A 144,179-nucleotide genomic window follows, 5' to 3' on the forward strand; every position below is an offset into this window, starting at 1 on the left:
GATTCGCCAGCTCTGATTCCCCGCCTCTGATTCCCCGCATCTGATTCCCTGCCTCTGATTCCCCGCCTCTGATTCCCCATCTCTGATTCACCGCCTTTGATTCGCCACCTCTGATTCCCCATATCTGATTCCCCACCTCTGTTTCCCCGCCTCTGATTCTCCGCCTCTGATTCTCCATATCTCATTCCCCGCCTCTGAATCCCCATCTCTGATTCCCGGACTCTGATTCCCCTCCTCTGATTCCCGGCCTCTTATTCCCAGCATCTGATTCCCGGCCTCTGATTCCCGGCCTCTGATTCCCTGCTTCTGATTCCCTGCCTCTGATTCCCCATCTCTGATTCCGCACATCTGATTCCCTGCCTCTGATTCCCCACCTCTGATTCCCCATATCTGATTCCCCGCCTCTGTTTCCCCGCCTCTGATTCCCCGCCTCTGTTTCCCTATATCTAATTCCCCACCTCTGATGCCCCAACTCTGATTCCCCGCCTCTGATTCCCCAGCTCTGATTCCCCGCCTCTGATTCCCTGCATCCGATTCCCCATATCTGATTCCCCGCCTCTGTTTCCCCGCCTCTGATTCCCCGCCTCTGTTTCCCCATATCTGATTCCCGCCTCTGATTCCCAACTATGATTCCCCGCCTCTGATTCCCCAGCTCTGATTCCCTGTCTCTGATTCCCCGCGTTCTATTCCCTGCCTCTGATTCCCCGCCTGTGATTCCCCATCACTGATTCACCACCTCTGATTCCCTACCTCTGATTCCCCATATCTAATTCCCCGCCTCTGTTTGCCCGCCTCTGATTCCCCGCCTCTGTTTCCCCATATCTGATTCCCCGCCTCTGAATCCCCAACTCTGATTCCCTGCCTCAGATTCCCCAGCTCTGATTCCCCGCCTTTGATTCCCCCCGTCTGATTCCCAGCCTCTGAATCCCCGTGTCTGATTTCCTGCCTCTGGTTCCCCGCCTCTGATTCCCCATCTCTGATTCACCGCCTCTAATTCCCCACCTCTGATTCCCCATCTCTGATTCCGCACATCCAATTCCCTGCCTCTGATTCCCCAACTCTGATTCCCCACCTCTGATTCCCCAGCTCTGATTCCCCGCCTCAGATTCCCCGCGTCTGATTCCCTGCCTCTGATTCCCCGCCTCTGATTCCCTGCCTCTGATTCCCCATATCTGATTCCCCGCCTCTGATTCCCCAACTCTGATTCCCCGCTTCTGATTCCCCAGCTCTGAATCCCCGCCTCTGATTCCCAGCGTCTGATTCCCTGCCTCTGATTCCCCGCCTCTGATTCCCCATCTGTGATTCACAACCTCTGATGCCCCACCTCTGATTCCCCATATCTGATTCCCCGCCTCTGTTTCCCCGCCTCTGATTCCCCGCCTCTGATTCCCCATATCTGATTCCCCGCCTCTGATTCCACGCCTCTGATTCCCCGCCTATGTTTACCCACCTCTGTTTACCCGCCTGTTTTCCCTCCTCTGATTCCCCACCACAGATTCCCTGCCTCAGATTCCCTGCCTCAGATTCCCTGCATCAGATTCCCTTCATTTGATTCCCTGCGTCTGATTCCCTGCCTCTGTTTCCCTGCATCTGATTGCCCGCCTCTGATTCCCCGCCTCTGATTCCCCGCCTGTGATTCCCCACGTCTGATTCCCCACTTCTGATTCCCCACCTCTGATTCACCGCCTCTGATTCCCCGCCTCTGATTCCCCGCCTCTGATTCCCCACTTCTGATTGCCCGCCTCTGATTCCACGCCTCTGATTCCCCGCCTCTGATTCCCCACCTCTGATTCCCCACTTCTGATTCCCCACCTCTGATTCCCCGCCTCTGATTCCACGCCTCTGATTCCCCACCTCTGATTCCCCACTTCTGAATCCCCACCTCTGATTCTCCGCCTCTGATACCCTGCCTCTGATAACTTTTTACTGATTCCCTGCCTCAGATTCCCTGCCTCCGATTCCCTGCCTCAGATTCCCTGCCTCAGATTCCCTGCATCAGATTCCCTTCATCTGATTCCCTGCCTCTGATTCCCCGCCTCTGAATCCCCGCCTCTGATTCCCCACCTCTGTCTCTACGCCTCTATTTTGACTGCACTCTTTCCCCTCCACTCTTTCTGTGCCTCTCTTTCCCTCCCTCAATTTCAACAACTCTGTTTGATCTGTTCTGTGTACCTAATTTTCAACACACAAGTTCCAACCACTATGTTTCGCCCATCTCTTTCGCTGCCTCTATTTATGCAGCTATGTTTACCCGCTTATGTTTACCCGCCTGTTTCCCCACATCTCTTTCCCCACCTCTGATTCCACGCCTCTGATTCCCTGCCTCTGATTCCCCATCTCCGATTCCCTGCCTCTGATTCCCAACCTCTGATTCCCCACCTCTGATTCCACATATCTGATTCCCCGCCTCTGTTTCCCCGCCTCTGATTCCCCGCCTCTGATTCCCAACTCTGATTCCCCGCCTCTGATTCCCCAGCTCTGATTCCCCGTGTTTGATTCCCTGCCTCTGATTCCCTGCCCTGATTCCCCATCTCTGTTTCACCGCCTTTGATTCGCCACCTCTGATTCCACATATCTGATTCCCCGCCTCTGTTTCCCCGACTCTGATTCCCTTCCTCTGATTCCCAACCTCTGATTCCACACCTCTGATTCCCCATATCTGATTCCCCGCCTCTATTTCCCCATATCTGAATCCCCGCCTCTGATTCCCCAACTCTGATTCCCCGCCTCTGATTCCCCAGCTCTGATTCCCCGACTCTGATTCCCGGCGTCCGATTCCCTGCCTCTGATTCCCCGCCTCTGATTCCCCATCTCTGATTCCCCGCCTCTGATTCCCCGTGTCTGATTCCCTGCCTCTGATTCCCCGCCTCTGATTCCCCTCCTCTGATTCCCTGACACTGAATCCCTGCCCCTGATTCCCCACCTCTGATTCCCCATATCTGATTCCCTGCCTCTTTTTCCCCGCCTCTGATTCCCCGCCTCTGATTCCCCATATCTGATTCCCTGCCTCTGATTCCCCAACTCTGATTCCCCGCCTCTGATTCCCCAGCTCTGTATCCCCGCCTCTGATTCCCCGTGTCTGATTCCCTGCCTCTGATTCCCCGCCTTGATTCCCCATCTCTGATTCACAACCTCTGATTCCCCACCTCTGATTCCCTATATTTGATTCCCCGCCTCTGTTTCCCCGCCTCTGATTCCCCGCCTCTGATTCCCCATATCTGATTCCCCGCCTCTGATTGCCCACCTCTGATTCCCCGCCTCTGATTCGCCAGCTCTGATTCCCCGCCTCTGATTCCCCGCATCTGATTCCCTGCCTCTGATTCCCCGCCTCTGATTCCCCATCTCTGATTCACCGCCTTTGATTCGCCACCTCTGATTCCCCATATCTGATTCCCCACCTCTGTTTCCCGGCCTCTGATTCCCCGCCTCTGATTCTCCATATCTCATTCCCCGCCTCTGAATCCCCATCTCTGATTCCCGGACTCTGATTCCCCACCTCTGATTCCCTGCCTCTGATTCCCCGCATCCGATTCTCCATATCTGATTCCCCGCCTCTGTTTCCCCGCCTCTGATTCCCCGCCTCTGTTTCCCCATATCTGATTCCCCGCCTCTGATTCCCAACTATGATTCCCCGCCTCTGATTCCCCAGCTCTGATTCCCTGCGTCTGATTCCCTGCGGTCTATTCCCTGCCTCTGATTCCCCGCCTGTGATTCCCCATCACTGATTCACCACCTCTGATTCCCCACCTCTGATTCCCCATATCTAATTCCCCGCCTCTTTTTGCCCGCCTCTGATTCCCCGCCTCTGTTTCCCCATATCTGATTCCCCGTCTCTGAATCCCCAACTCTGATTCCCTGCCTCTGATTCCCCAGCTCTGATTCCCCGCCATTGATTCCCCCGTCTGATTCCCAGCCTCTGAATCCCCGTGTCTGATTTCCTGCCTCTGATTCCCCGCCTCTGATTCCCCATCTCTGATTCCTCTGATTCCCCACATCTGATTCCCCATCTCTGATTCCGCACATCCGATTCCCTGCCTCTGATTCCCCAACTCTGATTCCCCACCTCTGATTCCCCAGCTCTGATTCCCCGCCTCAGATTCCCCGCGTCTGATTCCCTGCCTCTGATTCCCCGCCTCTGATTCCCCATCTCTGATTCCCCACCTATGATTCCCCGTGTCTGATTCCCTGCCTCTGATTCCCCACCTCTGAATCCCAGCCTCTGATTCCCCATATCTGATTCCCCGCCTCTGATTCCCTGCCTCTGATTCCCCAGCTCTGATTACCCGCCTTTGATTCCCCCCGTCTGATTCCCAGCCTCTGAATCCCCGTGTCTGATTTCCTGCCTCTGATTCCCCGCCTCTGATTCCCCATCTCTGATTCACCGCCTCTGATTCCCCATCTCTGATTCCCCACCTCTGATTCCCCATATCTGATTCCCTGCCTCTGTTTCCCCGCCTCTGATTCCCCACCTCTGTTTCCCCATATCTGATTCCCCGCCTCTGATTCCCCAACTCTAATACCCCACCTTTGATTCCCCAGCTCTGATTCCCCGCCTCTGATTCCCCGCATCTGATTCCCTGCCTCTGATTCCCCGCCTCTGATTCCAGGCCTCTGATTCCCAGCATCTGATTCCGGCCTCTGATTCCCGGCCTCTGATTCCCTGCTTCTGATTCTGATTCCCTGCCTCTGATTCCCCATCTCTGATTCCGCACATCTGATTCCTTGCCTCTGATTCCCCACCTCTGATTCCCCATATCTGATTCCCCGCCTGGGTTTCCCCGCCTCTGATTCCCCGCCTCTGTTTCCCAATATCTAAGTCCCCGCCTCTGATTCCCCAAATCTGATTCCACACCTCTGATTCCCCAGCTCTGATTCCCCGCCTCTGATTCCCCGCATCTGATTCCCTGCATCTGATTCCAAGCCTCTGATTCCCTGCCTCTGATTCCCAACCTCTGATTCCCCACCTCTGATTCCCCATATCTGATTCCCCGCCTCTGTTTCCCCGCCTCGGATTCCCCGCCTCTGTTTCCCCATATCTGATTCCCGGCCTCTGATTCCCCGCCTTTGATTCCCCGCCTCTGATTCACTGCCTCTGATTCCCCATCTCCGATTCCCCTCGTCTAATACCCCGCCTCTGATTCTCCGCCACTGATTCACCGCATCTGATTCCACGCCTCTGATTCCCCGCCTCTGATTCCCCGCCTCTGATTCCCCGCCTCTGATTCCCCACCTCTGATTCCCCGCCTATGTTTACCCGCCTCTGATTCCCCGCCTCTGATTCCACGCCTCTGATTCCCCACCTCTGATTCCCCGCCTCTAATTCCCCGCCTCTGATACCGCACCTCTGATGTCCCGCATCTGATTCCCTGCATCTGATTCCCCGCCTCAGATTCCCCGCCTCTGATTTCCCGGCTCTGATTCCCCGCCTCTGATTCCCCACCTATGTTTACCCGCCTCTGTTTACTCGCCTGTTTTCCCGCCTCTGGTTCCCCAACACAGATTCCCTGCCTCAGATTCCCTGCCTCTGATTCCCTGCCTCTGATTCCCTGCCTCTGATTCCCTGCATCTGATTGCCCGCCTCTGATTCCCCGCCTCTGATTCCCCGCCTCTGATTCCCCACCTCTGATTCCCCACTTCTGATTCCCCGCCTGATTCACCGCCTCTGTTTCCCCGCCTCTGATTCCCCGCTTCTGATTCCCCACTTTTGATTGCCCGCCTCTGATTCCCTGCCTCTGATTCCCCGCCTCTGATTCCCCACATCTGATTCCCCACTTCTGATTCCCCGCCTCTGATTCCCCGCCTCTGATTCCACGCCTCTGATTCCCCGCCTCTGATTCCCCGCCTCTGATTCCCCGCCTCTGATTCCCCTCATCTAATACCCCACCTCTGATTCCCCGCCTCTGATTCCCCTTATCTGATTCCCCGCCTCTGATTCCCCGCCTCTGATTCACCGCCTCTGATTCCCCGCCTCTGATTCCCTGCCTCTGATTCCCCGCCTATGTTTACCCGCCTTTGTTTACCCGCCTGTTTCCCCGCCTCTGATTCCCCACCTCAGATTCCCTACCTCAGGTTCCGTGACTCTGATTCCCTGCCTCTGATTCCCTGCCTCTGATTCCCTGCATCTGAATGCCCATCTCTGATTCTCAACCTCTGATACCCCGCCTCTGATTCCCCACCTCTGATTCCCCGCTTCTGATTCCACGCCTCTGATTCCCCGCCTCTGATTCCCCGCCTCTGATTCCCCGCCTCTGATTCCCCGCCTCTGATTCCCCACCTCTGATTCACTGCCTCCCTTTCCGCTCAACTTTCCTGGCCTACGTTTCCCCACATATCTTTCCCCGCCTCTGATTCCCTGCCTCTGATTCCCCGCCTCTGATTCCCCGCCTCTGATTCCCCACCACTGTCTCTATGCCTCTCTTTTGCCTGCACTCTTTCCCCTCCACTCTTTCCGTGCCTCTCTTTCCCTTCCTCAATTTCAACAACTCTGTTTGATCTGTTCTGTGTAACTCATTTTCAACATACAAGTTCCAACCACTATGTTTCGCCCATCTCTTTCGCCGCCTCTATTTATGCACCTATGTTTACCCGCTTCTGTTTACCCGCCTGTTTCCCCACGTCTCTTTCCCCACCTCTGATTCCACGCCTCTGATTCGCCGCCTCTGATTGCCCCCCTCTGATTCCCTGCCTCTGATTCCCCGCCTCTGATTCCCCGCCTCTGATTCACCGCCTCCCTTTCCGTGCATCTTTCCTGGCCTACGTTTACCCACATCTCTTTCCCCACCTCTGATTCCACGCCTCAGATTCGCCGTCTCTGATTTCCCGCCTCTGATTCCCTGCCTCTGATTCCCCGCCTCTGATTCCCCGCCTCTGATTCCATGCCTCTGATTCCCCGCCTCTGATTCCCCGCCTCTGATTCCCCGCCTCTGATTCCCCTCCTCTGATACCCCGCCTCTGATTCCCCACCTCTGATTCCCCGCGTCTGATTCCCCGCCTCTGATTCCCCGCCTCTGATTCCCTGCCTCTGATTCCGCGCCTCTGATTCCGCGCCTCTGATTCCCCGCCTATGTTTACCCACCTCTGTTTACCCACCTGTTTCCCCGCCTCTGATTCCGCACCTTAGATTCCCTGCCTCAGATTCCCCGCCTCTGATTCTCTGCCTCTGAATCCCCGCCTCTGATTCCCCACCTCTGATTCCCCACTTCTGATTCCCCGCCTCTGATTCCCCGCCTCTGATTCCCCGCCTCTGATTCCCCGCCTCTGATTCCCCACCTCTGATTCAGTGCCTCCCTTTCCGCTCAACTTTCCTGGCCTTCTTTTCCCCACATATCTTTCCCCGCCTCTGATTTCCCGCCTCTGATTCCACGCCTCTGATTCCCCGCCTATGTTTACCCACCTCTGTTTACCCGCCTGTTTTCCCTCCTCTGATTCCCCACCACAGATTCCCTGCCTCAGATTCCCTGCCTCAGATTCCCTGCATCAGATTCCCTTCATTTGATTCCCTGCGTCTGATTCCCTGCCTCTGATTCCCTGCATCTGATTGCCCACCTCTGATTCCCCGCCTCTGATTCCCCGCCTGTGATTCCCCACGTCTGATTCCCCACTTCTGATTCCCCGCCTCTGATTCCCCGCCTCTGATTCCCCACCTCTGATTCACCGCCTCTGATTCCCCGCCTCTGATTCCCCGCCTCTGATTCCCCACTTCTGATTGCCCGCCTCTGATTCCACGCCTCTGATTCCCCGCCTCTGATTCCCCACCTCTGATTCCCCACTTCTGATTCCCCACCTCTGATTCCCCGCCTCTGATTCCACGCCTCTGATTCCCCACCTCTGATTCCCCACTTCTGAATCCCCACCTCTGATTCTCCGCCTCTGATACCCTGCCTCTGATAACTTTTTACTGATTCCCTGCCTCAGATTCCCTGCCTCCGATTCCCTGCCTCAGATTCCCTGCCTCAGATTCCCTGCATCAGATTCCCTTCATCTGATTCCCTGCCTCTGATTCCCCGCCTCTGAATCCCCGCCTCTGATTCCCCACCTCTGTCTCTACGCCTCTATTTTGACTTCACTCTTTCCCCTCCACTCTTTCTGTGCCTCTCTTTCCCTCCCTCAATTTCAACAACTCTGTTTGATCTGTTCTGTGTACCTAATTTTCAACACACAAGTTCCAACCACTATGTTTCGCCCATCTCTTTCGCTGCCTCTATTTATGCAGCTATGTTTACCCGCTTCTGTTTACCCGCCTGTTTCCCCACATCTCTTTCCCCACCTCTGATTCCACGCCTCTGATTCCCCGCCTCTGATTCCCCGCCTCTGAATCCCCGCCTCTGATACACCGCCTCCCTTTCCGCGCAACTTTCCTGGCCTACGTTTCCCCACATCTCTTTCCCCACCTCTGATTCCACGCCTCAGATTCGCCGCCTCTGATTTCCCGCCTCTGATTCCCTGCCTCTGATTCCCTGCCTCTGATACCCCACCTCTGATTCCCCCCTCTGATTCCCCGCCTCTGATTCCCTGCCTCTGATTCCCGGACTCTGATTCCCCTCCTCTGATTCCCGGCCTCTTATTCCCAGCATCTGATTCCCGGCCTCTGATTCCCGGCCTCTGATTCCCTGCTTCTGATTCCCTGCCTCTGATTCCCCATCTCTGATTCCGCACATCTGATTCCCTGCCTCTGATTCCCCACCTCTGATTCCCCATATCTGATTCCCCGCCTCTGTTTCCCCGCCTCTGATTCCCCGCCTCTGTTTCCCTATATCTAATTCCCCACCTCTGATGCCCCAACTCTGATTCCCCGCCTCTGATTCCCCAGCTCTGATTCCCCGCCTCTGATTCCCTGCATCCGATTCCCCATATCTGATTCCCCGCCTCTGTTTCCCCGCCTCTGATTCCCCGCCTCTGTTTCCCCATATCTGATTCCCGCCTCTGATTCCCAACTATGATTCCCCGCCTCTGATTCCCCAGCTCTGATTCCCTGTCTCTGATTCCCCGCGTTCTATTCCCTGCCTCTGATTCCCCGCCTGTGATTCCCCATCACTGATTCACCACCTCTGATTCCCTACCTCTGATTCCCCATATCTAATTCCCCGCCTCTGTTTGCCCGCCTCTGATTCCCCGCCTCTGTTTCCCCATATCTGATTCCCCGCCTCTGAATCCCCAACTCTGATTCCCTGCCTCAGATTCCCCAGCTCTGATTCCCCGCCTTTGATTCCCCCCGTCTGATTCCCAGCCTCTGAATCCCCGTGTCTGATTTCCTGCCTCTGATTCCCCGCCTCAGATTCCCCATCTCTGATTCACCGCCTCTAATTCCCCACCTCTGATTCCCCATCTCTGATTCCGCACATCCAATTCCCTGCCTCTGATTCCCCAACTCTGATTCCCCACCTCTGATTCCCCAGCTCTGATTCCCCGCCTCAGATTCCCCGCGTCTGATTCCCTGCCTCTGATTCCCCGCCTCTGATTCCCTGCCTCTGATTCCCCATATCTGATTCCCCGCCTCTGATTCCCCAACTCTGATTCCCCGCTTCTGATTCCCCAGCTCTGAATCCCCGCCTCTGATTCCCAGCGTCTGATTCCCTGCCTCTGATTCCCCGCCTCTGATTCCCCATCTGTGATTCACAACCTCTGATGCCCCACCTCTGATTCCCCATATCTGATTCCCCGCCTCTGTTTCCCCGCCTCTGATTCCCCGCCTCTGATTCCCCATATCTGATTCCCCGCCTCTGATTCCACGCCTCTGATTCCCCGCCTATGTTTACCCACCTCTGTTTACCCGCCTGTTTTCCCTCCTCTGATTCCCCACCACAGATTCCCTGCCTCAGATTCCCTGCCTCAGATTCCCTGCATCAGATTCCCTTCATTTGATTCCCTGCGTCTGATTCCCTGCCTCTGATTCCCTGCATCTGATTGCCCGCCTCTGATTCCCCGCCTCTGATTCCCCGCCTGTGATTCCCCACGTCTGATTCCCCACTTCTGATTCCCCGCCTCTGATTCCCCGCCTCTGATTCCCCACCTCTGATTCACCGCCTCTGATTCCCCGCCTGGGTTTCCCCGCCTCTGATTCCCCGCCTCTGTTTCCCAATATCTAAGTCCCCGCCTCTGATTCCCCAAATCTGATTCCACACCTCTGATTCCCCAGCTCTGATTCCCCGCCTCTGATTCCCCGCATCTGATTCCCTGCATCTGATTCCAAGCCTCTGATTCCCTGCCTCTGATTCCCAACCTCTGATTCCCCACCTCTGATTCCCCATATCTGATTCCCCGCCTCTGTTTCCCCGCCTCGGATTCCCCGCCTCTGTTTCCCCATATCTGATTCCCGGCCTCTGATTCCCCGCCTTTGATTCCCCGCCTCTGATTCACTGCCTCTGATTCCCCATCTCCGATTCCCCTCGTCTAATACCCCGCCTCTGATTCTCCGCCACTGATTCACCGCATCTGATTCCACGCCTCTGATTCCCCGCCTCTGATTCCCCGCCTCTGATTCCCCGCCTCTGATTCCCCACCTCTGATTCCCCGCCTATGTTTACCCGCCTCTGATTCCCCGCCTCTGATTCCACGCCTCTGATTCCCCGCCTCTGATTCCCCGCCTCTAATTCCCCGCCTCTGATACCGCACCTCTGATGTCCCGCATCTGATTCCCTGCATCTGATTCCCCGCCTCAGATTCCCCGCCTCTGATTTCCCGGCTCTGATTCCCCGCCTCTGATTCCCCACCTATGTTTACCCGCCTCTGTTTACTCGCCTGTTTTCCCGCCTCTGGTTCCCCAACACAGATTCCCTGCCTCAGATTCCCTGCCTCTGATTCCCTGCCTCTGATTCCCTGCCTCTGATTCCCTGCATCTGATTGCCCGCCTCTGATTCCCCGCCTCTGATTCCCCGCCTCTGATTCCCCACCTCTGATTCCCCACTTCTGATTCCCCGCCTCTGATTCACCGCCTCTGTTTCCCCGCCTCTGATTCCCCGCTTCTGATTCCCCACTTCTGATTGCCCGCCTCTGATTCCCTGCCTCTGATTCCCCGCCTCTGATTCCCCACATCTGATTCCCCACTTCTGATTCCCCGCCTCTGATTCCCCGCCTCTGATTCCACGCCTCTGATTCCCCGCCTCTGATTCCCCGCCTCTGATTCCCCGCCTCTGATTCCCCTCATCTAATACCCCACCTCTGATTCCCCGCCTCTGATTCCCCTTATCTGATTCCCCGCCTCTGATTCCCCGCCTCTGATTCACCGCCTCTGATTCCCCGCCTCTGATTCCCTGCCTCTGATTCCCCGCCTATGTTTACCCGCCTTTGTTTACCCGCCTGTTTCCCCGCCTCTGATTCCCCACCTCAGATTCCCTACCTCAGGTTCCGTGACTCTGATTCCCTGCCTCTGATTCCCTGCCTCTGATTCCCTGCATCTGAATGCCCATCTCTGATTCTCAACCTCTGATACCCCGCCTCTGATTCCCCACCTCTGATTCCCCGCTTCTGATTCCACGCCTCTGATTCCCCGCCTCTGATTCCCCGCCTCTGATTCCCCGCCTCTGATTCCCCGCCTCTGATTCCCCACCTCTGATTCACTGCCTCCCTTTCCGCTCAACTTTCCTGGCCTACGTTTCCCCACATATCTTTCCCCGCCTCTGATTCCCTGCCTCTGATTCCCCGCCTCTGATTCCCCGCCTCTGATTCCCCACCACTGTCTCTATGCCTCTCTTTTGCCTGCACTCTTTCCCCTCCACTCTTTCCGTGCCTCTCTTTCCCTTCCTCAATTTCAACAACTCTGTTTGATCTGTTCTGTGTAACTCATTTTCAACATACAAGTTCCAACCACTATGTTTCGCCCATCTCTTTCGCCGCCTCTATTTATGCACCTATGTTTACCCGCTTCTGTTTACCCGCCTGTTTCCCCACGTCTCTTTCCCCACCTCTGATTCCACGCCTCTGATTCGCCGCCTCTGATTGCCCCCCTCTGATTCCCTGCCTCTGATTCCCCGCCTCTGATTCCCCGCCTCTGATTCACCGCCTCCCTTTCCGTGCATCTTTCCTGGCCTACGTTTCCCCACATCTCTTTCCCCACCTCTGATTCCACGCCTCAGATTCGCCGTCTCTGATTTCCCGCCTCTGATTCCCTGCCTCTGATTCCCCGCCTCTGATTCCCCGCCTCTGATTCCATGCCTCTGATTCCCCGCCTCTGATTCCCCGCCTCTGATTCCCCGCCTCTGATTCCCCTCCTCTGATACCCCGCCTCTGATTCCCCACCTCTGATTCCCCGCGTCTGATTCCCCGCCTCTGATTCCCCGCCTCTGATTCCCTGCCTCTGATTCCGCGCCTCTGATTCCGCGCCTCTGATTCCCCGCCTATGTTTACCCACCTCTGTTTACCCACCTGTTTCCCCGCCTCTGATTCCGCACCTTAGATTCCCTGCCTCAGATTCCCCGCCTCTGATTCTCTGCCTCTGAATCCCCGCCTCTGATTCCCCACCTCTGATTCCCCACTTCTGATTCCCCGCCTCTGATTCCCCGCCTCTGATTCCCCGCCTCTGATTCCCCGCCTCTGATTCCCCACCTCTGATTCAGTGCCTCCCTTTCCGCTCAACTTTCCTGGCCTTCTTTTCCCCACATATCTTTCCCCGCCTCTGATTTCCCGCCTCTGATTTCACGCCTCTGATTCCCCGCCTATGTTTACCCACCTCTGTTTACCCGCCTGTTTTCCCTCCTCTGATTCCCCACCACAGATTCCCTGCCTCAGATTCCCTGCCTCAGATTCCCTGCATCAGATTCCCTTCATTTGATTCCCTGCGTCTGATTCCCTGCCTCTGATTCCCTGCATCTGATTGCCCGCCTCTGATTCCCCGCCTCTGATTCCCCGCCTGTGATTCCCCACGTCTGATTCCCCACTTCTGATTCCCCGCCTCTGATTCCCCGCCTCTGATTCCCCACCTCTGATTCACCGCCTCTGATTCCCCGCCTCTGATTCCCCGCCTCTGATTCCCCACTTCTGATTGCCCGCCTCTGATTCCACGCCTCTGATTCCCCGCCTCTGATTCCCCACCTCTGATTCCCCACTTCTGATTCCCCACCTCTGATTCCCCGCCTCTGATTCCACGCCTCTGATTCCCCACCTCTGATTCCCCACTTCTGAATCCCCACCTCTGATTCTCCGCCTCTGATACCCTGCCTCTGATAACTTTTTACTGATTCCCTGCCTCAGATTCCCTGCCTCCGATTCCCTGCCTCAGATTCCCTGCCTCAGATTCCCTGCATCAGATTCCCTTCATCTGATTCCCTGCCTCTGATTCCCCGCCTCTGAATCCCCGCCTCTGATTCCCCACCTCTGTCTCTACGCCTCTATTTTGACTTCACTCTTTCCCCTCCACTCTTTCTGTGCCTCTCTTTCCCTCCCTCAATTTCAACAACTCTGTTTGATCTGTTCTGTGTACCTAATTTTCAACACACAAGTTCCAACCACTATGTTTCGCCCATCTCTTTCGCTGCCTCTATTTATGCAGCTATGTTTACCCGCCTCTGTTTACCCGCCTGTTTCCCCACATCTCTTTCCCCACCTCTGATTCCACGCCTCTGATTCCCCGCCTCTGATTCCCCGCCTCTGAATCCCCGCCTCTGATACACCGCCTCCCTTTCCGCGCAACTTTCCTGGCCTACGTTTCCCCACATCTCTTTCCCCACCTCTGATTCCACGCCTCAGATTCGCCGCCTCTGATTTCCCGCCTCTGATTCCCTGCCTCTGATTCCCTGCCTCTGATTCCCCACCTCTGATTCCCCCCTCTGATTCCCCGCCTCTGATTCCCAGCCTCTGATTCCCCACCTCTGATTCCCCGCCTCTGATTCCCTGCCTGTCTTTCCCTGCCTCTATTTCCGTGTCTCTTTCTCTGCATCTCGTTTCCCACATCTCATTTCCCCCTTCTGATAACCCGCATCAGATTCCCTGACACAGATTCCCTGCCTCAGATTCCCTGCCTCAGATTCCCTGCATCAGATTCCCTTCATCTGATTCCCTGCCTCTGATTCCCCGCCTCTGATTCCCCACCTCTGATTCCCTGCCTCAGATTCCCTGCCTCTGATTCCCTGCCTCTGATTCCCTGCCTCTGATTTCCTGCATCAGATTCCCCGCCTCTGATTCTCCACCTCTGATTCCCCACCTCTGATTCCCCGCCTCTGATTCGCCGCCTCTGATTCCCCGCCTCTGATTTCCCACCTCTGATTCCCTGCCTCTGATAACCTGCCTCTGATTCCCTGCCTCTGATTCTCTGCCTCTGATTCCCGGCCTCTGAGTCCCCACCTCTGATTCCCCGTGTCCGATTCCGCACCCATGTTTCACCACCTCTGTTGCTCTGCTTCTGATTTCCCGGCTCAGATTCACCGGCTCTGATTCCGCACCTCTGATTCCACGCCTCTCTTTCTGTGTCTCTGATTCCCCGCCTCTGATTCCACGCCTCTGATTACCCGCCTCTGATACCCTGCCTCTCTTTCCCTGCCTCTATATCCGTGCCTCTTTCTCTGCATCTCGTTTCCCACATCTCATTTCCCCCTTCTGATAACCCGCATCAGATTCCCTGACACAGATTCCCTGCCTCAGATTCCCTGCCTCAGATTCCCTGCATCAGATTCCCTTCATCTGATTCCCTGCCTCTGATTCCCCGCCTCTGATTCCCCACCTCTGATTCCCCACCTCTGATTCCCCACCTCTGATTCCCTGCCTCTGATTCCCCATATCTGATTCCCCGCCTCTGATTCCCCAACTCTGATTCCCCGCTTCTGATTCCCCAGCTCTGAATCCCCGCCTCTGATTCCCCGCGTCTGATTCCCTGCCTCTGATTCCCCGCCTCTGATTCCCCATCTGTGATTCACAACCTCTGATGCCCCACCTCTGATTCCCCATATCTGATTCCCTGCCTCTCTTTCCCCGCCTCTGATTCCCCACCTCTGTTTCCCCATATCTGACTCCCCGCCTCTGATTCCCCAACTCTAATACCCCGCCTCTGATTCCCCAGCTCTGATTCCCCGCCTCTGATTCCCCGCATCTGATTCCCTGCCTCTGATTCCCCGCCTCTGATTCCAGGCCTCTGATTCCCAGCATCTGATTCCGGCCTCTGATTCCCGGCCTCTGATTCCCTGCTTCTGATTCTGATTCCCTGCCTCTGATTCCCCATCTCTGATTCCGCACATCTGATTCCCTGCCTCTGATTCCCCACCTCTGATTCCCCATATCTGATTCCCCGCCTCTGTTTCCCCACCTCTGATTCCCCGCCTCTGTTTCCCAATATCTAAGTCCCCACCTCTGATTCCCCAAATCTGATTCCCCACCTCTGATTCCCCAGCTCTGATTCCCCGCCTCTGATTCCCCGCATCTGATACCCTGCATCTGATTCCAAGCCTCTGATTCCCTGCCTCTGATTCCCAACCTCTGATTCCCCACCTCTGATTCCCCATATCTGATTCCCCGCCTCTGTTTCCGTGCCTCGGATTCCCCGCCTCTGTTTCCCCATATCTGATTCCCGGCCTCTGATTCCCCGCCTCTGATTCCCCATATCTGATTCCCTGCCTCTGATTCCCCAACTCTGATTCCCCGCCTCTGATTCCCCAGCTCTGAATCCCCGCCTCTGATTCCCCGCGTCTGATTCCCTGCCTCTGATTCCCCGCCTTGATTCCCCATCTCTGATTCACAACCTCTGATTCCCCACCTCTGATTCCCTATATTTGATTCCCCGCCTCTGTTTCCCCGCCTCTGATTCCCCGCCTCTGATTCCCCATATCTGATTCCCCGCCTCTGATTGCCCACCTCTGATTCCCAGCCTCTGATTCGCCAGCTCTGATTCCCCGCCTCTGATTCCCCGCATCTGATTCCCTGCCTCTGATTCCCCGCCTCTGATTCCCCATCTCTGATTCACCGCCTTTGATTCGCCACCCCTGATTCCCCATATCTGATTCCCCACCTCTGTTTCCCCGCCTCTGATTCCCCGCCTCTGATTCTCCATATCTCATTCCCCGCCTCTGAATCCCCATCTCTGATTCCCGGACTCTGATTCCCCTCCTCTGATTCCCGGCCTCTTATTCCCAGCATCTGATTCCCGGCCTCTGATTCCCGGCCTCTGATTCCCTGCTTCTGATTCCCTGCCTCTGATTCCCCATCTCTGATTCCGCACATCTGATTCCCTGCCTCTGATTCCCCACCTCTGATTCCCCATATCTGATTCCCCGCCTCTGTTTCCCCGCCTCTGATTCCCCGCCTCTGTTTCCCTATATCTAATTCCCCACCTCTGATGCCCCAACTCTGATTCCCCGCCTCTGATTCCCCAGCTCTGATTCCCCGCCTCTGATTCCCTGCATCCGATTCCCCATATCTGATTCCCCGCCTCTGTTTCCCCGCCTCTGATTCCCCGCCTCTGTTTCCCCATATCTGATTCCCGCCTCTGATTCCCAACTATGATTCCCCGCCTCTGATTCCCCAGCTCTGATTCCCTGTCTCTGATTCCCCGCGTTCTATTCCCTGCCTCTGATTCCCCGCCTGTGATTCCCCATCACTGATTCACCACCTCTGATTCCCTACCTCTGATTCCCCATATCTAATTTCCCGCCTCTGTTTGCCCGCCTCTGATTCCCCGCCTCTGTTTCCCCATATCTGATTCCCCGCCTCTGAATCCCCAACTCTGATTCCCTGCCTCAGATTCCCCAGCTCTGATTCCCCGCCTTTGATTCCCCCCGTCTGATTCCCAGCCTCTGAATCCCCGTGTCTGATTTCCTGCCTCTGATTCCCCGCCTCTGATTCCCCATCTCTGATTCACCGCCTCTAATTCCCCACCTCTGATTCCCCATCTCTGATTCCGCACATCCAATTCCCTGCCTCTGATTCCCCAACTCTGATTCCCCACCTCTGATTCCCCATCTCTGATTCCCCGCCTCAGATTCCCCGCGTCTGATTCCCTGCCTCTGATTCCCCGCCTCTGATTCCCTGCCTCTGATTCCCCATATCTGATTCCCCGCCTCTGATTCCCCAACTCTGATTCCCCGCTTCTGATTCCCCAGCTCTGAATCCCCGCCTCTGATTCCCAGCGTCTGATTCCCTGCCTCTGATTCCCCGCCTCTGATTCCCCATCTGTGATTCACAACCTCTGATGCCCCACCTCTGATTCCCCATATCTGATTCCCCGCCTCTGTTTCCCCGCCTCTGATTCCCCGCCTCTGATTCCCCATATCTGATTCCCCGCCTCTGATTCCACGCCTCTGATTCCCCGCCTATGTTTACCCACCTCTGTTTACCCGCCTGTTTTCCCTCCTCTGATTCCCCACCACAGATTCCCTGCCTCAGATTCCCTGCCTCAGATTCCCTGCATCAGATTCCCTTCATTTGATTCCCTGCGTCTGATTCCCTGCCTCTGATTCCCTGCATCTGATTGCCCGCCTCTGATTCCCCGCCTCTGATTCCCCGCCTGTGATTCCCCACGTCTGATTCCCCACTTCTGATTCCCCGCCTCTGATTCCCCGCCTCTGATTCCCCACCTCTGATTCACCGCCTCTGATTCCCCGCCTCTGATTCCCCGCCTCTGATTCCCCACTTCTGATTGCCCGCCTCTGATTCCACGCCTCTGATTCCCCGCCTCTGATTCCCCACCTCTGATTCCCCACTTCTGATTCCCCACCTCTGATTCCCCGCCTCTGATTCCACGCCTCTGATTCCCCACCTCTGATTCCCCACTTCTGAATCCCCACCTCTGATTCTCCGCCTCTGATACCCTGCCTCTGATAACTTTTTACTGATTCCCTGCCTCAGATTCCCTGCCTCCGATTCCCTGCCTCAGATTCCCTGCCTCAGATACCCTGCATCAGATTCCCTTCATCTGATTCCCTGCCTCTGATTCCCCGCCTCTGAATCCCCGCCTCTGATTCCCCACCTCTGTCTCTACGCCTCTATTTTGACTGCACTCTTTCCCCTCCACTCTTTCTGTGCCTCTCTTTCCCTCCCTCAATTTCAACAACTCTGTTTGATCTGTTCTGTGTACCTAATTTTCAACACACAAGTTCCAACCACTATGTTTCGCCCATCTCTTTCGCTGCCTCTATTTATGCAGCTATGTTTACCCGCTTCTGTTTACCCCCCTGTTTCCCCACATCTCTTTCCCCACCTCTGATTCCACGCCTCTGATTCCCCGCCTCTGATTCCCCGCCTCTGAATCCCCGCCTCTGATACACAGCCTCCCTTTCCGCGCAACTTTCCTGGCCTACGTTTCCCCACATCTCTTTCCCCACCTCTGATTCCACGCCTCAGATTCGCCGCCTCTGATTTCCCGCCTCTGATTCCCTGCCTCTGATTCCCTGCCTCTGATTCCCCACCTCTGATTCCCCCCTCTGATTCCCCGCCTCTGATTCCCAGCCTCTGATTCCCCACCTCTGATTCCCCGCCTCTGATTCCCTGCCTGTCTTTACCTGCCTCTATTTCCGTGTCTCTTTCTCTGCATCTCGTTTCCCACATCTCATTTCCCCCTTATGATAACCCGCATCAGATTCCCTGACACAGATTCCCTGCCTCAGATTCCCTGCCTCAGATTCCCTGCATCAGATTCCCTTCATCTGATTCCCTGCCTCTGATTCCCCGCCTCTGATTCCCCACCTCTGATTCCCTGCCTCAGATTCCCTGCCTCTGATTCCCTGCCTCTGATTCCCTGCCTCTGATTTCCTGCATCAGATTCCCCGCCTCTGATTCTCCACCTCTGATTCCCCACCTCTGATTCCCCGCCTCTGATTCGCCGCCTCTGATTCGCCGCCTCTGATTTCCCACCTCTGATTCCCTGCCTCTGATAACCTGCCTCTGATTCCCTGCCTCTGATTCTCTGCCTCTGATTCCCGGTCTCTGAGTCCCCACCTCTGATTCCCCGTGTCCGATTGCGCACCCATGTTTCACCACCTCTGTTGCTCTGCTTCTGATTTCCCGGCTCAGATTCACCGGCTCTGATTCCGCACCTCTGATTCCACGCCTCTCTTTCTGTGTCTCTGATTCCCCGCCTCTGATTCCACGCCTCTGATTACCCGCCTCTGATACCCTGCCTCTCTTTCCCTGCCTCTATATCCGTGCCTCTTTCTCTGCATCTCGTTTCCCACATCTCATTTCCCCCTTCTGATAACCCGCATCAGATTCCCTGCCACAGATTCCCTGCCTCAGATTCCCTGCCTCAGATTCCCTGCATCAGATTCCCTTCATCTGATTCCCTGCCTCTGATTCCCTGCCTCTGATTCCCCACCTCTGATTCCCCACCTCTGATTCCCCGCCTCTGATTCCCTGCCTCTGATTCCCCATATCTGATTCCCCGCCTCTGATTCCCCAACTCTGATTCCCCGCTTCTGATTCCCCAGCTCTGAATCCCCGCCTCTGATTCCCCGCGTCTGATTCCCTGCCTCTGATATCCCGCCTCTGATTCCCCATCTGTGATTCACAACCTCTGATGCCCCACCTCTGATTCCCCATATCTGATTCCCTGCCTCTCTTTCCCCGCCTCTGATTCCCCACCTCTGTTTCCCCATATCTGACTCCCCGCCTCTGATTCCCCAACTCTAATACCCCGCCTCTGATTCCCCAGCTCTGATTCCCCGCCTCTGATTCCCCGCATCTGATTCCCTGCCTCTGATTCCCCGCCTCTGATTCCAGGCCTCTGATTCCCAGCATCTGATTCCAGCCTCTGATTCCCGGCCTCTGATTCCCTGCTTCTGATTCTGATTCCCTGCCTCTGATTCCCCATCTCTGATTCCGCACATCTGATTCCCTGCCTCTGATTCCCCACCTCTGATTCCCCATATCTGATTCCCCGCCTCTGTTTCCCCACCTCTGATTCCCCGCCTCTGTTTCCCAATATCTAAGTCCCCACCTCTGATTCCCCAAATCTGATTCCCCACCTCTGATTCCCCAGCTCTGATTCCCCGCCTCTGATTCCCCGCATCTGATACCCTGCATCTGATTCCAAGCCTCTGATTCCCCACCTCTGATTCCCCATATCTGATTCCCCGCCTCTGTTTCCCCGCCTCGGATTCCCCGCCTCTGTTTCCCCATATCTGATTCCCGGCCTCTGATTCCCCGCCTCTGATTCCCCATATCTGATTCCCTGCCTCTGATTCCCCAACTCTGATTCCCCGCCACTGATTCCCCAGCTCTGAATCCCCGCCTCTGATTCCCCGCGTCTGATTCCCTGCCTCTGATTCCCCGCCTTGATTCCCCATCTCTGATTCACAACCTCTGATTCCCCACCTCTGATTCCCTATATTTGATTCCCCGCCTCTGTTTCCCCGCCTCTGATTCCCCGCCTCTGATTCCCCATATCTGATTCCCCGCCTCTGATTGCCCACCTCTGATTCCCAGCCTCTGATTCGCCAGCTCTGATTCCCCGCCTCTGATTCCCCGCATCTGATTCCCTGCCTCTGATTCCCCGCCTCTGATTCCCCATCTCTGATTCACCGCCTTTGATTCGCCACCTCTGATTCCCCATATCTGATTCCCCACCTCTGTTTCCCCGCCTCTGATTCCCCGCCTCTGATTCTCCATATCTCATTCCCCGCCTCTGAATCCCCATCTCTGATTCCCGGACTCTGATTCCCCTCCTCTGATTCCCGGCCTCTTATTCCCAGCATCTGATTCCCGGCCTCTGATTCCCGGCCTCTGATTCCCTGCTTCTGATTCCCTGCCTCTGATTCCCCATCTCTGATTCCGCACATCTGATTCCCTGCCTCTGATTCCCCACCTCTGATTCCCCATATCTGATTCCCCGCCTCTGTTTCCCCGCCTCTGATTCCCCGCCTCTGTTTCCCTATATCTAATTCCCCACCTCTGATGCCCCAACTCTGATTCCCCGCCTCTGATTCCCCAGCTCTGATTCCCCGCCTCTGATTCCCTGCATCCGATTCCCCATATCTGATTCCCCGCCTCTGTTTCCCCGCCTCTGATTCCCCGCCTCTGTTTCCCCATATCTGATTCCCGCCTCTGATTCCCAACTATGATTCCCCGCCTCTGATTCCCCAGCTCTGATTCCCTGTCTCTGATTCCCCGCGTTCTATTCCCTGCCTCTGATTCCCCGCCTGTGATTCCCCATCACTGATTCACCACCTCTGATTCCCTACCTCTGATTCCCCATATCTAATTCCCCGCCTCTGTTTGCCCGCCTCTGATTCCCCGCCTCTGTTTCCCCATATCTGATTCCCCGCCTCTGAATCCCCAACTCTGATTCCCTGCCTCAGATTCCCCAGCTCTGATTCCCCACCTTTGATTCCCCCCGTCTGATTCCCAGCCTCTGAATCCCCGTGTCTGATTTCCTGCCTCTGATTCCCCGCCTCTGATTCCCCATCTCTGATTCACCGCCTCTAATTCCCCACCTCTGATTCCCCATCTCTGATTCTGCACATCCAATTCCCTGCCTCTGATTCGGCAACTCTGATTCCCCACCTCTGATTCCCCAGCTCTGATTCCCCGCCTCAGATTCCCCGCGTCTGATTCTCTGCCTCTGATTCCCCGCCTCTGATTCCCTGCCTCTGATTCCCCATATCTGATTCCCCGCCTCTGATTCCCCAACTCTGATTCCCCGCTTCTGATTCCCCAGCTCTGAATCCCCGCCTCTGATTCCCAGCGTCTGATTCCCTGCCTCTGATTCCCCGCCTCTGATTCCCCATCTGTGATTCACAACCTCTGATGCCCCACCTCTGATTCCCCATATCTGATTCCCCACCTCTGTTTCCCCGCCTCTGATTCCCCGCCTCTGATTCCCCATATCTGATTCCCCGCCTCTGATTGCCCACCTCTAATTCCCCGCGTCTGATACCCTGCCTCTGATTCCCCGCCACTGATTTCCCATCTCTGATTCACCACCTCTGATTCCCGGACTCTGATTCCCCATCTCTGATTCCGCACATCCGATTCCCTGCCTATGATTCCCCACCTCTGATTCCCCGCCTCTGATTCCCCATATCTGATTCCCTGCCTCTGTTTCCCCGCCTCTGATTCCCTACCTCTGTTTCCCCATATCTGATTCCCCGCCTCTGATTCCCCACTCTAATACCCCGCCTCTGATTCCCCAGCTCTGATTCCCCGCCTCTGATTCCCCGCATCTGATTCCCTGCCTCTGATTCCCCGCCTCTGATTCCAGGCCTCTGATTCCCATCATCTGATTCCGGCCTCTGATTCCCGGCCTCTGATTCCCTGCTTCTGATTCTGATTCCCCACCTCTGATTCCCCATATCTGATTCCCCGCCTCTGTTTCCCCGCCTCTGATTCCCCAAATCTGATTCCCCACCTCTGATTCCCCAGCTCTGATTCCCCGCCTCTGATTCCCCGCATCTGATACCCTGCATCTGATTCCAAGCCTCTGATTCCCTGCCTCTGATTCCCAACCTCTGATTCCCCACCTCTGATTCCCCATATCTGAGTCCCCGCCTCTGTTTCCCCGCCTCGGATTCCCCGCCTCTGTTTCCCCATATCTGATTCCCGGCCTCTGATTCCCCGCCTCTGATTCCCCATATCTGATTCCCTGCCTCTGATTCCCCAACTCTGATTCCCCGCCTCTGATTCCCCAGCTCTGAATCCCCGCCTCTGATTCCCCGCGTCTGATTCCCTGCCTCTGATTCCCCGCCTTGATTCCCCATCTCTGATTCACAACCTCTGATTCCCCACCTCTGATTCCCTATATTTGATTCCCCGCCTCTGTTTCCCCGCCTCTGATTCCCCGCCTCTGATTCCCCATATCTGATTCCCCGCCTCTGATTGCCCACCTCTGATTCCCAGCCTCTGATTCGCCAGCTCTGATTCCCCGCCTCTGATTCCCCGCATCTGATTCCCTGCCTCTGATTCCCCGCCTCTGATTCCCCATCTCTGATTCACCGCCTTTGATTCGCCACCTCTGATTCCCCATATCTGATTCCCCACCTCTGTTTCCCCGCCTCTGATTCCCCGCCTCTGATTCTCCATATCTCATTCCCCGCCTCTGAATCCCCATCTCTGATTCCCGGACTCTGATTCCCCTCCTCTGATTCCCGGCCTCTTATTCCCAGCATCTGATTCCCGGCCTCTGATTCCCGGCCTCTGATTCCCTGCTTCTGATTCCCTGCCTCTGATTCCCCATCTCTGATTCCGCACATCTGATTCCCTGCCTCTGATTCCCCACCTCTGATTCCCCATATCTGATTCCCCGCCTCTGTTTCCCCGCCTCTGATTCCCCGCCTCTGTTTCCCTATATCTAATTCCCCACCTCTGATGCCCCAACTCTGATTCCCCGCCTCTGATTCCCCAGCTCTGATTCCCCGCCTCTGATTCCCTGCATCCGATTCCCCATATCTGATTCCCCGCCTCTGTTTCCCCGCCTCTGATTCCCCGCCTCTGTTTCCCCATATCTGATTCCCGCCTCTGATTCCCAACTATGATTCCCCGCCTCTGATTCCCCAGCTCTGATTCCCTGTCTCTGATTCCCCGCGTTCTATTCCCTGCCTCTGATTCCCCGCCTGTGATTCCCCATCACTGATTCACCACCTCTGATTCCCTACCTCTGATTCCCCATATCTAATTCCCCGCCTCTGTTTGCCCGCCTCTGATTCCCCGCCTCTGTTTCCCCATATCTGATTCCCCGCCTCTGAATCCCCAACTCTGATTCCCTGCCTCAGATTCCCCAGCTCTGATTCCCCGCCTTTGATTCCCCCCGTCTGATTCCCAGCCTCTGAATCCCCGTGTCTGATTTCCTGCCTCTGATTCCCCGCCTCTGATTCCCCATCTCTGATTCACCGCCTCTAATTCCCCACCTCTGATTCCCCATCTCTGATTCCGCACATCCAATTCCCTGCCTCTGATTCCCCAACTCTGATTCCCCACCTCTGATTCCCCAGCTCTGATTCCCCGCCTCAGATTCCCCGCGTCTGATTCCCTGCCTCTGATTCCCCGCCTCTGATTCCCTGCCTCTGATTCCCCATATCTGATTCCCCGCCTCTGATTCCCCAACTCTGATTCCCCGCTTCTGATTCCCCAGCTCTGAATCCCCGCCTCTGATTCCCAGCGTCTGATTCCCTGCCTCTGATTCCCCGCCTCTGATTCCCCATCTGTGATTCACAACCTCTGATGCCCCACCTCTGATTCCCCATATCTGATTCCCCGCCTCTGTTTCCCCGCCTCTGATTCCCCGCCTCTGATTCCCCATATCTGATTCCCCGCCTCTGATTCCACGCCTCTGATTCCCCGCCTATGTTTACCCACCTCTGTTTACCCGCCTGTTTTCCCTCCTCTGATTCCCCACCACAGATTCCCTGCCTCAGATTCCCTGCCTCAGATTCCCTGCATCAGATTCCCTTCATTTGATTCCCTGCGTCTGATTCCCTGCCTCTGATTCCCTGCATCTGATTGCCCGCCTCTGATTCCCCGCCTCTGATTCCCCGCCTGTGATTCCCCACGTCTGATTCCCCACTTCTGACTCCCCGCCTCTGATTCCCCGCCTCTGATTCCCCACCTCTGATTCACCGCCTCTGATTCCCCGCCTCTGATTCCCCGCCTCTGATTCCCCACTTCTGATTGCCCGCCTCTGATTCCACGCCTCTGATTCCCCGCCTCTGATTCCCCACCTCTGATTCCCCACTTCTGATTCCCCACCTCTGATTCCCCGCCTCTGATTCCACGCCTCTGATTCCCCACCTCTGATTCCCCACTTCTGAATCCCCACCTCTGATTCTCCGCCTCTGATACCCTGCCTCTGATAACTTTTTACTGATTCCCTGCCTCAGATTCCCTGCCTCCGATTCCCTGCCTCAGATTCCCTGCCTCAGATTCCCTGCATCAGATTCCCTTCATCTGATTCCCTGCCTCTGATTCCCCGCCTCTGAATCCCCGCCTCTGATTCCCCACCTCTGTCTCTACGCCTCTATTTTGACTGCACTCTTTCCCCTCCACTCTTTCTGTGCCTCTCTTTCCCTCCCTCAATTTCAACAACTCTGTTTGATCTGTTCTGTGTACCTAATTTTCAACACACAAGTTCCAACCACTATGTTTCGCCCATCTCTTTCGCTGCCTCTATTTATGCAGCTATGTTTACCCGCTTCTGTTTACCCGCCTGTTTCCCCACATCTCTTTCCCCACCTCTGATTCCACGCCTCTGATTCCCCGCCTCTGATTCCCCGCCTCTGAATCCCCGCCTCTGATACACAGCCTCCCTTTCCGCGCAACTTTCCTGGCCTACGTTTCCCCACATCTCTTTCCCCACCTCTGATTCCACGCCTCAGATTCGCCGCCTCTGATTTCCCGCCTCTGATTCCCTGCCTCTGATTCCCTGCCTCTGATTCCCCACCTCTGATTCCCCCCTCTGATTCCCCGCCTCTGATTCCCAGCCTCTGATTCCCCACCTCTGATTCCCCGCCTCTGATTCCCTGCCTGTCTTTACCTGCCTCTATTTCCGTGTCTCTTTCTCTGCATCTCGTTTCCCACATCTCATTTCCCCCTTATGATAACCCGCATCAGATTCCCTGACACAGATTCCCTGCCTCAGATTCCCTGCCTCAGATTCCCTGCATCAGATTCCCTTCATCTGATTCCCTGCCTCTGATTCCCCGCCTCTGATTCCCCACCTCTGATTCCCTGCCTCAGATTCCCTGCCTCTGATTCCCTGCCTCTGATTCCCTGCCTCTGATTTCCTGCATCAGATTCCCCGCCTCTGATTCTCCACCTCTGATTCCCCACCTCTGATTCCCCGCCTCTGATTCGCCGCCTCTGATTCCCCGCCTCTGATTTCCCACCTCTGATTCCCTGCCTCTGATAACCTGCCTCTGATTCCCTGCCTCTGATTCTCTGCCTCTGATTCCCGGCCTCTGAGTCCCCACCTCTGATTCCCCGTGTCCGATTCCGCACCCATGTTTCACCACCTCTGTTGCTCTGCTTCTGATTTCCCGGCTCAGATTCACCAGCTCTGATTCCGCACCTCTGATTCCACGCCTCTCTTTCTGTGTCTCTGATTCCCCGCCTCTGATTCCACGCCTCTGATTACCCGCCTCTGATACCCTGCCTCTCTTTCCCTGCCTCTATATCCGTGCCTCTTTCTCTGCATCTCGTTTCCCACATCTCATTTCCCCCTTCTGATAACCCGCATCAGATTCCCTGCCACAGATTCCCTGCCTCAGATTCCCTGCCTCAGATTCCCTGCATCAGATTCCCTTCATCTGATTCCCTGCCTCTGATTCCCCGCCTCTGATTCCCCACCTCTGATTCCCCACCTCTGATTCCCCGCCTCTGATTCCCTGCCTCTGATTCCCCATATCTGATTCCCCGCCTCTGATTCCCCAACTCTGATTCCCCGCTTCTGATTCCCCAGCTCTGAATCCCCGCCTCTGATTCCCCGCGTCTGATTCCCTGCCTCTGATTCCCCGCCTCTGATTCCCCATCTGTGATTCACAACCTCTGATGCCCCATCTCTGATTCCCCATATCTGATTCCCTGCCTCTCTTTCCCCGCCTCTGATTCCCCACCTCTGTTTCCCCATATCTGACTCCCCGCCTCTGATTCCCCAACTCTAATACCCCGCCTCTGATTCCCCAGCTCTGATTCCCCGCCTCTGATTCCCCGCATCTGATTCCCTGCCTCTGATTCCCCGCCTCTGATTCCAGGCCTCTGATTCCCAGCATCTGATTCCGGCCTCTGATTCCCGGCCTCTGATTCCCTGCTTCTGATTCTGATTCCCTGCCTCTGATTCCCCATTTCTGATTCCGCACATCTGATTCCCTGCCTCTGATTCCCCACCTCTGATTCCCCATATCTGATTCCCCGCCTCTGTTTCCCCACCTCTGATTCCCCGCCTCTGTTTCCCAATATCTAATTCCCCACCTCTGATTCCCCAAATCTGATTCCCCACCTCTGATTCCCCAGCTCTGATTCCCCGCCTCTGATTCCCCGCATCTGATACCCTGCATCTGATTCCAAGCCTCTGATTCCCCACCTCTGATTCCCCATATCTGATTCCCCACCTCTGTTTCCCCGCCTCGGATTCCCCGCCTCTGTTTCCCCATATCTGATTCCCGGCCTCTGATTCCCCGCCTCTGATTCCCCATATCTGATTCCCTGCCTCTGATTCCCCAACTCTGATTCCCCGCCACTGATTCCCCAGCTCTGAATCCCCGCCTCTGATTCCCCGCGTCTGATTCCCTGCCTCTGATTCCCCGCCTTGATTCCCCATCTCTGATTCACAACCTCTGATTCCCCACCTCTGATTCCCTATATTTGATTCCCCGCCTCTGTTTCCCCGCCTCTGATTCCCCGCCTCTGATTCCCCATATCTGATTCCCCGCCTCTGATTGCCCACCTCTGATTCCCAGCCTCTGATTCGCCAGCTCTGATTCCCCGCCTCTGATTCCCCGCATCTGATTCCCTGCCTCTGATTCCCCGCCTCTGATTCCCCATCTCTGATTCACCGCCTTTGATTCGCCACCTCTGATTCCCCATATCTGATTCCCCACCTCTGTTTCCCCGCCTCTGATTCCCCGCCTCTGATTCTCCATATCTCATTCCCCGCCTCTGAATCCCCATCTCTGATTCCCGGACTCTGATTCCCCTCCTCTGATTCCCGGCCTCTTATTCCCAGCATCTGATTCCCGGCCTCTGATTCCCGGCCTCTGATTCCCTGCTTCTGATTCCCTGCCTCTGATTCCCCATCTCTGATTCCGCACATCTGATTCCCTGCCTCTGATTCCCCACCTCTGATTCCCCATATCTGATTCCCCGCCTCTGTTTCCCCGCCTCTGATTCCCCGCCTCTGTTTCCCTATATCTAATTCCCCACCTCTGATGCCCCAACTCTGATTCCCCGCCTCTGATTCCCCAGCTCTGATTCCCTGTCTCTGATTCCCCGCGTTCTATTCCCTGCCTCTGATTCCCCGCCTGTGATTCCCCATCACTGATTCACCACCTCTGATTCCCTACCTCTGATTCCCCATATCTAATTCCCCGCCTCTGTTTGCCCGCCTCTGATTCCCCGCCTCTGTTTCCCCATATCTGATTCCCTGCCTCTGAATCCCCAACTCTGATTCCCTGCCTCAGATTCCCCAGCTCTGATTCCCCGCCTTTGATTCCCCCCGTCTGATTCCCAGCCTCTGAATCCCCGTGTCTGATTTCCTGCCTCTGATTCCCCGCCTCTGATTCCCCATCTCTGATTCACCGCCTCTAATTCCCCACCTCTGATTCCCCATCTCTGATTCCGCACATCCAATTCCCTGCCTCTGATTCCCCAACTCTGATTCCCCACCTCTGATTCCCCAGCTCTGATTCCCCGCCTCAGATTCCCCGCGTCTGATTCCCTGCCTCTGATTCCCCGCCTCTGATTCCCTGCCTCTGATTCCCCATATCTGATTCCCCGCCTCTGATTCCCCAACTCTGATTCCCCGCTTCTGATTCCCCAGCTCTGAATCCCCGCCTCTGATTCCCAGCGTCTGATTCCCTGCCTCTGATTCCCCGCCTCTGATTCCCCATCTGTGATTCACAACCTCTGATGCCCCACCTCTGATTCCCCATATCTGATTCCCCGCCTCTGTTTCCCCGCCTCTGATTCCCCGCCTCTGATTCCCCATATCTGATTCCCCGCCTCTGATTGCCCACCTCTAATTCCCCGCGTCTGATACCCTGCCTCTGATTCCCCGCCTCTGATTTCCCATCTCTGATTCACCACCTCTGATTCCCGGCCTCTGATTCCCCATCTCTGATTCCGCACATCCGATTCCCTGCCTATGATTCCCCACCTCTGATTCCCCGCCTCTGATTCCCCATATCTGATTCCCTGCCTCTGTTTCCCCGCCTCTGATTCCCTACCTCTGTTTCCCCATATCTGATTCCCCGCCTCTGATTCCCCACTCTAATACCCCGCCTCTGATTCCCCAGCTCTGATTCCCCGCCTCTGATTCCCCGCATCTGATTCCCTGCCTCTGATTCCCCGCCTCTGATTCCAGGCCTCTGATTCCCATCATCTGATTCCGGCCTCTGATTCCCGGCCTCTGATTCCCTGCTTCTGATTCTGATTCCCCACCTCTGATTCCCCATATCTGATTCCCCGCCTCTGTTTCCCCGCCTCTGATTCCCCGCCTCTGTTTCCCAATATCTAAGTCCCCACCTCTGATTCCCCAAATCTGATTCCCCACCTCTGATTCCCCAGCTCTGATTCCCCGCCTCTGATTCCCCGCATCTGATTCCCTGCATCTGATTCCAAGCCTCTGATTCCCTGCCTCTGATTCCCAACCTCTGATTCCCCACCTCTGATTCCCCATATCTGATTCCCCGCCTCTGTTTCCCCGCCTCGGATTCCCCGCCTCAGTTTCCCCATATCTGATTCCCGGCCTCTGATTCCCCGCCTCTGATTCCCCGCCTCTGATTCCCTGCCTCTGATTCCCCATCTCCGATTCCCTGCCTCTGATTCCCAACCTCTGATTCCCCACCTCTGATTCCCCATATCTGATTCCCCGCCTCTGTTTCCCCGCCTCTGATTCCCCGCCTCTGATTCCCAACTCTGATTCCCCGCCTCTGATTCCCCAGCTCTGATTCCCCGTGTTTGATTCCCTGCCTCTGATTCCCTGCCCTGATTCCCCATCTCTGTTTCACCGCCTTTGATTCGCCACCTCTGATTCCACATATCTGATTCCCCGCCTCTGTTTCCCCGACTCTGATTCCCTTCCTCTGATTCCCAAGCTCTGATTCCACACCTCTGATTCCCCATATCTGATTCCCCGCCTCTATTTCCCCATATCTGAATCCCCGCCTCTGATTCCCCAACTCTGATTCCCCGCCTCTGATTCCCCAGCTCTGATTCCCCGACTCTGATTCCCGGCGTCCGATTCCCTGCCTCTGATTCCCCGCCTCTGATTCCCCATCTCTGATTCCCCGCCTCTGATTCCCCGTGTCTGACTCCCTGCCTCTGATTCCCCGCCTCTGATTCCCCGCCTCTGATTCCCTGACACTGAATCCCTGCCCCTGATTCCCCACCTCTGATTCCCCATATCTGATTCCCCGCCTCTGTTTCCCCGCCTCTGATTCCCCGCCTCTGATTCCCCATATCTGATTCCCTGCCTCTGATTCCCCAACTCTGATTCCCCGCCTCTGATTCCCCAGCTCTGAATCCCCGCCTCTGATTCCCCGTGTCTGATTCCCTGCCTCTGATTCCCCGCCTTGATTCCCCATCTCTGATTCACAACCTCTGATTCCCCACCTCTGATTCCCTATATTTGATTCCCCGCCTCTGTTTCCCCGCCTCTGATTCCCCGCCTCTGATTCCCCATATCTGATTCCCCGCCTCTGATTGCCACCCTCTGATTCCCCGCCTCTGATTCGCCAGCTCTGATTCCCCACCTCTGATTCCCCGCATCTAATTCCCTGCCTCTGATTCCCCGCCTCTGATTCCCCATCTCTGATTCACCGCCTTTGATTCGCCACCTCTGATTCCCCATATCTGATTCCCCACCTCTGTTTCCCGGCCTCTGATTCCCCGCCTCTGATTCTCCATATCTCATTCCCCGCCTCTGAATCCCCATCTCTGATTCCCGGAGTCTGATTCCCCACCTCTGATTCCCGGCCTCTTATTCCCAGCATCTGATTCCCGGCCTCTGATTCCCGGCCTCTGATTCCCCGCTTCTGATTCTGATTCCCTGCCTCTGATTCCCCATCTCTGATTCCGCACATCTGATTCCCTGCCTCTGATTCCCCACCTCTGATTCCCCATATCTGATTCCCCGCCTCTGTTTCCCCGCCTCTGATTCCCCGCCTCTGTTTCCCTATATCTAATTCCCCACCTCTGATGCCCCAACTCTGATTCCCCGCCTCTGATTCCCCAGCTCTGATTCCCCGCCTCTGATTCCCCGCATCCGATTCCCCATATCTGATTCCCCGCCTCTGTTTCCCCGCCTCTGATTCCCCGCCTCTGTTTCCCCATATCTGATTCCCCGCCTCTGATTCCCAACTATGATTCCCCGCCTCTGATTCCCCAGCTCTGATTCCCTGCGTCTGATTCCCTGCGTTCTATTCCCTGCCTCTGATTCCCCGCCTGTGATTCCCCATCACTGATTCACCATCTCTGATTCCCCACCTCTGATTCCCCATATCTAATTCCCCGCCTCTGTTTGCCCGCCTCTGATTCCCCGCCTCTGTTTCCCCATATCTGATTCCCCGTCTCTGAATCCCCAACTCTGATTCCCTGCCTCTGATTCCCCAGCTCTGATTCCCCGCCTTTGATTCCCCCCGTCTGATTCCCAGCCTCTGAATCCCCGTGTCTGATTTCCTGCCTCTGATTCCCCGCCTCTGATTCCCCATCTCTGATTCCTCTGATTCCCCACATCTGATTCCCCATCTCTGATTCCGCACATCCGATTCCCTGCCTCTGATTCCCCAACTCTGATTCCCCACCTCTGATTCCACAGCTCTGATTCCCCGCCTCAGATTCCCCGCGTCTGATTCCCTGCCTCTGATTCCCCGCCTCTGATTCCCCATCTCTGATTCCCCACCTCTGATTCCCCGTGTCTGATTCCCTGCCTCTGATTCCCCACCTCTGAATCCCAGCCTCTGATTCCCCATATCTGATTCCCCGCCTCTGATTCCCTGCCTCTGATTCCCCAGCTCTGATTCCCCGCCTTTGATTCCCCCCGTCTGATTCCCAGCCTCTGAATCCCCGTGTCTGATTTCCTGCCTCTGATTCCCCGCCTCTGATTCCCCATCTCTGATTCACCGCCTCTGATTCCCCATCTCTGATTCCCCACATCTGATTCCCCATATCTGATTCCCTGCCTCTGTTTCCCCGCCTCTGATTCCCCACCTCTGTTTCCCCATATCTGATTCCCCGCCTCTGATTCCCCAACTCTAATACCCCACCTCTGATTCCCCAGCTCTGATTCCCCGCCTCTGATTCCCCGCATCTGATTCCCTGCCTCTGATTCCCCGCCTCCGATTCCAGGCCTCTGATTCCCAGCATCTGATTCCGGCCTCTGATTCCCGGCCTCTGATTCCCTGCTTCTGATTCTGATTCCCTGCCTCTGATTCCCCATCTCTGATTCCGCACATCTGATTCCTTGCCTCTGATTCCCCACCTCTGATTCCCCATATCTGATTCCCCGCCTGGGTTTCCCCGCCTCTGATTCCCCGCCTCTGTTTCCCAATATCTAAGTCCCCGCCTCTGATTCCCCAAATCTGATTCCCCACCTCTGATTCCCCAGCTCTGATTCCCCGCCTCTGATTCCCCGCATCTGATTCCCTGCATCTGATTCCAAGCCTCTGATTCCCTGCCTCTGATTCCCAACCTCTGATTCCCCACCTCTGATTCCCCATATCTGATTCCCCGCCTCTGTTTCCCCGCCTCGGATTCCCCGCCTCTGTTTCCCCATATCTGATTCCCGGCCTCTGATTCCCCGCCTCTGATTCCCCGCCTCTGATTCACTGCCTCTGATTCCCCATCTCCGATTCCCCTCGTCTAATACCCCGCCTCTGATTCTCCACCACTGATTCACCGCATCTGATTCCACGCCTCTGATTCCCCGCCTCTGATTCCCCGCCTCTGATTCCCCGCCTCTGATTCCCCGCCTCTGATTCCCCGCCTATGTTTACCCGCCTCTGATTTCCCGCCTCTGATTCCACGCCTCTGATTCCCTGCCTCTGATTCCCCGCCTCTAATTCCCCGCCTCTTATACCGCACCTCTGATGTCCCGCATCTGATTCCCTGCATCTGATTCCCCGCCTCAGATTCCCCGCCACTGATTTCCCGGCTCTGATTCCCCGCCTCTGATTCCCCACCTATGTTTACCCGCCTCTGTTTACTCGCCTGTTTTCCCGCCTCTGGTTCCCCAACACAGATTCCCTGCCTCAGATTCCCTGCCTCTGATTCCCTGCCTCTGATTCCCTGCCTCTGATTCCCTGCATCTGATTGCCCGCCTCTGATTCCCCGCCTCTGATTCCCCGCCTCTGATTCCCCACCTCTGATTCCCCACTTCTGATTCCCCGCCTCTGATTCACCGCCTCTGTTTCCCCGCCTCTGATTCCCCGCTTCTGATTCCCCACTTCTGATTGCCCGCCTCTGATTCCCTTCCTCTGATTCCCCGCCTCTGATTCCCCACATCTGATTCCCCACTTCTGATTCCCCGCCTCTGATTCCCCGCCTCTGATTCCACGCCTCTGATTCCCCGCCTCTGATTCCCCGCCTCTGATTCCCCGCCTCTGATTCCCCTCATCTAATTCCCCACCTCTGATTCCCCGCCTCTGATTCCCCGCATCTGATTCCCCGCCTCTGATTCCCCGCCTCTGATTCACCGCCTCTGATTCCCCGCCTCTGATTCCCTGCCTCTGATTCCCCGCCTATGTTTACCCGCCTGTTTCCCCGCCTCTGATTCCCCACCTCAGATTCCCTACCTCAGATTCCGTGACTCTGATTCCCTGCCTCTGATTCCCTGCCTCTGATTCCCTGCATCTGAATGCCCATCTCTGATTCTCAACCTCTGATACCCCGCCTCTGATTCCCCACCTCTGATTCCCCGCTTCTGATTCCCCGCCTCTGATTCCCCGCCTCTGATTCCCCGCCTCTGATTCCCCGCCTCTGATTCCCCACCTCTGATTCACTGCCTCCCTTTCCGCTCAACTTTCCTGGCCTACGTTTCCCCACATATCTTTCCCCGCCTCTGATTCCCTGCCTCTGATTCCCCGACTCTGATTCCCCGCCTCTGATTCCCCACCACTGTCTCTACGCCTCTCTTTTGCCTGCACTCTTTCCCCTCCACTCTTTCCGTGCCTCTCTTTCCCTCCCTCAATTTCAACAACTCTGTTTGATCTGTTCTGTGTACTCATTTTCAACATACAAGTTCCAACCACTATGTTTCACCCATCTCTTTCGCCGCCTCTATTTATGCACCTATGTTTACCCGCTTCTGTTTACCCGCCTGTTTCCCCACATCTCTTTCCCCACCTCTGATTCCACGCCTCTGATTCGCCGCCTCTGATTGCCCCCCTCTGATTCCCTGCCTCTGATTCCCCGCCTCTGATTCCCCGCCTCTGATTCACCGCCTCCCTTTCCGTGCATCTTTCCTGGCCTACGTTTCCCCACATCTCTTTCCCCACCTCTGATTCCACGCCTCAGATTCGCCGTCTCTGATTTCCCGCCTCTGATTCCCCGCCTCTGATTCCCCGCCTCTGATTCCCCGCCTCTGATTCCCCCTCTGATTCCCCGCCTCTGATTCCCCGCCTCTGATTCCCCACCTCAGATTCCCCGCCTCTGATACCCTGCCTCTCTTTCCCTGCCTCTATTTCCGTGCCTCTTTCTCTGCATCTCGTTTCCCACATCTCATTTCCCCCTTCTGATAACCCTCATCAGATTCCCTGCCACAGATTCCCTGCCTCAGATTCCCTGCCTCAGATTCCCTGCATCAGAGTCCCTTCATCTGATTCCCTGCCTCTGATTCCCCGCCTCTGATTCCCCACCTCTGACTCCCTGCCTCAGATTCCCTGCCTCTGATTCCCTGCCTCTGATTCCCTGCCTCTGATTTCCTGCATCTGATTGCCCGCCTATGATTCTCCGCCTCTGATTCCCCGCCTCTGATTCCCCACCTCTCATTTTCCGCCTCTGATTCCACGCCTCTGATTCCCCGCATCTGATTCCCTGCCTCTGATAACCTGCCTCTGATTCCCTGCCTCTGATTCCCTGCCTCTGAGTCCCCACCTCTGATTCCCCGCGTCCGATTCCGCACCAATGTTTCACCGCCTCTGTTGCTATGCTTCTGATTTCCCGGCTCAGATTCACCGGCTCTGATTCCGCACCTCTGATTCCACGCCTCTCTTTCTGTGTCTCTGATTCCCCGCCTCTGATCCCACGCCTCTGATTACCCGCCTCTGATACCCTGCCTCTCTTTCCCTGCCTCTATTTCCGTGCCTCTTTCTCTGCATCTCGTTTCCCACATCTCATTTCCCCCTTCTGATAACCCGCATCAGATTTTCTGCCACAGATTCCCTGCCTCAGATTCCCTGCCTAAGATTCCCTGCATCAGATTCCCTTCATCTGATTCCCTGCCTCTGATTCCCAGCCTCTGTTTACCCGCCTGTTTGCCCGCCTCTGATTCACTACCTCATATTCGCCCCCTCAGATTCCCTGCCTCTGATTCCCTGCCTCTGATTCCCTGCCTCTGATTCCCTGCATCTGATTGCCCGCCTCTGATTCCCTGCCTCTGATTCCCCGCCTCTGATTCCCCGCCTCTGATTCCCCGCCTCTGATTCCCAGCCTCTGATTCCCCGGCTCTGATTTCCCACCTCTGATTCACTGCCTCCATTTCCGCTCAACTTTCCTGGCCTACGTTTCCCCACATATCTTTCCCCGCCTCTGAATTCCCGCCTCTGATTCCACGCCTCTGATTCCCCGCCTCTGATTCCCCGCCTCTGATTCCCCGCCTCTGATTCCCCTCCTCTGATACCCCGCTTCTGATTCCCCACCTCTGATTCCCCGCATCTGATTCCCCGCATCTGATTCCCCGCCTCTGATTCCCCGCCTCTGATTCCCCGCATTTGATTCCCCGCCTCTGATTCCCCGCCTCTGTTTCCCCGCCTATGTTTACCCACCTCTGTTTACCCGCCTGTTTCCCCGCCTCAGATTCCCTGCCTCAGATTCCCTGCATCAGATTCCCTTCATCTGATTCCCTGCCTCTGATTCCCTGCCTCTGATTCCCCGCCTCTGATTCCCCGCCTCTGATTCCCCACCTCAGATTCCCCCCTCTGATTCCCCGCCTCTGATTCCCCGCCTCTGATTCCCCGCCTCTGAATCCCCCCTCTGATTCCCCGCCTCTGATTCCCCGCCTCTGATTCCCCACATCAGATTCCCTGCCTCCGATTCCCTGCCTCAGATTCCCTGCCTCAGATTCCCTGCATCAGATTCCCTTCATCTGATTCCCTGCCTCTGATTCCCCGCCTCTGATTCCCCGCCACTGATTCGCCACCTCTGTCTCTACGCCTCTATTTTGCCTGCACTCTTTCCCCTTCACTCTTTCCGTGCCTCTCTTTCCCTCCCTCAATTTCAACAACTCTGTTTGATCTGTTCTGTGTAACTCATTTTCAACATACAAGTTCCAACCACTATGTTTTGCCCATCTTTTTCGCCGCCTCTATTTGTGCACCTATGTTTACCCGCTTCTGTTTACCCGCCTGTTTCCCCACATCTCTTTCCACACCTCTGATTCCACGCCTCTGATTCGCCGCCTCTGATTGCCCCCCTCTGATTCCCTGCCTCTGATTCCCCGCCTCTGATTCGCCGCCTCTGATTCACCGCCTCCCTTTCCGCGCAACTTTCCTGGCCTACGTTTCCCCACATCTCTTTCCCCACCTCTGATTCCACGCCTCAGATTCGCCGTCTCTGATTTCCCGCCTCTGATTCCCCGCATCTGATTCCCTGCCTCTGATAACCTGCCTCTGATTCCCTGCCTCTGATTCCCTGCCTCTGATTCCCCGCCTCTGATTCCCCGCCTCTGATTCCCTGCCTCTCTTTCCCTGCCTCTATTTCCGTGCCTCTTTCTCTGCATCTCGTTTCCCAAATCTCATTTCCCCCTTCTGATAACCCTCATCAGATTCCCTGCCACAGATTCCCTGCCTCAGATTCCCTGCCTCAGATTCCCTGCATCAGATTCCCTTCATCTGATTCCCTGCCTCTGATTCCCCGCCTCTGATTCCCCACCTCTGACTCCCTGCCTCAGATTCCCTGCCTCTGATTCCCCACCTCTGATTCCCCGCCTCTGATTCCCCGCCTCTGATTCCCCGCCTCTGATTCCCCGCATCTGATTCCCTGCCTCTGATAACCTGCCTCTGATTCCCTGCCTCTGATTCCCTGCCTCTGAGTCCCCACCTCTGATTCCCCGCGTCCGATTCCGCACCCATGTTTCACCGCCTCTGTTGCTATGCTTCTGATTTCCCGGCTCAGATTCACCGGCTCTGATTCCGCACCTCTGATTCCACGCCTCTCTTTCTGTGTCTCTGATTCCCCGCCTCTGATTCCATGCCTCTGATTACCCGCCTCTGATACCCTGCCTCTCTTTCCCTGCCTCTCTTTCCGTGCCTCTTTCTCTGCATCTCGTTTCCCACATCTCATTTCCCCCTTCTGATAACCCGCATCAGATTTTCTGCCACAGATTCCCTGCCTCAGATTCCCTACCTCAGATTCCCTGCATCTGATTGCCCGCCTCTGATTCCCTGCCTCTGATTCCCTGCCTCTGATTCCCTGCATCTGATTGCCCGCCTCTGATTCCCTGCCTCTGATTCCCAGCCTCTGATTCCCCGCCTCTGATTCCCCGCCTCTGATTCCCCACCTCTGATTCCCCACTTCTGATTCCCCGCCTCTGATTCCCCGCCTCTGATTCCCCGCCTCTGATTCCCCGCCTCTGATTCCCCACCTCTGATTCACTGCCTCCATTTCCGCTCAACTTTCCTGGCCTACGTTTCCCCACATATCTTTCCCCGCCTCTGAATTCCCGCCTCTGATTCCACGCCTCTGATTCCCCGCCTCTGATTCCCCGCCTCTGATTCCCCGCCTCTGATTCCCCGCCTCTGATTCCCCACCTCTGATTCCCCACCTATGTTTACCCGCCTCTGTTTACCCGCCTGTTTCCCCGCCTCAGATTCCCTGCCTCAGATTCACTGCATCAGATTCCCTTCATCTGATTCCCTGCCTCTGATTCCCCGCCTCTGTTTACCCGACTGTTTCCCCGCCTCTGATTCACCACCTCATATTCGCCATCTCAGGTTCCCTGCCTCAGATTCCCCGCCTCTGATTCCCCGCCTCTGATTCCCCGCCTCTGATTCACCGCCTCTGATTCCCCGCCTCTGATTCCCCACCTCTGATTCCCCACTTCTGATTGCCCGCCTCTGATTCCACGCCTCTGATTCCCTGCCTCTGATAACTTTTTACTGATTCCCTGCCACAGATTCCCTGCCTCCGATTCCCTGCCTCAGATTCCCTGCCTCAGATTCCCTGCATCAGATTCCCTTCATCTGATTCCCCGCCTCTGATTCCCCACCTCTGTCTCTACGCCTCTATTTTGCCTGCACTCTTTCCCCTCCACTCTTTCTGTGCCTCTCTTTCCCTCCCTCAATTTCAACAACTCTGTTTGATCTGTTCTGTGTACCTAATTTTCAACACACAAGTTCCAACCACTATGTTTCGCCCATCTCTTTCGCTGCCTCTATTTATGCAGCTATGTTTACCAGCTTCTGTTTACCCGCCTGATTCCCCACATCTCTTTCCCCACCTCTGATTCCACGCCTCTGATTCCCCGCCTCTGATTCCCCGCCTCTGATTCCCCGCCTCTGATTCACCGCCTCCCTTTCCGCGCAACTTTCCTGGCCTACGTTTCCCCACATCTCTTTCCCCACCTCTGATTCCACGCCTCAGATTCGCTGCCTCTGATTTCCCGCCTCTGATTCCCTGCCTCTGATTCCCTGCCTCTGATTCCCCACCTCTGATTCCCCCCTCTGATTCCCCGCCTCTGATTCCCAGCCTCTGATTCCCCACCTCTGATTCCCCGCCTCTGATTCCCTGCCTGTCTTTCCCTGCCTCTATTTCCGTGCCTCTTTCTCTGCATCTCGTTTCCCACATCTCATTTCCCCCTTCTGATAACCCGCATCAGATTCCCTGCCACAGATTCCCTGCCTCAGATTCCCTGCCTCAGATTCCCTGCATCAGATTCCCTTCATCTGATTCCCTGCCTCTGATTCCCCGCCTCTGATTCCCCACCTCTGATTCCCTGCCTCAGATTCCCTGCCTCTGATTCCCTGCCTCTGATTCCCTGCCTCTGATTTCCTGCATCTGATTGCCCGCCTCTGATTCTCCGCCTCTGATTCCCCGCCTCTGATTCCCCGCCTCTGATTCGCCGCCTCTGATTCCCCGCCTCTGATTTCCCACCTCTGATTCCCTGCCTCTGATAACCTGCCTCTGATTCCCTGCCAATGATTCCCGGCCTCTGAGTCCCCACCTCTGATTCCCCGTGTCCGATTCCGCACCCATGTTTCACCACCTCTGTTGCTCTGCTTCTGATTTCCCGGCTCAGATTCACCGGCTCTGATTCCGCACCTCTGATTCCACGCCTCTCTTTCTGTGTCTCTGATTCCCCGCCTCTGATTCCACGCCTCTGATTACCCGCCTCTGATACACTGCCTCTCTTTCCCTGCCTCTATTTCCGTGCCTCTTTCTCTGCATCTCGTTTCCCACATCTCATTTCCCCCTTCTGATAACCCGCATCAGATTCCCTGCCACAGATTCCCTGCCTCAGATACCCTGCCTCAGATTCCCTGCATCAGATTCCCTTCATCTGATTCCCTGCCTCTGATTCCCCGCGGCTGATTCCCTGCCTCTGATTCCCCGCCTCTGTTTACCCGACTGTTTCCCCGCCTCTGATTCACCACCTCATATTCGCCATCTCAGGTTCCCTGCCTCTGATTGCCTGCCTCTGATTCCCTGCCTCTGATACCCTGCATCTGATTGCCCGCCTCTGATACCCTGCCTCTGATTCCCCGCCTCTGATTCCCCGCCTCTGATTCCCAGCCTCTGATTTCCCACCTCTGATTCCCCACTTCTGATTCCCCGCCTCTGATTCCCCGTCTCTCATTCCACGCCTCTGTTTCCCCGCCTCTGATTCCGCGCCTCTGATTCCCCACCTCTGATACCCCGCCTCTGATTCCCCGCCTCTGATTCCCTGCATCTGATTCCCCGCCTCAGATTCCCCGCCTCTGATTCCCCGACTCTGATTCCCCGCCTCTGATTCCCCGCCTCTGATTCCCCGCTTCTGATTCCCCGCATATGTTTACCTGCCCTGATTCCCCATCTCTGTTTCACCGCCTTTGATTCGCCACCTCTGATTCCCCATATCTGATTCCCCGCCTCTGTTTCCCCGCCTCTGATTCCCTGCCTCTGATTCCCAACCTCTGATTCCACACCTCTGATTCCCCATATCTGATTCCCCGCCTCTATTTCCCCATATCTGATTCCCCGCTTCTGATTCCCCAACTCTGATTCCCCGCCTCTGATTCCCCAGCTCTGATTCCCCGCCTCTGATTCCCGGCGTCCGATTCCCTGCCTCTGATTCCCCGCCTCTGATTCCCCATCTCTGATTCACCACCTCTGATTCCCCACCTCTGATTCCCCATATCTAATTCCCCGCCTCTGTTTTCCCGCCTCTGATTCCCCGCCTCTGTTTCCCCGCATCTGATTCCCCGCCTCTGATTCCCCGCCTCTGATTCCCCGCATTTGATTCCCCGCCTCTGATTCCCCGCCTCTGTTTCCCCGCCTATGTTTACCCACCTCTGTTTACCCGCCTGTTTCCCCGCCTCAGATTCCCTGCCTCAGATTCCCTGCATCAGATTCCCTTCATCTGATTCCCTGCCTCTGATTCCCTGCCTCTGATTCCCCGCCTCTGATTCCCCGCCTCTGATTCCCCACCTCAGATTCCCCCCTCTGATTCCCCGCCTCTGATTCCCCGCCTCTGATTCCCCGCCTCTGAATCCCCCCTCTGATTCCCCGCCTCTGATTCCCCGCCTCTGATTCCCCACATCAGATTCCCTGCCTCCGATTCCCTGCCTCAGATTCCCTGCCTCAGATTCCCTGCATCAGATTCCCTTCATCTGATTCCCTGCCTCTGATTCCCCGCCTCTGATTCCCCGCCACTGATTCGCCACCTCTGTCTCTACGCCTCTATTTTGCCTGCACTCTTTCCCCTTCACTCTTTCCGTGCCTCTCTTTCCCTCCCTCAATTTCAACAACTCTGTTTGATCTGTTCTGTGTAACTCATTTTCAACATACAAGTTCCAACCACTATGTTTTGCCCATCTTTTTCGCCGCCTCTATTTGTGCACCTATGTTTACCCGCTTCTGTTTACCCGCCTGTTTCCCCACATCTCTTTCCACACCTCTGATTCCACGCCTCTGATTCGCCGCCTCTGATTGCCCCCCTCTGATTCCCTGCCTCTGATTCCCCGCCTCTGATTCGCCGCCTCTGATTCACCGCCTCCCTTTCCGCGCAACTTTCCTGGCCTACGTTTCCCCACATCTCTTTCCCCACCTCTGATTCCACGCCTCAGATTCGCCGTCTCTGATTTCCCGCCTCTGATTCCCCGCATCTGATTCCCTGCCTCTGATAACCTGCCTCTGATTCCCTGCCTCTGATTCCCTGCCTCTGATTCCCCGCCTCTGATTCCCCGCCTCTGATTCCCTGCCTCTCTTTCCCTGCCTCTATTTCCGTGCCTCTTTCTCTGCATCTCGTTTCCCAAATCTCATTTCCCCCTTCTGATAACCCTCATCAGATTCCCTGCCACAGATTCCCTGCCTCAGATTCCCTGCCTCAGATTCCCTGCATCAGATTCCCTTCATCTGATTCCCTGCCTCTGATTCCCCGCCTCTGATTCCCCACCTCTGACTCCCTGCCTCAGATTCCCTGCCTCTGATTCCCCACCTCTGATTCCCCGCCTCTGATTCCCCGCCTCTGATTCCCCGCCTCTGATTCCCCGCATCTGATTCCCTGCCTCTGATAACCTGCCTCTGATTCCCTGCCTCTGATTCCCTGACTCTGAGTCCCCACCTCTGATTCCCCGCCTCCGATTCCGCACCCATGTTTCACCGCCTCTGTTGCTATGCTTCTGATTTCCCGGCTCAGATTCACCGGCTCTGATTCCGCACCTCTGATTCCACGCCTCTCTTTCTGTGTCTCTGATTCCCCGCCTCTGATTCCATGCCTCTGATTACCCGCCTCTGATACCCTGCCTCTCTTTCCCTGCCTCTCTTTCCGTGCCTCTTTCTCTGCATCTCGTTTCCCACATCTCATTTCCCCCTTCTGATAACCCGCATCAGATTTTCTGCCACAGATTCCCTGCCTCAGATTCCCTACCTCAGATTCCCTGCATCTGATTGCCCGCCTCTGATTCCCTGCCTCTGATTCCCTGCCTCTGATTCCCTGCATCTGATTGCCCGCCTCTGATTCCCTGCCTCTGATTCCCAGCCTCTGATTCCCCGCCTCTGATTCCCCGCCTCTGATTCCCCACCTCTGATTCCCCACTTCTGATTCCCCGCCTCTGATTCCCCTCCTCTGATTCCCCGCCTCTGATTCCCCGCCTCTGATTCCCCACCTCTGATTCACTGCCTCCATTTCCGCTCAACTTTCCTGGCCTACGTTTCCCCACATATCTTTCCCCGCCTCTGAATTCCCGCCTCTGATTCCACGCCTCTGATTCCCCGCCTCTGATTCCCCACCTCTGATTCCCCGCCTCTGATTCCCCTCCTCTGATACCCCGCTTCTGATTCCCCACCTCTGATTCCCCGCATCTGATTCCCCGCATCTGATTCCCCGCCTCTGATTCCCCGCCTCTGATTCCCCGCCTCTGATTCCCCGCCTCTGATTCCCCACCTCTGATTCCCCACCTATGTTTACCCGCCTCTGTTTACCCGCCTGTTTCCCCGCCTCAGATTCCCTGCCTCAGATTCACTGCATCAGATTCCCTTCATCTGATTCCCTGCCTCTGATTCCCCGCCTCTGTTTACCCGACTGTTTCCCCGCCTCTGATTCACCACCTCATATTCGCCATCTCAGGTTCCCTGCCTCAGATTCCCCGCCTCTGATTCCCCGCCTCTGATTCCCCGCCTCTGATTCACCGCCTCTGATTCCCCGCCTCTGATTCCCCACCTCTGATTCCCCACTTCTGATTGCCCGCCTCTGATTCCACGCCTCTGATTCCCTGCCTCTGATAACTTTTTACTGATTCCCTGCCACAGATTCCCTGCCTCCGATTCCCTGCCTCAGATTCCCTGCCTCAGATTCCCTGCATCAGATTCCCTTCATCTGATTCCCCGCCTCTGATTCCCCACCTCTGTCTCTACGCCTCTATTTTGCCTGCACTCTTTCCCCTCCACTCTTTCTGTGCCTCTCTTTCCCTCCCTCAATTTCAACAACTCTGTTTGATCTGTTCTGTGTACCTAATTTTCAACACACAAGTTCCAACCACTATGTTTCGCCCATCTCTTTCGCTGCCTCTATTTATGCAGCTATGTTTACCAGCTTCTGTTTACCCGCCTGATTCCCCACATCTCTTTCCCCACCTCTGATTCCACGCCTCGGATTCCCCGCCTCTGATTCCCCGCCTCTGATTCCCCGCCTCTGATTCACCGCCTCCCTTTCCGCGCAACTTTCCTGGCCTACGTTTCCCCACATCTCTTTCCCCACCTCTGATTCCACGCCTCAGATTCGCCGCCTCTGATTTCCCGCCTCTGATTCCCTGCCTCTGATTCCCTGCCTCTGATTCCCCACCTCTGATTCCCCCCTCTGATTCCCCGCCTCTGATTCCCAGCCTCTGATTCCCCACCTCTGATTCCCCGCCTCTGATTCCCTGCCTGTCTTTCCCTGACTCTATTTCCGTGCCTCTTTCTCTGCATCTCGTTTCCCACATCTCATTTCCCCCTTCTGATAACCCGCATCAGATTCCCTGCCACAGATTCCCTGCCTCAGATTCCCTGCCTCAGATTCCCTGCATCAGATTCCCTTCATCTGATTCCCTGCCTCTGATTCCCCGCCTCTGATTCCCCACCTCTGATTCCCTGCCTCAGATTCCCTGCCTCTGATTCCCTGCCTCTGATTCCCTGCCTCTGATTTCCTGCATCTGATTGCCCGCCTCTGATTCTCCGCCTCTGATTCCCCGCCTCTGATTCCCCGCCTCTGATTCGCCGCCTCTGATTCCCCGCCTCTGATTTCCCACCTCTGATTCCCTGCCTCTGATAACCTGCCTCTGATTCCCTGCCAATGATTCCCGGCCTCTGAGTCCCCACCTCTGATTCCCCGTGTCCGATTCCGCACCCATGTTTCACCACCTCTGTTGCTCTGCTTCTGATTTCCCGGCTCAGATTCACCGGCTCTGATTCCGCACCTCTGATTCCACGCCTCTCTTTCTGTGTCTCTGATTCCCCGCTTCTGATTCCACGCCTCTGATTACCCGCCTCTGATACACTGCCTCTCTTTCCCTGCCTCTATTTCCGTGCCTCTTTCTCTGCATCTCGTTTCCCACATCTCATTTCCCCCTTCTGATAACCCGCATCAGATTCCCTGCCACAGATTCCCTGCCTCAGATACCCTGCCTCAGATTCCCTGCATCAGATTCCCTTCATCTGATTCCCTGCCTCTGATTCCCCGCGGCTGATTCCCTGCCTCTGATTCCCCGCCTCTGTTTACCCGACTGTTTCCCCGCCTCTGATTCACCACCTCATATTCGCCATCTCAGGTTCCCTGCCTCTGATTGCCTGCCTCTGATTCCCTGCCTCTGATTCCCTGCATCTGATTGCCCGCCTCTGATACCCTGCCTCTGATTCCCCGCCTCTGATTCCCCGCCTCTGATTCCCAGCCTCTGATTTCCCACCTCTGATTCCCCACTTCTGATTCCCCGCCTCTGATTCCCCGTCTCTCATTCCACGCCTCTGTTTCCCCGCCTCTGATTCCGCGCCTCTGATTCCCCACCTCTGATACCCCGCCTCTGATTCCCCGCCTCTGATTCCCTGCATCTGATTCCCTGCCTCAGATTCCCCGCCTCTGATTCCCCGACTCTGATTCCCCGCCTCTGATTCCCCGCGTCTGATTCCCCGCTTCTGATTCCCCGCATATGTTTACCTGCCCTGATTCCCCATCTCTGTTTCACCGCCTTTGATTCGCCACCTCTGATTCCCCATATCTGATTCCCCGCCTCTGTTTCCCCGCCTCTGATTCCCTGCCTCTGATTCCCAACCTCTGATTCCACACCTCTGATTCCCCATATCTGATTCCCCGCCTCTATTTCCCCATATCTGATTCCCCGCTTCTGATTCCCCAACTCTGATTCCCCGCCTCTGATTCCCCAGCTCTGATTCCCCGCCTCTGATTCCCGGCGTCCGATTCCCTGCCTCTGATTCCCCGCCTCTGATTCCCCATCTCTGATTCACCACCTCTGATTCCCCACCTCTGATTCCCCATATCTAATTCCCCGCCTCTGTTTTCCCGCCTCTGATTCCCCGCCTCTGTTTCCCCATATCTGATTCCCCGGCTCTGAATCCCCAACTCTGATTCCCTGCCTCAGATTCCCCAGCTCTGATTCCCCGCCTTTGATTCCCCCCGTCTGATTCCCAGCCTCTGAATCCCCGTGTCTGATTTCCTGCCTCTGATTCCCCGCCTCTGATTCCCCATCTCTGATTCACCGCCTCTGATTCCCCACCTCTGATTCCCCATCTCTGATTCCGCACATCCAATTCCCTGCCTCTGATTCCCAACTCTGATTCCCCACCTCTGATTCCCCAGCTCTGATTCCCCGCCTCAGATTCCCCGCTTCTGATTCCCTGCCTCTCATTCCCCGCCTCTGATTCCCTGCCTCTGATTCCCCATATCTGATTCCCCGCCTCTGATTCCCCAACTCTGATTCCCCGCTTCTGATTCCCCAGCTCTGAATCCCCGCCTCTGATTCCCCGCGTCTGATTCCCTGCCTCTGATTCCCCGCCTCTAATTCCCCATCTGTGATTCACAACTTCTGATGCCCCACCTCTGATTCCCCATATCTGATTCCCCGCCTCTGTTTCCCCGCTTCTGATTCCCTGCCTCTGATTCCCTGCCTCTGATTCCCAACCTCGGATTCCCCACCTCTGATTCCCCATATCTGATTCCCCGCCTCTGTTTCCCCGCCTCTGTTTCCCCGCCTCTGATTCCCCGCCTCTGTTTCCCTATATCTAATTCCCCACCTCTGATGCCCCAACTCTGATTCCCCGCCCCTGATTCCCCAGCTCTGATTCCCCGCCTCTGATTCCCTGCATCCGATTCCCCATATCTGATTCCCCGCCTCTGTTTCCCCGCCACTGATTCCCCGCCTCTGTTTCCCCATATCTGATTCCCCGCCTCTGATTCCCAACTATGATTCCCCGCCTCTGATTCCCCAGCTCTGATTCCCTGCCTCTGATTCCCCACGTTCTATTCCCTGCCTCTGATTCCCCGCCTGTGATTCCCCATCACTGATTCACCACCTCTGATTCCCCACCTCTGATTCCCCATATCTAATTCCCCGCCTCTGTTTTCCCGCCTCTGATTCCCCGCCTCTGTTTCCCCATATCTGATTCCCCGCCTCTGAATCCCCAACTCTGATTCCCTGCCTCAGATTCCCCAGCTCTGATTCCCCGCCTTTGATTCCCCCCGTCTGATTCCCAGCCTCTGAATCCCCGTGTCTGATTTCCTGCCTCTGATTCCCCGCCTCTGATTCCCCATCTCTGATTCACCGCCTCTGATTCCCCACCTCTGATTCACTGCCTCCATTTCCGCTCAACTTTCCTGGCCTACGTTTCCCCACATATCTTTCCCCGCCTCTGAATTCCCGCCTCTGATTCCACGCCTCTGATTCCCCGCCTCTGATTCCCCGCCTCTGATTCCCCGCCTCTGATTCCCCGCCTCTGATTCCCCGCCTCTGATTCCCGCCTCTGATTCCCCGCCTATGTTTACCCGCCTCTGTTTACCCGCCTGTTTCCCCGCCTCAGATTCCCTGCCTCAGATTCCCTGCATCAGATTCCCTTCATCTGATTCCCTGCCTCTGATTCCCTGCCTCTGATTCCCCGCCTCTGATTCCCCGCCTCTGATTCCCCACCTCAGATTCCCCCCTCTGATTCCCCGCCTCTGATTCCCCGCCTCTGATTCCCCGCCTCTGAATCCACCCTCTGATTCCCCGCCTCTGATTCCCCGCCTCTGATTCCCCACATCAGATTCCCTGCCTCCGATTCCCTGCCTCAGATTCCCTGCCTCAGATTCCCTGCATCAGATTCCCTTCATCTGATTCCCTGCCTCTGATTCCCCGCCTCTGATTCCCCGCCACTGATTCGCCACCTCTGTCTCTACGCCTCTATTTTGCCTGTACTCTTTCCCCTCCACTCTTTCCGTGCCTCTCTTTCCCTCCCTCAATTTCAACAACTCTGTTTGATCTGTTCTGTGTAACTCATTTTCAACATACAAGTTCCAACCACTATGTTTCGCCCATCTCTTTCGCCGCCTCTATTTGTGCACCTATGTTTACCCGCTTCTGTTTACCCGCCTGTTTCCCCACATCTCTTTCCACACCTCTGATTCCATGCCTCTGATTCGCCGCCTCTGATTGCCCCCCTCTGATTCCCTGCCTCTGATTCCCCGCCTCTGATTCGCCGCCTCTGATTCACCGCCTCTGATTCACCGCCTCCCTTTCCGCGCAACTTTCCTGGCCTACGTTTCCCCACATCTCTTTCCCCACCTCTGATTCCACGCCTCAGATTCGCCGTCTCTGATTTCCCGCCTCTGATTCCCTGCCTCTGATTCCCCGCCTCTGATTCCCTGCCTCTGATTCCCCCCTCTGATTCCCCGCCTCTGATTCCCCACCTCTGATTCCCCGCCTCTGATTCCCTGCCTCTCTTTCCCTGCCTCTATTTCCGTGCCTCTTTCTCTGCATCTCGTTTCCCAAATCTCATTTCCCCCTTCTGATAACCCTCATCAGATTCCCTGCCACAGATTCCCTGCCTCAGATTCCCTGCCTCAGATTCCCTGCATCAGATTCCCTTCATCTCATTCCCTGCCTCTGATTCCCCGCCTCTGATTCCCCACCTCTGACTCCCTGCCTCTGATTCCCTGCCTCTGATTTCCTGCATCTGATTGCCCGCCTCTGATTCCCCGCCTCTGATTCCCCGCCTCTGATTCCCCGCCTCTGATTCCCCGCATCTGATTCCCTGCCTCTGATAACCTGCCTCTGATTCCCTGCCTCTGATTCCCTGCCTCTGAGTCCCCACCTCTGATTCCCCGCGTCCGATTCCGCACCCATGTTTCACCGCCTCTGTTGCTATGCTTCTGATTTCCCGGCTCAGATTCACCGGCTCTGATTCCGCACCTCTGATTCCACGCCTCTCTTTCTGTGTCTCTGATTCCCCGCCTCTGATTCCATGCCTCTGATTACCCGCCTCTGATACCCTGCCTCTCTTTCCCTGCCTCTATTTCCGTGCCTCTTTCTCTGCATCTCGTTTCCCACATCTCATTTCCCCCTTCTGATAACCCGCATCAGATTTTCTGCCACAGATTCCCTGCCTCAGATTCCCTACCTCAGATTCCCTGCATCTGATTGCCCGCCTCTGATTCCCTGCCTCTGATTCCCTGCCTCTGATTCCCTGCATCTGTTTGCCCGCCTCTGATTCCCTGCCTCTGATTCCCCGCCTCTGATTCCCCGCCTCTGATTCCCCGCCTCTGATTCCCCACCTCTGATTCCCCACTTCTGATTCCCCGCCTCTGATTCCCCGCCTCTGATTCCCCGCCTCTGATTCCCCGCCTCTGATTCCCCACCTCTGATTCACTGCCTCCATTTCCGCTCAACTTTCCTGGCCTACGTTTCCCCACATATCTTTCCCCGCCTCTGAATTCCCGCCTCTGATTCCACGCCTCTGATTCCCCAGCTCTGATTCCCCGCCTTTGATTCCCCCCGTCTGATTCCCAGCCTCTGAATCCCCGTGTCTGATTTCCTGCCTCTGATTCCCCGCCTCTGATTCCCCATCTCTGATTCACCGCCTCTGATTCCCCACCTCTGATTCACTGCCTCCATTTCCGCTCAACTTTCCTGGCCTACGTTTCCCCACATATCTTTCCCCGCCTCTGAATTCCCGCCTCTGATTCCACGCCTCTGATTCCCCGCCTCTGATTCCCCGCCTCTGATTCCCCGCCTCTGATTCCCCGCCTCTGATTCCCCGCCTCTGATTCCCCGCCTCTGACTCCCCGCCTATGTTTACCCGCCTCTGTTTACCCGCCTGTTTCCCCGCCTCAGATTCCCTGCCTCAGATTCCCTGCTTCAGATTCCCTTCATCTGATTCGCTGCCTCTGATTCCCTGCCTCTGATTCCCCGCCTCTGATTCCCCGCCTCTGATTCCCCACCTCAGATTCCCCCCTCTGATTCCCCGCCTCTGATTCCCCGCCTCTGATTCCCCGCCTCTGAATCCACCCTCTGATTCCCCGCCTCTGATTCCCCGCCTCTGATTCCCCACATCAGATTCCCTGCCTCCGATTCCCTGCCTCAGATTCCCTGCCTCAGATTCCCTGCATCAGATTCCCTTCATCTGATTCCCTACCTCTGATTCCCCGCCTCTGATTCCCCGCCACTGATTCGCCACCTCTGTCTCTACGCCTCTATTTTGCCTGCACTCTTTCCCCTCCACTCTTTCCGTGCCTCTCTTTCCCTCCCTCAATTTCAACAACTCTGTTTCATCTGTTCTGTGTAACTCATTTTCAACATACAAGTTCCAATCACTATGTTTCGCCCATCTCTTTCGCCGCCTCTATTTGTGCACCTATGTTTACCCGCTTCTGTTTACCCGCCTGTTTCCCCACATCTCTTTCCACACCTCTGATTCCACGCCTCTGATTCGCCGCCTCTGATTGCCCCCCTCTGATTCCCTGCCTCTGATTCCCCGCCTCTGATTCGCCGCCTCTGATTCACCGCCTCTGATTCACCGCCTCCCTTTCCGCGCAACTTTCCTGGCCTACGTTTCCCCACATCTCTTTCCCCACCTCTGATTCCACGCCTCAGATTCGCCGTCTCTGATTTCCCGCCTCTGATTCCCTGCCTCTGATTCCCCGCCTCTGATTCCCTGCCTCTGATTCCCCCCTCTGATTCCCCGCCTCTGATTCCCCACCTCTGATTCCCCGCCTCTGATTCCCTGCCTCTCTTTCCCTGCCTCTATTTCCGTGCCTCTTTCTCTGCATCTCGTTTCCCAAATCTCATTTCCCCCTTCTGATAACCCTCATCAGATTCCCTGCCACAGATTCCCTGCCTCACATTCCCTGCCTCAGATTCCCTGCATCAGATTCCCTTCATCTGATTCCCTGCCTCTGATTCCCCGCCTCTGATTCCCCACCTCTGACTCCCTGCCTCAGATTCCCTGCCTCTGATTCCCTGCCTCTGATTCCCTGCCTCTGATTTCCTGCATCTGATTGCCCGCCTATGATTCTCCGCCTCTGATTCCCCGCCTCTGATTCCCCGCCTCTGATTCCCCGCCTCTGATTCCCCGCCTCTGATTCCCCGCATCTGATTCCCTGCCTCTGATAACCTGCCTCTGATTCCCTGCCTCTGATTCCCTGCCTCTGAGTCCCCACCTCTGATTCCCCGCGTCCGATTCCGCACCCATGTTTCACCGCCTCTGTTGCTATGCTTCTGATTTCCCGGCTCAGATTCACCGGCTCTGATTCCGCACCTCTGATTCCACGCCTCTCTTTCTGTGTCTCTGATTCCCCGCCTCTGATTCCATGCCTCTGATTACCCGCCTCTGATACCCTGCCTCTTTTTCCCTGCCTCTATTTCCGTGCCTCTTTCTCTGCATCTCGTTTCCCACATCTCATTTCCCCCTTCTGATAACCCGCATCAGATTTTCTGCCACAGATTCCCTGCCTCAGATTCCCTACGTCAGATTCCCTGCATCTGATTGCCCGCCTCTGATTCCCTGCCTCTGATTCCCTGCCTCTGATTCCCTGCATCTGATTGCCCGCCTCTGATTCCCTGCCTCTGATTCCCCGCCTCTGATTCCCCGCCTCTGATTTCCCGCCTCTGATTCCCCACCTCTGATTCCCCACTTCTGATTCCCCGCCTCTGATTCCCCGCCTCTGATTCCCCGCCTCTGATTCCCCGCCTCTGATTCCCCACCTCTGATTCACTGCCTCCATTTCCGCTCAACTTTCCTGGCCTACGTTTCCCCACATATCTTTCCCCGCCTCTGAATTCCCGCCTCTGATTCCACGCCTCTGATTCCCCGCCTATGATTCCCCACCTCTGATTCCCCGCCTCTGATTCCCCTCCTCTGATACCCCGCTTCTGATTCCCCACCTCTGATTCCCCGCATCTGATTCCCCGCATCTGATTCCCCGCCTCTGATTCCCCGCCTCTGATTCCCCGCCTCTGATTCCCCGCCTCTGATTCCACGCCTCTGATTCCCCGCCTATGTTTACCCGCCTCTGTAAACCCGCCTGTTTCCCCGCCTCAGATTCCCTGCCTCAGATTCACTGCATCAGATTCCCTTCATCTGATTCCCTGCCTCTGATTCCCCGCCTCTGTTTACCCGACTGTTTCCCCGCCTCTGATTCACCACCTCATATTCGCCATCTCAGGTTCCCTGCCTCAGATTCCCTGCCTCAGATTCCCTGCATCAGATTCCCTTCATTTGATTCCCTGCGTCTGATTCCCTGCCTCTGATTCCCTGCATCTGATTCCCCGCCTCTGATTCCCCGCCTCTGATTCACCGCCTCTGATTCACCGCCTCCCTTTCCGCGCAACTTTCCTGGCCTACGTTTCCCCACATCTCTTTCCCCACCTCTGATTCCACGCCTCAGATTCGCCGTCTCTGATTTCCCGCCTCTGATTCCCTGCCTCTGATTCCCCGCCTCTGATTCCCTGCCTCTGATTCCCCCCTCTGATTCCCCGCCTCTGATTCCCCACCTCTGATTCCCCGCCTCTGATTCCCTGCCTCTCTTTCCCTGCCTCTATTTCCATGCCTCTTTCTCGGCATCTCGTTTCCCAAATCTCATTTCCCCCTTCTGATAACCCTCATCAGATTCCCTGCCACAGATTCCCTGCCTCAGATTCCCTGCCTCAGATTCCCTGCATCAGATTCCCTTCATCTGATTCCCTGCCTCTGATTCCCCGCCTCTGATTCCCCACCTCTGACTCCCTGCCTCAGATTCCCTGCCTCTGATTCCCTGCCTCTGATTCCCTGCCTCTGATTTCCTGCATCTGATTGCCCGCCTATGATTCTCCGCCTCTGATTCCCCGCCTCTGATTCCCCGCCTCTGATTCCCCGCCTCTGATTCCCCGCCTCTGATTCCCCGCATCTGATTCCCTGCCTCTGATAACCTGCCTCTTATTCCCTGCCTCTGATTCCCTGCCTCTGAGTCCCCACCTCTGATTCCCCGCGTCCGATTCCGCACCCATGTTTCACCGCCTCTGTTGCTATGCTTCTGATTTCCCGGCTCAGATTCACCGGCTCTGATTCCGCACCTCTGATTCCACGCCTCTCTTTCTGTGTCTCTGATTCCCCGCCTCTGATTCCATGCCTCTGATTACCCGCCTCTGATACCCTGCCTCTCTTTCCCTGCCTCTATTTCCGTGCCTCTTTCTCTGCATCTCGTTTCCCACATCTCATTTCCCCCTTCTGATAACCCGCATCAGATTTTCTGCCACAGATTCCCTGCCTCAGATTCCCTACCTCAGATTCCCTGCATCTGATTGCCCGCCTCTGATTCCCTGCCTCTGATTCCCTGCCTCTGATTCCCTGCATCTGTTTGCCCGCCTCTGATTCCCTGCCTCTGATTCCCCGCCTCTGATTCCCCGCCTCTGATTCCCCACCTCTGATTCCCTGCCTCAGATTCCCTGCCTCTGATTCCCTGCCTCTGATTCCCTGCCTCTGATTTCCTGCATCTGATTGCCCGCCTCTGATTCTCCGCCTCTGATTCCCCGCCTCTGATTCCCCGCCTCTGATTCGCCGCCTCTGATTCCCCGCCTCTGATTTCCCACCTCTGATTCCCTGCCTCTGATAACCTGCCTCTGATTCCCTGCCAATGATTCCCGGCCTCTGAGTCCCCACCTCTGATTCCCCGTGTCCGATTCCGCACCCATGTTTCACCACCTCTGTTGCTCTGCTTCTGATTTCCCGGCTCAGATTCACCGGCTCTGATTCCGCACCTCTGATTCCACGCCTCTCTTTCTGTGTCTCTGATTCCCCGCCTCTGATTCCACGCCTCTGATTACCCGCCTCTGATACACTGCCTCTCTTTCCCTGCCTCTATTTCCGTGCCTCTTTCTCTGCATCTCGTTTCCCACATCTCATTTCCCCCTTCTGATAACCCGCATCAGATTCCCTGCCACAGATTCCCTGCCTCAGATACCCTGCCTCAGATACCCTGCATCAGATTCCCTTCATCTGATTCCCTGCCTCTGATTCCCCGCGGCTGATTCCCTGCCTCTGATTCCCCGCCTCTGTTTACCCGACTGTTTCCCCGCCTCTGATTCTCCACCTCATATTCGCCATCTCAGGTTCCCTGCCTCTGATTGCCTGCCTCTGATTCCCTGCCTCTGATTCCCTGCATCTGATTGCCCGCCTCTGATACCCTGCCTCTGATTCCCCGCCTCTGATTCCCCGCCTCTGATTCCCAGCCTCTGATTTCCCACCTCTGATTCCCCACTTCTGATTCCCCGCCTCTGATTCCCCGTCTCTCATTCCACGCCTCTGTTTCCCCGCCTCTGATTCCGCGCCTCTGATTCCCCACCTCTGATACCCCGCCTCTGATTCCCCGCCTCTGATTCCCTGCATCTGATTCCCCGCCTCAGATTCCCCGCCTCTGATTCCCCGACTCTGATTCCCCGCCTCTGATTCCCCGCCTCTGATTCCCCGCTTCTGATTCCCCGCATATGTTTACCTGCCCTGATTCCCCATCTCTGTTTCACCGCCTTTGATTCGCCACCTCTGATTCCCCATATCTGATTCCCCGCCTCTGTTTCCCCGCCTCTGATTCCCTGCCTCTGATTCCCAACCTCTGATTCCACACCTCTGATTCCCCATATCTGATTCCCCGCCTCTATTTCCCCATATCTGATTCCCCGCTTCTGATTCCCCAACTCTGATTCCCCGCCTCTGATTCCCCAGCTCTGATTCCCCGCCTCTGATTCCCGGCGTCCGATTCCCTGCCTCTGATTCCCCGCCTCTGATTCCCCATATCTAATTCCCCGCCTCTGTTTTCCCGCCTCTGATTCCCCGCCTCTGTTTCCCCATATCTGATTCCCCGGCTCTGAATCCCCAACTCTGATTCCCTGCCTCAGATTCCCCAGCTCTGATTCCCCGCCTTTGATTCCCCCCGTCTGATTCCCAGCCTCTGAATCCCCGTGTCTGATTTCCTGCCTCTGATTCCCCGCCTCTGATTCCCCATCTCTGATTCACCGCCTCTGATTCCCCACCTCTGATTCCCCATCTCTGATTCCGCACATCCAATTCCCTGCCTCTGATTCCCAACTCTGATTCCCCACCTCTGATTCCCCAGCTCTGATTCCCCGCCTCAGATTCCCCGCTTCTGATTCCCTGCCTCTCATTCCCCGCCTCTGATTCCCTGCCTCTGATTCCCCATATCTGATTCCCCGCCTCTGATTCCCCAACTCTGATTCCCCGCTTCTGATTCCCCAGCTCTGAATCCCCGCCTCTGATTCCCAGCGTCTGATTCCCTGCCTCTGATTCCCCGCCTCTAATTCCCCATCTGTGATTCACAACTTCTGATGCCCCACCTCTGATTCCCCATATCTGATTCCCCGCCTCTGTTTCCCCGCTTCTGATTCCCTGCCTCTGATTCCCTGCCTCTGATTCCCAACCTCGGATTCCCCACCTCTGATTCCCCATATCTGATTCCCCGCCTCTGTTTCCCCGCCTCTGTTTCCCCGCCTCTGATTCCCCGCCTCTGTTTCCCTATATCTAATTCCCCACCTCTGATGCCCCAACTCTGATTCCCCGCCCCTGATTCCCCAGCTCTGATTCCCCGCCTCTGATTCCCTGCATCCGATTCCCCATATCTGATTCCCCGCCTCTGTTTCCCCGCCACTGATTCCCCGCCTCTGTTTCCCCATATCTGATTCCCCGCCTCTGATTCCCAACTATGATTCCCCGCCTCAGATTCCCCAGCTCTGATTCCCTGCCTCTGATTCCCCACGTTCTATTCCCTGCCTCTGATTCCCCGCCTGTGATTCCCCATCACTGATTCACCACCTCTGATTCCCCACCTCTGATTCCCCATATCTAATTCCCCGCCTCTGTTTTCCCGCCTCTGATTCCCCGCCTCTGTTTCCCCATATCTGATTCCCCGCCTCTGAATCCCCAACTCTGATTCCCTGCCTCAGATTCCCCAGCTCTGATTCCCCGCCTTTGATTCCCCCCGTCTGATTCCCAGCCTCTGAATCCCCGTGTCTGATTTCCTGCCTCTGATTCCCCGCCTCTGATTCCCCATCTCTGATTCACCGCCTCTGATTCCCCACCTCTGATTCACTGCCTCCATTTCCGCTCAACTTTCCTGGCCTACGTTTCCCCACATATCTTTCCCCGCCTCTGAATTCCCGCCTCTGATTCCACGCCTCTGATTCCCCGCCTCTGATTCCCCGCCTCTGATTCCCCGCCTCTGATTCCCCGCCTCTGATTCCCCGCCTCTGATTCCCGCCTCTGATTCCCCGCCTATGTTTACCCGCCTCTGTTTACCTGCCTGTTTCCCCGCCTCAGATTCCCTGCCTCAGATTCCCTGCATCAGATTCCCTTCATCTGATTCCCTGCCTCTGATTCCCTGCCTCTGATTCCCCGCCTCTGATTCCCCGCCTCTGATTCCCCACCTCAGATTCCCCCCTCTGATTCCCCGCCCCTGATTCCCCGCCTCTGATTCCCCGCCTCTGAATCCACCCTCTGATTCCCCGCCTCTGATTCCCCGCCTCTGATTCCCCACATCAGATTCCCTGCCTCCGATTCCCTGCCTCAGATTCCCTGCCTCAGATTCCCTGCATCAGATTCCCTTCATCTGATTCCCTGCCTCTGATTCCCCGCCTCTGATTCCCCGCCACTGATTCGCCACCTCTGTCTCTACGCCTCTATTTTGCCTGTACTCTTTCCCCTCCACTCTTTCCGTGCCTCTCTTTCCCTCCCTCAATTTCAACAACTCTGTTTGATCTGTTCTGTGTAACTCATTTTCAACATACAAGTTCCAACCACTATGTTTCGCCCATCTCTTTCGCCGCCTCTATTTGTGCACCTATGTTTACCCGCTTCTGTTTACCCGCCTGTTTCCCCACATCTCTTTCCACACCTCTGATTCCATGCCTCTGATTCGCCGCCTCTGATTGCCCCCCTCTGATTCCCTGCCTCTGATTCCCCGCCTCTGATTCGCCGCCTCTGATACACCGCCTCTGATTCACCGCCTCCCTTTCCGCGCAACTTTCCTGGCCTACGTTTCCCCACATCTCTTTCCCCACCTCTGATTCCACGCCTCAGATTCGCCGTCTCTGATTTCCCGCCTCTGATTCCCTGCCTCTGATTCCCCGCCTCTGATTCCCTGCCTCTGATTCCCCCCTCTGATTCCCCGCCTCTGATTCCCCACCTCTGATTCCCCGCCTCTGATTCCCTGCCTCTCTTTCCCTGCCTCTATTTCCGTGCCTCTTTCTCTGCATCTCGTTTCCCAAATCTCATTTCCCCCTTCTGATAACCCTCATCACATTCCCTGCCACAGATTCCCTGCCTCAGATTCCCTGCCTCAGATTCCCTGCATCAGATTCCCTTCATCTCATTCCCTGCCTCTGATTCCCCGCCTCTGATTCCCCACCTCTGACTCCCTGCCTCTGATTCCCTGCCTCTGATTTCCTGCATCTGATTGCCCGCCTCTGATTCCCCGCCTCTGATTCCCCGCCTCTGATTCCCCGCCTCTGATTCCCCGCATCTGATTCCCTGCCTCTGATAACCTGCCTCTGATTCCCTGCCTCTGATTCCCTGCCTCTGAGTCCCCACCTCTGATTCCCCGCGTCCGATTCCGCACCCATGTTTCACCGCCTCTGTTGCTATGCCTCTGATTTCCCGGCTCAGATTCACCGGCTCTGATTCCGCACCTCTGATTCCACGCCTCTCTTTCTGTGTCTCTGATTCCCCGCCTCTGATTCCATGCCTCTGATTACCCGCCTCTGATACCCTGCCTCTCTTTCCCTGCCTCTATTTCCGTGCCTCTTTCTCTGCATCTCGTTTCCCACATCTCATTTCCCCCTTCTGATAACCCGCATCAGATTTTCTGCCACAGATTCCCTGCCTCAGATTCCCTACCTCAGATTCCCTGCATCTGATTGCCCGCCTCTGATTCCCTGCCTCTGATTCCCTGCCTCTGATTCCCTGCATCTGTTTGCCCGCCTCTGATTCCCTGCCTCTGATTCCCCGCCTCTGATTCCCCGCCTCTGATTCCCCGCCTCTGATTCCCCACCTCTGATTCCCCACTTCTGATTCCCCGCCTCTGATTCCCCGCCTCTGATTCCCCGCCTCTGATTCCCCGCCTCTGATTCCCCACCTCTGATTCACTGCCTCCATTTCCGCTCAACTTTCCTGGCCTACGTTTCCCCACATATCTTTCCCCGCCTCTGAATTCCCGCCTCTGATTCCACGCCTCTGATTCCCCAGCTCTGATTCCCCGCCTTTGATTCCCCCCGTCTGATTCCCAGCCTCTGAATCCCCGTGTCTGATTTCCTGCCTCTGATTCCCCGCCTCTGATTCCCCATCTCTGATTCACCGCCTCTGATTCCCCACCTCTGATTCACTGCCTCCATTTCCGCTCAACTTTCCTGGCCTACGTTTCCCCACATTTCTTTCCCCGCCTCTGAATTCCCGCCTCTGATTCCACGCCTCTGATTCCCCGCCTCTGATTCCCCGCCTCTGATTCCCCGCCTCTGATTCCCCGCCTCTGATTCCCCGCCTCTGATTCCCCGCCTCTGACTCCCCGCCTATGTTTACCCGCCTCTGTTTACCCGCCTGTTTCCCCGCCTCAGATTCCCTGCCTCAGATTCCCTGCTTCAGATTCCCTTCATCTGATTCCCTGCCTCTGATTCCCTGCCTCTGATTCCCCGCCTCTGATTCCCCGCCTCTGATTCCCCACCTCAGATTCCCCCCTCTGATTCCCCGCCTCTGATTCCCCGCCTCTGATTCCCCGCCTCTGAATCCACCCTCTGATTCCCCGCCTCTGATTCCCCGCCTCTGATTCCCCACATCAGATTCCCTGCCTCCGATTCCCTGCCTCAGATTCCCTGCCTCAGATTCCCTGCATCAGATTTCCTTCATCTGATTCCCTGCCTCTGATTCCCCGCCTCTGATTCCCCGCCTCTGATTCCCCGCCTCTGTTTCCCCATATCTGATTCCCGGCCTCTGATTCCCCGCCTCTGATTCCCCATATCTGATTCCCTGCCTCTGATTCCCCAACTCTGATTCCCCGCCACTGATTCCCCAGCTCTGAATCCCCGCCTCTGATTCCCCGCGTCTGATTCCCTGCCTCTGATTCCCCGCCTTGATTCCCCATCTCTGATTCACAACCTCTGATTCCCCACCTCTGATTCCCTATATTTGATTCCCCGCCTCTGTTTCCCCGCCTCTGATTCCCCGCCTCTGATTCCCCATATCTGATTCCCCGCCTCTGATTGCCCACCTCTGATTCCCAGCCTCTGATTCGCCAGCTCTGATTCCCCGCCTCTGATTCCCCGCATCTGATTCCCTGCCTCTGATTCCCCGCCTCTGATTCCCCATATCTGATTCACCGCCTTTGATTCGCCACCTCTGATTCCCCTTATCTGATTCCCCACCTCTGTTTCCCCGCCTCTGATTCCCCGCCTCTGATTCTCCATATCTCATTCCCCGCCTCTGAATCCCCATCTCTGATTCCCGGACTCTGATTCCCCTCCTCTGATTCCCGGCCTCTTATTCCCAGCATCTGATTCCCGGCCTCTGATTCCCGGCCTCTGATTCCCTGCTTCTGATTCCCTGCCTCTGATTCCCCATCTCTGATTCCGCACATCTGATTCCCTGCCTCTGATTCCCCACCTCTGATTCCCCATATCTGATTCCCCGCCTCTGTTTCCCCGCCTCTGATTCCCCGCCTCTGTTTCCCTATATCTAATTCCCCACCTCTGATGCCCCAACTCTGATTCCCCGCCTCTGATTCCCCAGCTCTGATTCCCTGTCTCTGATTCCCCGCGTTCTATTCCCTGCCTCTGATTCCCCGCCTGTGATTCCCCATCACTGATTCACCACCTCTGATTCCCTACCTCTGATTCCCCATATCTAATTCCCCGCCTCTGTTTGCCCGCCTCTGATTCCCCGCCTCTGTTTCCCCATATCTGATTCCCTGCCTCTGAATCCCCAACTCTGATTCCCTGCCTCAGATTCCCCAGCTCTGATTCCCCGCCTTTGATTCCCCCCGTCTGATTCCCAGCCTCTGAATCCCCGTGTCTGATTTCCTGCCTCTGATTCCCCGCCTCTGATTCCCCATCTCTGATTCACCGCCTCTAATTCCCCACCTCTGATTCCCCATCTCTGATTCCGCACATCCAATTCCCTGCCTCTGATTCCCCAACTCTGATTCCCCACCTCTGATTCCCCAGCTCTGATTCCCCGCCTCAGATTCCCCGCGTCTGATTCCCTGCCTCTGATTCCCCGCCTCTGATTCCCTGCCTCTGATTCCCCATATCTGATTCCCCGCCTCTGATTCCCCAACTCTGATTCCCCGCGTCTGATTCCCCGCCTCTGATTCGCCGCCTCTGATTCACCGCCTCTGATTCACCGCCTCCCTTTCCGCGCAACTTTCCTGGCCTACGTTTCCCCACATCTCTTTCCCCACCTCTGATTCCACGCCTCAGATTCGCCGTCTCTGATTTCCCGCCTCTGATTCCCTGCCTCTGATTCCCCGCCTCTGATTCCCTGCCTCTGATTCCCCCCTCTGATTCCCCGCCTCTGATTCCCCACCTCTGATTCCCCGCCTCTGATTCCCTGCCTCTCTTTCCCTGCCTCTATTTCCGTGCCTCTTTCTCTGCATCTCGTTTCCCAAATCTCATTTCCCCCTTCTGATAACCCTCATCAGATTCCCTGCCACAGATTCCCTGCCTCAGATTCCCTGCCTCAGATTCCCTGCATCAGATTCCCTTCATCTCATTCCCTGCCTCTGATTCCCCGCCTCTGATTCCCCACCTCTGACTCCCTGCCTCTGATTCCCTGCCTCTGATTTCCTGCATCTGATTGCCCGCCTCTGATTCCCCGCCTCTGATTCCCCGCCTCTGATTCCCCGCCTCTGATTCCCCGCATCTGATTCCCTGCCTCTGATAACCTGCCTCTGATTCCCTGCCTCTGATTCCCTGCCTCTGAGTCCCCACCTCTGATTCCCCGCGTCCGATTCCGCACCCATGTTTCACCGCCTCTGTTGCTATGCTTCTGATTTCCCGGCTCAGATTCACCGGCTCTGATTCCGCACCTCTGATTCCACGCCTCTCTTTCTGTGTCTCTGATTCCCCGCCTCTGATTCCATGCCTCTGATTACCCGCCTCTGATACCCTGCCTCTCTTTCCCTGCCTCTATTTCCGTGCCTCTTTCTCTGCATCTCGTTTCCCACATCTCATTTCCCCCTTCTGATAACCCGCATCAGATTTTCTGCCACAGATTCCCTGCCTCAGATTCCCTACCTCAGATTCCCTGCATCTGATTGCCCGCCTCTGATTCCCTGCCTCTGATTCCCTGCCTCTGATTCCCTGCATCTGTTTGCCCGCCTCTGATTCCCTGCCTCTGATTCCCCGCCTCTGATTCCCCGCCTCTGATTCCCCGCCTCTGATTCCCCACCTCTGATTCCCCACTTCTGATTCCCCGCCTCTGATTCCCCGCCTCTGATTCCCCGCCTCTGATTCCCCGCCTCTGATTCCCCACCTCTGATTCACTGCCTCCATTTCCGCTCAACTTTCCTGGCCTACGTTTCCCCACATATCTTTCCCCGCCTCTGAATTCCCGCCTCTGATTCCACGCCTCTGATTCCCCAGCTCTGATTCCCCGCCTTTGATTCCCCCCGTCTGATTCCCAGCCTCTGAATCCCCGTGTCTGATTTCCTGCCTCTGATTCCCCGCCTCTGATTCCCCATCTCTGATTCACCGCCTCTGATTCCCCACCTCTGATTCACTGCCTCCATTTCCGCTCAACTTTCCTGGCCTACGTTTCCCCACATATCTTTCCCCGCCTCTGAATTCCCGCCTCTGATTCCACGCCTCTGATTCCCCGCCTCTGATTCCCCGCCTCTGATTCCCCGCCTCTGATTCCCCGCCTCTGATTCCCCGCCTCTGATTCCCCGCCTCTGACTCCCCGCCTATGTTTACCCGCCTCTGTTTACCCGCCTGTTTCCCCGCCTCAGATTCCCTGCCTCAGATTCCCTGCTTCAGATTCCCTTCATCTGATTCGCTGCCTCTGATTCCCTGCCTCTGATTCCCCGCCTCTGATTCCCCGCCTCTGATTCCCCACCTCAGATTCCCCCCTCTGATTCCCCGCCTCTGATTCCCCGCCTCTGATTCCCCGCCTCTGAATCCACCCTCTGATTCCCCGCCTCTGATTCCCCGCCTCTGATTCCCCACATCAGATTCCCTGCCTCCGATTCCCTGCCTCAGATTCCCTGCCTCAGATTCCCTGCATCAGATTCCCTTCATCTGATTCCCTACCTCTGATTCCCCGCCTCTGATTCCCCGCCACTGATTCGCCACCTCTGTCTCTACGCCTCTATTTTGCCTGCACTCTTTCCCCTCCACTCTTTCCGTGCCTCTCTTTCCCTCCCTCAATTTCAACAACTCTGTTTCATCTGTTCTGTGTAACTCATTTTCAACATACAAGTTCCAATCACTATGTTTCGCCCATCTCTTTCGCCGCCTCTATTTGTGCACCTATGTTTACCCGCTTCTGTTTACCCGCCTGTTTCCCCACATCTCTTTCCACACCTCTGATTCCACGCCTCTGATTCGCCGCCTCTGATTGCCCCCCTCTGATTCCCTGCCTCTGATTCCCCGCCTCTGATTCGCCGCCTCTGATTCACCGCCTCTGATTCACCGCCTCCCTTTCCGCGCAACTTTCCTGGCCTACGTTTCCCCACATCTCTTTCCCCACCTCTGATTCCACGCCTCAGATTCGCCGTCTCTGATTTCCCGCCTCTGATTCCCTGCCTCTGATTCCCCGCCTCTGATTCCCTGCCTCTGATTCCCCCCTCTGATTCCCCGCCTCTGATTCCCCACCTCTGATTCCCCGCCTCTGATTCCCTGCCTCTCTTTCCCTGCCTCTATTTCCGTGCCTCTTTCTCTGCATCTCGTTTCCCAAATCTCATTTCCCCCTTCTGATAACCCTCATCAGATTCCCTGCCACAGATTCCCTGCCTCACATTCCCTGCCTCAGATTCCCTGCATCAGATTCCCTTCATCTGATTCCCTGCCTCTGATTCCCCGCCTCTGATTCCCCACCTCTGACTCCCTGCCTCAGATTCCCTGCCTCTGATTCCCTGCCTCTGATTCCCTGCCTCTGATTTCCTGCATCTGATTGCCCGCCTATGATTCTCCGCCTCTGATTCCCCGCCTCTGATTCCCCGCCTCTGATTCCCCGCCTCTGATTCCCCGCCTCTGATTCCCCGCATCTGATTCCCTGCCTCTGATAACCTGCCTCTGATTCCCTGCCTCTGATTCCCTGCCTCTGAGTCCCCACCTCTGATTCCCCGCGTCCGATTCCGCACCCATGTTTCACCGCCTCTGTTGCTATGCTTCTGATTTCCCGGCTCAGATTCACCGGCTCTGATTCCGCACCTCTGATTCCACGCCTCTCTTTCTGTGTCTCTGATTCCCCGCCTCTGATTCCATGCCTCTGATTACCCGCCTCTGATACCCTGCCTCTTTTTCCCTGCCTCTATTTCCGTGCCTCTTTCTCTGCATCTCGTTTCCCACATCTCATTTCCCCCTTCTGATAACCCGCATCAGATTTTCTGCCACAGATTCCCTGCCTCAGATTCCCTACGTCAGATTCCCTGCATCTGATTGCCCGCCTCTGATTCCCTGCCTCTGATTCCCTGCCTCTGATTCCCTGCATCTGATTGCCCGCCTCTGATTCCCTGCCTCTGATTCCCCGCCTCTGATTCCCCGCCTCTGATTTCCCGCCTCTGATTCCCCACCTCTGATTCCCCACTTCTGATTCCCCGCCTCTGATTCCCCGCCTCTGATTCCCCGCCTCTGATTCCCCGCCTCTGATTCCCCACCTCTGATTCACTGCCTCCATTTCCGCTCAACTTTCCTGGCCTACGTTTCCCCACATATCTTTCCCCGCCTCTGAATTCCCGCCTCTGATTCCACGCCTCTGATTCCCCGCCTATGATTCCCCACCTCTGATTCCCCGCCTCTGATTCCCCTCCTCTGATACCCCGCTTCTGATTCCCCACCTCTGATTCCCCGCATCTGATTCCCCGCATCTGATTCCCCGCCTCTGATTCCCCGCCTCTGATTCCCCGCCTCTGATTCCCCGCCTCTGATTCCACGCCTCTGATTCCCCGCCTATGTTTACCCGCCTCTGTAAACCCGCCTGTTTCCCCGCCTCAGATTCCCTGCCTCAGATTCACTGCATCAGATTCCCTTCATCTGATTCCCTGCCTCTGATTCCCCGCCTCTGTTTACCCGACTGTTTCCCCGCCTCTGATTCACCACCTCATATTCGCCATCTCAGGTTCCCTGCCTCAGATTCCCTGCCTCAGATTCCCTGCATCAGATTCCCTTCATTTGATTCCCTGCGTCTGATTCCCTGCCTCTGATTCCCTGCATCTGATTCCCCGCCTCTGATTCCCCGCCTCTGATTCACCGCCTCTGATTCACCGCCTCCCTTTCCGCGCAACTTTCCTGGCCTACGTTTCCCCACATCTCTTTCCCCACCTCTGATTCCACGCCTCAGATTCGCCGTCTCTGATTTCCCGCCTCTGATTCCCTGCCTCTGATTCCCCGCCTCTGATTCCCTGCCTCTGATTCCCCCCTCTGATTCCCCGCCTCTGATTCCCCACCTCTGATTCCCCGCCTCTGATTCCCTGCCTCTCTTTCCCTGCCTCTATTTCCATGCCTCTTTCTCGGCATCTCGTTTCCCAAATCTCATTTCCCCCTTCTGATAACCCTCATCAGATTCCCTGCCACAGATTCCCTGCCTCAGATTCCCTGCCTCAGATTCCCTGCATCAGATTCCCTTCATCTGATTCCCTGCCTCTGATTCCCCGCCTCTGATTCCCCACCTCTGACTCCCTGCCTCAGATTCCCTGCCTCTGATTCCCTGCCTCTGATTCCCTGCCTCTGATTTCCTGCATCTGATTGCCCGCCTATGATTCTCCGCCTCTGATTCCCCGCCTCTGATTCCCCGCCTCTGATTCCCCGCCTCTGATTCCCCGCCTCTGATTCCCCGCATCTGATTCCCTGCCTCTGATAACCTGCCTCTTATTCCCTGCCTCTGATTCCCTGCCTCTGAGTCCCCACCTCTGATTCCCCGCGTCCGATTCCGCACCCATGTTTCACCGCCTCTGTTGCTATGCTTCTGATTTCCCGGCTCAGATTCACCGGCTCTGATTCCGCACCTCTGATTCCACGCCTCTCTTTCTGTGTCTCTGATTCCCCGCCTCTGATTCCATGCCTCTGATTACCCGCCTCTGATACCCTGCCTCTCTTTCCCTGCCTCTATTTCCGTGCCTCTTTCTCTGCATCTCGTTTCCCACATCTCATTTCCCCCTTCTGATAACCCGCATCAGATTTTCTGCCACAGATTCCCTGCCTCAGATTCCCTACCTCAGATTCCCTGCATCTGATTGCCCGCCTCTGATTCCCTGCCTCTGATTCCCTGCCTCTGATTCCCTGCATCTGTTTGCCCGCCTCTGATTCCCTGCCTCTGATTCCCCGCCTCTGATTCCCCGCCTCTGATTCCCCACCTCTGATTCCCTGCCTCAGATTCCCTGCCTCTGATTCCCTGCCTCTGATTCCCTGCCTCTGATTTCCTGCATCTGATTGCCCGCCTCTGATTCTCCGCCTCTGATTCCCCGCCTCTGATTCCCCGCCTCTGATTCGCCGCCTCTGATTCCCCGCCTCTGATTTCCCACCTCTGATTCCCTGCCTCTGATAACCTGCCTCTGATTCCCTGCCAATGATTCCCGGCCTCTGAGTCCCCACCTCTGATTCCCCGTGTCCGATTCCGCACCCATGTTTCACCACCTCTGTTGCTCTGCTTCTGATTTCCCGGCTCAGATTCACCGGCTCTGATTCCGCACCTCTGATTCCACGCCTCTCTTTCTGTGTCTCTGATTCCCCGCCTCTGATTCCACGCCTCTGATTACCCGCCTCTGATACACTGCCTCTCTTTCCCTGCCTCTATTTCCGTGCCTCTTTCTCTGCATCTCGTTTCCCACATCTCATTTCCCCCTTCTGATAACCCGCATCAGATTCCCTGCCACAGATTCCCTGCCTCAGATACCCTGCCTCAGATACCCTGCATCAGATTCCCTTCATCTGATTCCCTGCCTCTGATTCCCCGCGGCTGATTCCCTGCCTCTGATTCCCCGCCTCTGTTTACCCGACTGTTTCCCCGCCTCTGATTCTCCACCTCATATTCGCCATCTCAGGTTCCCTGCCTCTGATTGCCTGCCTCTGATTCCCTGCCTCTGATTCCCTGCATCTGATTGCCCGCCTCTGATACCCTGCCTCTGATTCCCCGCCTCTGATTCCCCGCCTCTGATTCCCAGCCTCTGATTTCCCACCTCTGATTCCCCACTTCTGATTCCCCGCCTCTGATTCCCCGTCTCTCATTCCACGCCTCTGTTTCCCCGCCTCTGATTCCGCGCCTCTGATTCCCCACCTCTGATACCCCGCCTCTGATTCCCCGCCTCTGATTCCCTGCATCTGATTCCCCGCCTCAGATTCCCCGCCTCTGATTCCCCGACTCTGATTCCCCGCCTCTGATTCCCCGCCTCTGATTCCCCGCTTCTGATTCCCCGCATATGTTTACCTGCCCTGATTCCCCATCTCTGTTTCACCGCCTTTGATTCGCCACCTCTGATTCCCCATATCTGATTCCCCGCCTCTGTTTCCCCGCCTCTGATTCCCTGCCTCTGATTCCCAACCTCTGATTCCACACCTCTGATTCCCCATATCTGATTCCCCGCCTCTATTTCCCCATATCTGATTCCCCGCTTCTGATTCCCCAACTCTGATTCCCCGCCTCTGATTCCCCAGCTCTGATTCCCCGCCTCTGATTCCCGGCGTCCGATTCCCTGCCTCTGATTCCCCGCCTCTGATTCCCCATATCTAATTCCCCGCCTCTGTTTTCCCGCCTCTGATTCCCCGCCTCTGTTTCCCCATATCTGATTCCCCGGCTCTGAATCCCCAACTCTGATTCCCTGCCTCAGATTCCCCAGCTCTGATTCCCCGCCTTTGATTCCCCCCGTCTGATTCCCAGCCTCTGAATCCCCGTGTCTGATTTCCTGCCTCTGATTCCCCGCCTCTGATTCCCCATCTCTGATTCACCGCCTCTGATTCCCCACCTCTGATTCCCCATCTCTGATTCCGCACATCCAATTCCCTGCCTCTGATTCCCAACTCTGATTCCCCACCTCTGATTCCCCAGCTCTGATTCCCCGCCTCAGATTCCCCGCTTCTGATTCCCTGCCTCTCATTCCCCGCCTCTGATTCCCTGCCTCTGATTCCCCATATCTGATTCCCCGCCTCTGATTCCCCAACTCTGATTCCCCGCTTCTGATTCCCCAGCTCTGAATCCCCGCCTCTGATTCCCAGCGTCTGATTCCCTGCCTCTGATTCCCCGCCTCTAATTCCCCATCTGTGATTCACAACTTCTGATGCCCCACCTCTGATTCCCCATATCTGATTCCCCGCCTCTGTTTCCCCGCTTCTGATTCCCTGCCTCTGATTCCCTGCCTCTGATTCCCAACCTCGGATTCCCCACCTCTGATTCCCCATATCTGATTCCCCGCCTCTGTTTCCCCGCCTCTGTTTCCCCGCCTCTGATTCCCCGCCTCTGTTTCCCTATATCTAATTCCCCACCTCTGATGCCCCAACTCTGATTCCCCGCCCCTGATTCCCCAGCTCTGATTCCCCGCCTCTGATTCCCTGCATCCGATTCCCCATATCTGATTCCCCGCCTCTGTTTCCCCGCCACTGATTCCCCGCCTCTGTTTCCCCATATCTGATTCCCCGCCTCTGATTCCCAACTATGATTCCCCGCCTCAGATTCCCCAGCTCTGATTCCCTGCCTCTGATTCCCCACGTTCTATTCCCTGCCTCTGATTCCCCGCCTGTGATTCCCCATCACTGATTCACCACCTCTGATTCCCCACCTCTGATTCCCCATATCTAATTCCCCGCCTCTGTTTTCCCGCCTCTGATTCCCCGCCTCTGTTTCCCCATATCTGATTCCCCGCCTCTGAATCCCCAACTCTGATTCCCTGCCTCAGATTCCCCAGCTCTGATTCCCCGCCTTTGATTCCCCCCGTCTGATTCCCAGCCTCTGAATCCCCGTGTCTGATTTCCTGCCTCTGTTTCCCCGCCTCTGATTCCCCGCCTCTGTTTCCCTATATCTAATTCCCCACCTCTGATGCCCCAACTCTGATTCCCCGCCTCTGATTCCCCAGCTCTGATTCCCTGTCTCTGATTCCCCGCGTTCTATTCCCTGCCTCTGATTCCCCGCCTGTGATTCCCCATCACTGATTCACCACCTCTGATTCCCTACCTCTGATTCCCCATATCTAATTCCCCGCCTCTGTTTGCCCGCCTCTGATTCCCCGCCTCTGTTTCCCCATATCTGATTCCCTGCCTCTGAATCCCCAACTCTGATTCCCTGCCTCAGATTCCCCAGCTCTGATTCCCCGCCTTTGATTCCCCCCGTCTGATTCCCAGCCTCTGAATCCCCGTGTCTGATTTCCTGCCTCTGATTCCCCGCCTCTGATTCCCCATCTCTGATTCACCGCCTCTAATTCCCCACCTCTGATTCCCCATCTCTGATTCCGCACATCCAATTCCCTGCCTCTGATTCCCCAACTCTGATTCCCCACCTCTGATTCCCCAGCTCTGATTCCCCGCCTCAGATTCCCCGCGTCTGATTCCCTGCCTCTGATTCCCCGCCTCTGATTCCCTGCCTCTGATTCCCCATATCTGATTCCCCGCCTCTGATTCCCCAACTCTGATTCCCCGCGTCTGATTCCCCGCCTCTGATTCGCCGCCTCTGATTCACCGCCTCTGATTCACCGCCTCCCTTTCCGCGCAACTTTCCTGGCCTACGTTTCCCCACATCTCTTTCCCCACCTCTGATTCCACGCCTCAGATTCGCCGTCTCTGATTTCCCGCCTCTGATTCCCTGCCTCTGATTCCCCGCCTCTGATTCCCTGCCTCTGATTCCCCCCTCTGATTCCCCGCCTCTGATTCCCCACCTCTGATTCCCCGCCTCTGATTCCCTGCCTCTCTTTCCCTGCCTCTATTTCCGTGCCTCTTTCTCTGCATCTCGTTTCCCAAATCTCATTTCCCCCTTCTGATAACCCTCATCAGATTCCCTGCCACAGATTCCCTGCCTCAGATTCCCTGCCTCAGATTCCCTGCATCAGATTCCCTTCATCTCATTCCCTGCCTCTGATTCCCCGCCTCTGATTCCCCACCTCTGACTCCCTGCCTCTGATTCCCTGCCTCTGATTTCCTGCATCTGATTGCCCGCCTCTGATTCCCCGCCTCTGATTCCCCGCCTCTGATTCCCCGCCTCTGATTCCCCGCATCTGATTCCCTGCCTCTGATAACCTGCCTCTGATTCCCTGCCTCTGATTCCCTGCCTCTGAGTCCCCACCTCTGATTCCCCGCGTCCGATTCCGCACCCATGTTTCACCGCCTCTGTTGCTATGCTTCTGATTTCCCGGCTCAGATTCACCGGCTCTGATTCCGCACCTCTGATTCCACGCCTCTCTTTCTGTGTCTCTGATTCCCCGCCTCTGATTCCATGCCTCTGATTACCCGCCTCTGATACCCTGCCTCTCTTTCCCTGCCTCTATTTCCGTGCCTCTTTCTCTGCATCTCGTTTCCCACATCTCATTTCCCCCTTCTGATAACCCGCATCAGATTTTCTGCCACAGATTCCCTGCCTCAGATTCCCTACCTCAGATTCCCTGCATCTGATTGCCCGCCTCTGATTCCCTGCCTCTGATTCCCTGCCTCTGATTCCCTGCATCTGTTTGCCCGCCTCTGATTCCCTGCCTCTGATTCCCCGCCTCTGATTCCCCGCCTCTGATTCCCCGCCTCTGATTCCCCACCTCTGATTCCCCACTTCTGATTCCCCGCCTCTGATTCCCCGCCTCTGATTCCCCGCCTCTGATTCCCCGCCTCTGATTCCCCACCTCTGATTCACTGCCTCCATTTCCGCTCAACTTTCCTGGCCTACGTTTCCCCACATATCTTTCCCCGCCTCTGAATTCCCGCCTCTGATTCCACGCCTCTGATTCCCCAGCTCTGATTCCCCGCCTTTGATTCCCCCCGTCTGATTCCCAGCCTCTGAATCCCCGTGTCTGATTTCCTGCCTCTGATTCCCCGCCTCTGATTCCCCATCTCTGATTCACCGCCTCTGATTCCCCACCTCTGATTCACTGCCTCCATTTCCGCTCAACTTTCCTGGCCTACGTTTCCCCACATATCTTTCCCCGCCTCTGAATTCCCGCCTCTGATTCCACGCCTCTGATTCCCCGCCTCTGATTCCCCGCCTCTGATTCCCCGCCTCTGATTCCCCGCCTCTGATTCCCCGCCTCTGATTCCCCGCCTCTGACTCCCCGCCTATGTTTACCCGCCTCTGTTTACCCGCCTGTTTCCCCGCCTCAGATTCCCTGCCTCAGATTCCCTGCTTCAGATTCCCTTCATCTGATTCGCTGCCTCTGATTCCCTGCCTCTGATTCCCCGCCTCTGATTCCCCGCCTCTGATTCCCCACCTCAGATTCCCCCCTCTGATTCCCCGCCTCTGATTCCCCGCCTCTGATTCCCCGCCTCTGAATCCACCCTCTGATTCCCCGCCTCTGATTCCCCGCCTCTGATTCCCCACATCAGATTCCCTGCCTCCGATTCCCTGCCTCAGATTCCCTGCCTCAGATTCCCTGCATCAGATTCCCTTCATCTGATTCCCTACCTCTGATTCCCCGCCTCTGATTCCCCGCCACTGATTCGCCACCTCTGTCTCTACGCCTCTATTTTGCCTGCACTCTTTCCCCTCCACTCTTTCCGTGCCTCTCTTTCCCTCCCTCAATTTCAACAACTCTGTTTCATCTGTTCTGTGTAACTCATTTTCAACATACAAGTTCCAATCACTATGTTTCGCCCATCTCTTTCGCCGCCTCTATTTGTGCACCTATGTTTACCCGCTTCTGTTTACCCGCCTGTTTCCCCACATCTCTTTCCACACCTCTGATTCCACGCCTCTGATTCGCCGCCTCTGATTGCCCCCCTCTGATTCCCTGCCTCTGATTCCCCGCCTCTGATTCGCCGCCTCTGATTCACCGCCTCTGATTCACCGCCTCCCTTTCCGCGCAACTTTCCTGGCCTACGTTTCCCCACATCTCTTTCCCCACCTCTGATTCCACGCCTCAGATTCGCCGTCTCTGATTTCCCGCCTCTGATTCCCTGCCTCTGATTCCCCGCCTCTGATTCCCTGCCTCTGATTCCCCCCTCTGATTCCCCGCCTCTGATTCCCCACCTCTGATTCCCCGCCTCTGATTCCCTGCCTCTCTTTCCCTGCCTCTATTTCCGTGCCTCTTTCTCTGCATCTCGTTTCCCAAATCTCATTTCCCCCTTCTGATAACCCTCATCAGATTCCCTGCCACAGATTCCCTGCCTCACATTCCCTGCCTCAGATTCCCTGCATCAGATTCCCTTCATCTGATTCCCTGCCTCTGATTCCCCGCCTCTGATTCCCCACCTCTGACTCCCTGCCTCAGATTCCCTGCCTCTGATTCCCTGCCTCTGATTCCCTGCCTCTGATTTCCTGCATCTGATTGCCCGCCTATGATTCTCCGCCTCTGATTCCCCGCCTCTGATTCCCCGCCTCTGATTCCCCGCCTCTGATTCCCCGCCTCTGATTCCCCGCATCTGATTCCCTGCCTCTGATAACCTGCCTCTGATTCCCTGCCTCTGATTCCCTGCCTCTGAGTCCCCACCTCTGATTCCCCGCGTCCGATTCCGCACCCATGTTTCACCGCCTCTGTTGCTATGCTTCTGATTTCCCGGCTCAGATTCACCGGCTCTGATTCCGCACCTCTGATTCCACGCCTCTCTTTCTGTGTCTCTGATTCCCCGCCTCTGATTCCATGCCTCTGATTACCCGCCTCTGATACCCTGCCTCTTTTTCCCTGCCTCTATTTCCGTGCCTCTTTCTCTGCATCTCGTTTCCCACATCTCATTTCCCCCTTCTGATAACCCGCATCAGATTTTCTGCCACAGATTCCCTGCCTCAGATTCCCTACGTCAGATTCCCTGCATCTGATTGCCCGCCTCTGATTCCCTGCCTCTGATTCCCTGCCTCTGATTCCCTGCATCTGATTGCCCGCCTCTGATTCCCTGCCTCTGATTCCCCGCCTCTGATTCCCCGCCTCTGATTTCCCGCCTCTGATTCCCCACCTCTGATTCCCCACTTCTGATTCCCCGCCTCTGATTCCCCGCCTCTGATTCCCCGCCTCTGATTCCCCGCCTCTGATTCCCCACCTCTGATTCACTGCCTCCATTTCCGCTCAACTTTCCTGGCCTACGTTTCCCCACATATCTTTCCCCGCCTCTGAATTCCCGCCTCTGATTCCACGCCTCTGATTCCCCGCCTATGATTCCCCACCTCTGATTCCCCGCCTCTGATTCCCCTCCTCTGATACCCCGCTTCTGATTCCCCACCTCTGATTCCCCGCATCTGATTCCCCGCATCTGATTCCCCGCCTCTGATTCCCCGCCTCTGATTCCCCGCCTCTGATTCCCCGCCTCTGATTCCACGCCTCTGATTCCCCGCCTATGTTTACCCGCCTCTGTAAACCCGCCTGTTTCCCCGCCTCAGATTCCCTGCCTCAGATTCACTGCATCAGATTCCCTTCATCTGATTCCCTGCCTCTGATTCCCCGCCTCTGTTTACCCGACTGTTTCCCCGCCTCTGATTCACCACCTCATATTCGCCATCTCAGGTTCCCTGCCTCAGATTCCCTGCCTCAGATTCCCTGCATCAGATTCCCTTCATTTGATTCCCTGCGTCTGATTCCCTGCCTCTGATTCCCTGCATCTGATTCCCCGCCTCTGATTCCCCGCCTCTGATTCACCGCCTCTGATTCACCGCCTCCCTTTCCGCGCAACTTTCCTGGCCTACGTTTCCCCACATCTCTTTCCCCACCTCTGATTCCACGCCTCAGATTCGCCGTCTCTGATTTCCCGCCTCTGATTCCCTGCCTCTGATTCCCCGCCTCTGATTCCCTGCCTCTGATTCCCCCCTCTGATTCCCCGCCTCTGATTCCCCACCTCTGATTCCCCGCCTCTGATTCCCTGCCTCTCTTTCCCTGCCTCTATTTCCATGCCTCTTTCTCGGCATCTCGTTTCCCAAATCTCATTTCCCCCTTCTGATAACCCTCATCAGATTCCCTGCCACAGATTCCCTGCCTCAGATTCCCTGCCTCAGATTCCCTGCATCAGATTCCCTTCATCTGATTCCCTGCCTCTGATTCCCCGCCTCTGATTCCCCACCTCTGACTCCCTGCCTCAGATTCCCTGCCTCTGATTCCCTGCCTCTGATTCCCTGCCTCTGATTTCCTGCATCTGATTGCCCGCCTATGATTCTCCGCCTCTGATTCCCCGCCTCTGATTCCCCGCCTCTGATTCCCCGCCTCTGATTCCCCGCCTCTGATTCCCCGCATCTGATTCCCTGCCTCTGATAACCTGCCTCTTATTCCCTGCCTCTGATTCCCTGCCTCTGAGTCCCCACCTCTGATTCCCCGCGTCCGATTCCGCACCCATGTTTCACCGCCTCTGTTGCTATGCTTCTGATTTCCCGGCTCAGATTCACCGGCTCTGATTCCGCACCTCTGATTCCACGCCTCTCTTTCTGTGTCTCTGATTCCCCGCCTCTGATTCCATGCCTCTGATTACCCGCCTCTGATACCCTGCCTCTCTTTCCCTGCCTCTATTTCCGTGCCTCTTTCTCTGCATCTCGTTTCCCACATCTCATTTCCCCCTTCTGATAACCCGCATCAGATTTTCTGCCACAGATTCCCTGCCTCAGATTCCCTACCTCAGATTCCCTGCATCTGATTGCCCGCCTCTGATTCCCTGCCTCTGATTCCCTGCCTCTGATTCCCTGCATCTGTTTGCCCGCCTCTGATTCCCTGCCTCTGATTCCCCGCCTCTGATTCCCCGCCTCTGATTCCCCACCTCTGATTCCCTGCCTCAGATTCCCTGCCTCTGATTCCCTGCCTCTGATTCCCTGCCTCTGATTTCCTGCATCTGATTGCCCGCCTCTGATTCTCCGCCTCTGATTCCCCGCCTCTGATTCCCCGCCTCTGATTCGCCGCCTCTGATTCCCCGCCTCTGATTTCCCACCTCTGATTCCCTGCCTCTGATAACCTGCCTCTGATTCCCTGCCAATGATTCCCGGCCTCTGAGTCCCCACCTCTGATTCCCCGTGTCCGATTCCGCACCCATGTTTCACCACCTCTGTTGCTCTGCTTCTGATTTCCCGGCTCAGATTCACCGGCTCTGATTCCGCACCTCTGATTCCACGCCTCTCTTTCTGTGTCTCTGATTCCCCGCCTCTGATTCCACGCCTCTGATTACCCGCCTCTGATACACTGCCTCTCTTTCCCTGCCTCTATTTCCGTGCCTCTTTCTCTGCATCTCGTTTCCCACATCTCATTTCCCCCTTCTGATAACCCGCATCAGATTCCCTGCCACAGATTCCCTGCCTCAGATACCCTGCCTCAGATACCCTGCATCAGATTCCCTTCATCTGATTCCCTGCCTCTGATTCCCCGCGGCTGATTCCCTGCCTCTGATTCCCCGCCTCTGTTTACCCGACTGTTTCCCCGCCTCTGATTCTCCACCTCATATTCGCCATCTCAGGTTCCCTGCCTCTGATTGCCTGCCTCTGATTCCCTGCCTCTGATTCCCTGCATCTGATTGCCCGCCTCTGATACCCTGCCTCTGATTCCCCGCCTCTGATTCCCCGCCTCTGATTCCCAGCCTCTGATTTCCCACCTCTGATTCCCCACTTCTGATTCCCCGCCTCTGATTCCCCGTCTCTCATTCCACGCCTCTGTTTCCCCGCCTCTGATTCCGCGCCTCTGATTCCCCACCTCTGATACCCCGCCTCTGATTCCCCGCCTCTGATTCCCTGCATCTGATTCCCCGCCTCAGATTCCCCGCCTCTGATTCCCCGACTCTGATTCCCCGCCTCTGATTCCCCGCCTCTGATTCCCCGCTTCTGATTCCCCGCATATGTTTACCTGCCCTGATTCCCCATCTCTGTTTCACCGCCTTTGATTCGCCACCTCTGATTCCCCATATCTGATTCCCCGCCTCTGTTTCCCCGCCTCTGATTCCCTGCCTCTGATTCCCAACCTCTGATTCCACACCTCTGATTCCCCATATCTGATTCCCCGCCTCTATTTCCCCATATCTGATTCCCCGCTTCTGATTCCCCAACTCTGATTCCCCGCCTCTGATTCCCCAGCTCTGATTCCCCGCCTCTGATTCCCGGCGTCCGATTCCCTGCCTCTGATTCCCCGCCTCTGATTCCCCATATCTAATTCCCCGCCTCTGTTTTCCCGCCTCTGATTCCCCGCCTCTGTTTCCCCATATCTGATTCCCCGGCTCTGAATCCCCAACTCTGATTCCCTGCCTCAGATTCCCCAGCTCTGATTCCCCGCCTTTGATTCCCCCCGTCTGATTCCCAGCCTCTGAATCCCCGTGTCTGATTTCCTGCCTCTGATTCCCCGCCTCTGATTCCCCATCTCTGATTCACCGCCTCTGATTCCCCACCTCTGATTCCCCATCTCTGATTCCGCACATCCAATTCCCTGCCTCTGATTCCCAACTCTGATTCCCCACCTCTGATTCCCCAGCTCTGATTCCCCGCCTCAGATTCCCCGCTTCTGATTCCCTGCCTCTCATTCCCCGCCTCTGATTCCCTGCCTCTGATTCCCCATATCTGATTCCCCGCCTCTGATTCCCCAACTCTGATTCCCCGCTTCTGATTCCCCAGCTCTGAATCCCCGCCTCTGATTCCCAGCGTCTGATTCCCTGCCTCTGATTCCCCGCCTCTAATTCCCCATCTGTGATTCACAACTTCTGATGCCCCACCTCTGATTCCCCATATCTGATTCCCCGCCTCTGTTTCCCCGCTTCTGATTCCCTGCCTCTGATTCCCTGCCTCTGATTCCCAACCTCGGATTCCCCACCTCTGATTCCCCATATCTGATTCCCCGCCTCTGTTTCCCCGCCTCTGTTTCCCCGCCTCTGATTCCCCGCCTCTGTTTCCCTATATCTAATTCCCCACCTCTGATGCCCCAACTCTGATTCCCCGCCCCTGATTCCCCAGCTCTGATTCCCCGCCTCTGATTCCCTGCATCCGATTCCCCATATCTGATTCCCCGCCTCTGTTTCCCCGCCACTGATTCCCCGCCTCTGTTTCCCCATATCTGATTCCCCGCCTCTGATTCCCAACTATGATTCCCCGCCTCAGATTCCCCAGCTCTGATTCCCTGCCTCTGATTCCCCACGTTCTATTCCCTGCCTCTGATTCCCCGCCTGTGATTCCCCATCACTGATTCACCACCTCTGATTCCCCACCTCTGATTCCCCATATCTAATTCCCCGCCTCTGTTTTCCCGCCTCTGATTCCCCGCCTCTGTTTCCCCATATCTGATTCCCCGCCTCTGAATCCCCAACTCTGATTCCCTGCCTCAGATTCCCCAGCTCTGATTCCCCGCCTTTGATTCCCCCCGTCTGATTCCCAGCCTCTGAATCCCCGTGTCTGATTTCCTGCCTCTGATTCCCCGCCTCTGATTCCCCATCTCTGATTCACCGCCTCTGATTCCCCACCTCTGATTCACTGCCTCCATTTCCGCTCAACTTTCCTGGCCTACGTTTCCCCACATATCTTTCCCCGCCTCTGAATTCCCGCCTCTGATTCCACGCCTCTGATTCCCCGCCTCTGATTCCCCGCCTCTGATTCCCCGCCTCTGATTCCCCGCCTCTGATTCCCCGCCTCTGATTCCCGCCTCTGATTCCCCGCCTATGTTTACCCGCCTCTGTTTACCTGCCTGTTTCCCCGCCTCAGATTCCCTGCCTCAGATTCCCTGCATCAGATTCCCTTCATCTGATTCCCTGCCTCTGATTCCCTGCCTCTGATTCCCCGCCTCTGATTCCCCGCCTCTGATTCCCCACCTCAGATTCCCCCCTCTGATTCCCCGCCCCTGATTCCCCGCCTCTGATTCCCCGCCTCTGAATCCACCCTCTGATTCCCCGCCTCTGATTCCCCGCCTCTGATTCCCCACATCAGATTCCCTGCCTCCGATTCCCTGCCTCAGATTCCCTGCCTCAGATTCCCTGCATCAGATTCCCTTCATCTGATTCCCTGCCTCTGATTCCCCGCCTCTGATTCCCCGCCACTGATTCGCCACCTCTGTCTCTACGCCTCTATTTTGCCTGTACTCTTTCCCCTCCACTCTTTCCGTGCCTCTCTTTCCCTCCCTCAATTTCAACAACTCTGTTTGATCTGTTCTGTGTAACTCATTTTCAACATACAAGTTCCAACCACTATGTTTCGCCCATCTCTTTCGCCGCCTCTATTTGTGCACCTATGTTTACCCGCTTCTGTTTACCCGCCTGTTTCCCCACATCTCTTTCCACACCTCTGATTCCATGCCTCTGATTCGCCGCCTCTGATTGCCCCCCTCTGATTCCCTGCCTCTGATTCCCCGCCTCTGATTCGCCGCCTCTGATACACCGCCTCTGATTCACCGCCTCCCTTTCCGCGCAACTTTCCTGGCCTACGTTTCCCCACATCTCTTTCCCCACCTCTGATTCCACGCCTCAGATTCGCCGTCTCTGATTTCCCGCCTCTGATTCCCTGCCTCTGATTCCCCGCCTCTGATTCCCTGCCTCTGATTCCCCCCTCTGATTCCCCGCCTCTGATTCCCCACCTCTGATTCCCCGCCTCTGATTCCCTGCCTCTCTTTCCCTGCCTCTATTTCCGTGCCTCTTTCTCTGCATCTCGTTTCCCAAATCTCATTTCCCCCTTCTGATAACCCTCATCACATTCCCTGCCACAGATTCCCTGCCTCAGATTCCCTGCCTCAGATTCCCTGCATCAGATTCCCTTCATCTCATTCCCTGCCTCTGATTCCCCGCCTCTGATTCCCCACCTCTGACTCCCTGCCTCTGATTCCCTGCCTCTGATTTCCTGCATCTGATTGCCCGCCTCTGATTCCCCGCCTCTGATTCCCCGCCTCTGATTCCCCGCCTCTGATTCCCCGCATCTGATTCCCTGCCTCTGATAACCTGCCTCTGATTCCCTGCCTCTGATTCCCTGCCTCTGAGTCCCCACCTCTGATTCCCCGCGTCCGATTCCGCACCCATGTTTCACCGCCTCTGTTGCTATGCCTCTGATTTCCCGGCTCAGATTCACCGGCTCTGATTCCACACCTCTGATTCCACGCCTCTCTTTCTGTGTCTCTGATTCCCCGCCTCTGATTCCATGCCTCTGATTACCCGCCTCTGATACCCTGCCTCTCTTTCCCTGCCTCTATTTCCGTGCCTCTTTCTCTGCATCTCGTTTCCCACATCTCATTTCCCCCTTCTGATAACCCGCATCAGATTTTCTGCCACAGATTCCCTGCCTCAGATTCCCTACCTCAGATTCCCTGCATCTGATTGCCCGCCTCTGATTCCCTGCCTCTGATTCCCTGCCTCTGATTCCCTGCATCTGTTTGCCCGCCTCTGATTCCCTGCCTCTGATTCCCCGCCTCTGATTCCCCGCCTCTGATTCCCCGCCTCTGATTCCCCACCTCTGATTCCCCACTTCTGATTCCCCGCCTCTGATTCCCCGCCTCTGATTCCCCGCCTCTGATTCCCCGCCTCTGATTCCCCACCTCTGATTCACTGCCTCCATTTCCGCTCAACTTTCCTGGCCTACGTTTCCCCACATATCTTTCCCCGCCTCTGAATTCCCGCCTCTGATTCCACGCCTCTGATTCCCCAGCTCTGATTCCCCGCCTTTGATTCCCCCCGTCTGATTCCCAGCCTCTGAATCCCCGTGTCTGATTTCCTGCCTCTGATTCCCCGCCTCTGATTCCCCATCTCTGATTCACCGCCTCTGATTCCCCACCTCTGATTCACTGCCTCCATTTCCGCTCAACTTTCCTGGCCTACGTTTCCCCACATTTCTTTCCCCGCCTCTGAATTCCCGCCTCTGATTCCACGCCTCTGATTCCCCGCCTCTGATTCCCCGCCTCTGATTCCCCGCCTCTGATTCCCCGCCTCTGATTCCCCGCCTCTGATTCCCCGCCTCTGACTCCCCGCCTATGTTTACCCGCCTCTGTTTACCCGCCTGTTTCCCCGCCTCAGATTCCCTGCCTCAGATTCCCTGCTTCAGATTCCCTTCATCTGATTCCCTGCCTCTGATTCCCTGCCTCTGATTCCCCGCCTCTGATTCCCCGCCTCTGATTCCCCACCTCAGATTCCCCCCTCTGATTCCCCGCCTCTGATTCCCCGCCTCTGATTCCCCGCCTCTGAATCCACCCTCTGATTCCCCGCCTCTGATTCCCCGCCTCTGATTCCCCACATCAGATTCCCTGCCTCCGATTCCCTGCCTCAGATTCCCTGCCTCAGATTCCCTGCATCAGATTTCCTTCATCTGATTCCCTGCCTCTGATTCCCCGCCTCTGATTCCCCGCCTCTGATTCCCCGCCTCTGTTTCCCCATATCTGATTCCCGGCCTCTGATTCCCCGCCTCTGATTCCCCATATCTGATTCCCTGCCTCTGATTCCCCAACTCTGATTCCCCGCCACTGATTCCCCAGCTCTGAATCCCCGCCTCTGATTCCCCGCGTCTGATTCCCTGCCTCTGATTCCCCGCCTTGATTCCCCATCTCTGATTCACAACCTCTGATTCCCCACCTCTGATTCCCTATATTTGATTCCCCGCCTCTGTTTCCCCGCCTCTGATTCCCCGCCTCTGATTCCCCATATCTGATTCCCCGCCTCTGATTGCCCACCTCTGATTCCCAGCCTCTGATTCGCCAGCTCTGATTCCCCGCCTCTGATTCCCCGCATCTGATTCCCTGCCTCTGATTCCCCGCCTCTGATTCCCCATATCTGATTCACCGCCTTTGATTCGCCACCTCTGATTCCCCTTATCTGATTCCCCACCTCTGTTTCCCCGCCTCTGATTCCCCGCCTCTGATTCTCCATATCTCATTCCCCGCCTCTGAATCCCCATCTCTGATTCCCGGACTCTGATTCCCCTCCTCTGATTCCCGGCCTCTTATTCCCAGCATCTGATTCCCGGCCTCTGATTCCCGGCCTCTGATTCCCTGCTTCTGATTCCCTGCCTCTGATTCCCCATCTCTGATTCCGCACATCTGATTCCCTGCCTCTGATTCCCCACCTCTGATTCCCCATATCTGATTCCCCGCCTCTGTTTCCCCGCCTCTGATTCCCCGCCTCTGTTTCCCTATATCTAATTCCCCACCTCTGATGCCCCAACTCTGATTCCCCGCCTCTGATTCCCCAGCTCTGATTCCCTGTCTCTGATTCCCCGCGTTCTATTCCCTGCCTCTGATTCCCCGCCTGTGATTCCCCATCACTGATTCACCACCTCTGATTCCCTACCTCTGATTCCCCATATCTAATTCCCCGCCTCTGTTTGCCCGCCTCTGATTCCCCGCCTCTGTTTCCCCATATCTGATTCCCTGCCTCTGAATCCCCAACTCTGATTCCCTGCCTCAGATTCCCCAGCTCTGATTCCCCGCCTTTGATTCCCCCCGTCTGATTCCCAGCCTCTGAATCCCCGTGTCTGATTTCCTGCCTCTGATTCCCCGCCTCTGATTCCCCATCTCTGATTCACCGCCTCTAATTCCCCACCTCTGATTCCCCATCTCTGATTCCGCACATCCAATTCCCTGCCTCTGATTCCCCAACTCTGATTCCCCACCTCTGATTCCCCAGCTCTGATTCCCCGCCTCAGATTCCCCGCGTCTGATTCCCTGCCTCTGATTCCCCGCCTCTGATTCCCTGCCTCTGATTCCCCATATCTGATTCCCCGCCTCTGATTCCCCAACTCTGATTCCCCGCTTCTGATTCCCCAGCTCTGAATCCCCGCCTCTGATTCCCAGCGTCTGATTCCCTGCCTCTGATTCCCCGCCTCTGATTCCCCATCTGTGATTCACAACCTCTGATGCCCCACCTCTGATTCCCCATATCTGATTCCCCGCCTCTGTTTCCCCGCCTCTGATTCCCCGCCTCTGATTCCCCATATCTGATTCCCCGCCTCTGATTGCCCACCTCTAATTCCCCGCGTCTGATACCCTGCCTCTGATTCCCAGCCTCTGATTTCCCATCTCTGATTCACCACCTCTGATTCCCGGCCTCTGATTCCCCATCTCTGATTCCGCACATCCGATTCCCTGCCTATGATTCCCCACCTCTGATTCCCCGCCTCTGATTCCCCATATCTGATTCCCTGCCTCTGTTTCCCCGCCTCTGATTCCCTACCTCTGTTTCCCCATATCTGATTCCCCGCCTCTGATTCCCCACTCTAATACCCCGCCTCTGATTCCCCAGCTCTGATTCCCCGCCTCTGATTCCCCGCATCTGATTCCCTGCCTCTGATTCCCCGCCTCTGATTCCAGGCCTCTGATTCCCATCATCTGATTCCGGCCTCTGATTCCCGGCCTCTGATTCCCTGCTTCTGATTCTGATTCCCCACCTCTGATTCCCCATATCTGATTCCCCGCCTCTGTTTCCCCGCCTCTGATTCCCCGCCTCTGTTTCCCAATATCTAAGTCCCCACCTCTGATTCCCCAAATCTGATTCCCCACCTCTGATTCCCCAGCTCTGATTCCCCGCCTCTGATTCCCCGCATCTGATTCCCTGCATCTGATTCCAAGCCTCTGATTCCCTGCCTCTGATTCCCAACCTCTGATTCCCCACCTCTGATTCCCCATATCTGATTCCCCGCCTCTGTTTCCCCGCCTCGGATTCCCCGCCTCAGTTTCCCCATATCTGATTCCCGGCCTCTGATTCCCCGCCTCTGATTCCCCGCCTCTGATTCCCTGCCTCTGATTCCCCATCTCCGATTCCCTGCCTCTGATTCCCAACCTCTGATTCCCCACCTCTGATTCCCCATATCTGATTCCCCGCCTCTGTTTCCCCGCCTCTGATTCCCCGCCTCTGATTCCCAACTCTGATTCCCCGCCTCTGATTCCCCAGCTCTGATTCCCCGTGTTTGATTCCCTGCCTCTGATTCCCTGCCCTGATTCCCCATCTCTGTTTCACCGCCTTTGATTCGCCACCTCTGATTCCACATATCTGATTCCCCGCCTCTGTTTCCCCGACTCTGATTCCCTTCCTCTGATTCCCAAGCTCTGATTCCACACCTCTGATTCCCCATATCTGATTCCCCGCCTCTATTTCCCCATATCTGAATCCCCGCCTCTGATTCCCCAACTCTGATTCCCCGCCTCTGATTCCCCAGCTCTGATTCCCCGACTCTGATTCCCGGCGTCCGATTCCCTGCCTCTGATTCCCCGCCTCTGATTCCCCATCTCTGATTCCCCGCCTCTGATTCCCCGTGTCTGATTCCCTGCCTCTGATTCCCCGCCTCTGATTCCCCGCCTCTGATTCCCTGACACTGAATCCCTGCCCCTGATTCCCCACCTCTGATTCCCCATATCTGATTCCCCGCCTCTGTTTCCCCGCCTCTGATTCCCCGCCTCTGATTCCCCATATCTGATTCCCTGCCTCTGATTCCCCAACTCTGATTCCCCGCCTCTGATTCCCCAGCTCTGAATCCCCGCCTCTGATTCCCCGTGTCTGATTCCCTGCCTCTGATTCCCCGCCTTGATTCCCCATCTCTGATTCACAACCTCTGATTCCCCACCTCTGATTCCCTATATTTGATTCCCCGCCTCTGTTTCCCCGCCTCTGATTCCCCGCCTCTGATTCCCCATATCTGATTCCCCGCCTCTGATTGCCACCCTCTGATTCCCCGCCTCTGATTCGCCAGCTCTGATTCCCCACCTCTGATTCCCCGCATCTAATTCCCTGCCTCTGATTCCCCGCCTCTGATTCCCCATCTCTGATTCACCGCCTTTGATTCGCCACCTCTGATTCCCCATATCTGATTCCCCACCTCTGTTTCCCGGCCTCTGATTCCCCGCCTCTGATTCTCCATATCTCATTCCCCGCCTCTGAATCCCCATCTCTGATTCCCGGAGTCTGATTCCCCACCTCTGATTCCCGGCCTCTTATTCCCAGCATCTGATTCCCGGCCTCTGATTCCCGGCCTCTGATTCCCCGCTTCTGATTCTGATTCCCTGCCTCTGATTCCCCATCTCTGATTCCGCACATCTGATTCCCTGCCTCTGATTCCCCACCTCTGATTCCCCATATCTGATTCCCCGCCTCTGTTTCCCCGCCTCTGATTCCCCGCCTCTGTTTCCCTATATCTAATTCCCCACCTCTGATGCCCCAACTCTGATTCCCCGCCTCTGATTCCCCAGCTCTGATTCCCCGCCTCTGATTCCCCGCATCCGATTCCCCATATCTGATTCCCCGCCTCTGTTTCCCCGCCTCTGATTCCCCGCCTCTGTTTCCCCATATCTGATTCCCCGCCTCTGATTCCCAACTATGATTCCCCGCCTCTGATTCCCCAGCTCTGATTCCCTGCGTCTGATTCCCTGCGTTCTATTCCCTGCCTCTGATTCCCCGCCTGTGATTCCCCATCACTGATTCACCATCTCTGATTCCCCAACTCTGATTCCCCATATCTAATTCCCCGCCTCTGTTTGCCCGCCTCTGATTCCCCGCCTCTGTTTCCCCATATCTGATTCCCCGTCTCTGAATCCCCAACTCTGATTCCCTGCCTCTAATTCCCCAGCTCTGATTCCCCGCCTTTGATTCCCCCCGTCTGATTCCCAGCCTCTGAATCCCCGTGTCTGATTTCCTGCCTCTGATTCCCCGCCTCTGATTCCCCATCTCTGATTCCTCTGATTCCCCACATCTGATTCCCCATCTCTGATTCCGCACATCCGATTCCCTGCCTCTGATTCCCCAACTCTGATTCCCCACCTCTGATTCCACAGCTCTGATTCCCCGCCTCAGATTCCCCGCGTCTGATTCCCTGCCTCTGATTCCCCGCCTCTGATTCCCCATCTCTGATTCCCCACCTCTGATTCCCCGTGTCTGATTCCCTGCCTCTGATTCCCCACCTCTGAATCCCAGCCTCTGATTCCCCATATCTGATTCCCCGCCTCTGATTCCCTGCCTCTGATTCCCCAGCTCTGATTCCCCGCCTTTGATTCCCCCCGTCTGATTCCCAGCCTCTGAATCCCCGTGTCTGATTTCCTGCCTCTGATTCCCCGCCTCTGATTCCCCATCTCTGATTCACCGCCTCTGATTCCCCATCTCTGATTCCCCACATCTGATTCCCCATATCTGATTCCCTGCCTCTGTTTCCCCGCCTCTGATTCCCCACCTCTGTTTCCCCATATCTGATTCTCCGCCTCTGATTCCCCAACTCTAATACCCCACCTCTGATTCCCCAGCTCTGATTCCCCGCCTCTGATTCCCCGCATCTGATTCCCTGCCTCTGATTCCCCGCCTCCGATTCCAGGCCTCTGATTCCCAGCATCTGATTCCGGCCTCTGATTCCCGGCCTCTGATTCCCTGCTTCTGATTCTGATTCCCTGCCTCTGATTCCCCATCTCTGATTCCGCACATCTGATTCCTTGCCTCTGATTCCCCACCTCTGATTCCCCATATCTGATTCCCCGCCTGGGTTTCCCCGCCTCTGATTCCCCGCCTCTGTTTCCCAATATCTAAGTCCCCGCCTCTGATTCCCCAAATCTGATTCCCTGCATCTGATTCCAAGCCTCTGATTCCCTGCCTCTGATTCCCAACCTCTGATTCCCCACCTCTGATTCCCCATATCTGATTCCCCGCCTCTGTTTCCCCGCCTCGGATTCCCCGCCTCTGTTTCCCCATATCTGATTCCCGGCCTCTGATTCCCCGCCTCTGATTCCCCGCCTCTGATTCACTGCCTCTGATTCCCCATCTCCGATTCCCCTCGTCTAATACCCCGCCTCTGATTCTCCACCACTGATTCACCGCATCTGATTCCACGCCTCTGATTCCCCGCCTCTGATTCCCCGCCTCTGATTCCCCGCCTCTGATTCCCCGCCTCTGATTCCCCGCCTATGTTTACCCGCCTCTGATTTCCCGCCTCTGATTCCACGCCTCTGATTCCCTGCCTCTGATTCCCCGCCTCTAATTCCCCGCCTCTTATACCGCACCTCTGATGTCCCGCATCTGATTCCCTGCATCTGATTCCCCGCCTCAGATTCCCCGCCACTGATTTCCCGGCTCTGATTCCCCGCCTCTGATTCCCCACCTATGTTTACCCGCCTCTGTTTACTCGCCTGTTTTCCCGCCTCTGGTTCCCCAACACAGATTCCCTGCCTCAGATTCCCTGCCTCTGATTCCCTGCCTCTGATTCCCTGCCTCTGATTCCCTGCATCTGATTGCCCGCCTCTGATTCCCCGCCTCTGATTCCCCGCCTCTGATTCCCCACCTCTGATTCCCCACTTCTGATTCCCCGCCTCTGATTCACCGCCTCTGTTTCCCTGCCTCTGATTCCCCGCTTCTGATTCCCCACTTCTGATTGCCCGCCTCTGATTCCCTTCCTCTGATTCCCCGCCTCTGATTCCCCACATCTGATTCCCCACTTCTGATTCCCCGCCTCTGATTCCCCGCCTCTGATTCCACGCCTCTGATTCCCCGCCTCTGATTCCCCGCCTCTGATTCCCCGCCTCTGATTCCCCTCATCTAATTCCCCACCTCTGATTCCCCGCCTCTGATTCCCCGCATCTGATTCCCCGCCTCTGATTCCCCGCCTCTGATTCACCGCCTCTGATTCCCCGCCTCTGATTCCCTGCCTCTGATTCCCCGCCTATGTTTACCCGCCTGTTTCCCCGCCTCTGATTCCCCACCTCAGATTCCCTACCTCAGATTCCGTGACTCTGATTCCCTGCCTCTGATTCCCTGCCTCTGATTCCCTGCATCTGAATGCCCATCTCTGATTCTCAACCTCTGATACCCCGCCTCTGATTCCCCACCTCTGATTCCCCGCTTCTGATTCCCCGCCTCTGATTCCCCGCCTCTGATTCCCCGCCTCTGATTCCCCGCCTCTGATTCCCCACCTCTGATTCACTGCCTCCCTTTCCGCTCAACTTTCCTGGCCTACGTTTCCCCACATATCTTTCCCCGCATCTGATTCCCTGCCTCTGATTCCCCGACTCTGATTCCCCGCCTCTGATTCCCCACCACTGTCTCTACGCCTCTCTTTTGCCTGCACTCTTTCCCCTCCACTCTTTCCGTGCCTCTCTTTCCCTCCCTCAATTTCAACAACTCTGTTTGATCTGTTCTGTGTACTCATTTTCAACATACAAGTTCCAACCACTATGTTTCACCCATCTCTTTCGCCGCCTCTATTTATGCACCTATGTTTACCCGCTTCTGTTTACCCGCCTGTTTCCCCACATCTCTTTCCCCACCTCTGATTCCACGCCTCTGATTCGCCGCCTCTGATTGCCCCCCTCTGATTCCCTGCCTCTGATTCCCCGCCTCTGATTCCCCGCCTCTGATTCACCGCCTCCCTTTCCGTGCATCTTTCCTGGCCTACGTTTCCCCACATCTCTTTCCCCACCTCTGATTCCACGCCTCAGATTCGCCGTCTCTGATTTCCCGCCTCTGATTCCCTGCCTCTGATTCCCCGCCTCTGATTCCCCGCCTCTGATTCCCCCCTCTGATTCCCCGCCTCTGATTCCCCGCCTCTGATTCACCACCTCAGATTCCCCGCCTCTGATACCCTGCCTCTCTTTCCCTGCCTCTATTTCCGTGCCTCTTTCTCTGCATCTCGTTTCCCACATCTCATTTCCCCCTTCTGATAACCCTCATCAGATTCCCTGCCACAGATTCCCTGCCTCAGATTCCCTGCCTCAGATTCCCTGCATCAGAGTCCCTTCATCTGATTCCCTGCCTCTGATTCCCCGCCTCTGATTCCCCACCTCTGACTCCCTGCCTCAGATTCCCTGCCTCTGATTCCCTGCCTCTGATTCCCTGCCTCTGATTTCCTGCATCTGATTGCCCGCCTATGATTCTCCGCCTCTGATTCCCCGCCTCTGATTCCCCACCTCTCATTTTCCGCCTCTGATTCCACGCCTCTGATTCCCCGCATCTGATACCCTGCCTCTGATAACCTGCCTCTGATTCCCTGCCTCTGATTCCCTGCCTCTGAGTCCCCACCTCTGATTCCCCGCGTCCGATTCCGCACCCATGTTTCACCGCCTCTGTTGCTATGCTTCTGATTTCCCGGCTCAGATTCACCGGCTCTGATTCCGCACCTCTGATTCCACGCCTCTCTTTCTGTGTCTCTGATTCCCCGCCTCTGATCCCACGCCTCTGATTACCCGCCTCTGATACCCTGCCTCTCTTTCCCTGCCTCTATTTCCGTGCCTCTTTCTCTGCATCTCGTTTCCCACATCTCATTTCCCCCTTCTGATAACCCGCATCAGATTTTCTGCCACAGATTCCCTGCCTCAGATTCCCTGCCTAAGATTCCCTGCATCAGATTCCCTTCATCTGATTCCCTGCCTCTGATTCCCAGCCTCTGTTTACCCGCCTGTTTGCCCGCCTCTGATTCACTACCTCATATTCGCCCCCTCAGATTCCCTGCCTCTGATTCCCTGCCTCTGATTCCCTGCCTCTGATTCCCTGCATCTGATTGCCCGCCTCTGATTCCCTGCCTCTGATTCCCCGCCTCTGATTCCCCGCCTCTGATTCCCCGCCTCTGATTCCCAGCCTCTGATTCCCCGGCTCTGATTTCCCACCTCTGATTCACTGCCTCCATTTCCGCTCAACTTTCCTGGCCTACGTTTCCCCACATATCTTTCCCCGCCTCTGAATTCCCGCCTCTGATTCCACGCCTCTGATTCCCCGCCTCTGATTCCCCGCCTCTGATTCCCCGCCTCTGATTCCCCTCCTCTGATACCCCGCTTCTGATTCCCCACCTCTGATTCCCCGCATCTGATTCCCCGCATCTGATTCCCCGCCTCTGATTCCCCGCCTCTGATTCCCCGCATTTGATTCCCCGCCTCTGATTCCCCGCCTCTGTTTCCCCGCCTATGTTTACCCACCTCTGTTTACCCGCCTGTTTCCCCGCCTCAGATTCCCTGCCTCAGATTCCCTGCATCAGATTCCCTTCATCTGATTCCCTGCCTCTGATTCCCTGCCTCTGATTCCCCGCCTCTGATTCCCCGCCTCTGATTCCCCACCTCAGATTCCCCCCTCTGATTCCCCGCCTCTGATTCCCCGCCTCTGATTCCCCGCCTCTGAATCCCCCCTCTGATTCCCCGCCTCTGATTCCCCGCCTCTGATTCCCCACATCAGATTCCCTGCCTCCGATTCCCTGCCTCAGATTCCCTGCCTCAGATTCCCTGCATCAGATTCCCTTCATCTGATTCCCTGCCTCTGATTCCCCGCCTCTGATTCCCCGCCACTGATTCGCCACCTCTGTCTCTACGCCTCTATTTTGCCTGCACTCTTTCCCCTTCACTCTTTCCGTGCCTCTCTTTCCCTCCCTCAATTTCAACAACTCTGTTTGATCTGTTCTGTGTAACTCATTTTCAACATACAAGTTCCAACCACTATGTTTTGCCCATCTTTTTCGCCGCCTCTATTTGTGCACCTATGTTTACCCGCTTCTGTTTACCCGCCTGTTTCCCCACATCTCTTTCCACACCTCTGATTCCACGCCTCTGATTCGCCGCCTCTGATTGCCCCCCTCTGATTCCCTGCCTCTGATTCCCCGCCTCTGATTCGCCGCCTCTGATTCACCGCCTCCCTTTCCGCGCAACTTTCCTGGCCTACGTTTCCCCACATCTCTTTCCCCACCTCTGATTCCACGCCTCAGATTCGCCGTCTCTGATTTCCCGCCTCTGATTCCCCGCATCTGATTCCCTGCCTCTGATAACCTGCCTCTGATTCCCTGCCTCTGATTCCCTGCCTCTGATTCCCCGCCTCTGATTCCCCGCCTCTGATTCCCTGCCTCTCTTTCCCTGCCTCTATTTCCGTGCCTCTTTCTCTGCATCTCGTTTCCCAAATCTCATTTCCCCCTTCTGATAACCCTCATCAGATTCCCTGCCACAGATTCCCTGCCTCAGATTCCCTGCCTCAGATTCCCTGCATCAGATTCCCTTCATCTGATTCCCTGCCTCTGATTCCCCGCCTCTGATTCCCCACCTCTGACTCCCTGCCTCAGATTCCCTGCCTCTGATTCCCCACCTCTGATTCCCCGCCTCTGATTCCCCGCCTCTGATTCCCCGCCTCTGATTCCCCGCATCTGATTCCCTGCCTCTGATAACCTGCCTCTGATTCCCTGCCTCTGATTCCCTGCCTCTGAGTCCCCACCTCTGATTCCCCGCGTCCGATTCCGCACCCATGTTTCACCGCCTCTGTTGCTATGCTTCTGATTTCCCGGCTCAGATTCACCGGCTCTGATTCCGCACCTCTGATTCCACGCCTCTCTTTCTGTGTCTCTGATTCCCCGCCTCTGATTCCATGCCTCTGATTACCCGCCTCTGATACCCTGCCTCTCTTTCCCTGCCTCTCTTTCCGTGCCTCTTTCTCTGCATCTCGTTTCCCACATCTCATTTCCCCCTTCTGATAACCCGCATCAGATTTTCTGCCACAGATTCCCTGCCTCAGATTCCCTACCTCAGATTCCCTGCATCTGATTGCCCGCCTCTGATTCCCTGCCTCTGATTCCCTGCCTCTGATTCCCTGCATCTGATTGCCCGCCTCTGATTCCCTGCCTCTGATTCCCAGCCTCTGATTCCCCGCCTCTGATTCCCCGCCTCTGATTCCCCACCTCTGATTCCCCACTTCTGATTCCCCGCCTCTGATTCCCCGCCTCTGATTCCCCGCCTCTGATTCCCCGCCTCTGATTCCCCACCTCTGATTCACTGCCTCCATTTCCGCTCAACTTTCCTGGCCTACGTTTCCCCACATATCTTTCCCCGCCTCTGAATTCCCGCCTCTGATTCCACGCCTCTGATTCCCCGCCTCTGATTCCCCGCCTCTGATTCCCCGCCTCTGATTCCCCACCTCTGATTCCCCACCTATGTTTACCCGCCTCTGTTTACCCGCCTGTTTCCCCGCCTCAGATTCCCTGCCTCAGATTCACTGCATCAGATTCCCTTCATCTGATTCCCTGCCTCTGATTCCCCGCCTCTGTTTACCCGACTGTTTCCCCGCCTCTGATTCACCACCTCATATTCGCCATCTCAGGTTCCCTGCCTCAGATTCCCCGCCTCTGATTCCCCGCCTCTGATTCCCCGCCTCTGATTCACCGCCTCTGATTCCCCGCCTCTGATTCCCCACCTCTGATTCCCCACTTCTGATTGCCCGCCTCTGATTCCACGCCTCTGATTCCCTGCCTCTGATAACTTTTTACTGATTCCCTGCCACAGATTCCCTGCCTCCGATTCCCTGCCTCAGATTCCCTGCCTCAGATTCCCTGCATCAGATTCCCTTCATCTGATTCCCCGCCTCTGATTCCCCACCTCTGTCTCTACGCCTCTATTTTGCCTGCACTCTTTCCCCTCCACTCTTTCTGTGCCTCTCTTTCCCTCCCTCAATTTCAACAACTCTGTTTGATCTGTTCTGTGTACCTAATTTTCAACACACAAGTTCCAACCACTATGTTTCGCCCATCTCTTTCGCTGCCTCTATTTATGCAGCTATGTTTACCAGCTTCTGTTTACCCGCCTGATTCCCCACATCTCTTTCCCCACCTCTGATTCCACGCCTCTGATTCCCCACCTCTGATTCCCCGCCTCTGATTCCCCGCCTCTGATTCACCGCCTCCCTTTCCGCGCAACTTTCCTGGCCTACGTTTCCCCACATCTCTTTCCCCACCTCTGATTCCACGCCTCAGATTCGCCGCCTCTGATTTCCCGCCTCTGATTCCCTGCCTCTGATTCCCTGCCTCTGATTCCCCACCTCTGATTCCCCCCTCTGATTCCCCGCCTCTGATTCCCAGCCTCTGATTCCCCACCTCTGATTCCCCGCCTCTGATTCCCTGCCTGTCTTTCCCTGCCTCTATTTCCGTGCCTCTTTCTCTGCATCTCGTTTCCCACATCTCATTTCCCCCTTCTGATAACCCGCATCAGATTCCCTGCCACAGATTCCCTGCCTCAGATTCCCTGCCTCAGATTCCCTGCATCAGATTCCCTTCATCTGATTCCCTGCCTCTGATTCCCCGCCTCTGATTCCCCACCTCTGATTCCCTGCCTCAGATTCCCTGCCTCTGATTCCCTGCCTCTGATTCCCTGCCTCTGATTTCCTGCATCTGATTGCCCGCCTCTGATTCTCCGCCTCTGATACCCCGCCTCTGATTCCCCGCCTCTGATTCGCCGCCTCTGATTCCCCGCCTCTGATTTCCCACCTCTGATTCCCTGCCTCTGATAACCTGCCTCTGATTCCCTGCCAATGATTCCCGGCCTCTGAGTCCCCACCTCTGATTCCCCGTGTCCGATTCCGCACCCATGTTTCACCACCTCTGTTGCTCTGCTTCTGATTTCCCGGCTCAGATTCACCGGCTCTGATTCCGCACCTCTGATTCCACGCCTCTCTTTCTGTGTCTCTGATTCCCCGCCTCTGATTCCACGCCTCTGATTACCCGCCTCTGATACACTGCCTCTCTTTCCCTGCCTCTATTTCCGTGCCTCTTTCTCTGCATCTCGTTTCCCACATCTCATTTCCCCCTTCTGATAACCCGCATCAGATTCCCTGCCACAGATTCCCTGCCTCAGATACCCTGCCTCAGATTCCCTGCATCAGATTCCCTTCATCTGATTCCCTGCCTCTGATTCCCCGCGGCTGATTCCCTGCCTCTGATTCCCCGCCTCTGTTTACCCGACTGTTTCCCCGCCTCTGATTCACCACCTCATATTCGCCATCTCAGATTCCCTGCCTCTGATTGCCTGCCTCTGATTCCCTGCCTCTGATACCCTGCATCTGATTGCCCGCCTCTGATACCCTGCCTCTGATTCCCCGCCTCTGATTCCCCGCCTCTGATTCCCAGCCTCTGATTTCCCACCTCTGATTCCCCACTTCTGATTCCCCGCCTCTGATTCCCCGTCTCTCATTCCACGCCTCTGTTTCCCCGCCTCTGATTCCGCGCCTCTGATTCCCCACCTCTGATACCCCGCCTCTGATTCCCCGCCTCTGATTCCCTGCATCTGATTCCCCGCCTCAGATTCCCCGCCTCTGATTCCCCGACTCTGATTCCCCGCCTCTGATTCCCCGCCTCTGATTCCCCGCTTCTGATTCCCCGCATATGTTTACCTGCCCTGATTCCCCATCTCTGTTTCACCGCCTTTGATTCGCCACCTCTGATTCCCCATATCTGATTCCCCGCCTCTGTTTCCCCGCCTCTGATTCCCTGCCTCTGATTCCCAACCTCTGATTCCACACCTCTGATTCCCCATATCTGATTCCCCGCCTCTATTTCCCCATATCTGATTCCCCGCTTCTGATTCCCCAACTCTGATTCCCCGCCTCTGATTCCCCAGCTCTGATTCCCCGCCTCTGATTCCCGGCGTCCGATTCCCTGCCTCTGATTCCCCGCCTCTGATTCCCCATCTCTGATTCACCACCTCTGATTCCCCACCTCTGATTCCCCATATCTAATTCCCCGCCTCTGTTTTCCCGCCTCTGATTCCCCGCCTCTGTTTCCCCGCATCTGATTCCCCGCCTCTGATTCCCCGCCTCTGATTCCCCGCATTTGATTCCCCGCCTCTGATTCCCCGCCTCTGTTTCCCCGCCTATGTTTACCCACCTCTGTTTACCCGCCTGTTTCCCCGCCTCAGATTCCCTGCCTCAGATTCCCTGCATCAGATTCCCTTCATCTGATTCCCTGCCTCTGATTCCCTGCCTCTGATTCCCCGCCTCTGATTCCCCGCCTCTGATTCCCCACCTCAGATTCCCCCCTCTGATTCCCCGCCTCTGATTCCCCGCCTCTGATTCCCCGCCTCTGAATCCCCCCTCTGATTCCCCGCCTCTGATTCCCCGCCTCTGATTCCCCACATCAGATTCCCTGCCTCCGATTCCCTGCCTCAGATTCCCTGCCTCAGATTCCCTGCATCAGATTCCCTTCATCTGATTCCCTGCCTCTGATTCCCCGCCTCTGATTCCCCGCCACTGATTCGCCACCTCTGTCTCTACGCCTCTATTTTGCCTGCACTCTTTCCCCTTCACTCTTTCCGTGCCTCTCTTTCCCTCCCTCAATTTCAACAACTCTGTTTGATCTGTTCTGTGTAACTCATTTTCAACATACAAGTTCCAACCACTATGTTTTGCCCATCTTTTTCGCCGCCTCTATTTGTGCACCTATGTTTACCCGCTTCTGTTTACCCGCCTGTTTCCCCACATCTCTTTCCACACCTCTGATTCCACGCCTCTGATTCGCCGCCTCTGATTGCCCCCCTCTGATTCCCTGCCTCTGATTCCCCGCCTCTGATTCGCCGCCTCTGATTCACCGCCTCCCTTTCCGCGCAACTTTCCTGGCCTACGTTTCCCCACATCTCTTTCCCCACCTCTGATTCCACGCCTCAGATTCGCCGTCTCTGATTTCCCGCCTCTGATTCCCCGCATCTGATTCCCTGCCTCTGATAACCTGCCTCTGATTCCCTGCCTCTGATTCCCTGCCTCTGATTCCCCGCCTCTGATTCCCCGCCTCTGATTCCCTGCCTCTCTTTCCCTGCCTCTATTTCCGTGCCTCTTTCTCTGCATCTCGTTTCCCAAATCTCATTTCCCCCTTCTGATAACCCTCATCAGATTCCCTGCCACAGATTCCCTGCCTCAGATTCCCTGCCTCAGATTCCCTGCATCAGATTCCCTTCATCTGATTCCCTGCCTCTGATTCCCCGCCTCTGATTCCCCACCTCTGACTCCCTGCCTCAGATTCCCTGCCTCTGATTCCCCACCTCTGATTCCCCGCCTCTGATTCCCCGCCTCTGATTCCCCGCCTCTGATTCCCCGCATCTGATTCCCTGCCTCTGATAACCTGCCTCTGATTCCCTGCCTCTGATTCCCTGACTCTGAGTCCCCACCTCTGATTCCCCGCGTCCGATTCCGCACCCATGTTTCACCGCCTCTGTTGCTATGCTTCTGATTTCCCGGCTCAGATTCACCGGCTCTGATTCCGCACCTCTGATTCCACGCCTCTCTTTCTGTGTCTCTGATTCCCCGCCTCTGATTCCATGCCTCTGATTACCCGCCTCTGATACCCTGCCTCTCTTTCCCTGCCTCTCTTTCCGTGCCTCTTTCTCTGCATCTCGTTTCCCACATCTCATTTCCCCCTTCTGATAACCCGCATCAGATTTTCTGCCACAGATTCCCTGCCTCAGATTCCCTACCTCAGATTCCCTGCATCTGATTGCCCGCCTCTGATTCCCTGCCTCTGATTCCCTGCCTCTGATTCCCTGCATCTGATTGCCCGCCTCTGATTCCCCGCCTCTGATTCCCCGCCTCTGATTCCCCACCTCTGATTCCCCACTTCTGATTCCCCGCCTCTGATTCCCCTCCTCTGATTCCCCGCCTCTGATTCCCCGCCTCTGATTCCCCACCTCTGATTCACTGCCTCCATTTCCGCTCAACTTTCCTGGCCTACGTTTCCCCACATATCTTTCCCCGCCTCTGAATTCCCGCCTCTGATTCCACGCCTCTGATTCCCCGCCTCTGATTCCCCACCTCTGATTCCCCGCCTCTGATTCCCCTCCTCTGATACCCCGCTTCTGATTCCCCACCTCTGATTCCCCGCATCTGATTCCCCGCATCTGATTCCCCGCCTCTGATTCCCCGCCTCTGATTCCCCGCCTCTGATTCCCCGCCTCTGATTCCCCACCTCTGATTCCCCACCTATGTTTACCCGCCTCTGTTTACCCGCCTGTTTCCCCGCCTCAGATTCCCTGCCTCAGATTCACTGCATCAGATTCCCTTCATCTGATTCCCTGCCTCTGATTCCCCGCCTCTGTTTACCCGACTGTTTCCCCGCCTCAGATTCACCACCTCATATTCGCCATCTCAGGTTCCCTGCCTCAGATTCCCCGCCTCTGATTCCCCGCCTCTGATTCCCCGCCTCTGATTCACCGCCTCTGATTCCCCGCCTCTGATTCCCCACCTCTGATTCCCCACTTCTGATTGCCCGCCTCTGATTCCACGCCTCTGATTCCCTGCCTCTGATAACTTTTTACTGATTCCCTGCCACAGATTCCCTGCCTCCGATTCCCTGCCTCAGATTCCCTGCCTCAGATTCCCTGCATCAGATTCCCTTCATCTGATTCCCCGCCTCTGATTCCCCACCTCTGTCTCTACGCCTCTATTTTGCCTGCACTCTTTCCCCTCCACTCTTTCTGTGCCTCTCTTTCCCTCCCTCAATTTCAACAACTCTGTTTGATCTGTTCTGTGTACCTAATTTTCAACACACAAGTTCCAACCACTATGTTTCGCCCATCTCTTTCGCTGCCTCTATTTATGCAGCTATGTTTACCAGCTTCTGTTTACCCGCCTGATTCCCCACATCTCTTTCCCCACCTCTGATTCCACGCCTCGGATTCCCCGCCTCTGATTCCCCGCCTCTGATTCCCCGCCTCTGATTCACCGCCTCCCTTTCCGCGCAACTTTCCTGGCCTACGTTTCCCCACATCTCTTTCCCCACCTCTGATTCCACGCCTCAGATTCGCCGCCTCTGATTTCCCGCCTCTGATTCCCTGCCTCTGATTCCCTGCCTCTGATTCCCCACCTCTGATTCCCCCCTCTGATTCCCCGCGTCTGATTCCCAGCCTCTGATTCCCCACCTCTGATTCCCCGCCTCTGATTCCCTGCCTGTCTTTCCCTGCCTCTATTTCCGTGCCTCTTTCTCTGCATCTCGTTTCCCACATCTCATTTCCCCCTTCTGATAACCCGCATCAGATTCCCTGCCACAGATTCCCTGCCTCAGATTCCCTGCCTCAGATTCCCTGCATCAGATTCCCTTCATCTGATTCCCTGCCTCTGATTCCCCGCCTCTGATTCCCCACCTCTGATTCCCTGCCTCAGATTCCCTGCCTCTGATTCCCTGCCTCTGATTCCCTGCCTCTGATTTCCTGCATCTGATTGCCCGCCTCTGATTCTCCGCCTCTGATTCCCCGCCTCTGATTCCCCGCCTCTGATTCGCCGCCTCTGATTCCCCGCCTCTGATTTCCCACCTCTGATTCCCTGCCTCTGATAACCTGCCTCTGATTCCCTGCCAATGATTCCCGGCCTCTGAGTCCCCACCTCTGATTCCCCGTGTCCGATTCCGCACCCATGTTTCACCACCTCTGTTGCTCTGCTTCTGATTTCCCGGCTCAGATTCACCGGCTCTGATTCCGCACCTCTGATTCCACGCCTCTCTTTCTGTGTCTCTGATTCCCCGCTTCTGATTCCACGCCTCTGATTACCCGCCTCTGATACACTGCCTCTCTTTCCCTGCCTCTATTTCCGTGCCTCTTTCTCTGCATCTCGTTTCCCACATCTCATTTCCCCCTTCTGATAACCCGCATCAGATTCCCTGCCACAGATTCCCTGCCTCAGATACCCTGCCTCAGATTCCCTGCATCAGATTCCCTTCATCTGATTCCCTGCCTCTGATTCCCCGCGGCTGATTCCCTGCCTCTGATTCCCCGCCTCTGTTTACCCGACTGTTTCCCCGCCTCTGATTCACCACCTCATATTCGCCATCTCAGGTTCCCTGCCTCTGATTGCCTGCCTCTGATTCCCTGCCTCTGATTCCCTGCATCTGATTGCCCGCCTCTGATACCCTGCCTCTGATTCCCCGCCTCTGATTCCCCGCCTCTGATTCCCAGCCTCTGATTTCCCACCTCTGATTCCCCACTTCTGATTCCCCGCCTCTGATTCCCCGTCTCTCATTCCACGCCTCTGTTTCCCCGCCTCTGATTCCGCGCCTCTGATTCCTCACCTCTGATACCCCGCCTCTGATTCCCCGCCTCTGATTCCCTGCATCTGATTCCCCGCCTCAGATTCCCCGCCTCTGATTCCCCGACTCTGATTCCCCGCCTCTGATTCCCCGCCTCTGATTCCCCGCTTCTGATTCCCCGCATATGTTTACCTGCCCTGATTCCCCATCTCTGTTTCACCGCCTTTGATTCGCCACCTCTGATTCCCCATATCTGATTCCCCGCCTCTGTTTCCCCGCCTCTGATTCCCTGCCTCTGATTCCCAACCTCTGATTCCACACCTCTGATTCCCCATATCTGATTCCCCGCCTCTATTTCCCCATATCTGATTCCCCGCTTCTGATTCCCCAACTCTGATTCCCCGCCTCTGATTCCCCAGCTCTGATTCCCCGCCTCTGATTCCCGGCGTCCGATTCCCTGCCTCTGATTCCCCGCCTCTGATTCCCCATCTCTGATTCACCACCTCTGATTCCCCACCTCTGATTCCCCATATCTAATTCCCCGCCTCTGTTTTCCCGCCTCTGATTCCCCGCCTCTGTTTCCCCATATCTGATTCCCCGGCTCTGAATCCCCAACTCTGATTCCCTGCCTCAGATTCCCCAGCTCTGATTCCCCGCCTTTGATTCCCCCCGTCTGATTCCCAGCCTCTGAATCCCCGTGTCTGATTTCCTGCCTCTGATTCCCCGCCTCTGATTCCCCATCTCTGATTCACCGCCTCTGATTCCCCACCTCTGATTCCCCATCTCTGATTCCGCACATCCAATTCCCTGCCTCTGATTCCCAACTCTGATTCCCCACCTCTGATTCCCCAGCTCTGATTCCCCGCCTCAGATTCCCCGCTTCTGATTCCCTGCCTCTCATTCCCCGCCTCTGATTCCCTGCCTCTGATTCCCCATATCTGATTCCCCGCCTCTGATTCCCCAACTCTGATTCCCCGCTTCTGATTCCCCAGCTCTGAATCCCCGCCTCTGATTCCCCGCGTCTGATTCCCTGCCTCTGATTCCCCGCCTCTAATTCCCCATCTGTGATTCACAACTTCTGATGCCCCACCTCTGATTCCCCATATCTGATTCCCCGCCTCTGTTTCCCCGCTTCTGATTCCCTGCCTCTGATTCCCTGCCTCTGATTCCCAACCTCGGATTCCCCACCTCTGATTCCCCATATCTGATTCCCCGCCTCTGTTTCCCCGCCTCTGTTTCCCCGCCTCTGATTCCCCGCCTCTGTTTCCCTATATCTAATTCCCCACCTCTGATGCCCCAACTCTGATTCCCCGCCCCTGATTCCCCAGCTCTGATTCCCCGCCTCTGATTCCCTGCATCCGATTCCCCATATCTGATTCCCCGCCTCTGTTTCCCCGCCACTGATTCCCCGCCTCTGTTTCCCCATATCTGATTCCCCGCCTCTGATTCCCAACTATGATTCCCCGCCTCTGATTCCCCAGCTCTGATTCCCTGCCTCTGATTCCCCACGTTCTATTCCCTGCCTCTGATTCCCCACCTCTGATTCCCCATATCTAATTCCCCGCCTCTGTTTTCCCGCCTCTGATTCCCCGCCTCTGTTTCCCCATATCTGATTCCCCGCCTCTGAATCCCCAACTCTGATTCCCTGCCTCAGATTCCCCAGCTCTGATTCCCCGCCTTTGATTCCCCCCGTCTGATTCCCAGCCTCTGAATCCCCGTGTCTGATTTCCTGCCTCTGATTCCCCGCCTCTGATTCCCCATCTCTGATTCACCGCCTCTGATTCCCCACCTCTGATTCACTGCCTCCATTTCCGCTCAACTTTCCTGGCCTACGTTTCCCCACATATCTTTCCCCGCCTCTGAATTCCCGCCTCTGATTCCACGCCTCTGATTCCCCGCCTCTGATTCCCCGCCTCTGATTCCCCGCCTCTGATTCCCCGCCTCTGATTCCCCGCCTCTGATTCCCGCCTCTGATTCCCCGCCTATGTTTACCCGCCTCTGTTTACCCGCCTGTTTCCCCGCCTCAGATTCCCTGCCTCAGATTCCCTGCATCAGATTCCCTTCATCTGATTCCCTGCCTCTGATTCCCTGCCTCTGATTCCCCGCCTCTGATTCCCCGCCTCTGATTCCCCACCTCAGATTCCCCCCTCTGATTCCCCGCCTCTGATTCCCCGCCTCTGATTCCCCGCCTCTGAATCCACCCTCTGATTCCCCGCCTCTGATTCCCCGCCTCTGATTCCCCACATCAGATTCCCTGCCTCCGATTCCCTGCCTCAGATTCCCTGCCTCAGATTCCCTGCATCAGATTCCCTTCATCTGATTCCCTGCCTCTGATTCCCCGCCTCTGATTCCCCGCCACTGATTCGCCACCTCTGTCTCTACGCCTCTATTTTGCCTGTACTCTTTCCCCTCCACTCTTTCCGTGCCTCTCTTTCCCTCCCTCAATTTCAACAACTCTGTTTGATCTGTTCTGTGTAACTCATTTTCAACATACAAGTTCCAACCACTATGTTTCGCCCATCTCTTTCGCCGCCTCTATTTGTGCACCTATGTTTACCCGCTTCTGTTTACCCGCCTGTTTCCCCACATCTCTTTCCACACCTCTGATTCCATGCCTCTGATTCGCCGCCTCTGATTGCCCCCCTCTGATTCCCTGCCTCTGATTCCCCGCCTCTGATTCGCCGCCTCTGATTCACCGCCTCTGATTCACCGCCTCCCTTTCCGCGCAACTTTCCTGGCCTACGTTTCCCCACATCTCTTTCCCCACCTCTGATTCCACGCCTCAGATTCGCCGTCTCTGATTTCCCGCCTCTGATTCCCTGCCTCTGATTCCCCGCCTCTGATTCCCTGCCTCTGATTCCCCCCTCTGATTCCCCGCCTCTGATTCCCCACCTCTGATTCCCCGCCTCTGATTCCCTGCCTCTCTTTCCCTGCCTCTATTTCCGTGCCTCTTTCTCTGCATCTCGTTTCCCAAATCTCATTTCCCCCTTCTGATAACCCTCATCAGATTCCCTGCCACAGATTCCCTGCCTCAGATTCCCTGCCTCAGATTCCCTGCATCAGATTCCCTTCATCTCATTCCCTGCCTCTGATTCCCCGCCTCTGATTCCCCACCTCTGACTCCCTGCCTCTGATTCCCTGCCTCTGATTTCCTGCATCTGATTGCCCGCCTCTGATTCCCCGCCTCTGATTCCCCGCCTCTGATTCCCCGCCTCTGATTCCCCGCATCTGATTCCCTGCCTCTGATAACCTGCCTCTGATTCCCTGCCTCTGATTCCCTGCCTCTGAGTCCCCACCTCTGATTCCCCGCGTCCGATTCCGCACCCATGTTTCACCGCCTCTGTTGCTATGCTTCTGATTTCCCGGCTCAGATTCACCGGCTCTGATTCCGCACCTCTGATTCCACGCCTCTCTTTCTGTGTCTCTGATTCCCCGCCTCTGATTCCATGCCTCTGATTACCCGCCTCTGATACCCTGCCTCTCTTTCCCTGCCTCTATTTCCGTGCCTCTTTCTCTGCATCTCGTTTCCCACATCTCATTTCCCCCTTCTGATAACCCGCATCAGATTTTCTGCCACAGATTCCCTGCCTCAGATTCCCTACCTCAGATTCCCTGCATCTGATTGCCCGCCTCTGATTCCCTGCCTCTGATTCCCTGCCTCTGATTCCCTGCATCTGTTTGCCCGCCTCTGATTCCCTGCCTCTGATTCCCCGCCTCTGATTCCCCGCCTCTGATTCCCCGCCTCTGATTCCCCACCTCTGATTCCCCACTTCTGATTCCCCGCCTCTGATTCCCCGCCTCTGATTCCCCGCCTCTGATTCCCCGCCTCTGATTCCCCACCTCTGATTCACTGCCTCCATTTCCGCTCAACTTTCCTGGCCTACGTTTCCCCACATATCTTTCCCCGCCTCTGAATTCCCGCCTCTGATTCCACGCCTCTGATTCCCCAGCTCTGATTCCCCGCCTTTGATTCCCCCCGTCTGATTCCCAGCCTCTGAATCCCCGTGTCTGATTTCCTGCCTCTGATTCCCCGCCTCTGATTCCCCATCTCTGATTCACCGCCTCTGATTCCCCACCTCTGATTCACTGCCTCCATTTCCGCTCAACTTTCCTGGCCTACGTTTCCCCACATATCTTTCCCCGCCTCTGAATTCCCGCCTCTGATTCCACGCCTCTGATTCCCCGCCTCTGATTCCCCGCCTCTGATTCCCCGCCTCTGATTCCCCGCCTCTGATTCCCCGCCTCTGATTCCCCGCCTCTGACTCCCCGCCTATGTTTACCCGCCTCTGTTTACCCGCCTGTTTCCCCGCCTCAGATTCCCTGCCTCAGATTCCCTGCTTCAGATTCCCTTCATCTGATTCCCTGCCTCTGATTCCCTGCCTCTGATTCCCCGCCTCTGATTCCCCGCCTCTGATTCCCCACCTCAGATTCCCCCCTCTGATTCCCCGCCTCTGATTCCCCGCCTCTGATTCCCCGCCTCTGAATCCACCCTCTGATTCCCCGCCTCTGATTCCCCGCCTCTGATTCCCCACATCAGATTCCCTGCCTCCGATTCCCTGCCTCAGATTCCCTGCCTCAGATTCCCTGCATCAGATTCCCTTCATCTGATTCCCTGCCTCTGATTCCCTGCCTCTGATTCCCCGCCACTGATTCGCCACCTCTGTCTCTACGCCTCTATTTTGCCTGCACTCTTTCCCCTCCACTCTTTCCGTGCCTCTCTTTCCCTCCCTCAATTTCAACAACTCTGTTTCATCTGTTCTGTGTAACTCATTTTCAACATACAAGTTCCAACCACTATGTTTCGCCCATCTCTTTCGCCGCCTCTATTTGTGCACCTATGTTTACCCGCTTCTGTTTACCCGCCTGTTTCCCCACATCTCTTTCCACACCTCTGATTCCACGCCTCTGATTCGCCGCCTCTGATTGCCCCCCTCTGATTCCCTGCCTCTGATTCCCCGCCTCTGATTCGCCGCCTCTGATTCACCGCCTCTGATTCACCGCCTCCCTTTCCGCGCAACTTTCCTGGCCTACGTTTCCCCACATCTCTTTCCCCACCTCTGATTCCACGCCTCAGATTCGCCGTCTCTGATTTCCCGCCTCTCATTCCCTGCCTCTGATTCCCCGCCTCTGATTCCCTGCCTCTGATTCCCCCCTCTGATTCCCCGCCTCTGATTCCCCACCTCTGATTCCCCGCCTCTGATTCCCTGCCTCTCTTTCCCTGCCTCTATTTCCGTGCCTCTTTCTCTGCATCTCGTTTCCCAAATCTCATTTCCCCCTTCTGATAACCCTCATCAGATTCCCTGCCACAGATTCCCTGCCTCACATTCCCTGCCTCAGATTCCCTGCATCAGATTCCCTTCATCTTATTCCCTGCCTCTGATTCCCCGCCTCTGATTCCCCACCTCTGACTCCCTGCCTCAGATTCCCTGCCTCTGATTCCCTGCCTCTGATTCCCTGCCTCTGATTTCCTGCATCTGATTGCCCGCCTATGATTCTCCGCCTCTGATTCCCCGCCTCTGATTCCCCGCCTCTGATTCCCCGCCTCTGATTCCCCGCCTCTGATTCCCCGCATCTGATTCCCTGCCTCTGATAACCTGCCTCTGATTCCCTGCCTCTGATTCTCTGCCTCTGAGTCCCCACCTCTGATTCCCCGCGTCCGATTCCGCACCCATGTTTCACCGCCTCTGTTGCTATGCTTCTGATTTCCTGGCTCAGATTCACCGGCTCTGATTCCGCACCTCTGATTCCACGCCTCTCTTTCTGTGTCTCTGATTCCCCGCCTCTGATTCCATGCCTCTGATTACCCGCCTCTGATACCCTGCCTCTCTTTCCCTGCCTCTATTTCCGTGCCTCTTTCTCTGCATCTCGTTTCCCACATCTCATTTCCCCCTTCTGATAACCCGCATCAGATTTTCTGCCACAGATTCCCTGCCTCAGATTCCCTACCTCAGATTCCCTGCATCTGATTGCCCGCCTCTGATTCCCTGCCTCTGATTCCCTGCCTCTGATTCCCTGCATCTGATTGCCCGCCTCTGATTCCCTGCCTCTGATTCCCCGCCTCTGATTCCCCGCCTCTGATTCCCCGCCTCTGATTCCCCACCTCTGATTCCCCACTTCTGATTCCCCGCCTCTGATTCCCCGCCTCTGATTCCCCGCCTCTGATTCCCCGCCTCTGATTCCCCACCTCTGATTCACTGCCTCCATTTCCGCTCAACTTTCCTGGCCTACGTTTCCCCACATATCTTTCCCCGCCTCTGAATTCCCGCCTCTGATTCCACGCCTCTGATTCCCCGCCTCTGATTCCCCACCTCTGATTCCCCGCCTCTGATTCCCCTCCTCTGATACCCCGCTTCTGATTCCCCACCTCTGATTCCCCGCATCTGATTCCCCGCATCTGATTCCCCGCCTCTGATTCCACGCCTCTGATTCCCCGCTTCTGATTCCCCGCCTCTGATTCCACGCCTCTGATTCCCCGCCTATGTTTACCCGCCTCTGTAAACCCGCCTGTTTCCCCGCCTCAGATTCCCTGCCTCAGATTCACTGCATCAGATTCCCTTCATCTGATTCCCTGCCTCTGATTCCCCGCCTCTGTTTACCCGACTGTTTCCCCACCTCTGATTCACCACCTCATATTCGCCATCTCAGGTTCCCTGCCTCAGATTCCCTGCCTCAGATTCCCTGCATCAGATTCCCTTCATTTGATTCCCTGCGTCTGATTCCCTGCCTCTGATTCCCTGCATCTGATTCCCCGCCTCTGATTCCCCGCCTCTGATTCACCGCCTCTGATTCACCGCCTCCCTTTCCGCGCAACTTTCCTGGCCTACGTTTCCCCACATCTCTTTCCCCACCTCTGATTCCACGCCTCAGATTCGCCGTCTCTGATTTCCCGCCTCTGATTCCCTGCCTCTGATTCCCCGCCTCTGATTCCCTGCCTCTGATTCCCCCCTCTGATTCCCCGCCTCTGATTCCCCACCTCTGATTCCCCGCCTCTGATTCCCTGCCTCTCTTTCCCTGCCTCTATTTCCATGCCTCTTTCTCGGCATCTCGTTTCCCAAATCTCATTTCCCCCTTCTGATAACCCTCATCAGATTCCCTGCCACAGATTCCCTGCCTCAGATTCCCTGCCACAGATTCCCTGCCTCAGATTCCCTACCTCAGATTCCCTGCATCTGATTGCCCGCCTCTGATTCCCTGCCTCTGATTGCCACCCTCTGATTCCCTGCCTCTGATTCCCTGCCTCTGATTCCCTGCCTCTGATTTCCTGCATCTGATTGCCCGCCTATGATTCTCCGCCTCTGATTCCCCGCCTCTGATTCCCCGCCTCTGATTCCCCGCCTCTGATTCCCCGCCTCTGATTCCCCGCATCTGATTCCCTGCCTCTGATAACCTGCCTCTGATTCCCTGCCTCTGATTCCCTGCCTCTGAGTCCCCACCTCTGATTCCCCGCGTCCGATTCCGCACCCATGTTTCACCGCCTCTGTTGCTATGCTTCTGATTTCCCGGCTCAGATTCACCGGCTCTGATTCCGCACCTCTGATTCCACGCCTCTCTTTCTGTGTCTCTGATTCCCCGCCTCTGATTCCATGCCTCTGATTACCCGCCTCTGATACCCTGCCTCTTTTTCCCTGCCTCTATTTCCATGCCTCTTTCTCTGCATCTCGTTTCCCACATCTCATTTCCCCCTTCTGATAACCCGCATCAGATTTTCTGCCACAGATTCCCTGCCTCAGATTCCCCACCTCTGATTCCCCGCATCTGATTCCCCGCATCTGATTCCCCGCCTCTGATTCCACGCCTCTGATTCCCCGCTTCTGATTCCCCGCCTCTGATTCCACGCCTCTGATTCACCGCCTATGTTTACCCGCCTCTGTAAACCCGCCTGTTTCCCCGCCTCAGATTCCCTGCCTCAGATTCACTGCATCAGATTCCCTTCATCTGATTCCCTGCCTCTGATTCCCCGCCTCTGTTTACCCGACTGTTTCCCCACCTCTGATTCACCACCTCATATTCGCCATCTCAGGTTCCCTGCCTCAGATTCCCTGCCTCAGATTCCCTGCATCAGATTCCCTTCATTTGATTCCCTGCGTCTGATTCCCTGCCTCTGATTCCCTGCATCTGATTCCCCGCCTCTGATTCCCCGCCTCTGATTCACCGCCTCTGATTCACCGCCTCCCTTTCCGCGCAACTTTCCTGGCCTACGTTTCCCCACATCTCTTTCCCCACCTCTGATTCCACGCCTCAGATTCGCCGTCTCTGATTTCCCGCCTCTGATTCCCTGCCTCTGATTCCCCGCCTCTGATTCCCTGCCTCTGATTCCCCCCTCTGATTCCCCGCCTCTGATTCCCCACCTCTGATTCCCCGCCTCTGATTCCCTGCCTCTCTTTCCCTGCCTCTATTTCCATGCCTCTTTCTCGGCATCTCGTTTCCCAAATCTCATTTCCGCCTTCTGATAACCCTCATCAGATTCCCTGCCACAGATTCCCTGCCTCAGATTCCCTGCCACAGATTCCCTGCCTCAGATTCCCTACCTCAGATTCCCTGCATCTGATTCCCCGCCTCTGATTCCCTGCCTCTGATTCCCTGCCTCTGATTCCCTGCATCTGATTGCCCGCCTCTGATTCCCTGCCTCTGATTCCCCGCCTCTGATTCCCCACCTCTGATTCCCCGCCTCTGATTCCCCACCTCTGATTCCCCACTTCTGATTCCCCGCCTCTGATTCCCCGCCTCTGATTCCCCGCCTCTGATTCCCCGCCTCTGATTCCCCACCTCTGATTCACTGCCTCCATTTCCGCTCAACTTTCCTGGCCTACGTTTCCCCACATATCTTTCCCCGCCTCTGAATTCCCGCCTCTGATTCCACGCCTCTGATTCCCCAGCTCTGATTCCCCGCCTTTGATTCCCCCCGTCTGATTCCCAGCCTCTGAATCCCCGTGTCTGATTTCCTGCCTCTGATTCCCCGCCTCTGATTCCCCATCTCTGATTCACCGCCTCTGATTCCCCACCTCTGATTCACTGCCTCCATTTCCGCTCAACTTTCCTGGCCTACGTTTCCCCACATATCTTTCCCCGCCTCTGAATTCCCGCCTCTGATTCCACGCCTATGATTCTCCGCCTCTGATTCCCCGCCTCTGATTCCCCGCCTCTGATTCCCCGCCTCTGATTCCCCGCCTCTGATTCCCCGCATCTGATTCCCTGCCTCTGATAACCTGCCTCTGATTCCCTGCCTCTGATTCTCTGCCTCTGAGTCCCCACCTCTGATTCCCCGCGTCCGATTCCGCACCCATGTTTCACCGCCTCTGTTGCTATGCTTCTGATTTCCTGGCTCAGATTCACCGGCTCTGATTCCGCACCTCTGATTCCACGCCTCTCTTTCTGTGTCTCTGATTCCCCGCCTCTGATTCCATGCCTCTGATTACCCGCCTCTGATACCCTGCCTCTCTTTCCCTGCCTCTATTTCCGTGCCTCTTTCTCTGCATCTCGTTTCCCACATCTCATTTCCCCCTTCTGATAACCCGCATCAGATTTTCTGCCACAGATTCCCTGCCTCAGATTCCCTACCTCAGATTCCCTGCATCTGATTGCCCGCCTCTGATTCCCTGCCTCTGATTCCCTGCCTCTGATTCCCTGCATCTGATTGCCCGCCTCTGATTCCCTGCCTCTGATTCCCCGCCTCTGATTCCCCACCTCTGATTCCCCGCCTCTGATTCCCCACCTCTGATTCCCCACTTCTGATTCCCCGCCTCTGATTCCCCGCCTCTGATTCCCCGCCTCTGATTCCCCGCCTCTGATTCCCCACCTCTGATTCACTGCCTCCATTTCCGCTCAACTTTCCTGGCCTACGTTTCCCCACATATCTTTCCCCGCCTCTGAATTCCCGCCTCTGATTCCACGCCTCTGATTCCCCAGCTCTGATTCCCCGCCTTTGATTCCCCCCGTCTGATTCCCAGCCTCTGAATCCCCGTGTCTGATTTCCTGCCTCTGATTCCCCGCCTCTGATTCCCCATCTCTGATTCACCGCCTCTGATTCCCCACCTCTGATTCACTGCCTCCATTTCCGCTCAACTTTCCTGGCCTACGTTTCCCCACATATCTTTCCCCGCCTCTGAATTCCCGCCTCTGATTCCACGCCTCTGATTCCCCGCCTCTGATTCCCCGCCTCTGATTCCCCGCCTCTGATTCCCCGCCTCTGATTCCCCGCCTCTGATTCCCCGCCTCTGACTCCCCGCCTATGTTTACCCGCCTCTGTTTACCCGCCTGTTTCCCCGCCTCAGATTCCCTGCCTCAGATTCCCTGCTTCAGATTCCCTTCATCTGATTCGCTGCCTCTGATTCCCTGCCTCTGATTCCCCGCCTCTGATTCCCCGCCTCTGATTCCCCACCTCAGATTCCCCCCTCTGATTCCCCGCCTCTGATTCCCCGCCTCTGATTCCCCGCCTCTGAATCCACCCTCTGATTCCCCGCCTCTGATTCCCCGCCTCTGATTCCCCACATCAGATTCCCTGCCTCCGATTCCCTGCCTCAGATTCCCTGCCTCAGATTCCCTGCATCAGATTCCCTTCATCTGATTCCCTGCCTCTGATTCCCCGCCTCTGATTCCCCGCCACTGATTCGCCACCTCTGTCTCTACGCCTCTATTTTGCCTGCACTCTTTCCCCTCCACTCTTTCCGTGCCTCTCTTTCCCTCCCTCAATTTCAACAACTCTGTTTGATCTGTTCTGTGTAACTCATTTTCAACATACAAGTTCCAACCACTATGTTTCGCCCATCTCTTTCGCCGCCTCTATTTGTGCACCTATGTTTACCCGCTTCTGTTTACCCGCCTGTTTCCCCACATCTCTTTCCACACCTCTGATTCCACGCCTCTGATTCGCCGCCTCTGATTGCCACCCTCTGATTCCCTGCCTCTGATTCCCCGCCTTTGATTCGCCGCCTCTGATTCACCGCCTCTGATTCACCGCCTCCCTTTCCGCGCAACTTTCCTGGCCTACGTTTCCCCACATCTCTTTCCCCACCTCTGATTCCACGCCTCAGATTCGCCGTCTCTGATTTCCCGCCTCTGATTCCCTGCCTCTGATTCCCCGCCTCTGATTCCCTGCCTCTGATTCCCCCCTCTGATTCCCCGCCTCTGATTCCCCACCTCTGATTCCCCGCCTCTGATTCCCTGCCTCTCTTTCCCTGCCTCTATTTCCGTGCCTCTTTCTCTGCATCTCGTTTCCCAAATCTCATTTCCCCCTTCTGATAACCCTCATCAGATTCCCTGCCACAGATTCCCTGCCTCACATTCCCTGCCTCAGATTCCCTGCATCAGATTCCCTTCATCTGATTCCCTGCCTCTGATTCCCCGCCTCTGATTCCCCACCTCTGACTCCCTGCCTCAGATTCCCTGCCTCTGATTCCCTGCCTCTGATTCCCTGCCTCTGATTTCCTGCATCTGATTGCCCGCCTATGATTCTCCGCCTCTGATTCCCCGCCTCTGATTCCCCGCCTCTGATTCCCCGCCTCTGATTCCCCGCCTCTGATTCCCCGCATCTGATTCCCTGCCTCTGATAACCTGCCTCTGATTCCCTGCCTCTGATTCCCTGCCTCTGAGTCCCCACCTCTGATTCCCCGCGTCCGATTCCGCACCCATGTTTCACCGCCTCTGTTGCTATGCTTCTGATTTCCCGGCTCAGATTCACCGGCTCTGATTCCGCACCTCTGATTCCATGCCTCTCTTTCTGTGTCTCTGATTCCCCGCCTCTGATTCCATGCCTCTGATTACCCGCCTCTGATACCCTGCCTCTTTTTCCCTGCCTCTATTTCCGTGCCTCTTTCTCTGCATCTCGTTTCCCACATCTCATTTCCCCCTTCTGATAACCCGCATCAGATTTTCTGCCACAGATTCCCTGCCTCAGATTCCCCACCTCTGATTCCCCGCATCTGATTCCCCGCATCTGATTCCCCGCCTCTGATTCCACGCCTCTGATTCCCCGCTTCTGATTCCCCGCCTCTGATTCCACGCCTCTGATTCCCCGCCTATGTTTACCCGCCTCTGTAAACCCGCCTGTTTCCCCGCCTCAGATTCCCTGCCTCAGATTCACTGCATCAGATTCCCTTCATCTGATTCCCTGCCTCTGATTCCCCGCCTCTGTTTACCCGACTGTTTCCCCACCTCTGATTCACCACCTCATATTCGCCATCTCAGGTTCCCTGCCTCAGATTCCCTGCCTCAGATTCCCTGCATCAGATTCCCTTCATTTGATTCCCTGCGTCTGATTCCCTGCCTCTGATTCCCTGCATCTGATTCCCCGCCTCTGATTCCCCGCCTCTGATTCACCGCCTCTGATTCACCGCCTCCCTTTCCGCGCAACTTTCCTGGCCTACGTTTCCCCACATCTCTTTCCCCACCTCTGATTCCACGCCTCAGATTCGCCGTCTCTGATTTCCCGCCTCTGATTCCCTGCCTCTGATTCCCCGCCTCTGATTCCCTGCCTCTGATTCCCCCCTCTGATTCCCCGCCTCTGATTCCCCACCTCTGATTCCCCGCCTCTGATTCCCTGCCTCTCTTTCCCTGCCTCTATTTCCATGCCTCTTTCTCGGCATCTCGTTTCCCAAATCTCATTTCCCCCTTCTGATAACCCTCATCAGATTCCCTGCCACAGATTCCCTGCCTCAGATTCCCTGCCACAGATTCCCTGCCTCAGATTCCCTACCTCAGATTCCCTGCATCTGATTGCCCGCCTCTGATTCCCTGCCTCTGATTCCCTGCCTCTGATTCCCCGCCTCTGATTCCCCACCTCTGATTCCCCGCCTCTGATTCCCCACCTCTGATTCCCCACTTCTGATTCCCCGCCTCTGATTCCCCGCCTCTGATTCCCCGCCTCTGATTCCCCGCCTCTGATTCCCCACCTCTGATTCACTGCCTCCATTTCCGCTCAACTTTCCTGGCCTACGTTTCCCCACATATCTTTCCCCGCCTCTGAATTCCCGCCTCTGATTCCACGCCTCTGATTCCCCAGCTCTGATTCCCCGCCTTTGATTCCCCCCGTCTGATTCCCAGCCTCTGAATCCCCGTGTCTGATTTCCTGCCTCTGATTCCCCGCCTCTGATTCCCCATCTCTGATTCACCGCCTCTGATTCCCCACCTCTGATTCACTGCCTCCATTTCCGCTCAACTTTCCTGGCCTACGTTTCCCCACATATCTTTCCCCGCCTCTGAATTCCCGCCTCTGATTCCACGCCTCTGATTCCCCGCCTCTGATTCCCCGCCTCTGATTCCCCGCCTCTGATTCCCCGCCTCTGATTCCCCGCCTCTGATTCCCCGCCTCTGACTCCCCGCCTATGTTTACCCGCCTCTGTTTACCCGCCTGTTTCCCCGCCTCAGATTCCCTGCCTCAGATTCCCTGCTTCAGATTCCCTTCATCTGATTCGCTGCCTCTGATTCCCTGCCTCTGATTCCCCGCCTCTGATTCCCTGCCTCTGATTCCCCACCTCAGATTCCCCCCTCTGATTCCCCGCCTCTGATTCCCCGCCTCTGATTCCCCGCCTCTGAATCCACCCTCTGATTCCCCGCCTCTGATTCCCCGCCTCTGATTCCCCACATCAGATTCCCTGCCTCCGATTCCCTGCCTCAGATTCCCTGCCTCAGATTCCCTGCATCAGATTCCCTTCATCTGATTCCCTGCCTCTGATTCCCCGCCTCTGATTCCCCGCCACTGATTCGCCACCTCTGTCTCTACGCCTCTATTTTGCCTGCACTCTTTCCCCTCCACTCTTTCCGTGCCTCTCTTTCCCTCCCTCAATTTCAACAACTCTGTTTGATCTGTTCTGTGTAACTCATTTTCAACATACAAGTTCCAACCACTATGTTTCGCCCATCTCTTTCGCCGCCTCTATTTGTGCACCTATGTTTACCCGCTTCTGTTTACCCGCCTGTTTCCCCACATCTCTTTCCACACCTCTGATTCCACGCCTCTGATTCGCCGCCTCTGATTGCCACCCTCTGATTCCCTGCCTCTGATTCCCCGCCTTTGATTCGCCGCCTCTGATTCCCCCCTCTGATTCCCCGCCTCTGATTCCCCACCTCTGATTCCCCGCCTCTGATTCCCTGCCTCTCTTTCCCTGCCTCTATTTCCGTGCCTCTTTCTCTGCATCTCGTTTCCCAAATCTCATTTCCCCCTTCTGATAACCCTCATCAGATTCCCTGCCACAGATTCCCTGCCTCACATTCCCTGCCTCAGATTCCCTGCATCAGATTCCCTTCATCTGATTCCCTGCCTCTGATTCCCCGCCTCTGATTCCCCACCTCTGACTCCCTGCCTCAGATTCCCTGCCTCTGATTCCCTGCCTCTGATTCCCTGCCTCTGATTTCCTGCATCTGATTGCCCGCCTATGATTCTCCGCCTCTGATTCCCCGCCTCTGATTCCCCGCCTCTGATTCCCCGCCTCTGATTCCCCGCCTCTGATTCCCCGCATCTGATTCCCTGCCTCTGATAACCTGCCTCTGATTCCCTGCCTCTGATTCCCTGCCTCTGAGTCCCCACCTCTGATTCCCCGCGTCCGATTCCGCACCCATGTTTCACCGCCTCTGTTGCTATGCTTCTGATTTCCCGGCTCAGATTCACCGGCTCTGATTCCGCACCTCTGATTCCACGCCTCTCTTTCTGTGTCTCTGATTCCCCGCCTCTGATTCCATGCCTCTGATTACCCGCCTCTGATACCCTGCCTCTTTTTCCCTGCCTCTATTTCCGTGCCTCTTTCTCTGCATCTCGTTTCCCACATCTCATTTCCCCCTTCTGATAACCCGCATCAGATTTTCTGCCACAGATTCCCTGCCTCAGATTCCCTACCTCAGATTCCCTGCATCTGATTGCCCGCCTCTGATTCCCTGCCTCTGATTCCCTGCCTCTGATTCCCTGCATCTGATTGCCCGCCTCTGATTCCCTGCCTCTGATTCCCCGCCTCTGATTCCCCGCCTCTGATTCACCGCCTCTGATTCCCCACCTCTGATTCCCCACTTCTGATTCCCCGCCTCTGATTCCCCGCCTCTGATTCCCCGCCTCTGATTCCCCGCCTCTGATTCCCCACCTCTGATTCACTGCCTCCATTTCCGCTCAACTTTCCTGGCCTACGTTTCCCCACATATCTTTCCCCGCCTCTGAATTCCCGCCTCTGATTCCACGCCTCTGATTCCCCGCCTATGATTCCCCACCTCTGATTCCCCGCCTCTGATTCCCCTCCTCTGATACCCCGCTTCTGATTCCCCACCTCTGATTCCCCGCATCTGATTCCCCGCATCTGATTCCCCGCCTCTGATTCCCCGCCTCTGATTCCCCGCCTCTGATTCCCCGCCTCTGATTCCACGCCTCTGATTCCCCGCCTATGTTTACACGCCTCTGTAAACCCGCCTGTTTCCCCGCCTCAGATTCCCTGCCTCAGATTCACTGCATCAGATTCCCTTCATCTGATTCCCTGCCTCTGATTCCCCGCCTCTGTTTACCCGACTGTTTCCCCGCCTCTGATTCACCACCTCATATTCGCCATCTCAGGTTCCCTGCCTCAGATTCCCTGCCTCAGATTCCCTGCATCAGATTCCCTTCATTTGATTCCCTGCGTCTGATTCCCTGCCTCTGATTCCCTGCATCTGATTCCCCGCCTCTGATTCCCCGCCTCTGATTCACCGCCTCTGATTCACCGCCTCCCTTTCCGCGCAACTTTCCTGGCCTACGTTTCCCCACATCTCTTTCCCCACCTCTGATTCCACGCCTCAGATTCGCCGTCTCTGATTTCCCGCCTCTGATTCCCTGCCTCTGATTCCCCGCCTCAGATTCCCTGCCTCTGATTCCCCCCTCTGATTCCCCGCCTCTGATTCCCCACCTCTGATTCCCCGCCTCTGATTCCCTGCCTCTCTTTCCCTGCCTCTATTTCCATGCCTCTTTCTCGGCATCTCGTTTCCCAAATCTCATTTCCCCCTTCTGATAACCCTCATCAGATTCCCTGCCACAGATTCCCTGCCTCAGATTCCCTGCCTCAGATTCCCTGCATCAGATTCCCTTCATCTGATTCCCTGCCTCTGATTCCCCGCCTCTGATTCCCCACCTCTGACTCCCTGCCTCAGATTCCCTGCCTCTGATTCCCTGCCTCTGATTCCCTGCCTCTGATTTCCTGCATCTGATTGCCCGCCTATGATTCTCCGCCTCTGATTCCCCGCCTCTGATTCCCCGCCTCTGATTCCCCGCCTCTGATTCCCCGCCTCTGATTCCCCGCATCTGATTCCCTGCCTCTGATAACCTGCCTCTTATTCCCTGCCTCTGATTCCCTGCCTCTGAGTCCCCACCTCTGATTCCCCGCGTCCGATTCCGCACCCATGTTTCACCGCCTCTGTTGCTATGCTTCTGATTTCCCGGCTCAGATTCACCGGCTCTGATTCCGCACCTCTGATTCCACGCCTCTCTTTCTGTGTCTCTGATTCCCCGCCTCTGATTCCATGCCTCTGATTACCCGCCTCTGATACCCTGCCTCTCTTTCCCTGCCTCTATTTCCGTGCCTCTTTCTCTGCATCTCGTTTCCCACATCTCATTTCCCCCTTCTGATAACCCGCATCAGATTTTCTGCCACAGATTCCCTGCCTCAGATTCCCTACCTCAGATTCCCTGCATCTGATTGCCCGCCTCTGATTCCCTGCCTCTGATTCCCTGCCTCTGATTCCCTGCATCTGTTTGCCCGCCTCTGATTCCCTGCCTCTGATTCCCCGCCTCTGATTCCCCGCCTCTGATTCCCCACCTCTGATTCCCTGCCTCAGATTCCCTGCCTCTGATTCCCTGCCTCTGATTCCCTGCCTCTGATTTCCTGCATCTGATTGCCCGCCTCTGATTCTCCGCCTCTGATTCCCCGCCTCTGATTCCCCGCCTCTGATTCGCCGCCTCTGATTCCCCGCCTCTGATTTCCCACCTCTGATTCCCTGCCTCTGATAACCTGCCTCTGATTCCCTGCCAATGATTCCCGGCCTCTGAGTCCCCACCTCTGATTCCCCGTGTCCGATTCCGCACCCATGTTTCACCACCTCTGTTGCTCTGCTTCTGATTTCCCGGCTCAGATTCACCGGCTCTGATTCCGCACCTCTGATTCCACGCCTCTCTTTCTGTGTCTCTGATTCCCCGCCTCTGATTCCACGCCTCTGATTACCCGCCTCTGATACACTGCCTCTCTTTCCCTGCCTCTATTTCCGTGCCTCTTTCTCTGCATCTCGTTTCCCACATCTCATTTCCCCCTTCTGATAACCCGCATCAGATTCCCTGCCACAGATTCCCTGCCTCAGATACCCTGCCTCAGATACCCTGCATCAGATTCCCTTCATCTGATTCCCTGCCTCTGATTCCCCGCGGCTGATTCCCTGCCTCTGATTCCCCGCCTCTGTTTACCCGACTGTTTCCCCGCCTCTGATTCACCACCTCATATTCGCCATCTCAGGTTCCCTGCCTCTGATTGCCTGCCTCTGATTCCCTGCCTCTGATTCCCTGCATCTGATTGCCCGCCTCTGATACCCTGCCTCTGATTCCCCGCCTCTGATTCCCCGCCTCTGATTCCCAGCCTCTGATTTCCCACCTCTGATTCCCCACTTCTGATTCCCCGCCTCTGATTCCCCGTCTCTCATTCCACGCCTCTGTTTCCCCGCCTCTGATTCCGCGCCTCTGATTCCCCACCTCTGATACCCCGCCTCTGATTCCCCGCCTCTGATTCCCTGCATCTGATTCCCCGCCTCAGATTCCCCGCCTCTGATTCCCCGACTCTGATTCCCCGCCTCTGATTCCCCGCCTCTGATTCCCCGCTTCTGATTCCCCGCATATGTTTACCTGCCCTGATTCCCCATCTCTGTTTCACCGCCTTTGATTCGCCACCTCTGATTCCCCATATCTGATTCCCCGCCTCTGTTTCCCCGCCTCTGATTCCCTGCCTCTGATTCCCAACCTCTGATTCCACACCTCTGATTCCCCATATCTGATTCCCCGCCTCTATTTCCCCATATCTGATTGCCCGCTTCTGATTCCCCAACTCTGATTCCCCGCCTCTGATTCCCCAGCTCTGATTCCCCGCCTCTGATTCCCGGCGTCCGATTCCCTGCCTCTGATTCCCCGCCTCTGATTCCCCATCTCTGATTCACCACCTCTGATTCCCCACCTCTGATTCCCCATATCTAATTCCCCGCCTCTGTTTTCCCGCCTCTGATTCCCCGCCTCTGTTTCCCCATATCTGATTCCCCGGCTCTGAATCCCCAACTCTGATTCCCTGCCTCAGATTCCCCAGCTCTGATTCCCCGCCTTTGATTCCCCCCGTCTGATTCCCAGCCTCTGAATCCCCGTGTCTGATTTCCTGCCTCTGATTCCCCGCCTCTGATTCCCCATCTCTGATTCACCGCCTCTGATTCCCCACCTCTGATTCCCCATCTCTGATTCCGCACATCCAATTCCCTGCCTCTGATTCCCAACTCTGATTCCCCACCTCTGATTCCCCAGCTCTGATTCCCCGCCTCAGATTCCCCGCTTCTGATTCCCTGCCTCTCATTCCCCGCCTCTGATTCCCTGCCTCTGATTCCCCATATCTGATTCCCCGCCTCTGATTCCCCAACTCTGATTCCCCGCTTCTGATTCCCCAGCTCTGAATCCCCGCCTCTGATTCCCCGCGTCTGATTCCCTGCCTCTGATTCCCCGCCTCTAATTCCCCATCTGTGATTCACAACTTCTGATGCCCCACCTCTGATTCCCCATATCTGATTCCCCGCCTCTGTTTCCCCGCTTCTGATTCCCTGCCTCTGATTCCCTGCCTCTGATTCCCAACCTCGGATTCCCCACCTCTGATTCCCCATATCTGATTCCCCGCCTCTGTTTCCCCGCCTCTGTTTCCCCGCCTCTGATTCCCCGCCTCTGTTTCCCTATATCTAATTCCCCACCTCTGATGCCCCAACTCTGATTCCCCGCCCCTGATTCCCCAGCTCTGATTCCCCGCCTCTGATTCCCTGCATCCGATTCCCCATATCTGATTCCCCGCCTCTGTTTCCCCGCCACTGATTCCCCGCCTCTGTTTCCCCATATCTGATTCCCCGCCTCTGATTCCCAACTATGATTCCCCGCCTCTGATTCCCCAGCTCTGATTCCCTGCCTCTGATTCCCCACGTTCTATTCCCTGCCTCTGATTCCCCGCCTGTGATTCCCCATCACTGATTCACCACCTCTGATTCCCCACCTCTGATTCCCCATATCTAATTCCCCGCCTCTGTTTTCCCGCCTCTGATTCCCCGCCTCTGTTTCCCCATATCTGATTCCCCGCCTCTGAATCCCCAACTCTGATTCCCTGCCTCAGATTCCCCAGCTCTGATTCCCCGCCTTTGATTCCCCCCGTCTGATTCCCAGCCTCTGAATCCCCGTGTCTGATTTCCTGCCTCTGATTCCCCGCCTCTGATTCCCCATCTCTGATTCACCGCCTCTGATTCCCCACCTCTGATTCACTGCCTCCATTTCCGCTCAACTTTCCTGGCCTACGTTTCCCCACATATCTTTCCCCGCCTCTGAATTCCCGCCTCTGATTCCACGCCTCTGATTCCCCGCCTCTGATTCCCCGCCTCTGATTCCCCGCCTCTGATTCCCCGCCTCTGATTCCCCGCCTCTGATTCCCGCCTCTGATTCCCCGCCTATGTTTACCCGCCTCTGTTTACCCGCCTGTTTCCCCGCCTCAGATTCCCTGCCTCAGATTCCCTGCATCAGATTCCCTTCATCTGATTCCCTGCCTCTGATTCCCTGCCTCTGATTCCCCGCCTCTGATTCCCCGCCTCTGATTCCCCACCTCAGATTCCCCCCTCTGATTCCCCGCCTCTGATTCCCCGCCTCTGATTCCCCGCCTCTGAATCCACCCTCTGATTCCCCGCCTCTGATTCCCCGCCTCTGATTCCCCACATCAGATTCCCTGCCTCCGATTCCCTGCCTCAGATTCCCTGCCTCAGATTCCCTGCATCAGATTCCCTTCATCTGATTCCCTGCCTCTGATTCCCCGCCTCTGATTCCCCGCCACTGATTCGCCACCTCTGTCTCTACGCCTCTATTTTGCCTGTACTCTTTCCCCTCCACTCTTTCCGTGCCTCTCTTTCCCTCCCTCAATTTCAACAACTCTGTTTGATCTGTTCTGTGTAACTCATTTTCAACATACAAGTTCCAACCACTATGTTTCGCCCATCTCTTTCGCCGCCTCTATTTGTGCACCTATGTTTACCCGCTTCTGTTTACCCGCCTGTTTCCCCACATCTCTTTCCACACCTCTGATTCCATGCCTCTGATTCGCCGCCTCTGATTGCCCCCCTCTGATTCCCTGCCTCTGATTCCCCGCCTCTGATTCGCCGCCTCTGATTCACCGCCTCTGATTCACCGCCTCCCTTTCCGCGCAACTTTCCTGGCCTACGTTTCCCCACATCTCTTTCCCCACCTCTGATTCCACGCCTCAGATTCGCCGTCTCTGATTTCCCGCCTCTGATTCCCTGCCTCTGATTCCCCGCCTCTGATTCCCTGCCTCTGATTCCCCCCTCTGATTCCCCGCCTCTGATTCCCCACCTCTGATTCCCCGCCTCTGATTCGCTGCCTCTCTTTCCCTGCCTCTATTTCCGTGCCTCTTTCTCTGCATCTCGTTTCCCAAATCTCATTTCCCCCTTCTGATAACCCTCATCAGATTCCCTGCCACAGATTCCCTGCCTCAGATTCCCTGCCTCAGATTCCCTGCATCAGATTCCCTTCATCTCATTCCCTGCCTCTGATTCCCCGCCTCTGATTCCCCACCTCTGACTCCCTGCCTCTGATTCCCTGCCTCTGATTTCCTGCATCTGATTGCCCGCCTCTGATTCCCCGCCTCTGATTCCCCGCCTCTGATTCCCCGCCTCTGATTCCCCGCATCTGATTCCCTGCCTCTGATAACCTGCCTCTGATTCCCTGCCTCTGATTCCCTGCCTCTGAGTCCCCACCTCTGATTCCCCGCGTCCGATTCCGCACCCATGTTTCACCGCCTCTGTTGCTATGCTTCTGATTTCCCGGCTCAGATTCACCGGCTCTGATTCCGCACCTCTGATTCCACGCCTCTCTTTCTGTGTCTCTGATTCCCCGCCTCTGATTCCATGCCTCTGATTACCCGCCTCTGATACCCTGCCTCTCTTTCCCTGCCTCTATTTCCGTGCCTCTTTCTCTGCATCTCGTTTCCCACATCTCATTTCCCCCTTCTGATAACCCGCATCAGATTTTCTGCCACAGATTCCCTGCCTCAGATTCCCTACCTCAGATTCCCTGCATCTGATTGCCCGCCTCTGATTCCCTGCCTCTGATTCCCTGCCTCTGATTCCCTGCATCTGTTTGCCCGCCTCTGATTCCCTGCCTCTGATTCCCCGCCTCTGATTCCCCGCCTCTGATTCCCCGCCTCTGATTCCCCACCTCTGATTCCCCACTTCTGATTCCCCGCCTCTGATTCCCCGCCTCTGATTCCCCGCCTCTGATTCCCCGCCTCTGATTCCCCACCTCTGATTCACTGACTCCATTTCCGCTCAACTTTCCTGGCCTACGTTTCCCCACATATCTTTCCCCGCCTCTGAATTCCCGCCTCTGATTCCACGCCTCTGATTCCCCAGCTCTGATTCCCCGCCTTTGATTCCCCCCGTCTGATTCCCAGCCTCTGAATCCCCGTGTCTGATTTCCTGCCTCTGATTCCCCGCCTCTGATTCCCCATCTCTGATTCACCGCCTCTGATTCCCCACCTCTGATTCACTGCCTCCATTTCCGCTCAACTTTCCTGGCCTACGTTTCCCCACATATCTTTCCCCGCCTCTGAATTCCCGCCTCTGATTCCACGCCTCTGATTCCCCGCCTCTGATTCCCCGCCTCTGATTCCCCGCCTCTGATTCCCCGCCTCTGATTCCCCGCCTCTGATTCCCCGCCTCTGACTCCCCGCCTATGTTTACCCGCCCCTGTTTACCCGCCTGTTTCCCCGCCTCAGATTCCCTGCCTCAGATTCCCTGCTTCAGATTCCCTTCATCTGATTCCCTGCCTCTGATTCCCTGCCTCTGATTCCCCGCCTCTGATTCCCCGCCTCTGATTCCCCACCTCAGATTCCCCCCTCTGATTCCCCGCCTCTGATTCCCCGCCTCTGATTCCCCGCCTCTGAATCCACCCTCTGATTCCCCGCCTCTGATTCCCCGCCTCTGATTCCCCACATCAGATTCCCTGCCTCCGATTCCCTGCCTCAGATTCCCTGCCTCAGATTCCCTGCATCAGATTTCCTTCATCTGATTCCCTGCCTCTGATTCCCCGCCTCTGATTCCCCGCCTCTGATTCCCCGCCTCTGATTCCCCGCCTCTGATTCCCCGCCTCTGATTCCCCGCCTCTGACTCCCCGCCTATGTTTACCCGCCTCTGTTTACCCGCCTGTTTCCCCGCCTCAGATTCCCTGCCTCAGATTCCCTGCTTCAGATTCCCTTCATCTGATTCCCTGCCTCTGATTCCCTGCCTCTGATTCCCCGCCTCTGATTCCCCGCCTCTGATTCCCCACCTCAGATTCCCCCCTCTGATTCCCCGCCTCTGATTCCCCGCCTCTGATTCCCCGCCTCTGAATCCACCCTCTGATTCCCCGCCTCTGATTCCCCGCCTCTGATTCCCCACATCAGATTCCCTGCCTCCGATTCCCTGCCTCAGATTCCCTGCCTCAGATTCCCTGCATCAGATTCCCTTCATCTGATTCCCTGCCTCTGATTCCCCGCCTCTGATTCCCCGCCACTGATTCGCCACCTCTGTCTCTACGCCTCTATTTTGCCTGCACTCTTTCCCCTCCACTCTTTCCGTGCCTCTCTTTCCCTCCCTCAATTTCAACAACTCTGTTTCATCTGTTCTGTGTAACTCATTTTCAACATACAAGTTCCAACCACTATGTTTCGCCCATCTCTTTCGCCGCCTCTATTTGTGCACCTATGTTTACCCGCTTCTGTTTACCCGCCTGTTTCCCCACATCTCTTTCCACACCTCTGATTCCACGCCTCTGATTCGCCGCCTCTGATTGCCCCCCTCTGATTCCCTGCCTCTGATTCCCCGCCTCTGATTCGCCACCTCTGATTCACCGCCTCTGATTCACCGCCTCCCTTTCCGCGCAACTTTCCTGGCCTACGTTTCCCCACATCTCTTTCCCCACCTCTGATTCCACGCCTCAGATTCGCCGTCTCTGATTTCCCGCCTCTGATTTCCTGCCTCTGATTCCCCGCCTCTGATTCCCTGCCTCTGATTCCCCCCTCTGATTCCCCGCCTCTGATTCCCCACCTCTGATTCCCCGCCTCTGATTCCCTGCCTCTCTTTCCCTGCCTCTATTTCCGTGCCTCTTTCTCTGCATCTCGTTTCCCAAATCTCATTTCCCCCTTCTGATAACCCTCATCAGATTCCCTGCCACAGATTCCCTGCCTCACATTCCCTGCCTCAGATTCCCTGCATCAGATTCCCTTCATCTTATTCCCTGCCTCTGATTCCCCGCCTCTGATTCCCCACCTCTGACTCCCTGCCTCAGATTCCCTGCCTCTGATTCCCTGCCTCTGATTCCCTGCCTCTGATTTCCTGCATCTGATTGCCCGCCTATGATTCTCCGCCTCTGATTCCCCGCCTCTGATTCCCCGCCTCTGATTCCCCGCCTCTGATTCCCCGCCTCTGATTCCCCGCATCTGATTCCCTGCCTCTGATAACCTGCCTCTGATTCCCTGCCTCTGATTCTCTGCCTCTGAGTCCCCACCTCTGATTCCCAGCGTCCGATTCCGCACCCATGTTTCACCGCCTCTGTTGCTATGCTTCTGATTTCCTGGCTCAGATTCACCGGCTCTGATTCCGCACCTCTGATTCCACGCCTCTCTTTCTGTGTCTCTGATTCCCCGCCTCTGATTCCATGCCTCTGATTACCTGCCTCTGATACCCTGCCTCTCTTTCCCTGCCTCTATTTCCGTGCCTCTTTCTCTGCATCTCGTTTCCCACATCTCATTTCCCCCTTCTGATAACCCGCATCAGATTTTCTGCCACAGATTCCCTGCCTCAGATTCCCTACCTCAGATTCCCTGCATCTGATTGCCCGCCTCTGATTCCCTGCCTCTGATTCCCTGCCTCTGATTCCCTGCATCTGATTGCCCGCCTCTGATTCCCTGCCTCTGATTCCCCGCCTCTGATTCCCCGCCTCTGATTCCCCGCCTCTGATTCCCCACCTCTGATTCCCCACTTCTGATTCCCCGCCTCTGATTCCCCGCCTCTGATTCCCCGCCTCTGATTCCCCGCCTCTGATTCCCCACCTCTGATTCACTGCCTCCATTTCCGCTCAACTTTCCTGGCCTACGTTTCCCCACATATCTTTCCCCGCCTCTGAATTCCCGCCTCTGATTCCACGCCTCTGATTCCCCGCCTCTGATTCCCCACCTCTGATTCCCCGCCTCTGATTCCCCTCCTCTGATACCCCGCTTCTGATTCCCCACCTCTGATTCCCCGCATCTGATTCCCCGCATCTGATTCCCCGCCTCTGATTCCACGCCTCTGATTCCCCGCTTCTGATTCCCAGCCTCTGATTCCACGCCTCTGATTCCCCGCCTATGTTTACCCGCCTCTGTAAACCCGCCTGTTTCCCCGCCTCAGATTCCCTGCCTCAGATTCACTGCATCAGATTCCCTTCATCTGATTCCCTGCCTCTGATTCCCCGCCTCTGTTTACCCGACTGTTTCCCCACCTCTGATTCACCACCTCATATTCGCCATCTCAGGTTCCCTGCCTCAGATTCCCTGCCTCAGATTCCCTGCATCAGATTCCCTTCATTTGATTCCCTGCGTCTGATTCCCTGCCTCTGATTCCCTGCATCTGATTCCCCGCCTCTGATTCCCCGCCTCTGATTCACCGCCTCTGATTCACCGCCTCCCTTTCCGCGCAACTTTCCTGGCCTACGTTTCCCCACATCTCTTTCCCCACCTCTGATTCCACGCCTCAGATTCGCCGTCTCTGATTTCCCGCCTCTGATTCCCTGCCTCTGATTCCCCGCCTCTGATTCCCTGCCTCTGATTCCCCCCTCTGATTCCCCGCCTCTGATTCCCCACCTCTGATTCCCCGCCTCTGATTCCCTGCCTCTCTTTCCCTGCCTCTATTTCCATGCCTCTTTCTCGGCATCTCGTTTCCCAAATCTCATTTCCCCCTTCTGATAACCCTCATCAGATTCCCTGCCACAGATTCCCTGCCTCAGATTCCCTGCCTCAGATTCCCTGCATCAGATTCCCTACCTCAGATTCCCTGCCTCTGATTCCCCGCCTCTGTTTCCCCACCTCTGACTCCCTGCCTCAGATTCCCTGCCTCTGATTCCCTGCCTCTGATTCCCTGCCTCTGATTTCCTGCATCTGATTGCCCGCCTATGATTCTCCGCCTCTGATTCCCCGCCTCTGATTCCCCGCCTCTGATTCCCCGCCTCTGATTCCCCGCCTCTGATTCCCCGCATCTGATTCCCTGCCTCTGATAACCTGCCTCTTATTCCCTGCCTCTGATTCCCTGCCTCTGAGTCCCCACCTCTGATTCCCCGCGTCCGATTCCGCACCCATGTTTCACCGCCTCTGTTGCTATGCTTCTGATTTCCCGGCTCAGATTCACCGGCTCTGATTCCGCACCTCTGATTCCACGCCTCTCTTTCTGTGTCTCTGATTCCCCGCCTCTGATTCCATGCCTCTGATTACCCGCCTCTGATACCCTGCCTCTCTTTCCCTGCCTCTATTTCCGTGCCTCTTTCTCTGCATCTCGTTTCCCACATCTCATTTCCCCCTTCTGATAACCCGCATCAGATTTTCTGCCACAGATTCCCTGCCTCAGATTCCCTACCTCAGATTCCCTGCATCTGATTGCCCGCCTCTGATTCCCTGCCTCTGATTCCCTGCCTCTGATTCCCTGCATCTGATTGCCCGCCTCTGATTCCCTGCCTCTGATTCCCCGCCTCTGATTCCCCGCCTCTGATTCCCCGCCTCTGATTCCCCACCTCTGATTCCCCACTTCTGATTCCCCGCCTCTGATTCCCCGCCTCTGATTCCCCGCCTCTGATTCCCCGCCTCTGATTCCCCACCTCTGGTTCACCGCCTCCATTTCCGCTCAACTTTCCTGGCCTACGTTTCCCCACATATCTTTCCCCGCCTCTGAATTCCCGCCTCTGATTCCACGCCTCTGATTCCCCGCCTCTGATTCCCCACCTCTGATTCCCCGCCTCTGATTCCCCTCCTCTGATACCCCGCTTCTGATTCCCCACCTCTGATTCCCCGCATCAGATTCCCCGCATCTGATTCCCCGCCTCTGATTCCCCGCCTCTGATTCCCCGCCTCTGATTCCACGCCTCTGATTCCCCGCCTATGTTTACCCGCCTCTGTTTACCCGCCTGTTTCCCCGCCTCAGATTCCCTGCCTCAGATTCCCTGCATCAGATTCCCTTCATCTGATTCCCTGCCTCTGATTCCCTGCCTCTGATTCCCCGCCTCTGATTCCCCGCCTCTGATTCCCCACCTCAGATTCCCCCCTCTGATTCCCCGCCTCTGATTCCCCGCCTCTGATTCCCCGCCTCTGAATCCCCCCTCTGATTCCCCGCCTCTGATTCCCCGCCTCTGATTCCCCACATCAGATTCCCTGCCTCCGATTCCCTGCCTCAGATTCCCTGCCTCAGATTCCCTGCATCAGATTCCCTTCATCTGATTCCCTGCCTCTGATTCCCCGCCTCTGATTCCCCGCCACTGATTCGCCTCCTCTGTCTCTACGCCTCTATTTTGCCTGCACTCTTTCCCCTTCACTCTTTCCGTGCCTCTCTTTCCCTCCCTCAATTTCAACAACTCTGTTTGATCTGTTCTGTGTAACTCATTTTCAACATACAAGTTCCAACCACTATGTTTCGCCCATCTTTTTCGCCGCCTCTATTTGTGCACCTATGTTTACCCGCTTCTGTTTACCCGCCTGTTTCCCCACATCTCTTTCCACACCTCTGATTCCACGCCTCTGATTCGCCGCCTCTGATTGCCCCCCTCTGATTCCCTGCCTCTGATTCCCCGCCTCTGATTCGCCGCCTCTGATTCACCGCCTCCCTTTCCGCGCAACTTTCCTGGCCTACGTTTCCCCACATCTCTTTCCCCACCTCTGATTCCACGCCTCAGATTCGCCGTCTCTGATTTCCCGCCTCTGATTCACCGCATCTGATTCCCTGCCTCTGATAACCTGCCTCTGATTCCCTGCCTCTGATTCCCTGCCTCTGATTCCCCGCCTCTGATTCCCCGCCTCTGATTCCCTGCCTCTCTTTCCCTGCCTCTATTTCCGTGCCTCTTTCTCTGCATCTCGTTTCCCAAATCTCATTTCCCCCTTCTGATAACCCTCATCAGATTCCCTGCCACAGATTCCCTGCCTCAGATTCCCTGCCTCAGATTCCCTGCATCAGATTCCCTTCATCTGATTCCCTGCCTCTGATTCCCCGCCTCTGATTCCCCACCTCTGACTCCCTGCCTCAGATTCCCTGCCTCTGATTCCCCACCTCTGATTCCCCGCCTCTGATTCCCCGCCTCTGATTCCCCGCCTCTGATTCCCCGCATCTGATTCCCTGCCTCTGATAACCTGCCTCTGATTCCCTGCCTCTGATTCCCTGCCTCTGAGTCCCCACCTCTGATTCCCCGCGTCCGATTCCGCACCCATGTTTCACCGCCTCTGTTGCTATGCTTCTGATTTCCCGGCTCAGATTTACCGGCTCTGATTCCGCACCTCTGATTCCACGCCTCTCTTTCTGTGTCTCTGATTCCCCGCCTCTGATTCCATGCCTCTGATTACCCGCCTCTGATACCCTGCCTCTCTTTCCCTGCCTCTATTTCCGTGCCTCTTTCTCTGCATCTCGTTTCCCACATCTCATTTCCCCCTTCTGATAACCCGCATCAGATTTTCTGCCACAGATTCCCTGCCTCAGATTCCCTGCCTCTGATTCCCTGCCTCTGATTCCCCGCCTCTGATTCCCCGCCTCTGATTCCCTGCCTCTCTTTCCCTGCCTCTATTTCCGTGCCTCTTTCTCTGCATCTCGTTTCCCAAATCTCATTTCCCCCTTCTGATAACCCTCATCAGATTCCCTGCCACAGATTCCCTGCCTCAGATTCCCTGCCTCAGATTCCCTGCATCAGATTCCCTTCATCTGATTCCCTGCCTCTGATTCCCCGCCTCTGATTCCCCACCTCTGACTCCCTGCCTCAGATTCCCTGCCTCTGATTCCCCACCTCTGATTCCCCGCCTCTGATTCCCCGCCTCTGATTCCCCGCCTCTGATTCCCCGCATCTGATTCCCTGCCTCTGATAACCTGCCTCTGATTCCCTGCCTCTGATTCCCTGCCTCTGAGTCCCCACCTCTGATTCCCCGCGTCCGATTCCGCACCCATGTTTCACCGCCTCTGTTGCTATGCTTCTGATTTCCCGGCTCAGATTTACCGGCTCTGATTCCGCACCTCTGATTCCACGCCTCTCTTTCTGTGTCTCTGATTCCCCGCCTCTGATTCCATGCCTCTGATTACCCGCCTCTGATACCCTGCCTCTCTTTCCCTGCCTCTATTTCCGTGCCTCTTTCTCTGCATCTCGTTTCCCACATCTCATTTCCCCCTTCTGATAACCCGCATCAGATTTTCTGCCACAGATTCCCTGCCTCAGATTCCCTACCTCAGATTCCCTGCATCTGATTGCCCGCCTCTGATTCCCTGCCTCTGATTCCCTGCCTCTGATTCCCTGCATCTGATTGCCCGCCTCTGATTCCCCGCCTCTGATTCCCCGCCTCTGATTCCCCACCTCTGATTCCCCACTTCTGATTCCCCGCCTCTGATTCCCCGCCTCTGATTCCCCGCCTCTGATTCCCCGCCTCTGATTCCCCACCTCTGATTCACTGCCTCCATTTCCGCTCAACTTTCCTGGCCTACGTTTCCCCACATATCTTTCCCCGCCTCTGAATTCCCGCCTCTGATTCCACGCCTCTGATTCCCCGCCTCTGATTCCCCACCTCTGATTCCCCGCCTCTGATTCCCCTCCTCTGATACCCCGCTTCTGATTCCCCACCTCTGATACCCCGCATCTGATTCCCCGCATCTGATTCCCCGCCTCTGATTCCCCGCCTCTGATTCCCCGCCTCTGATTCCCCGCCTCTGATTCCCCGCCTCTGATTCCCCGCCTATGTTTACCCGCCTCTGTTTACCCGCCTGTTTCCCCGCCTCAGATTCCCTGCCTCAGATTCACTGCATCAGATTCCCTTCATCTGATTCCCTGCCTCTGATTCCCCGCCTCTGTTTACCCGACTGTTTCCCCGCCTCTGATTCACCACCTCATATTCGCCATCTCAGGTTCCCTGCCTCAGATTCCCTGCCTCAGATTCCCTGCATCAGATTCCCTTCATTTGATTCCCTGCGTCTGATTCCCTGCCTCTGATTCCCTGCATCTGATTGCCCGCCTCTGATTCCCCGCCTCTGATTCCCCGCCTCTGATTCCCCACCTCTGATTCCCCACTTCTGATTCCCCGCCTCTGATTCCCCGCCTCTGATTCCCCGCCTCTGATTCACCGCCTCTGATTCCCCGCCTCTGATTCCCCACCTCTGATTCCCCACTTCTGATTGCCCGCCTCTGATTCCACGCCTCTGATTCCCTGCCTCTGATAACTTTTTACTGATTCCCTGCCTCAGATTCCCTGCCTCAGATTCCCTGCATCAGATTCCCTTCATCTGATTCCCCGCCTCTGATTCCCCACCTCTGTCTCTAAGCCTCTATTTTGCCTGCACTCTTTCCCCTCCACTCTTTCTGTGCCTCTCTTTCCCTCCCTCAATTTCAACAACTCTGTTTGATCTGTTCTGTGTACCTAATTTTCAACACACAAGTTCCAACCACTATGTTTCGCCCATCTCTTTCGCTGCCTCTATTTATGCAGCTATGTTTACCCGCTTCTGTTTACCCGCCTGATTCCCCACATCTCTTTCCCCACCTCTGATTCCACGCCTCTGATTCCCCGCCTCTGATTCCCCGCCTCTGATTCCCCGCCTCTGATTCCCTGCCTGTCTTTCCCTGCCTCTATTTCCGTGCCTCTTTCTCTGCATCTCGTTTCCCACATCTCATTTCCCCCTTCTGATAACCCGCATCAGATTCCCTGCCACAGATTCCCTGCCTCAGATTCCCTGCCTCAGATTCCCTGCATCAGATTCCCTTCATCTGATTCCCTGCCTCTGATTCCCCGCCTCTGATTCCCCACCTCTGATTCCCTGCCTCAGATTCCCTGCCTCTGATTCCCTGCCTCTGAATCCCTGCCTCTGATTTCCTGCATCTGATTGCCCGCCTCTGATTCTCCGCCTCTGATTCCCCGCCTCTGATTCCCCGCCTCTGATTCGCCGCCTCTGATTCCCCGCCTCTGATTTCCCACCTCTGATTCCCTGCCTCTGATAACCTGCCTCTGATTCCCTGCCTCTGATTCCCGGCCTCTGAGTCCCCACCTCTGATTCCCCGTGTCCGATTCCGCACCCATGTTTCACCACCTCTGTTGCTCTGCTTCTGATTTCCCGGCTCAGATTCACCGGCTCTGATTCCGCACCTCTGATTCCACGCCTCTCTTTCTGTGTCTCTGATTCCCCGCCTCTGATTCCATGCCTCTGATTACCCGCCTCTGATACACTGCCTCTCTTTCCCTGCCTCTATTTCCGTGCCTCTTTCTCTGCATCTCGTTTCCCACATCTCATTTCCCCCTTCTGATAACCCGCATCAGATTCCCTGCCACAGATTCCCTGCCTCAGATACCCTGCCTCAGATTCCCTGCATCAGATTCCCTTCATCTGATTCCCTGCCTCTGATTCCCCGCGGCTGATTCCCTGCCTCTGATTCCCCGCCTCTGTTTACCCGACTGTTTCCCCGCCTCTGATTCACCACCTCATATTCGCCATCTCAGGTTCCCTGCCTCTGATTGCCTGCCTCTGATTCCCTGCCTCTGATTCCCTGCATCTGATTGCCCGCCTCTGATACCCTGCCTCTGATTCCCCGCCTCTGATTCCCCGCCTCTGATTCCAAGCCTCTGATTTCCCACCTCTGATTCCCCACTTCTGATTCCCCGCCTCTGATTCCCCGTCTCTGATTCCACGCCTCTGATTCCCCGCCTCTGATTCCGTGCCTCTGATTCCCCGCCTCTGATACCCCGCCTCTGATTCCCCGCCTCTGATTCCCTGCATCTGATTCCCCGCCTCAGATTCCCTGCCTCTGATTCCCCGACTCTGATTCCCCGCCTCTGATTCCCCGCCTCTGATTCCCCGCCTCTGATTCCCCGCATATGTTTACCTGCCCTGATTCCCCATCTCTGTTTCACCGCCTTTGATTCGCCACCTCTGATTCCCCATATCTGATTCCCCGCCTCTGTTTCCCCGCCTCTGATTCGCTGCCTCTGATTCCCAACCTCTGATTCCACACCTCTGATTCCCCATATCTGATTCCCCGCCTCTATTTCCCCATATCTGATTCCCCGCCTCTGATTCCCCAACTCTGATTCCCCGCCTCTGATTCCCCAGCTCTGATTCCCCGCCTCTGATTCCCGGCGTCCGATTCCCTGCCTCTGATTCCCCGCCTCTGATTCCCCATCTCTGATTCACCACCTCTGATTCCCCACCTCTGATTCCCCATATCTAATTCCCCGCCTCTGTTTTCCCGCCTCTGATTCCCCGCCTCTGTTTCCCCATATCTGATTCCCCGCCTCTGAATCCCCAACTCTGATTCCCTGCCTCAGATTCCCCAGCTCTGATTCCCCGCCTCAGATTCCCCGCTTCTGATTCCCTGCCTCTGATTCCCCGCCTCTGATTCCCTGCCTCTGATTCCCCATATCTGATTCCCCGCCTCTGATTCCCCAACTCTGATTCCCCGCTTCTGATTCCCCAGCTCTGAATCCCCGCCTCTGATTCCCCGCGTCTGATTCCCTGCCTCTGATTCCCCGCCTCTAATTCCCCATCTGTGATTCACAACTTCTGATGCCCCACCTCTGATTCCCCATATCTGATTCCCCGCCTCTGTTTCCCCGCCTCTGATTCCCTGCCTCTGATTCCCTGCCTCTGATTCCCAACCTCGGATTCCCCACCTCTGATTCCCCATATCTGATTCCCCGCCTCTGTTTCCCCGCCTCTGATTCCCTGCCTCTGATTCCCAACCTCTGATTCCACACCTCTGATTCCCCATATCTGATTCCCCGCCTCTATTTCCCCATATCTGATTCCCCGCCTCTGATTCCCCAACTCTGATTCCCTGCATCCGATTCCCCATATCTGATTCCCCGCCTCTGTTTCCCCGCCACTGATTCCCCGCCTCTGTTTCCCCATACCTGATTCCCCGCCTCTGATTCCCAACTATGATTCCCCGCCTCTGATTCCCCAGCTCTGATTCCCTGCCTCTGATTCCCCACGTTCTATTCCCTGCCTCTGATTCCCCGCCTGTGATTCCCCATCACTGATTCACCACCTCTGATTCCCCACCTCTGATTCCCCATATCTAATTCCCCGCCTCTGTTTTCCCGCCTCTGATTCCCCGCCTCTGTTTCCCCATATCTGATTCCCCGCCTCTGAATCCCCAACTCTGATTCCCTGCCTCAGATTCCCCAGCTCTGATTCCCCGCCTTTGATTCCCCCCGTCTGATTCCCAGCCTCTGAATCCCCGTGTCTGATTTCCTGCCTCTGATTCCCCGCCTCTGATTCCCCATCTCTGATTCACCGCCTCTGATTCCCCACCTCTGATTCACTGCCTCCATTTCCGCTCAACTTTCCTGGCCTACGTTTCCCCACATATCTTTCCCCGCCTCTGAATTCCCGCCTCTGATTCCACGCCTCTGATTCCCCGCCTCTGATTCCCCGCCTCTGATTTCCCGCCTCTGATTCCCCGCCTCTGATTCCCCGCCTCTGATTCCCCGCCTCTGATTCCCCGCCTATGTTTACCCGCCTCTGTTTACCCGCCTGTTTCCCCGCCTCAGATTCCCTGCCTCAGATTCCCTGCATCAGATTCCCTGCATCTGATTCCCTGCCTCTGATTCCCTGCCTCTGATTCCCCGCCTCTGATTCCCCGCCTCTGATTCCCCACCTCAGATTCCCCCCTCTGATTCCCCGCCTCTGATTCCCCGCCTCTGATTCCCCGCCTCTGAATCCACCCTCTGATTCCCCGCCTCTGATTCCCCGCCTCTGATTCCCCACATCAGATTCCCTGCCTCCGATTCCCTGCCTCAGATTCCCTGCCTCAGATTCCCTGCATCAGATTCCCTTCATCTGATTCCCTGCCTCTGATTCCCCGCCTCTGATTCCCCGCCACTGATTCGCCACCTCTGTCTCTACGCCTCTATTTTGCCTGCACTCTTTCCCCTCCACTCTTTCCGTGCCTCTCTTTCCCTCCCTCAATTTCAACAACTCTGTTTCATCTGTTCTGTGTAACTCATTTTCAACATACAAGTTCCAACCACTATGTTTCGCCCATCTCTTTCGCCGCCTCTATTTGTGCACCTATGTTTACCCGCTTCTGTTTACCCGCCTGTTTCCCCACATCTCTTTCCACACCTCTGATTCCACGCCTCTGATTCGCCGCCTCTGATTGCCCCCCTCTGATTCCCTGCCTCTGATTCCCCGCCTCTGATTCGCCGCCTCTGATTCACCGCCTCTGATTCACCGCCTCCCTTTCCGCGCAACTTTCCTGGCCTACGTTTCCCCACATCTCTTTCCCCAACTCTGATTCCACGCCTCAGATTCGCCGTCTCTGATTTCCCGCCTCTGATTCCCTGCCTCTGATTCCCCGCCTCTGATTCCCTGCCTCTGATTCCCCCCTCTGATTCCCCGCCTCTGATTCCCCGCCTCTGATTCCCCGCATCTGATTCCCTGCCTCTGATAACCTGCCTCTGATTCCCTGCCTCTAATTCCCTGCCTCTGAGTCCCCACCTCTGATTCCCCGCGTCCGATTCCGCACCCATGTTTCACCGCCTCTGTTGCTATGCTTCTGATTTCCCGGCTCAGATTCACCGGCTCCGATTCCGCACCTCTGATTCCACGCCTCTCTTTCTGTGTCTCTGATTCCCCGCCTCTGATTCCATGCCTCTGATTACCCGCCTCTGATACCCTGCCTCTCTTTCCCTGCCTCTATTTCCGTGCCTCTTTCTCTGCATCTCGATTCCCACATCTCATTTCCCCCTTCTGATAACCCGCATCAGATTTTCTGACACAGATTCCCTGCCTCAGATTCCCTACCTCAGATTCCCTGCATCTGATTGCCCGCCTCTGATTCCCTGCCTCTGATTCCCTGCCTCTGATTCCCTGCATCTGATTGCCCGCCTCTGATTCCCTGCCTCTGATTCCCCGCCTCTGATTCCCCGCCTCTGATTCCCCGCCTCTGATTCCCCACCTCTGATTCCCCACTTCTGATTCCCCGCCTCTGATTCCCCGCCTCTGATTCCCCTCCTCTGATTCCCCGCCTCTGATTCCCCACCTCTGATTCACTGCCTCCATTTCCGCTCAACTTTCCTGGCCTACGTTTCCCCACATATCTTTCCCCGCCTCTGAATTCCCGCCTCTGATTCCACGCCTCTGATTCCCCGCCTCTGATTCCCCACCTCTGATTCCCCGCCTCTGATTCCCCTCCTCTGATACCCCGCTTCTGATTCCCCACCTCTGATTCCCCGCATCTGATTCCCCGCATCTGATTCCCCGCCTCTGATTCCCCGCCTCTGATTCCCCGCCTCTGATTCCCCGCCTCTGATTCCACGCCTCTGATTCCCCGCCTATGTTTACCCGCCTCTGTAAACCCGCCTGTTTCCCCGCCTCAGATTCCCTGCCTCAGATTCACTGCATCAGATTCCCTTCATCTGATTCCCTGCCTCTGATTCCCCGCCTCTGATTCCCCGCCACTGATTCGCCACCTCTGTCTCTACGCCTCTATTTTGCCTGCACTCTTTCCCCTTCACTCTTTCCGTGCCTCTCTTTCCCTCCCTCAATTTCAACAACTCTGTTTGATCTGTTCTGTGTAACTCATTTTCAACATACAAGTTCCAACCACTATGTTTCGCCCATCTTTTTCGCCGCCTCTATTTGTGCACCTATGTTTACCCGCTTCTGTTTACCCGCCTGTTTCCCCACATCTCTTTCCACACCTCTGATTCCACGCCTCTGATTCGCCGCCTCTGATTGCCCCCCTCTGATTCCCTGCCTCTGATTCCCCGCCTCTGATTCGCCGCCTCTGATTCACCGCCTCCCTTTCCGCGCAACTTTCCTGGCCTACGTTTCCCCACATCTCTTTCCCCACCTCTGATTCCACGCCTCAGATTCGCCGTCTCTGATTTCCCGCCTCTGATTCACCGCATCTGATTCCCTGCCTCTGATAACCTGCCTCTGATTCCCTGCCTCTGATTCCCTGCCTCTGATTCCCCGCCTCTGATTCCCCGCCTCTGATTCCCTGCCTCTCTTTCCCTGCCTCTATTTCCGTGCCTCTTTCTCTGCATCTCGTTTCCCAAATCTCATTTCCCCCTTCTGATAACCCTCATCAGATTCCCTGCCACAGATTCCCTGCCTCAGATTCCCTGCCTCAGATTCCCTGCATCAGATTCCCTTCATCTGATTCCCTGCCTCTGATTCCCCGCCTCTGATTCCCCACCTCTGACTCCCTGCCTCAGATTCCCTGCCTCTGATTCCCCACCTCTGATTCCCCGCCTCTGATTCCCCGCCTCTGATTCCCCGCCTCTGATTCCCCGCATCTGATTCCCTGCCTCTGATAACCTGCCTCTGATTCCCTGCCTCTGATTCCCTGCCTCTGAGTCCCCACCTCTGATTCCCCGCGTCCGATTCCGCACCCATGTTTCACCGCCTCTGTTGCTATGCTTCTGATTTCCCGGCTCAGATTTACCGGCTCTGATTCCGCACCTCTGATTCCACGCCTCTCTTTCTGTGTCTCTGATTCCCCGCCTCTGATTCCATGCCTCTGATTACCCGCCTCTGATACCCTGCCTCTCTTTCCCTGCCTCTATTTCCGTGCCTCTTTCTCTGCATCTCGTTTCCCACATCTCATTTCCCCCTTCTGATAACCCGCATCAGATTTTCTGCCACAGATTCCCTGCCTCAGATTCCCTGCCTCTGATTCCCTGCCTCTGATTCCCCGCCTCTGATTCCCCGCCTCTGATTCCCTGCCTCTCTTTCCCTGCCTCTATTTCCGTGCCTCTTTCTCTGCATCTCGTTTCCCAAATCTCATTTCCCCCTTCTGATAACCCTCATCAGATTCCCTGCCACAGATTCCCTGCCTCAGATTCCCTGCCTCAGATTCCCTGCATCAGATTCCCTTCATCTGATTCCCTGCCTCTGATTCCCCGCCTCTGATTCCCCACCTCTGACTCCCTGCCTCAGATTCCCTGCCTCTGATTCCCCACCTCTGATTCCCCGCCTCTGATTCCCCGCCTCTGATTCCCCGCCTCTGATTCCCCGCATCTGATTCCCTGCCTCTGATAACCTGCCTCTGATTCCCTGCCTCTGATTCCCTGCCTCTGAGTCCCCACCTCTGATTCCCCGCGTCCGATTCCGCACCCATGTTTCACCGCCTCTGTTGCTATGCTTCTGATTTCCCGGCTCAGATTTACCGGCTCTGATTCCGCACCTCTGATTCCACGCCTCTCTTTCTGTGTCTCTGATTCCCCGCCTCTGATTCCATGCCTCTGATTACCCGCCTCTGATACCCTGCCTCTCTTTCCCTGCCTCTATTTCCGTGCCTCTTTCTCTGCATCTCGTTTCCCACATCTCATTTCCCCCTTCTGATAACCCGCATCAGATTTTCTGCCACAGATTAGCTGCCTCAGATTCCCTACCTCAGATTCCCTGCATCTGATTGCCCGCCTCTGATTCCCTGCCTCTGATTCCCTGCCTCTGATTCCCTGCATCTGATTGCCCGCCTCTGATTCCCCGCCTCTGATTCCCCGCCTCTGATTCCCCACCTCTGATTCCCCACTTCTGATTCCCCGCCTCTGATTCCCCACCTCTGATTCCCCGCCTCTGATTCCCCGCCTCTGATTCCCCACCTCTGATTCACTGCCTCCATTTCCGCTCAACTTTCCTGGCCTACGTTTCCCCACATATCTTTCCCCGCCTCTGAATTCCCGCCTCTGATTCCACGCCTCTGATTCCCCGCCTCTGATTCCCCACCTCTGATTCCCCGCCTCTGATTCCCCTCCTCTGATACCCCGCTTCTGATTCCCCACCTCTGATTCCCCGCATCTGATTCCCCGCATCTGATTCCCCGCCTCTGATTCCCCGCCTCTGATTCCCCGCCTCTGATTCCCCGCCTCTGATTCCCCGCCTCTGATTCCCCGCCTATGTTTACCCGCCTCTGTTTACCCGCCTGTTTCCCCGCCTCAGATTCCCTGCCTCAGATTCACTGCATCAGATTCCCTTCATCTGATTCCCTGCCTCTGATTCCCCGCCTCTGTTTACCCGACTGTTTCCCCGCCTCTGATTCACCACCTCATATTCGCCATCTCAGGTTCCCTGCCTCAGATTCCCTGCCTCAGATTCCCTGCATCAGATTCCCTTCATTTGATTCCCTGCGTCTGATTCCCTGCCTCTGATTCCCTGCATCTGATTGCCCGCCTCTGATTCCCCGCCTCTGATTCCCCGCCTCTGATTCCCCACCTCTGATTCCCCACTTCTGATTCCCCGCCTCTGATTCCCCGCCTCTGATTCCCCGCCTCTGATTCACCGCCTCTGATTCCCCGCCTCTGATTCCCCACCTCTGATTCCCCACTTCTGATTGCCCGCCTCTGATTCCACGCCTCTGATTCCCTGCCTCTGATAACTTTTTACTGATTCCCTGCCTCAGATTCCCTGCCTCAGATTCCCTGCATCAGATTCCCTTCATCTGATTCCCCGCCTCTGATTCCCCACCTCTGTCTCTAAGCCTCTATTTTGCCTGCACTCTTTCCCCTCCACTCTTTCTGTGCCTCTCTTTCCCTCCCTCAATTTCAACAACTCTGTTTGATCTGTTCTGTGTACCTAATTTTCAACACACAAGTTCCAACCACTATGTTTCGCCCATCTCTTTCGCTGCCTCTATTTATGCAGCTATGTTTACCCGCTTCTGTTTACCCGCCTGATTCCCCACATCTCTTTCCCCACCTCTGATTCCACGCCTCTGATTCCCCGCCTCTGATTCCCCGCCTCTGATTCCCCGCCTCTGATTCCCCGCCTCTGATTCCCTGCCTGTCTTTCCCTGCCTCTATTTCCGTGCCTCTTTCTCTGCATCTCGTTTCCCACATCTCATTTCCCCCTTCTGATAACCCGCATCAGATTCCCTGCCACAGATTCCCTGCCTCAGATTCCCTGCCTCAGATTCCCTGCATCAGATTCCCTTCATCTGATTCCCTGCCTCTGATTCCCCGCCTCTGATTCCCCACCTCTGATTCCCTGCCTCAGATTCCCTGCCTCTGATTCCCTGCCTCTGATTCCCTGCCTCTGATTTCCTGCATCTGATTGCCCGCCTCTGATTCTCCGCCTCTGATTCCCCGCCTCTGATTCCCCGCCTCTGATTCGCCGCCTCTGATTCCCCGCCTCTGATTTCCCACCTCTGATTCCCTGCCTCTGATAACCTGCCTCTGATTCCCTGCCTCTGATTCCCGGCCTCTGAGTCCCCACCTCTGATTCCCCGTGTCCGATTCCGCACCCATGTTTCACCACCTCTGTTGCTCTGCTTCTGATTTCCCGGCTCAGATTCACCGGCTCTGATTCCGCACCTCTGATTCCACGCCTCTCTTTCTGTGTCTCTGATTCCCCGCCTCTGATTCCACGCCTCTGATTACCCGCCTCTGATACACTGCCTCTCTTTCCCTGCCTCTATTTCCGTGCCTCTTTCTCTGCATCTCGTTTCCCACATCTCATTTCCCCCTTCTGATAACCCGCATCAGATTCCCTGCCACAGATTCCCTGCCTCAGATACCCTGCCTCAGATTCCCTGCATCAGATTCCCTTCATCTGATTCCCTGCCTCTGATTCCCCGCGGCTGATTCCCTGCCTCTGATTCCCCGCCTCTGTTTACCCGACTGTTTCCCCGCCTCTGATTCACCACCTCATATTCGCCATCTCAGGTTCCCTGCCTCTGATTGCCTGCCTCTGATTCCCTGCCTCTGATTCCCTGCATCTGATTGCCCGCCTCTGATACCCTGCCTCTGATTCCCCGCCTCTGATTCCCCGCCTCTGATTCCAAGCCTCTGATTTCCCACCTCTGATTCCCCACTTCTGATTCCCCGCCTCTGATTCCCCGTCTCTGATTCCACGCCTCTGATTCCCCGCCTCTGATTCCGCGCCTCTGATTCCCCGCCTCTGATACCCCGCCTCTGATTCCCCGCCTCTGATTCCCGGCATCTGATTCCCCGCCTCAGATTCCCTGCCTCTGATTCCCCGACTCTGATTCCCCGCCTCTGATTCCCCGCCTCTGATTCCCCGCCTCTGATTCCCCGCATATGTTTACCTGCCCTGATTCCCCATCTCTGTTTCACCGCCTTTGATTCGCCACCTCTGATTCCCCATATCTGATTCCCCGCCTCTGTTTCCCCGCCTCTGATTCGCTGCCTCTGATTCCCAACCTCTGATTCCACACCTCTGATTCCCCATATCTGATTCCCCGCCTCTATTTCCCCATATCTGATTCCCCGCCACTGATTCCCCAACTCTGATTCCCCGCCTCTGATTCCCCAGCTCTGATTCCCCGCCTCTGATTCCCGGCGTCCGATTCCCTGCCTCTGATTCCCCGCCTCTGATTCCCCATCTCTGATTCACCACCTCTGATTCCCCACCTCTGATTCCCCATATCTAATTCCCCGCCTCTGTTTTCCCGCCTCTGATTCCCCGCCTCTGTTTCCCCATATCTGATTCCCCGCCTCTGAATCCCCAACTCTGATTCCCTGCCTCAGATTCCCCAGCTCTGATTCCCCGCCTCAGATTCCCCGCTTCTGATACCCTGCCTCTGATTCCCCGCCTCTGATTCCCTGCCTCTGATTCCCCATATCTGATTCCCCGCCTCTGATTCCCCAACTCTGATTCCCCGCTTCTGATTCCCCAGCTCTGAATCCCCGCCTCTGATTCCCCGCGTCTGATTCCCTGCCTCTGATTCCCCGCCTCTAATTCCCCATCTGTGATTCACAACTTCTGATGCCCCACCTCTGATTCCCCATATCTGATTCCCCGCCTCTGTTTCCCCGCCTCTGATTCCCTGCCTCTGATTCCCTGCCTCTGATTCCCAACCTCGGATTCCCCACCTCTGATTCCCCATATCTGATTCCCCGCCTCTGTTTCCCCGCCTCTGATTCCCTGCCTCTGATTCCCAACCTCTGATTCCACACCTCTGATTCCCCATATCTGATTCCCCGCCTCTATTTCCCCATATCTGATTCCCCGCCTCTGATTCCCCAACTCTGATTCCCTGCATCCGATTCCCCATATCTGATTCCCCGCCTCTGTTTCCCCGCCACTGATTCCCCGCCTCTGTTTCCCCATATCTGATTCCCCGCCTCTGATTCCCAACTATGATTCCCCGCCTCTGATTCCCCAGCTCTGATTCCCTGCCTCTGATTCCCCACGTTCTATTCCCTGCCTCTGATTCCCCGCCTGTGATTCCCCATCACTGATTCACCACCTCTGATTCCCCACCTCTGATTCCCCATATCTAATTCCCCGCCTCTGTTTTCCCGCCTCTGATTCCCCGCCTCTGTTTCCCCATATCTGATTCCCCGCCTCTGAATCCCCAACTCTGATTCCCTGCCTCAGATTCCCCAGCTCTGATTCCCCGCCTTTGATTCCCCCCGTCTGATTCCCAGCCTCTGAATCCCCGTGTCTGATTTCCTGCCTCTGATTCCCCGCCTCTGATTCCCCATCTCTGATTCACCGCCTCTGATTCCCCACCTCTGATTCACTGCCTCCATTTCCGCTCAACTTTCCTGGCCTACGTTTCCCCACATATCTTTCCCCGCCTCTGAATTCCCGCCTCTGATTCCACGCCTCTGATTCCCCGCCTCTGATTCCCCGCCTCTGATTCCCCGCCTCTGATTCCCCGCCTCTGATTCCCCGCCTCTGATTCCCCGCCTCTGATTCCCCGCCTATGTTTACCCGCCTCTGTTTACCCGCCTGTTTCCCCGCCTCAGATTCCCTGCCTCAGATCCCCTGCATCAGATTCCCTTCATCTGATTCCCTGCCTCTGATTCCCTGCCTCTGATTCCCCGCCTCTGATTCCCCGCCTCTGATTCCCCACCTCAGATTCCCCCCTCTGATTCCCCGCCTCTGATTCCCCGCCTCTGATTCCCCGCCTCTGAATCCACCCTCTGATTCCCCGCCTCTGATTCCCCGCCTCTGATTCCCCACCTCTGACTCCCTGCCTCAGATTCCCTGCCTCTGATTCCCCACCTCTGATTCCCCGCCTCTGATTCCCCGCCTCTGATTCCCCGCCTCTGATTCCCCGCATCTGATTCCCTGCCTCTGATAACCTGCCTCTGATTCCCTGCCTCTGATTCCCTGCCTCTGAGTCCCCACCTCTGATTCCCCGCGTCCGATTCCGCACCCATGTTTCACCGCCTCTGTTGCTATGCTTCTGATTTCCCGGCTCAGATTTACCGGCTCTGATTCCGCACCTCTGATTCCACGCCTCTCTTTCTGTGTCTCTGATTCCCCGCCTCTGATTCCATGCCTCTGATTACCCGCCTCTGATACCCTGCCTCTCTTTCCCTGCCTCTATTTCCGTGCCTCTTTCTCTGCATCTCGTTTCCCACATCTCATTTCCCCCTTCTGATAACCCGCATCAGATTTTCTGCCACAGATTAGCTGCCTCAGATTCCCTACCTCAGATTCCCTGCATCTGATTGCCCGCCTCTGATTCCCTGCCTCTGATTCCCTGCCTCTGATTCCCTGCATCTGATTGCCCGCCTCTGATTCCCCGCCTCTGATTCCCCGCCTCTGATTCCCCACCTCTGATTCCCCACTTCTGATTCCCCGCCTCTGATTCCCCACCTCTGATTCCCCGCCTCTGATTCCCCGCCTCTGATTCCCCACCTCTGATTCACTGCCTCCATTTCCGCTCAACTTTCCTGGCCTACGTTTCCCCACATATCTTTCCCCGCCTCTGAATTCCCGCCTCTGATTCCACGCCTCTGATTCCCCGCCTCTGATTCCCCACCTCTGATTCCCCGCCTCTGATTCCCCTCCTCTGATACCCCGCTTCTGATTCCCCACCTCTGATTCCCCGCATCTGATTCCCCGCATCTGATTCCCCGCCTCTGATTCCCCGCCTCTGATTCCCCGCCTCTGATTCCCCGCCTCTGATTCCCCGCCTCTGATTCCCCGCCTATGTTTACCCGCCTCTGTTTACCCGCCTGTTTCCCCGCCTCAGATTCCCTGCCTCAGATTCACTGCATCAGATTCCCTTCATCTGATTCCCTGCCTCTGATTCCCCGCCTCTGTTTACCCGACTGTTTCCCCGCCTCTGATTCACCACCTCATATTCGCCATCTCAGGTTCCCTGCCTCAGATTCCCTGCCTCAGATTCCCTGCATCAGATTCCCTTCATTTGATTCCCTGCGTCTGATTCCCTGCCTCTGATTCCCTGCATCTGATTGCCCGCCTCTGATTCCCCGCCTCTGATTCCCCGCCTCTGATTCCCCACCTCTGATTCCCCACTTCTGATTCCCCGCCTCTGATTCCCCGCCTCTGATTCCCCGCCTCTGATTCACCGCCTCTGATTCCCCGCCTCTGATTCCCCACCTCTGATTCCCCACTTCTGATTGCCCGCCTCTGATTCCACGCCTCTGATTCCCTGCCTCTGATAACTTTTTACTGATTCCCTGCCTCAGATTCCCTGCCTCAGATTCCCTGCATCAGATTCCCTTCATCTGATTCCCCGCCTCTGATTCCCCACCTCTGTCTCTAAGCCTCTATTTTGCCTGCACTCTTTCCCCTCCACTCTTTCTGTGCCTCTCTTTCCCTCCCTCAATTTCAACAACTCTGTTTGATCTGTTCTGTGTACCTAATTTTCAACACACAAGTTCCAACCACTATGTTTCGCCCATCTCTTTCGCTGCCTCTATTTATGCAGCTATGTTTACCCGCTTCTGTTTACCCGCCTGATTCCCCACATCTCTTTCCCCACCTCTGATTCCACGCCTCTGATTCCCCGCCTCTGATTCCCCGCCTCTGATTCCCCGCCTCTGATTCCCCGCCTCTGATTCCCTGCCTGTCTTTCCCTGCCTCTATTTCCGTGCCTCTTTCTCTGCATCTCGTTTCCCACATCTCATTTCCCCCTTCTGATAACCCGCATCAGATTCCCTGCCACAGATTCCCTGCCTCAGATTCCCTGCCTCAGATTCCCTGCATCAGATTCCCTTCATCTGATTCCCTGCCTCTGATTCCCCGCCTCTGATTCCCCACCTCTGATTCCCTGCCTCAGATTCCCTGCCTCTGATTCCCTGCCTCTGATTCCCTGCCTCTGATTTCCTGCATCTGATTGCCCGCCTCTGATTCTCCGCCTCTGATTCCCCGCCTCTGATTCCCCGCCTCTGATTCGCCGCCTCTGATTCCCCGCCTCTGATTTCCCACCTCTGATTCCCTGCCTCTGATAACCTGCCTCTGATTCCCTGCCTCTGATTCCCGGCCTCTGAGTCCCCACCTCTGATTCCCCGTGTCCGATTCCGCACCCATGTTTCACCACCTCTGTTGCTCTGCTTCTGATTTCCCGGCTCAGATTCACCGGCTCTGATTCCGCACCTCTGATTCCACGCCTCTCTTTCTGTGTCTCTGATTCCCCGCCTCTGATTCCACGCCTCTGATTACCCGCCTCTGATACACTGCCTCTCTTTCCCTGCCTCTATTTCCGTGCCTCTTTCTCTGCATCTCGTTTCCCACATCTCATTTCCCCCTTCTGATAACCCGCATCAGATTCCCTGCCACAGATTCCCTGCCTCAGATACCCTGCCTCAGATTCCCTGCATCAGATTCCCTTCATCTGATTCCCTGCCTCTGATTCCCCGCGGCTGATTCCCTGCCTCTGATTCCCCGCCTCTGTTTACCCGACTGTTTCCCCGCCTCTGATTCACCACCTCATATTCGCCATCTCAGGTTCCCTGCCTCTGATTGCCTGCCTCTGATTCCCTGCCTCTGATTCCCTGCATCTGATTGCCCGCCTCTGATACCCTGCCTCTGATTCCCCGCCTCTGATTCCCCGCCTCTGATTCCAAGCCTCTGATTTCCCACCTCTGATTCCCCACTTCTGATTCCCCGCCTCTGATTCCCCGTCTCTGATTCCACGCCTCTGATTCCCCGCCTCTGATTCCGCGCCTCTGATTCCCCGCCTCTGATACCCCGCCTCTGATTCCCCGCCTCTGATTCCCTGCATCTGATTCCCCGCCTCAGATTCCCTGCCTCTGATTCCCCGACTCTGATTCCCCGCCTCTGATTCCCCGCCTCTGATTCCCCGCCTCTGATTCCCCGCATATGTTTACCTGCCCTGATTCCCCATCTCTGTTTCACCGCCTTTGATTCGCCACCTCTGATTCCCCATATCTGATTCCCCGCCTCTGTTTCCCCGCCTCTGATTCGCTGCCTCTGATTCCCAACCTCTGATTCCACACCTCTGATTCCCCATATCTGATTCCCCGCCTCTATTTCCCCATATCTGATTCCCCGCCACTGATTCCCCAACTCTGATTCCCCGCCTCTGATTCCCCAGCTCTGATTCCCCGCCTCTGATTCCCGGCGTCCGATTCCCTGCCTCTGATTCCCCGCCTCTGATTCCCCATCTCTGATTCACCACCTCTGATTCCCCACCTCTGATTCCCCATATCTAATTCCCCGCCTCTGTTTTCCCGCCTCTGATTCCCCGCCTCTGTTTCCCCATATCTGATTCCCCGCCTCTGAATCCCCAACTCTGATTCCCTGCCTCAGATTCCCCAGCTCTGATTCCCCGCCTCAGATTCCCCGCTTCTGATTCCCTGCCTCTGATTCCCCGCCTCTGATTCCCTGCCTCTGATTCCCCATATCTGATTCCCCGCCTCTGATTCCCCAACTCTGATTCCCCGCTTCTGATTCCCCAGCTCTGAATCCCCGCCTCTGATTCCCCGCGTCTGATTCCCTGCCTCTGATTCCCCGCCTCTAATTCCCCATCTGTGATTCACAACTTCTGATGCCCCACCTCTGATTCCCCATATCTGATTCCCCGCCTCTGTTTCCCCGCCTCTGATTCCCTGCCTCTGATTCCCTGCCTCTGATTCCCAACCTCGGATTCCCCACCTCTGATTCCCCATATCTGATTCCCCGCCTCTGTTTCCCCGCCTCTGATTCCCTGCCTCTGATTCCCAACCTCTGATTCCACACCTCTGATTCCCCATATCTGATTCCCCGCCTCTATTTCCCCATATCTGATTCCCCGCCTCTGATTCCCCAACTCTGATTCCCTGCATCCGATTCCCCATATCTGATTCCCCGCCTCTGTTTCCCCGCCACTGATTCCCCGCCTCTGTTTCCCCATATCTGATTCCCCGCCTCTGATTCCCAACTATGATTCCCCGCCTCTGATTCCCCAGCTCTGATTCCCTGCCTCTGATTCCCCACGTTCTATTCCCTGCCTCTGATTCCCCGCCTGTGATTCCCCATCACTGATTCACCACCTCTGATTCCCCACCTCTGATTCCCCATATCTAATTCCCCGCCTCTGTTTTCCCGCCTCTGATTCCCCGCCTCTGTTTCCCCATATCTGATTCCCCGCCTCTGAATCCCCAACTCTGATTCCCTGCCTCAGATTCCCCAGCTCTGATTCCCCGCCTTTGATTCCCCCCGTCTGATTCCCAGCCTCTGAATCCCCGTGTCTGATTTCCTGCCTCTGATTCCCCGCCTCTGATTCCCCATCTCTGATTCACCGCCTCTGATTCCCCACCTCTGATTCACTGCCTCCATTTCCGCTCAACTTTCCTGGCCTACGTTTCCCCACATATCTTTCCCCGCCTCTGAATTCCCGCCTCTGATTCCACGCCTCTGATTCCCCGCCTCTGATTCCCCGCCTCTGATTCCCCGCCTCTGATTCCCCGCCTCTGATTCCCCGCCTCTGATTCCCCGCCTCTGATTCCCCGCCTATGTTTACCCGCCTCTGTTTACCCGCCTGTTTCCCCGCCTCAGATTCCCTGCCTCAGATCCCCTGCATCAGATTCCCTTCATCTGATTCCCTGCCTCTGATTCCCTGCCTCTGATTCCCCGCCTCTGATTCCCCGCCTCTGATTCCCCACCTCAGATTCCCCCCTCTGATTCCCCGCCTCTGATTCCCCGCCTCTGATTCCCCGCCTCTGAATCCACCCTCTGATTCCCCGCCTCTGATTCCCCGCCTCTGATTCCCCACATCAGATTCCCTGCCTCCGATTCCCTGCCTCAGATTCCCTGCCTCAGATTCCCTGCATCAGATTCCCTTCATCTGATTCCCTGCCTCTGATTCCCCGCCTCTGATTCCCCGCCACTGATTCGCCACCTCTGTCTCTACGCCTCTATTTTGCCTGCACTCTTTCCCCTCCACTCTTTCGGTGCCTCTCTTTCCCTCCCTCAATTTCAACAACTCTGTTTCATCTGTTCTGTGTAACTCATTTTCAACATACAAGTTCCAACCACTATGTTTCGCCCATCTCTTTCGCCGCCTCTATTTGTGCACCTATGTTTACCCGCTTCTGTTTACCCGCCTGTTTCCCCACATCTCTTTCCACACCTCTGATTCCACGCCTCTGATTCGCCGCCTCTGATTGCCCCCCTCTGATTCCCTGCCTCTGATTCCCCGCCTCTGATTCGCCGCCTCTGATTCACCGCCTCTGATTCACCGCCTCCCTTTCCGCGCAACTTTCCTGGCCTACGTTTCCCCACATCTCTTTCCCCAACTCTGATTCCACGCCTCAGATTCGCCGTCTCTGATTTCCCGCCTCTGATTCCCTGCCTCTGATTCCCCGCCTCTGATTCCCTGCCTCTGATTCCCCCCTCTGATTCCCCGCCTCTGATTCCCCACCTCTGATTCCCTGCCTCTGATTCCCTGCCTCTCTTTCCCTGCCTCTATTTCCGTGCCTCTTTCTCTGCATCTCGTTTCCCAAATCTCATTTCCCCCTTCTGATAACCCTCATCAGATTCCCTGCCACAGATTCCCTGCCTCAGATTCCCTGCCTCAGATTCCCTGCATCAGATTCCCTTCATCTGATTCCCTGCCTCTGATTCCCCGCCTCTGATTCCCCACCTCATATTCGCCATCTCAGGTTCCCTGCCTCAGATTCCCTGCCTCAGATTCCCTGCATCAGATTCCCATCATTTGATTCCCTGCGTCTGATTCCCTGCCTCTGATTCCCTGCATCTGATTCCCCGCCTCTGATTCCCCGCCTCTGATTCGCCGCCTCTGATTCACCGCCTCCCTTTCCGCGCAACTTTCCTGGCCTACGTTTCCCCACATCTCTTTCCCCACCTCTGATTCCACGCCTCAGATTCGCCGTCTCTGATTTCCCGCCTCTGATTCCCTGCCTCTGATTCCCCGCCTCTGATTCCCTGCCTCTGATTCCCCCCTCTGATTCCCCGCCTCTGATTCCCCACCTCTGATTCCCCGCCTCTGATTCCCTGCCTCTCTTTCCCTGCCTCTATTTCCGTGCCTCTTTCTCTGCATCTCGTTTCCCAAATCTCATTTCCCCCTTCTGATAACCCTCATCAGATTCCCTGCAACAGATTCCCTGCCTCTGATTTCCTGCATCTGATTGCCCGCCTATGATTCTCCGCCTCTGATTCCCCGCCTCTGATTCCCCGCCTCTGATTCCCCGCCTCTGATTCCCCGCCTCTGATTCCCCGCATCTGATTCCCTGCCTCTGATAACCTGCCTCTGATTCCCTGCCTCTAATTCCCTGCCTCTGAGTCCCCACCTCTGATTCCCCGCGTCCGATTCCGCACCCATGTTTCACCGCCTCTGTTGCTATGCTTCTGATTTCCCGGCTCAGATTCACCGGCTCCGATTCCGCACCTCTGATTCCACGCCTCTCTTTCTGTGTCTCTGATTCCCCGCCTCTGATTCCATGCCTCTGATTACCCGCCTCTGATACCCTGCCTCTCTTTCCCTGCCTCTATTTCCGTGCCTCTTTCTCTGCATCTCGTTTCCCACATCTCATTTCCCCCTTCTGATAACCCGCATCAGATTTTCTGACACAGATTCCCTGCCTCAGATTCCCTACCTCAGATTCCCTGCATCTGATTGCCCGCCTCTGATTCCCTGCCTCTGATTCCCTGCCTCTGATTCCCTGCATCTGATTGCCCGCCTCTGATTCCCTGCCTCTGATTCC

The sequence above is a fragment of the Narcine bancroftii genome, chromosome 8 (genome assembly GCF_036971445.1).
Source record: "Narcine bancroftii isolate sNarBan1 chromosome 8, sNarBan1.hap1, whole genome shotgun sequence".
In the NCBI taxonomy this organism is placed as follows: Eukaryota; Metazoa; Chordata; class Chondrichthyes; order Torpediniformes; family Narcinidae; genus Narcine; species Narcine bancroftii.